This window comes from Nelumbo nucifera, chromosome 5 (assembly GCF_055504915.1).
Source record: "Nelumbo nucifera cultivar China Antique chromosome 5, China Antique-T2T, whole genome shotgun sequence".
In the NCBI taxonomy this organism is placed as follows: domain Eukaryota; kingdom Viridiplantae; phylum Streptophyta; class Magnoliopsida; order Proteales; family Nelumbonaceae; genus Nelumbo; species Nelumbo nucifera.
The window spans coordinates 27,885,585-28,029,763 of NC_142653.1; the positions used below are offsets into that span (position 1 = coordinate 27,885,585).

General features: G+C 38.6%; 6 protein-coding genes across 16 annotated transcripts in view; 4 read left to right on the top strand and 2 right to left on the bottom strand.

The window, feature by feature from the left end:
- Positions 1 to 6,877: 6,877 nt before the first annotated feature.
- Positions 6,878 to 8,944, bottom strand: LOC104607574 (protein DETOXIFICATION 48-like). Its single transcript, XM_010273241.3, has 2 exons — positions 8,702 to 8,944; positions 6,878 to 8,523 (listed from the first exon to the last, which is right to left on the bottom strand). Exons 1-2 carry the CDS (start codon positions 8,831 to 8,833, stop codon positions 7,027 to 7,029), a joined length of 1,629 nt encoding a protein of 542 aa, XP_010271543.1. The 5' UTR covers positions 8,834 to 8,944; the 3' UTR covers positions 6,878 to 7,026.
- A 3,178-nt stretch (positions 8,945 to 12,122) lies between these two features.
- SUT4 (sucrose transporter 4) lies at positions 12,123 to 59,825 on the bottom strand. Of its 6 annotated transcripts, none has more exons than XR_016076162.1 (6): positions 59,176 to 59,802; positions 32,694 to 33,439; positions 32,138 to 32,201; positions 32,005 to 32,048; positions 13,113 to 13,531; positions 12,123 to 12,890 (listed from the first exon to the last, which is right to left on the bottom strand). XR_016076162.1 is itself a non-coding variant. In XM_010273242.3 (5 exons), exons 1-5 carry the CDS (start codon positions 59,672 to 59,674, stop codon positions 13,373 to 13,375), a joined length of 1,512 nt encoding a protein of 503 aa, XP_010271544.1. In that variant the 5' UTR covers positions 59,675 to 59,802; the 3' UTR covers positions 12,957 to 13,372. The 6 variants fall into 6 exon arrangements, 4 of the variants coding, with proteins under 4 accessions (XP_010271544.1, XP_088743609.1, XP_088743607.1 ...); XR_016076161.1 differs by having other exon boundaries at positions 12,123 to 12,955; XM_010273242.3 differs by lacking the exon at positions 12,123 to 12,890 and having other exon boundaries at positions 12,957 to 13,531.
- Positions 59,826 to 83,372: 23,547 nt separating this feature from the next.
- LOC104607576 (pentatricopeptide repeat-containing protein At2g13600-like) lies at positions 83,373 to 92,454 on the top strand. 4 transcript variants are annotated; one of them, XM_010273245.2, is made up of 4 exons: positions 83,817 to 83,955; positions 89,980 to 90,049; positions 90,252 to 90,345; positions 90,554 to 92,454. In XM_010273245.2, the coding sequence occupies exons 3-4, from the start codon at positions 90,329 to 90,331 to the stop codon at positions 92,319 to 92,321; spliced, it is 1,785 nt and encodes a 594-aa protein (XP_010271547.1). In that variant the 5' UTR covers positions 83,817 to 83,955; positions 89,980 to 90,049; positions 90,252 to 90,328; the 3' UTR covers positions 92,322 to 92,454. The 4 variants fall into 4 exon arrangements, with proteins under 4 accessions (XP_088744792.1, XP_010271547.1, XP_088744791.1 ...); XM_010273244.2 differs by lacking the exon at positions 83,817 to 83,955 and adding an exon at positions 89,091 to 89,229; XM_088888666.1 differs by lacking the exon at positions 90,252 to 90,345 and having other exon boundaries at positions 83,373 to 83,955.
- Positions 92,455 to 99,616: 7,162 nt separating this feature from the next.
- LOC104607577 (transcription factor bHLH18-like) lies at positions 99,617 to 102,418 on the top strand. Of its 3 annotated transcripts, XM_010273246.3 has the most exons (5): positions 99,617 to 99,731; positions 100,103 to 100,180; positions 100,291 to 100,887; positions 100,998 to 101,381; positions 101,534 to 102,418. In XM_010273246.3, the coding sequence occupies exons 2-5, from the start codon at positions 100,145 to 100,147 to the stop codon at positions 101,606 to 101,608; spliced, it is 1,092 nt and encodes a 363-aa protein (XP_010271548.1). In that variant the 5' UTR covers positions 99,617 to 99,731; positions 100,103 to 100,144; the 3' UTR covers positions 101,609 to 102,418. The 3 variants fall into 3 exon arrangements, with proteins under 3 accessions (XP_010271548.1, XP_088743416.1, XP_088743417.1); XM_088887290.1 differs by having other exon boundaries at positions 100,998 to 101,653; XM_088887291.1 differs by having other exon boundaries at positions 99,665 to 99,726; positions 100,998 to 101,653.
- Positions 102,419 to 122,051: 19,633 nt separating this feature from the next.
- Positions 122,052 to 125,969, top strand: HKL3 (hexokinase-like 3). The gene is made up of 9 exons (XM_088888467.1): positions 122,052 to 122,452; positions 123,100 to 123,250; positions 123,344 to 123,511; positions 123,869 to 123,943; positions 124,049 to 124,204; positions 124,295 to 124,393; positions 124,536 to 124,666; positions 124,887 to 124,968; positions 125,082 to 125,969. The coding sequence occupies exons 1-9, from the start codon at positions 122,172 to 122,174 to the stop codon at positions 125,412 to 125,414; spliced, it is 1,476 nt and encodes a 491-aa protein (XP_088744593.1). The 5' UTR covers positions 122,052 to 122,171; the 3' UTR covers positions 125,415 to 125,969.
- Positions 125,970 to 142,469: 16,500 nt separating this feature from the next.
- The window catches only part of LOC104607581 (uncharacterized), a 3,790-nt gene continuing 2,080 nt past the window's right edge, over positions 142,470 to 144,179 (top strand). Inside the window, exon 1 of the mRNA XM_010273248.3 lies at positions 142,470 to 144,179. This exon is cut by the window's right edge and continues 1,071 nt beyond it. Within this exon, the coding sequence (XP_010271550.1) occupies positions 142,649 to 144,179 (1,531 nt within the window). The 5' untranslated portion in view covers positions 142,470 to 142,648.

The window sequence follows — 144,179 nt, forward strand, 5'->3', positions numbered from 1 at the left end:
ACGAGCTGGGAATCACTGCAGATAACCATGTGCTTTGCTCTGACCTTGCGCGCTAGGTTTAGCCTGACTATCAGTGCCTCGTACTCCGCCTCGTTGTTGGATGCCGCGAACTCAAAGCGTAGTGCGTATTCCAGTTTTGTTCCGCCTGGGCCGCGTAGCACTATTCCAGCCCCGCTGCCTTGTTGGTTCGAGGAGCCATCTACGAGAAGGATCCAGGGCTCCTCATCCCAGTTCGCGCTTGGTCTAACCAGGAGGGAAGCCACGCTGGCTGCTACTTCATGGGGTTCGGACTCGTTTGGCTTGGGAGCTCCGAGTTCGCCCGAACTGGGGACCTCGGGCTCGACCAGCTCAGGGGCTTCGGGGTTGAACGTGCACTCTGCGATAAAATCTGCCAAGGCATGGGCCTTGATGGCAGTTCTTGGCTTGTACTGGAGATCGTACTCGTTGAGTTCGATGGACCACTTCGTCAGCCGGCTGGAAACCTCGGGTTTGAGTAAAACTTGCCTCAGAGGTTTGTCGGTCAGGACGATGACGGTGTGGGCCTAGAAGTACGGGCGGAGTTTTCGTGTTGCTACCACCAGGGCATACGCTAGCTTTTCTATCTGCGGGTACCTTGTCTCTGCTCCCTGCAAGATTTTACTAACATAATATATGGGTCGTTGGACCCGGTCTGCCTCCTTTACTAGTACCGAACTGACCACCTCGTCGCTAGCCGAAAGGTACAGCTCTAAGACTTCGCCTTCCTCGGGCCGAGCTAAGGTTGGCACATTGGCGAGGTAGCCTTTTAGCTCGTCAAACGCGAGCTGACAGTCTTGGGTCCATTCGAACCCTTTGCCTTTGATTGCTTTGAAGAAGGGTAGGCAGCGATCTGCCGACTTGGACATGAAGCGGTTTAGGGTGGCTATGCGGCCGTTTAGCCTTTGGACTTCTTTTATTTTCCGAGGTGGTCTCATATCTAGGATGGCTTGTATTTTGTCTGGGTTGACCTCGATGCCACGTCGATTGACAACGTAGCCCAGGAACTTGCTCGAGGTGACGCTAAAGACACATTTGTTGGGGTTTAATTTCATGTTATACTGACGCAGGATTTGGAAGACAGAATCTAAGTCTTGTATTAATTCTTGCGAAAACTGTGTTTTGATGACCATGTCGTCTACATAGCACTCTATCTTTGTGCCGATCAGGGGCCGAAACAGCCTATTTACAAGTCTTTGGAAGGTCGCCCCGGCGTTTTTTAACCGGAAGGGCATGACCTTGTAACAGTATAGACCGAACTCGGTTATGAAGCTGGTTTTTTCCTCGTCGGACTGGTCCATCCGGATTTGGTTGTAGCCTGAGTAAGCATCCAGGAAGCTTAGCAATTCATGTCCCGAGGTCGCATCCACTAGGCGGTCGATCCTAGGAAGGGGGAAGCAGTCTTTCGGCTCCTCGGTCTTCGGCCTCTTCGGGGGGTTCCGCTCCTCGAGGACCGCTTCGCGAACTGAGGTCCGAGCTGCCGCTGATGTGCACCCCGCCACCACTGAACCTCCCACAATTACATGGATGGTTCCCCGAACTGGCCTTTCTGCCGGAGGATGTCGCTGCATCGGTTCGGCAGGCATGCTGCTAGTCTCCGGGGCGTCTTTTAAGTGTTCGCCCGGCTGATCCGCTTGATTGCTATTGTTGTTGTGCTGTACAAAGTTTCTTAAGTATCCGCGATGGATGAGCCCCTCTATCTCGTCTCGGAGGTTATTACATTGCTCGGTACTGTGACCGTGGTCCCTATGGAAACTACAATACAAATTCTTGTTTCTTTCGTTCGGATTTCCCTTTAGGCGAGGTGGCCATTTCACGAAGGGGGCGTCCTTGATCGTCATTAGGATCTCGGTCCGCCTCGTGTTCAGTGGCGTGTAATCCGTCCGAGCTGGCAGGGGAGCTCGGAATGACTGGTTCGGTTTCGGGTCCCGAGCCGGGTTTTTTCAGTCGGCCGAGCTAGAGGGCTCGCCGTCCCTCTTTCTTTTCTCGTTTCCGCCCTCGGTTCTTTGGTTGATTTCCTCCTCCGTCCTCATGAACTTGTCCGCGAGCTTGAGGAACTCGGCCACGGTCGCGGGCTGTTTAGCTACCATGTGCCACTTGAATTCCTTGTGCGTCGCCCCTCTTTTTGCTGCGGCGAGCTGTACCACGGGGTCTAACCGAGGTATCTGTAAGCATGCCTCGTTGAATCGTTTGATGTAGCCCCGTATGGGTTCTCCTTCCCTTTGGACTACTCCGAAGATGCTTTCCTCTGCTCTGGGGCATCGTTTGCTGGTGACAAAGTGTGCAGTGAAGACCTGCACGAACTGAGCCCAACACTTTATTGATCCGGGGGCCAGGTTCCTGTACCAAGTGCGGGCTACCCCCTTGAGGGTGGTGGTGAAGGCCACGCTCGTGCATGATTCGCTGGCCCTGGCGAGGTGCATTTGGGATTGGAAAGCGTCCACGTGGTCGTTGGGGTCGAAGGATCCGTCGTACTTGTCTAGGGGCGGGAGCTTGAAATCTCTAGGCAAGGGGACTGCCAGGAGTTCTGAGGCGAGGGGGGAAGTAACTGAGAGAATCGGGGCGACTCCTACCTCGTCCGAGCTCGTCTCGCCTTTGCCTCTGAGCTCGGATAAGACGCGGGTGGCGGTTCGTCGACTTCGACAGCGTCTTCGCTGCTGAGTGGGCCTTGTGCTGGCACTGCTGGCCTCCGTGTTGCCGAGCTCGATGGGCTCGGAGTGCTGGTAGTCCGCTGCTGCCAGTGCGCCGAATCGGTTTCCCACCAGTGGGGACTCCGGTTTGGAGACCCGAGGTGCTGACCTTGCGGGCGAGGTTCCTGATCCGCCTGCGAGCCGCGAGGCGGGGATGACTTTTCTTTCTCTCCGGCCTGGGGACGAGGCCTGGCTGTTTGGGGGATTCTGGGGCCTGGAGGCCTTTCCTTGGTGGAGGCGCCCATCCTGCGGAGAGGCCTTTACTGGCTTCGGGGCAGGGTGGCGAGGTGGAAGTAGTGGTTGGTTCGGTGTCAGTTGGGGAAACTGCTGCTGATGGTGGTATTGGGAGAGGTTGTGCAACACTTGGTGCTGGTGAAGCTGGTGTTGTTGGAACTGCTGCATCTGGGCTTGCATTGCCCGCTTGCATTGCATTAAGTCGTCCAACCGATTTTGGCTAGCTGCCAGGGGGACGATGGTTGGTTCAGTGAAGGTAGTCTCGATGGGAAGAGGGAAGGGGATGTTTGCGGATGGTAGGCTTACAGGTGCCACTGCTTGTGGCGTAGTCAGATTGGGGATTCCATCCACCGTGAGGGGGATGGTGAACTGCCCAACACACACCACGGGAACTTGGAGCTGTTCCCCGGTGGTGTTTGTCTCTGTGCCGCGTCCGGCGTTGCTGGATGAGGCCATAAGTAATGAGTTTTTCAGAGAAGAAGGAAAGGGTATGAAAGTTTTGGAGGGAGGCTTTTTGAAGCGTTTCCCACAGACGGCGCCAATTGATGATGCACAATCTGGCCGGTCTTAGCTGCCGATGATCTTGCCTCTGAACTGAGTAACAGGGACCTGAAACGGGAGGAGAAGAGAAGCTCCGGGGAGGACCCGGCATAAGGGCTCCGAAGCTCAAGTTAGAATCCTTCAAAGGCAAGAATAACCAGATAGCGCAAAAGTTAGCATACCTCGTCCCTGGGGGGGTAGAAGCCTTTTATAACCACCTCGCGCACTCACTTCCAGGCCTCCGTCAGGTCGGGCATGATTACTTCTGAACTCCTGCCAGGTCGGGTGTCATTTCCTCTGGTCGGACAGAACCGCCACTGTTCCTTTTGTCGGAGCCGTCTCTGCGGCTAGTGACGACGGTTGCAGGTGGCGGTGGCAGGAAGCCGTTTGAAATGCGGCTGTCAGGCGTCAGATCCCAAATCAGTCAGGTACGTCGCCCTTGGATAAAGACGTCCTTGGTGTCGGGTACGTTTGGCTGGCCTGGTGCTTTGGAAGTGAAGTGTTAGAGTGGCGAGCGAGGTGCCTTGAGTTCGGTTGGGAGTGTTCCGAGCTGCCACGGGTCAGCTCGGGTCAGCTTTGTGAGGCTTGGGGCCCAGTATAGTTCATGCTCCTTGCAGGGAGCTCGGGTTCTCAGTAGGGAGCTCGCTCTTAATAGCGAGCTCGGACTCCCAGTAGGGAGTTTGTTCTTAATAGGGAGCTCGGTTTTTAGGGAGCTCGGGTTCTTACTTGGGGAGCTCGGACCCTTAACTGGGAGCTCGCTCTTAACAGGGAGCTCGGGCTCCTAGTAGGGAGCTCGGATTTAGGGAGCTCGGGTTCTTAGGGAGCTCGGGCTCCTAGTACCGAGCTAGGACTTGGGGAGCTCAGGTTTTAGGGAGCTCGGACCTTTGACAAGGAGCTCGCTCTTAATCAGGGAGCTCGGGCTCCTAGTAGGGAGCTCGGGTTCTTAGGGAGCTCGGGCTCCTAGTACCGAGCTCGGACTTAGGGAGCTCGGGTTTTAGGGAGCTCGGACCTTTGACAGGGAGCTCACTCTTAACAAGGAGCTCAGACTAAGTACAGCGGTCTGGAGTTCGGGCTCGGTAGTGAGTTTGGGCTTGCTTCCGATGTTCGCTTTGGGTGCTCTACTGTCCCGAACTGCTTACCTTTGCCACGTGTCGGGCGATCACGAGGTCGGGCCAAATTTCCCTTCATCAGATTCCATCAAAGATCAGGCATTTGGATGTAGTTCCTGACCTCATGCAACACATGACGGAACAGCGGATCGTGTCACCTTTCCTTTTTCTTTTTTTTTAATTTCTTCTTTCTACAGTCTAAAATTCTCTTTCTTTACTCTCCACTTGCTGGGTTTTCCATTTTGAAGAGATTTTTATCACCCCACAAATGATATTTCATGTGGGAGGAAGAATAATTTGGCAATGTGGGTTTTGGGGAGGTGGGTCTGAGCACTAAAACGCAAAGTATCAGTTCTCAAGGCCCCCCCACAGAAAAAATAAAAAGACGATTGTCATTCACATTCACCCGATCGAATGGTTTTTGCCTGGGACTAGGACTGATACTTTCACTGCATTGCCCTTGGGAAGCTCTTATAAACACGAGTATTTGAGTGAGTAAATAGGGGGTGAGAGCATGTCTACTTTTGTCTTTTTGGGATTAAAAAAGGGCTCTCGTAGAATGCCAGAAGGCCCCTCAACCTCTCTGCATTCTTTGTAAGTAAAGTCTGCACGACTTGTTACATCAGAATTGTTAACATCTGAAAGTTTTACACCATTCAAAGGAATAAAGTAATAAAAAAAAAATTGAATGAATGGTCGTGATCATTCCATTGCATTGATTTTTGGCGTAGTGGATCACTTTGATGGGATTCATAAACTTGGGTGTCCTGATCCCTGGTGTTGACGCATTTGTACATATTTGTGCATGATAAGAACATTCCTACTTCCTAGCACTTTGGCAATTCAAATGTTATTGTCGAATTTTCTTCATCAAACAGAACCTTATGAAAAATACACTTACTGTCAGACCAGAGATGAAATTTCTTGCCACTTTTCGTCCAACCACACGAGGAAAAAGAAAAAAGCGAAAAATGGTTGAGTGGTACCACGGAGAGAGAGAGAGAGAGAGAGAGAGCTGGAAAGAGACATGAGTGGGCGGGTGAGGGAGAGTAAAATCATTTAAAACATTGACTAGTAAATAAAGAAGGAATAACAGTATAAAAATCTGACTTCCTTAGGTGTAGTACCACTGAAAAAGCAAAAACTAGCCTTACCATATCCTTGTTTTCTTTCTTCTATTCTTTTAACCAATCTTCTCTTCTGAACATTCATTTATGGGCTGTTGGATTTTGTAAGAAAGAATTTTTTTTTGGGAAAGAAAAAATAAAAAGAATAGAGATGGAAAGAAAAGTGTGGGGTGGAAGGGTGAAAGAGAGGTGAGAAGTACTTAGTAAGAAGAGTCACTGCTCCTATTTTTGTCATCTAAGAAGTAGACAGAGGCAATAATAGCTGGATTTTGTTTCTTCGGTTAGAAGCAGGGCCCCCTCCCATTCCATCCAATGACCTCCTTCACTGATGCTTCTGTACTACCCATTATTATTATTCTTTAATGCTTAGTACACGTACTAATCTCATCTCCCACTCCCAAACTTCCAATAAGTTAGAATTTGTTCTGTTTGAATTTTAGTAGTAGTAGTTTTTCTGTTTTTGTCATCAATCTATCTGGTATTACTATTGCATGACATATATATATATATATATATAAGCTAGTATATATACACGATTGAAGGGTAAAGAGGAAGATGTAATAAGCACCCTCTCCCTCCTCCAAAAGAAGATGAAGATATAGCAAATATAATATAGAATCTGGTGATCAAGATAAGGAGATTCATGAGAAAGTTATAGTGGGAGAATGCTTTTGCATGATGATCAATAGATTATACAACTTGTACAGGGAAGGTGAGAGAGAGAGAGAGAGAGAGAGAGCTGCATGTAAATGTATAGTAACGTATATAAAGATGATCAAAAGAGGAATAATTAAGAGATAAAAGTTGTGAAAAATGCATGTGTGAAAGGTTAAGTGTAAGCTGCTCTTGACAGAGTCGATGATGAAGGTGGTATTCTAATTTTCCTTGCTATATAGGTACTTACTGTTGTGACTCAAATAGAAGGGAACAACAGGAAAAGGTAGGTGGATCCTCTTTCCAGGCCATAAAAACAACCGACAGCTTAGACTTTTTCTTTTCCTTTCTCATTTTTTATTTTTTTTCCCATCTTTATTCAATGCAAAGGTAGGGAAGTTGTAGGCGAATTTCTTTTTCTATCTCCTTATTTAAATGTATATGTATATATACGGTAACATCGAGGAAAAGCAAAAACTAATTAAACAAAAGTGAAAAACAAAAAAGAAGAAGAAGAAGAAGAAGTACGTCTTAATTATCTATAACACATCTCGAATTACAATCAATAATTTTCATACCAGCTCTTTAAATTAATAAGAGGAAAAAAAAAGAAGAAACGGGAAATTAATAATTAAGAGGAGAGTTCAGAGTTGTGATTTAATTTGAAGTAAGTGCAGTAGATTCTGTGGTTATGAGAGGGTCTGTTTCTTGTGAGGCTGATGATGACTTGACAAACCCATCATTAATGCACGAAATCTCCTCCAAATTATACACGTTTGTAGTTGTAGGTTGTTCCTTGGTAAAAGATGAAGAAGTTAATGTTAGTTGCCTAGCTCTCTCCACTTGGAGCATCCAATCGGTGGTGGCTAGGACGTACAACATAAGCGTTGCACATGTTGCCTGTGCAGCAAGCAGGCCTATCCACAAACCTGGAAAGCCCAATTTGGCCACAAAGCCCATAAAGATGGCAACAGGCATACCAACCAAGTAGAAAGAACCCAAATTGATGTTGGCGCCGGTGGTTGGCCTTGCGCTCCCTCGTAACACCCCGCAACCAGTCGTCTGCGGGCAATTGCCAAGCTCACACAGCCCTACAATGGGTAATGCAACTGAGGTGATGTTCAGAATCTCGGCGTCGCCGGTGAAGAACTGACCCCACCGATGTCTCATCAACGTAGTGAACAGCATGGCTGCAAGACCTAGAGCTGCTGCACAAGCCAGTGACACGATCATAGCGCTGCGGGCCTTAGCCGGTCGGTTCGCGCCTAGCTCATTCCCCACCCTTGTGGAGACCCCAAGGCTTAGAGATGATGGAAACACATAAACTAATGAAGTTGTTTGGATAAGGATCCCCATGGAAGCAATGGTCGCTTTCGGATTAACAAGTAGGCCACATAGCATTATCATGAGCTCATACCACCACCACTCAAGGCACACTGAGATGCAGGTTGGCACGGCCAGCCCCAGCAGAGAAGACCACCCTCGCAGGCAGTCCATGCTCGGCGCTATCCATGAGTCTTTGTACACACCGGAGAACAACACAAAGGCCGATAAGAGCAGGACAAGATTGAGGTTAGTCCACACCATGGCTATGGCCACCCCGGCAATACCCATCTTCAGATGCACCACTAGCAGGAAATTTAACGGGACGTGGATAATCACAGAGATTGCAGAACAGCACGTCAATGGCAACGTAATGCTTTGGGTTCTCAGGTAGATTCGGAGTGGGTGGAGGAGGGAGAGGAAGAAGAGGTCTGGAATGGAGAACAATATGAAGACATGGGCCACAGTTGAGACTTCTTGGTCTTGACCGCACCACAGCAGGATCCTCTTCATGTTGAGCCACATAAGAGAAATGGGGATGGAGGCGGCCAGGAGTAGTAAGACCGTTCTTTGTAGAGTCAAGCCCAGGAGTTTCCATTGCTTGGCGCCGTATGCTTGGCCACAAATGGGATCCATTCCCATGGCCAAGCCGGAGATGACAGAGTAACCGGTGATGTTAGCAAACCCAATTGAAAGAGACCCTCCTGCGAGCTCGAGCTGTCCGAGGTGTCCAAGAAAAAGCATGGAGATCATAGCCCTTGAATACATGAGCAGACCTGTAAGAGCTGTCGGTCCTGATATTTTCCCTATAGCTTTGATTTCCTCCACAGCCTGAACATTATGCAAGCAAGCAAACAAAGCAAGCAGAGACAAAGCAAATTTGAGTGCTTGTTCAAAGATTATAACATTGTTCCGTAAGTACTGTATATATACACTATTTACTATTCACACAAATCACTACTGGTATACCCTTATGGAAATGCTTCTTCTAAGTAACTAGTATTATTACCTCTGAGGGAGTTGGCCATCTATGGAGTTCTTCATCATTGTTAAGATCATTCATGGTTTTGTTGGGATTTGCGAAATGGGTTTTCATTGGAGAGAGGAATGAGGAGGGAGAGGAGGGATTTGGGTTACACATGGCTACCCTCTCAGTGGAGATGACTTTTTAAGATTTTAATGAGTCTGGATCAACTCCTGTTAAGTTTTTTGTCTTTGAACCATTGAGGCCTTGCTTCCATGGCTAGGTTATATATACATATGGAGAGGTCGAATCGTTGATAGAGTAAACTTGTTTTAAAAATCAGAAATTCCCAAAAAAAAAAAAAAAAAAAAAGAGCGGATATTGGAGTACTGGGTGTTTGGGACTAGGACTAGGACTCCTCCGAGAGTGCTTCTTACACCAGTTACCAGTTTGTTGCGTGGTGTGTGTTGTGGTGGGGGTTGAGGTGCCTAGGCGGGCCAATCCCCCTTCATTCAGGGAGGAAGGTGCTGTAATCTTTATCTTAAGAAGAGATATCTCATGTGTTAACTACTTTTTGATCAAGGCACGTGCCCATGATAAGGCGTTTGGGGTCCAGATATATGCGAAAGAGAGGCCCCACGTCAGGAGTCAGGACTCATTTGGGACTTTGGATGGATGGATGGATGAGGTTTCAGTTCACAAATGGAGTAATGTAATTGCATGTTACTAATGGGCTAAATAGTTCTGATGATGCAGTTATCTTACTCACTGTTTGAGATTTTTTCTGCCTCTCGATCCATATCCTACTCAACCTGCACAGCATTAATGTCCGACTTACTCTTCTTTGAATCCAAAGGCTGTTCTCGTGTCCAATAAACCCCAAGGTTCTTTTGCTTTAACAATTTCCTGACCCTCTTTTTTCAACTCAACTCTTGCCACGTGGACTTGGATAAATGGGTTGAGACTTGAGAGCAATTCTATATATTTTTTACCCGGCCTCTTGTGAAAGGAAAGGAAACGACACTCCAATATTTGTCGTTGTGTGCTGACACGGACACAAACACGTGCGCAGGGAAGATGCTATTATGTATCTGGAAGCAACCATGCATGTGCCTCTTACAACTTACAAGTTGAATCAAACCCCCCATTTCTATGCATTGTCCATCTCCGTCAGGGTCAGGTATCTCCGGATCTGGACATCCGTAAACGATCTCATAATACACACAGTGGCCTGCAGCCTCTGCAGTGCACCCTCATACATATCATCGACTTTGCCTCCTGCTTATTAACATTGTTAATTAATTCCCTAGCTGAGCTGCCTCTGCCTCCACCCTCGCTTAATTTTATCCAAACCGTGCGAATAGGTTGCATCTCTATATATGTCCTCTTGAGTAGGACTGTAGGAGTGGATGGACTAAAAAATCTATGCGCCATCAAAAAGGCTTTTTCTTTCTCAGTAAAACATGAGAGAGGAAATAAGGAAATAAAATTTGATTGTCCAGATCTATTCTAGTCTGATAATACCCAAAATGGCTTGCACCCTTTTGGAAGCCATTAATTTTATTTTGGGGTCTCCAGTCTGCAGAGTAATTGCATTTGTTGGCTTTACATTGAGGGAGTTCTTCTCTGTCACTCTGCTGCTGTGTGTGGATGCTTTTAGAGAGTTGTAAATCAAAATCTAGCAATCCAACCCATTGTTTTGTGTTGGGATGAAGGTATTCAAGGACATATTTTTTCACAAATAATTCATTTCCCCCCATCAGAATTTTAATTCTCAGGATATTTCATTGGAGATCCAACGCAGTCTTCCTTCGGCTATAAAATCCAATCTACAACTTATTAGTGGTTTGTTTTCTTTGTTTTTACATTACATCCTATCTATCCCGACTTCTCAAACGCTTCTTCCCACCAATAATGGGGTTATGCTGCTGGTCTTTAGGAATCTAAGACCTTATCATTCTGATATGAAACCAGGAACCCCACCCTTTGTTTTCCTTTCGGTGGTTAAGTTAGGGCTGAACCCATGAACGAATGATCTGGAATATTGGCAGGGTCTCAAGTGACTTATAAGTGTCAAATCTGGCAGTTGTTGTAAGCTATAATAATTCATATTATTATAGCCATGATTTCTATTATTGTCATTACAGTCAATATTTTGAGCTTTATCTTTGTGGGGTGTTTGGAGGGGGGTTGTTGCGTCACGGATGGGCCACCATATTGAGTGGGTTGTGTTGATAACAGCCGGCAGATGGAAGAAGGGAGACATTGAAAGACAATACGTGCTCCAGTTAAAGCCATTTTATTGTATCCCTTTCCTCACAACAGGGTTGAGAGTGCCTCTGCAGTAGGAATTTGGCTGTGACTGGAGCAACAGAAGCCCCACCACCCTAACAAGTTTCTTTCTTAAAGACCGGGAAAATCCAAGGGATGGGTTTCTATTTGTTACCTTGAACCAGAAATTATTTCCCTTAAATTCATGCTCCAATGTCAGACTCCATGTGTGTCCAGCTCAATAGGATGCTGTAGATGAAAGCTCTGCGTTATCCAACTATGGAAATAGGAAAAAGAAAAAAAGATAAATTAATGTGTCTTCATGAATCCTTTTTTGGGGTATAGCAAGCAAATGGAAGATTCCATCTTAACGATATCTGTCTTTTTTTTTGGCAACAAAAGCACTATTGGCAATATCATCACCAATATACAGTCAAAATTACTGAACCCTCTTTTAACTTGTCTCACAAGGAAATGAAAAGGTTAGAAATCGGGGCTGGGTCGCTGGGACTCACCATTTGCTGTCTAGCTCAGAACCAGATTGTTCTGGTAACAATAGACAAATTCCAGGATCGGGGGTCGTGCACTTGTACCTTCAGCTTGATGCTGAACTCTGAATTGGATAATTTATCCTTGGTAGTAAAATAACGTGAACGAGAAAAAGATTGAAGATCATGTTTTTTTTTTTTTTACTAGTGCCCCCTAAATCGAAATCAATCTTGAATAACAGGCAGAAAGAAAGCACCACGAAAGTCTAAAGAGAGACATTTTCGAGGATTTTCTCTCGTCCTTTTTTCCTCCAGCTTGTTTGTGGGCGGACGAGAAAAAGATCTTCCTTTATTTCTTTTTGGCCATATAAAAGCCACAGATTTACCAACTAGCCAGTAAGAAAAAAGTTGAATGAGGAAAGTGATTACGAGATGATTGATGATGATGCATGATGCATGGGTTGAAAACTAATGGATATGACAAATACATTATTTCCTGTTGTTTAGTTATCTCATTATATAAATTCGAAGGTAATGTTCATGTGGTTGCTGAGTAACCGAGTTTTTATTTATTTTTTAACTGTTTTGTATTTCCTTTTTTTTAAACATTAATAAATATTTAATAGTTCAAACTGCGCCTTAATTACACCGGTAGTAACCAATGCGTGGGAGTCCTGAAGACAAGTTAGGCACCGATACATACAAGATGAGTGCAATGAACGGAGGAATTTATTCTAAAGTTTGTGATGCAAGAAACAAAAGACAGAACAATAATAAAGAGCCGTCCCATTGAAATCACTAAAGCTTTCATGAACTAGAGCATACAGAGATGTCCCCATCAAGGTTTCAATCAGCATAATTTCACATACCATCTGTTGGCCACCAATCACAATTGACATAACTCTCAGTACATGCACGTTAGGCTGTGGGATTCCGCATATTATGACTGAACGATGAAGGGAAGAAATCTTCTCAAGGAATAAACCCAATCACCAGCAAGTTATCTTGTTGGAATGGAAGTCGTCAATAAGAGTGATCCCCTAATCCTCAACAAGATGTGCACTGTCTACGTTTCCCGGTGATTAGCCATAAAGTAGTGTTTACAGGTGATGAGAATCTTTCACATTCAAGAGATTCCCTAATGTGTGGGAGGTAACTTGCTTCAGAAAGCATTCAATGATAGCCATTGCATTATAAACTTTGGTTCCTTTGATGTGTATAAATGGAATTGTTCACTGTGTACCCTGTTCTTAATCCCTTACTCTGGCATTAAATATGCGCTCATCATTTGTCAGTACAAGGTGCAGGCAATGAGCATATATAAACCACTTCTTGTAAGTACTTTGAATAATCCCTTGGAAGAGTCCTTACTGGAAAGAGCGTAACCCTCTCTCTCTCTCTAGGGTAAACTGGCACAAAACCTTGGTTCTCAATTTGCAAATTAGAGAATCTTCCAAATGAGCAACAGCTCCGTCCTGGCTCAATTAACCACATGGTGAAAACTTTAGCCGGGTCCTTGGTGGTTTGAATGGAGAAGAAACTGCTAGAAAAGAGTGACTGGTTTTGTTGATGACAATAATTATATACAAAATTTCTTTAATAAATTACAAATTCCCAGTTTCCATGTAACATACTCCTGTGATAATGAATAGATCTATTGAAACAAATAAAAATAAAAAAAAAGAACATTTTAATACCTCACAGGACCTAGGCTTCGGTGTGTGAGGTCAAAAGGAGCCCAATATGGCTACAGCTCTGCTGGAAAAAGCTGCAACTGCTACCCACAGACAAGGAGGGTGAGTTCCCACCACCAAAGAGACGATCCCTCAACCCACTTCCCAAGGATACCACCACCTGATCTCAAATGCCAAGCGCCATCACCTTAGCATCTTAATACTAGAGTAAGAACCGGTGTTGTCAATCGAATAACAAACCCAAGAAAAGACATTTTAATACATTATACAAGGGGCCTAGGCTTCGGTGTATAAGTTCGAGAGAGAGCCAATATGGCTACAAGTCCACTGGTAAAGGCTGCAACTGCTCCCACAGCAAAGGATGGTGAGTTCCCACCACCAAATAGTTGATCCCATGGTCCACTTCCCAAGGATACAAGTACCTGGTATCAAATTCCAAAATCATCATCTTAGCACCTTGAAATTAAAGGCAAAACCAACTTTCTTAATTGAACAAAACAGTAATAAAAGATAAACTTTGTTACCCAATAGGAAGAAAATAATAAAAAAATTCCATTATGAATGTCTCAGAACACGTTAGACAGGATTTGGTCATAGTTCTAGGGTAGCAAAGCCCTAGACTAGCCAAACATAGATCCAAATCAAAACTTTGGACTGACTATAAGAGTTCAATTCTTCTGTCGTAACTTGCTAAATACAGATTTTTAAGGCATTGATGACTAGTAATTGGTTGGGATCAAACTAATGATCGTTACAAACAAAAAAGATACATGTTTCGTGTGTTTTTGTACAAGCAACGGATATTGCAATAATATCATTAATAGCAAGACAAGACATACAAAAGAACAGGAAGCAAAGGAGGAATTCCAATACACCTTCAAATATATCAACAGCACACAATTACAAGGATCCTCAGAACCCAAAACACCCCTGTAAAACATGGATCAGACCTGTTACAGAGAGAAGAAAGGTAGAGATGACGAGGGAGAAAAGAGCTTTGAATGACAGGGAAATCTAATTGTGTGGGCTGGTGGCACCCACTTCTTTTAGTAAAAAATAGGGTGACATAAAACAAGAAAAAAAAGACACAAATACCCCCTCAGCCTACATGTAATAATATTTTAACACTCTCCCTCAAGTTGGATTATAGATGTTAATCAATCCCAATTTGTTACACAACTCATTATGGTGTAGGGCATTCACATTGGTAAGAAGGCTAATTGATCTTTAGAATTTACAGGAGTATATACTTCCCCCTTTTCAACCTTCTCCCTTATAAAATGCTTGTCCACTTAAATGTGCTTTGTCCTATCATGTAGGACAGGGTTTGCAGCTATATTTATAGCTGCCTTGTTGTCACAATAAAGAGACATTGGACCATCAACACTAAATCCCAATTCTCCTAACAAACTCTTAATCCATAACACCTCAGTAACACAATAATCCGTATCACGATACTCAACTTCAGCGTTAGATCTGGTCACCACAGATGGTTTCTTGCTCTTCCATGTCACCAAGTTACCCACAACGAAGGTATAATATCCCAAGGTATACCTACAGTCATTTGTGGAGCCAGCCTCGTCAACATCAGTATATACTTCAACTCTCATGTGACTGCTTAGAGAAAAAGTACTTCCTAGATGTTTCTTTAAGTACCTAAGAACCCTTTCTTAAGCCATGAGATAAGTCCTTTTTAGGGTGTATATGTTAACTTAGAACACGTAAAGCATAGACAATATTGGGCCTGGTCATGGACAAGTACAACAACCTTCCATCCAACCTTTGGTCATCCATCATCCATACCTTATCCCAAGTATATGGAGTTGGTTACATGAATCCTGTTTCACCAATTTGTTCTATTTAAAGCCATATCCACTATTCAATTATTAGTGCTTAAATCATTTCTTACTACTACTCATGTCCTTTTTCGTCTACCTGAGCTCTTCTATCCCCTTTAATGTGTAACAAATTAACTGACCTTTGGTACTGCTTAATATCTGAACCCTCCCCCCTCACTGTCTCCCAATTTATGGTTTTTCAATGGGAGTGTTAGCTGACCTAACTTCCAACTTGCCAGTCTTGTACCAGATCATTCACATCAAACTGAGAAGAGAATATTTTATTATATTTTCTTATAGATGAGATTAATACATCTAGATGACAGGACAGTCATTCCCAAAAACCGAATTACATTTACATAGAAGCCCAAAACAATTGCTGTCTCATAACTTTTCAATCCTTACCCACTTGAATTCAACACTTATTTCCTTTGTGATACTTTCCACTACCCTAAAAGCATGTCTAAGCATCCATGAGGTATGTCTATTACAATTTGCCCAAGAGATAATTAGTTTTGAATCCCCTTCCACCTTGACTTGTTTATAGCCCAATTGTTTTGCTAATCAAAGACCTTGCAACGAAGCCATCAATTCAGCTTTCAAGGAGTTTTCCGTTCCAATTGGCCCTGAAAATAAAGCCATTATCCTACCTTGAGAGTTTCTAATGACACCTCCTATTGTTGCCCTACCCAGATTTCCAAAGGAGCTTTCATCAAAGTTCAGTTTTAGTTTGTTGCCTTTTGGAGGCTTCCAATCAAACCTTATTTTGTTTTGTTCTCTAAAGGATTGTGCTATCATGGTCTAGGCGCTTAAAATGTCATTGACAAAGAACATCTGAAAGCTGTCCAATATTTTCTCAATATGCAAGCTTTATTTTTATGCTTTCTACTATCTCCTCAAGAGTTTTTTTTTTTTATCAATAACACAATTCATTAATTATCACAATAGATTACAAAGAAGAAGCCAAATTTCTTATCTTCCAACTACATCATGAGCCCCAAGAGAGAGAGAAAACAGAAAAAGAAGAAAATTAAATTACATCTGTGCCCAGAACATGACATCCCTATCCACCCCTTGTTTAGCTAACCCATCAGCAAAAGAATTAGCTGATCTTTTTACCCAACTGATTTTAACTTCCATTTCTCGAATCAGCCATCTGAATTTCCTCTTCAAATTACTATAACTCCATAAACCACTATCTTCTTTGTTCAGCCACCCAACCACCACCTCCGAGTCCCCTTCAATTATGAGTTTTCTGATATTCATCTCCCTAGCTTTCTGGACACCTTCCATAACTGCATGGATCTCAGCTCTGAGAGAGTCACACACTCCAATTCTCATCCCTGAAGACACCCCCAATCCCTAATTGTTCAGGGTTCCCTTTGCTACTTCCATCAAAGTTTAGTTTTATGAAACCTGCAGGTGGGGGAGTCCAAGACACATGGGTACAGTTAGCAATCTCACCCCACTTCCTCAGCATGTCATCCACTATATATTTTGTGAATAGCTCTAGGGACTTCATCCACTGAATAACCCTTATGTGGATCAGGGCTCTCAGCTCTTCAGCACCTCGCTCTACATCAGAGAAGATTCTGGAGTTTCTTTCTTCCCATAAAGACAGCATACTGCTGCCCTCAGTCCTCTCCACATAGTCCTTCCCCTTTCCATACACCACCTGAAAAAAGGAGCAAATAGGCCTTGCAAATTTGATGGAGGAATCCAAGTACACCCAAAAAGAGAGAAAGCCCACTCTCAAATAGACTTTGCAAATTGGCAAGACACCAGAAGATGAAAACCGGTCTTCCCATTAGCTTTACAAAGAACACGCCAATGAGGGGACAAACAAGTATTGGGTTTCTTCTTTTGGAGCAGATCACTAGTGTTGATTCTTTCCAGAAAGGCTTCCCAACAGATGTAAATCAGTCCTCAATTATTAGGTGTAAATTTGAAGATTAGAAGAAAAAGAAGAGAAGTAAGAGCAGCAGCACAAGAGAAGAAGATGGCGAAAAGAGAAGGAAGAAGAAGAAGATTCGAATATCTTCCATTTCTCCTCTAATCCTTTTTTTTTTATTAAGCATTAATGTTGGAGTAATGACAAGTATGCCCTTAGATGTGAATCAGTCCTTTAATATCAAGATTAAACTTAGTGATTAGCAGAATAAAACAGGTCTGAATAACTGTACAAGAGAAGAAGATGGCGAAAAGAAGAGGTAAGAGAAGGAGTCGAATAATCCTCCATTCTCCTCTAACCCTATTTTATTAAGATCTAAAAATTTGATGATGACAAGAATGCCCTTAAGTGGGCGGCCAGCTTGGCAGTTACATAAAGAAAATAAAACAAGAATAAATAACAGGCCCATTAAGTGTGGCCGTCAACATAAAATAAAAGATATTACAAGAGAGGCTGCTAGGGCCCATTCGGCCCAGTCTCTTTACACTCCCCCTCAAGCTGAGCATAGATGTCAATCATGCCCAACTTGCTTATATAGTGTGTCAATTTCCCACTTGGAACTCCCTTGGTCAAGATATCAGCCAGTTGCTCTTCTGATGTGATGAATGGTAAACAAACTTCTCCTGAAGAGACTCTTTCCCTTATGAAATGCCTATCAACCTCAATGTGCTTAGTTTTGTCATGTTGAACAGGATTATGTGCAATGTTGATAGCAGCTTGGTTGTCACAATAGAGCATCATTGGTTTCTCGTATTCTACCCCCAATTCCTCTAGAAGGGATCGTAGCCATAGTAATTCTGCACACCATGAGCCATTGCCCTGTATTCTGCTTCAACTGAGGATCTAGCAATTACTGATTGTTTCTTACTCCTCCAAGACACAATATTCCCAGCAACCAGAGCACAATAACCAGAGGTGGACCTTCTGTCATCAATACATCCTGCCCAATCTGCATCAGTAAAGGCTTCCAACTTCATGTGACCATGCTTAGCAAATAGAACACCTTTCCCTAGAGTACCTTTCAAGTAGCACAGAACCCTTTCTACAGCAGCAAGATGAGTATCTCTGGGAGAATGTATAAACTGACTAATAACACTTATTGCATAAGAAATATCTGGCCGAGTCATGCAAAGGTATAACAACTTCCCAAGCAGTCTCTGAAACACTCCCTTATCAGACAAAGGTTCATCATCTGTGGCAGAAAGCTTATGATTAGGATCAATGGGAGTGGAGATAGGTTTAGCTCCAAGTTTACCAGTTTCAGCAAGAAGATCAATGACATATTTGCGCTGAGATATGAAGATACCATCCTTAGACCGAGCAACTTCAATGCCCAAGAAATACCGAAAATTTCCCAAGTCTTTGATTTCAAATTCAAAGTTGAGAAATCCTTTTAGTTTACTGGCCTCTTCAATGTCATTACCCGTGACCACAATGTCATCAACATAAACAATCAAGAAGGTCACTAGAGAGTCATTTCTCTTCAAGAACAATGTATGATCAGATTGTGTTTGAATGTAGCCAAAGGAGATGAGAGCAGCCCAAAATCTCTCAAACCAAGCCCGAGGAGATTGTTTGAGACCATAAATAGATTTGTGTAGTTTACACACCTTGCCTTTCATTTCTTTCCCATACACTCCCGGAGGTAGAGACATATAGACCTCTTCATGCAGGTCTCCATTCAAGAAGGCATTTTTAACGTCAAACTGGTGTAGGGGCCAGTCAAAAGAAATTGCTAGAGAAAGTAAGACCCTGATTGAAGTCATCTTAGCCACATGAGCAAATGTCTCAAGATAGTCAATGCCATACATTTGGGTGTAACCCTTAGCAACCAACCGAGCCTTGAACCTCTCAACAGAGCCATCAGAGTGATACTTAATGGTAAACACCCATTTATAACCCACTGGTTCCTTCCCTTCCGGCAAGTCCACAATATCCCAGGTATGGTTCTTATGCAATGCATCAAGTTCAGTCATCATAGCATCCCTCCATTCAGCTTGAGATAATGCTTCTGGTACAGACCTGGGTATCACATGGGAAGAAACAAATGCAAGAAAGGAGTAGTAGGAAGGGGAGAGAAGGCTGTAAGATAAGTGTTTGGAGATACAATGGGTTGTACACTTCCGCTTGCCCTTGCGAAGAGCAATAGGAAGGTCAAGGTCTGGGACAGTCAGAGATGGGTCAGTAGAGGGCTGACCTGTTTCCTCAGGAATGATGGGAGTGGCAAGATGCTCTTCTGAAGGAGTGAAAACAACTTGCACATGTTTGAATCTCTGCCTTTGGTAACACCTTTGGAGAGCAGGAGCAGAAGGAGGAGGAACAAGGATATCAGAGGTAGGTCCAGTGGAAGAGGTGGACACCCCATAATCGAACTCACAAGGGATGGGAAGAGGAACAGGTAGAGACATAGCAAAGGGCTCACCAGATTTCTCCCCCTCAGGAGGAATACTAAAGAAGGGAGTCAATTCGGCAAAGGTGACATCCCGAGATACAAAGTGGGTGCCACGAACTGGATCAAAACAGCAATAACCCTTCTGTGTGGAAGCATATCCCAGAAACACACACTTATGAGCCTTAGGTTCAAACTTGTGCCTATGGTGACTATGAATATGCACATAGCAAGTACATCCAAACACATGGAGAGGAAGAGAAAAGAGATCCTCATCCGGGAAGAGAAGACTAAAAGGAGTTTTAAAGCCAAGGACCCGGGAGGGCATACGGTTGATTAGAAAGGTAGCAGTAAGAACAGCATCTCCCCAAAACTTTACAGGAACATGGGATGCAAACAAGAGGAATTTGGCAACCTCAACCACATGCCTATTCTTTCTTTCCGCCACCCCGTTTTGTCGTGGAGTGTAGGAACAAGAACTTTGATGAATAACCCCAAAAGTTTCAAGGTAGGTGGAGAGGGTTCTCTCAAAATACTCCTTAGCATTGTCAGAGCGGAATATTTTGATACGAGTATTAAACTGGGTGAGGATGAGTTCATGAAAATTTTTCACAATAGCTGATACTTCATCCCTAGATTTCATGAGATAAATCCCAGTGTAACGCGAATAATCATCAATAAAAAGGATAAAGTACCTGTAACCCCCCATGGTTGGCATGTGATATGGCCCCCACACATCAGAGTGAACAATATGGAAATGAGAAAGTGATCTTTTATTGCTAATTGAATAAGAATGTCTACAATGCTTTGCCAGCTCACATGATTCACAGTGAAGACTCGATAAAGACACTCCTTTAAACATATCTGGGAACGGATGACTCAAAGCAAAAAAAGACAAGTGACCAAACCGAAAATGACATAATAAAATTTTGTTAACAGACTCTGACACGACTGACTCTAAGGCAACTCCATGAGGTGGTCCCAAAGCTTGATCCGGTGTGTCCAGCAAGTATATTCCGTTCGCCTCATGGCCACTCCCAATCATCCTCTGAGACTGCAGGTCCTGAAAAACACAATGAGTGGGAAAGAAGGTTATGCCGCAATTCATGGACTTTGTTAAGCTACTAACAGATAAGAGGTTTGTGTTAAGCTTAAGGACATGAAGAACATAAGATAAAAACAGGGTGCCAGAGGTCTTTATATCACCTTTACCAGAGATGGGGGCAAGAGACCCATCGGCAAGGGATATTTTCTCTTTCCCAAAGAGAAGGTGATATGAGCAAAAAAGGTTAGATAGACTGGTCATATGGTTTGATGCACCGGAATCGATACTCCAAGGGATTTTATGATTACCTGAAATTGAAGCATGATTTGCAGAAGCACGAGTACCTGAGTGAGCAAAAGCTGATGAAGATGATGTACTGTTGGAAGGGTGAGCTGAAGAAACTGTAGCTTCCAGGTGATTTAGGAGCCTCCCATACTTCTCAAAATCCAGCTTCATTGCAGCCAACTGCTCAATAGTTGATTTCTCTTCACTCTCCTTACCTCCCCCTTCAGGTACTGTAGCAGCATTAGCAGCCTTGGGTTTTCCCACTTGACTGCCCTTCTTAGGGTTATTATTGTTCTTAAATCTATCAGGGAGAAGTCCAGGATGAAGCTTCCAGCATGTGTCCTTTGTATGTCGTGGTTTCTTGCAATATTCACACACCTACTCTCTTTTCTCAGTAGGGCCCTTTTGTTTCCGCATGTGCAAAATGTTCTGTAGGTGGACTCTGCAACTGAACCTGCCGCCTACTCTCCTCACTACTTATCATAGCATATGCCTGTGAAAGAGAAACCTCATCCCTGGCCAAAATATTCTGTCTGATAATATCAAACTCAGGGTTGAGTCCAGTGAGAAACTCAAACACCCTATTTCTCTCCACCAGCTTTCTATACATTTCAACATCCTTTTTACTCTCCCATACCACTGTCTCCATAACATCAATTTCCTGCCATAGGGATTTTAGTATAGAGTAGTAGATTGCTACACTCTTCTCCCCCTGTCTCAGGTTTTTCACATCACTTTTCAATTTGTACGCTCTGGCTACATTCAATTTCTGTGAATAGGTCTCAGTTACACTGTCCCATATCTCCTTAGCTGAAGACATCCAGAGATAATGTTGGCTTATATGGGGTTGCATAGAGTTGACTAACCATCCTATAACAGTATAGTTCTCTTGCATCCATTTTTCAAATCCAGGGTCTGTCTCTTTGGGTTTCACCTTACTGCCTGTGAGATACCCAAGTTTTCCTCTACTACAAACATAGATTTTTATAGACTCTGCCCAAGCAAGATAGTTCATCCCATCTAGCTTAATTGTGGCAACACCAGTCAAAACAGAATCTACTGAGGCAGGTCCAGAAACCGGCACCTGCTTGAACTCACTTCCGTATGTCTCCATTAATCAAACGGAAATCAAAGAACAGAAATTTTGACTATGTAAACTTACTTGAAGTCAAACCAGAACTCGGGTGCTTGAAAAACTAGGGTTTTGCTCCGTCCAGCAGATGGGAGGAAGAGAGAAGATGTTGCCGCACCTACCAGACTAACCCAAACTCTTCCAAACCTGAACCGCCCTCCTTTAGCAGTCACAAGACACCTTCCAAACACAGAGCGCCACACCCAAGCTTCACCTTTCCTGGTAACCTCGAAAATCTCTAGTCGGCTAGGGTTTCGGGCAGCAGCAGAACAACATCACTTCTTGGCAAAATCTAGCAAGAACTAAACTCTCCAAACCCTTCAACCAACTGGGCAAGTGATTCTCTATACTATAGAGAACCTATCTCTCCATACACTCCCTTGATTTTAGAGTGTACAGGAATGAAGAAAAGAAGGAAGAGGAACTAAACCCGCTCTAATACCAAGATGTGAATCAGTCCTTTAATATCAAGATTAAACTTAGTGATTAGCAGAATAAAACAGGTCTGAATAACTGTACAAGAGAAGAAGATGGCGAAGAGAAGAGGTAAGAGAAGGAGTTGAATAATCCTCCATTCTCCTCTAACCCTATTTTATTAAGATCTAAAAATTTGATGATGACAAGAATGCCCTTAAGTGGGCGGCCAGCTTGGCAATTACATAAAAAAAATAAAACAAGAATAAATAACAGGCCCATTAAGTGTGGCCCATCAATATAAAATAAAAGATATTACAAGAGAGGCTGATAGGGCCCATTCAGCCCAGTCTCTTTACACCCTTAAGTGGGCGGCCAGCTAGACAGTAACACAAAGAGATTAAACAAAAGGAAATAACAGGCCCATTAGCCAACAAGAAAAGAAAAGATATTACAAGAGGAGATACTAGGACCCATTCGGCCCAGTCTCTTTACACTCCCCCTCAAATTGAGCATAGAGGTCAATCATGCCTAGCTTGCTTATATAGTGTGTCATTTTCCCTCTTGGAACTCCCTTGGTCAAGATATCAGCCAATTGTTCGTCTGATGTGATGAATGGCAAACAAACTTCTCCTGAGGAAACTCTTTCCCTTATAAAATGTCTATCAACCCCAATGTGCTTAGTTCTGTCATGCTGAACAGAATTATGTGCAATGTTGATAGCTGCTTGGTTGTCACAGTAGAGCGCCATTGGCTTCTCGTAGTCAACCCCCAATTCTTCTAAAAGGGATCGTAGCCACAGTAATTCTGACACACCATGTGCCATTGCCCTGTATTCTGCTTCAACTGAGGATCTAGCAACTACAGACTGTTTCTTACTCCTCCATGACACAATGTTCCTAGCGACCAGAGCACAATAACCTGAGGTGGATCTCCTATCATCAATACATCCTGCCCAATCAGCATCAGTGAAAGCTTCCAGCTTCATGTGTCCATGTTTGGCAAATAGAATACCTTTCCCTGGAGTACCTTTCAAGTAACACAGAACCCTTTCTGCAGCAGCTAAATGAGTATCTCTGGGAGAATGCATAAATTGACTAATAACACTTACTGCATAGGAAATATCTGGCCGAGTCATGCAAAGATATAACAACTTCCCAAGCAGTCTCTGAAACACCCCCTTATCAGATAAAAGCTCACCATCTGTAGTAGAAAGCTAATGATTAGGATCAATAGGAGTGGAGATTAGTTTAGCTCCAAGTTTACTAGTCTCAGCAAGGAGGTCAAGGACATATTTACGCTGAGAAATGAAGAGACCATCCTTAGATCTAGCAACTTCAATGCCCAAAAAATACCAAAGATCTCCCAAATCCTTGATCTCAAATTCAGAGTTGAGAAATCTTTTTAGTTTACTAACCTCTTGAGTGTCATTACCCGTGACCACAATATCATCAACATAAACTATCAAGAAGGTCACCAGAGAGCCATTTCTCTTCAAGAACAGGGTATGATCAGATTGAGTTTGTGTGTAGCCAAAGGAGACAAGAGAAGCCCTAAACCTCTCAAACCAAGCACGAGGAAACTATTTGAGACCATAAATAGATTTCTGCAGTTTACACACCTTGCCTTGCATTTCCTTCCCATACACCCCTGGAGGTAAAGACATATAGACCTCTTCATGTAGGTCTCCATTCAAGAAGGCATTTTAACATCAAACTGGTGTAGGGGCCAGTCAAAAGTAGCGGCTAGAGATAACAAAACCCTGACTGAGGTCATCTTAGCTACATGTCTCAAGATGGTTAATACCATACATTTGAGTGTAGCCCTTAGCAACCAGCCTAGCCTTAAACCTCTCAATAGAGCCATGTGATATTTAATGGTAAACACCCATTTACAACCCACTGGTTCCTTCCCTTCAGACAAGTCAACAATATCCCAGGTATGATTCTTATGCAAAGCATCCAGTTCAGCCATCATAGCATCCCTCCATTCAGGTTGAGATAAGGCTTCCGGTACGGACCTAGGTATCACATGGGAAGAAACAGAAGCAAGAAAAGAGTAGTAGGAAGGAGAGAGAAGGCTGTAAGGCAGGTGTTTGGAGATACAATGGGTTGTACACTTCCGCTTGCCCTTGCGGAGAGCAATAGGAAGGTCAAGGTCTGGGAAAGCTGTAGATGGGTCAGAAGAAGGCTGACCTGTTACCTCAGTAATGATGGAAGGAGCAAGAGGCTCTTCTGTAGGAGTGGAAACAACCTGCCCATGTCTGAATCTCTGCCTGTGGTACCACCTTTGGAGAACAGAAGGAGGAGGAATTATAGGAGAATGAGGGGGAGTAGGAGGAGGAATAGGAATATCGGAGGTAGGTCTAGTGGGAGAAGTAGACACCTCATGATAGGACTCAAGAGGAATTGGAAGAGGAACAGTTGGAGACATAGCAAAGGGCTCTTCAGATTTCTCCCCCTCAGGAGAAATGCTAAAGAAAGGAGTCAACTCAGCAAAGGTGACATCCCGAGATACAAAGCGGGTGCCACTAACTGGATCAAAACAGCAATATCCCTTCTGTGTGGAAGCATACCCCAGAAAAACACATTTACGAGCCTTAGGTTCAAACTTGTGCCTTTGATGACTGTGAATATGCACATAGCAAGTACACCCAAAAACACGGAGAGGAAGAGAAAAAATATCTTCATCCGGGAAGAGAAGGCTAAAGGGGGTTTTGAAGTTAAGGACCCGGGAGGGCATACGGTTGATCAAAAAAGTAGTAGTAAGAACAACATCTCCCGAAAATTTTATAGGAACATGGGATGCAAACAAGAGGGATCTGGCAACCTCAACCACATGCCTGTTCTTTCTTTTCGCCACCCCGTTTTGTTGTGGAGTGTAGGAACAAGAACTTTGATGAATAACCCCAAAAGTTTCAAGGTAGGTGGAGAGGGTTCTCTCAAAATACTCCTTAGCATTGTCAGAGCGGAATATTTTGATACGAGTATTAAACTGGGTGATGATGAGTTCATGAAAATTTTTCACAATAACTGGTACTTCATCCCTGGATTTCATGAGATAAATCCAAGTGTAACGAGAGTAGTCATCAATAAAAAGGATAAAGTACCTATAACCCCCCATAGTTGGCAAATGATATGGCCCTCACATGTCAGAGTGAACAATATGAAAAGGAGAGAGATCTTTTATTGCTTACTGAATAAGAATGTCTACAATGCTTTACCAGTTCACACAACTCACAATGAAGACTCGATAAAGACACTCCCTTAAACATATCTGGAAACAAATGACTCAAAGCAGAAAATGACAAACGACTAAACCGAAAGTGACATAACAAGACTTTGTTAACAGACTCTAACAAAACTGACTCTAAGGCAACTCCATGAGGTGGTCCCAAAGCTCGATCCGGTGTGTCCAGCAAGTATATTCCGTTCGCCTCATGGCCACTCCCAATCATCCTCTGAGATTGCAGGTCCTGAAAAACACAATGAGTGGAAAAAAAAGGTTATGCTGCAATTCATGGATTTAGTTAAGCTACTAACAGATAACAGGTTTGTATTTAGGAACATGAAGAACAGAGGATAAATAAGGGTGTCATAGGTTTTTATATCTCCTTTACCAAATATGGGAGCAAGAGACCCATCAGCAAGGTATATTTTCTCTTTGCCAGAGAGAAGGTGGTATGAGCAGAAGAGATTAGATAGGCTGGTCATATGGTCTGATGCACCGGAATCAATAATCCAAGGGATTTTATGATTACCTGAAACTGAAGCATGATTTGTAGAAGCACGAATACCTGAGTGAGCAAATGCAGATGAAGATGATGTGTTGTTGTTGGAAGAGTGAAATGAAGAACAATAGCTTCCAAGTGATTTAGTAGCCTCCCATACTTTTCAAAATCTGCCTTCATTGCTGCCAACTGCTCAATGGTTGATTTTTCTTCACTCTCCCTATTTCCTCCTTCAGGTACTGTAGCAACATTAGCTGTCTTAGGCTTTCCTACTTAACTGCCCTTCTTAGAGTTGTTGTTATTCTTAAACCTATCAGGAAGAAGCTCAGGATAAAGCTTCTAGCAAGTGTTCTTTGTATGCCTCGGTTTCTTGCAATATTCACATATCTTCTCCTTTTTCTCAGTAGGACCCTTTGGCTTTATTCCAGCATGTGCAAAGTGTTTTGTAGGTAGACCCCTGCAACTGAACCTGCCGCCTACTCTCCTCACTGCTTATCATAGCATATGCCTGGGAAAGAGTAACCTCATCTCTGGCCAGGATATTTTTATGTAGGGCTAGTGGCAAGACCCTCTCCTATTCCTTTGTGCATTGCATATGGAGTATTTTTGTTCTCTTTTTGGTTGTGGGTGGGATCCCCCTTAAGATGTGGTTGATATTTAGTCCTAGCTTCTTGAGCCAACCAAAGAAAAGAGGGAGGATACTTTGGAGGTCTACAAAGGCAGCACTTGTTTGGGAAGAGAGAAATGGAACAATCTTCGAAGGAAAGGGAAGGACTCTGGAGGAGATAGTACATGTAAGGAGAAAGGCAAGAACTAGGCCTTCTTCTCTATAGCATATCACAAGTATTAATCTTTCCAAGGAAAACTTCCCAACAAATAGCTTGAATTTTAGGCAGAAGGAGCTCACTCTTAATCTCTTTCATTGGGAAGTCCACCCCCAGGGATTAGGCAAAGAAGCCAAGAATTTATTTAACTTCATTATTTCTAACTCCTTGTTGCCAATGATGACTATGTTATCCACATACACAATTAACATTGCGATCTTGTCCTCTCGCTTCACAAACAATGTGTGATTTGATTGGCACTATCTAAACCAACCTATTGGACAACAATGTTGGACTTGCTAAACCAAGCTTCGAGAGACTACTTCAACCTATAGAAGGACCTCTTTAGTCTACAAACCTTCTATTCACTCCCCTCCACATGAAAACTTGGACGTTGAACCATGTACACCTCCTCCCTTAAATCTTCATTCAAGAACACATTTTTAACATCAAGTTGGTGTAATTCCCAATCAAGGTTGGCAGATAGGGATAAAAAAAATTATTCAATTCATTTTTGCAACTAGGGAAAAAGTTTTAGTATAGTCCACTCCATAAACCTTAAAACCCTTTGCTACTAGCCTTGCCTTAGGGAAAAGTTTCAGTACAATCCACTCCATAAACCTTACCCTTTGCTACCAGCCTTGCCTTGTATCTCTCCACATAACCATTTTCCCTGTGCTTAATAGTTAACACCCACTTACACCCAACTATCGCTTTTCTTTTAGGAAGATCAACTAACCAAGTTATAAATTTCCAATATGATACGCCTCATAACGGGCATATCGTATCTTCTCTTTTGAATGCGGATACACCTATTTTAAGGGGTTTAAGAAAAAAACTTTATTTTATAATAAATAACATAAAAATGGGGTCCTCTTTGAAAATTAAAAAAAATAAAATTCACATTGCTCAGAATTTTGATACACCCCTTCTAGCATATCGAGGTGTATTGATATTTTAAACTCCCATGTGTATTTTTATGTAAGGCTTGAATTTCCTCCCTCATAGAATCTATCCATTCAGGTGAAAGCAAGGCATCTACAACATTTTTAGAAATAGTGACATTAGAAATGGCCGTAAGGAAAGCATGAAAAGAAGAAGACAAGTGACTACAAGAAGTGAAATGAGCTATTGAGATTTTGTGGTAAATGAACAAACACATTTATAAATAGCAATAGGAATGTCAAGGTCATCATTGCAATAGGGTTATCACTAAAAACATCAATAAGAACAATATCAATAGGAGAGTCAACAAGAACAATGGTACCTTGTGGATTTACCTCCTAAGAGCATGTTGATGTTGGTTGCATAGTCCCTAGTCTTTCCGCATCTTACACGCTTTGATGATCCCAGTGGTGAAGAAAGTGATCATGGACAAACACTTGGATAGTTGTGGGTCAAGTAGGAAGAACAAGGGAAAGGGAGAGACATCTAAGTTTGAACATGCTTCTCCTCAAGTGTAGTATTCTCCCCGGAGGAGAGGTAAGAAAGAACGATTGATTCTCAAAAAAGATACATCCATGGAAACAAGATATTGTTAAGATTTAGAGTTAAAACACTTATATATCCCTTTTGTAAAGATAGATACCTAACAAACATATAGGACCAAGCCCCAAGCTTACTGAGGAAAGAGTGATTGTGAACAAAGCAATGACAACCAAAAACACAAAGGGGAATAGAGAACAGAGGGGACTAAGGGAACAACACTTGATGTGGGGCTTGGTACTATAGGAGATAAGGCATTCCATTGATCAAGTAGACACTGGGGAGTGTATCATCCATCCAAAATTTCTTGGGAACATTCATGTGGATAAGTAAACCATGAGCAACTTCGAGAAGATGACAATTCTTTCTTCCTACAACATTGTTTTGTTGTGGTGTATTCGGGCATGAGCTTCGATGAAGAGAACTACAAGATGCAAAGAACTCTTGGAGATCACCTTTTAGATAGTCCTTGGCATTACCGGATTAGAATATTTTGATCTCAACATGAAACTGTGTAAAAACCATATGGTGAAAATCTTGTATAATTTTTGGAATTTCCTCTTTGGACTAGAAAGGATAAATCCATGTGTATTGAGAAAAGGTCATCAACAAAGCTAATAAAATATTTGTAGCTCCCTTCAGTAACAAATGAAACAAGGCTCTAAACATTAGAGTGAACAATATGGAAAGAAGATGCTCTTTTATTATTCTATGAAAAATTGATTTTACAGTGCTTATTCAATTGACATGTTTGACACTGAAAAGATGATATACTAACCGATTTAAACAAATCTAGAAACAAAACTTTTTATGGCTCAAAAGATAAATGGCCAAGATGATGATGCCAAATATAAACATCATCTTTATTATAAAGACGCACAAGGATAGAAGGTTACTGAACAGTTCAAGGAATTTGTAATACTACTAATGGATGGGAGATAAATAGGTAGATTAGGCACATGAAGACAGGTGATAAATCAATACCCATAGGAAGAAAGATTGATCCTTGACCACAATGCTGGAAAATGAACCATCAGTTAGTCTTACCTTATCTCTCTTCCAAACAAGTTATTGGAGGAAAATAGGTTGGGCTCACCCATCATATGATTTGAGGCTTTTGAGTCAACGATCCAAGGAGTGTTGGTAGTAACAAATGACACATGGAAAGTAGCCTAGTTACCACATGTAGATGCAAATGAGGTGGATGCAATAATGGTAGTATCCTCCAATCAATGCAAAACCCAATGATACTACTCAAGATGATCTTTAATGACAGAGAATTCCTTCATGGAAGACAGAAGCACTTCTTGGGATATAGAACTAGCCAAATGTTCATGAGAAGCAACCGAAGTAATAGTGTTAGACTCAAACTCCAGAAAATCTATATCTGTTGAATTATAGTTCTTGTTCTCTAGTTTCTTCTAGAATGGGAAATTCTTAGGTTTCACATATGTTCCAACATGTCTCCTTGGTATGTTGTGGTCTTTGGCAATGTGTACACCACAACTTGTCTTTATCAACTTCAACAGCCTTCTTATAACCATCTGTCTTCTTACCTCTCCCATTATTTCCCTTAACTACTATGGCAATCTACTCCTCCTGTACAGGGTCATAGCTAACTTCCTACTTTCTTCTGACGAAATGAGAGAATACACCTTTATAGAGGGTAGATCCTTACAGCCCAAGATCTAAACCCAAATAGGTTCATATGAAACACTCTTTTGTTATCTACCAATGCCTTATAGGCTTATGCATCCTTGTCACTTTCCCAGTCAATCTACAAATAATGGTCTAGTTCCTTCCAAACTGCAGTAAGGTCAGAAAAACTCCTATCACCTTGTTTACACATAGTAGATTCAGTCAACAATTGATACCGACCATGGTTACTTTGTTCAGAATAGGTTGCATTGGCATGATCCTAGATCTCCTTAGCTGTGTCTACCCACATAAAATTTTTCCTCAGAGAAGCTTGAATTGTGGACAAAATCCAAGACATAACATAAACAAATAATTTTCTTGGGCCCACTTAGCATGAGCAGAACCCTTCTCCTTAGGTTCCACAATGTCTCCACCCATGTAGCCTACTTCCCTCTCCCCCCAACATGCAACTTTACCCCCTTGGACCACTCTAGATAGTTAGTGTCATTGAAAAGAGTAATAGAGATAGGGAAGTGAGTGCTGTCCACAACGGTACTAAACACTGGAGATAAAGATGTGGTGCTTGAACTGCTGAATCTTCTGTAGCCATGATAACACTCAATTAGCTTGCCAAAACCAACCCTTTTCTTTGCCGGAAAAACACCAAAGAAGCCTATACACTTCTGCTGAACAACCCAATCACCTTGCTGGCCTGAAACTTCAGTCAAGAATGGAGCACTTACTTGCTGTATAACAGGTTAACAAAGGAACCAACCCAGGAAAAGACAGTTACCACAACCAATCAGCTGTCTCCCTTGACGTAAAAGGCAGGTTTACACCTTACAGACCTGAGAAACACTCCCAGATTTAATCTCACAACCTTGAGGCTACAGAAAACATGTTTAGCAACTTAAAAATCATTCACAATTCACTTCTATTCACAGACACTGCAAACAGATGACCAAACATCACGTGGGATACACCCAAGAATAAACTTAGACCATATTATCCAAAAAAGAGCATTCAGGACTTACCAGATCCTTATTCCTTCATCACTGATGCTTAGTCACCAAAAACTAAGCCTCACTTAGTGCTACAACCAAGGTGAAGAGAAGAGGAAAGGAAGAAAATTGTTTCAGACCAATTTGATCCTCCTTTTTTCTGTGACAGGTCCAAAAAGGAATTTTCAGGAAGTAAAGCTAGATGAAGTGTTGTCAATCACTTTTCCTGCTCTTATACCATGTAAAACATGGATCATACCTGTTACAGAGAGACTAAAAAGCAGAGAAGAGGAGGGAGAAAAGAGGTTCGAATGATAGAGAAATCCAATCATGCTGGCCTGGTGCCAGGTACCCACTTCTTTTATTATAATATAGGGTGACATAAAACAAGAGAAAAAGACACAAATACCCCTGTGCCTACATGTACTAATATTTTAACCCTAAGCTATGAAATTTCCTTGGGTAAAACCTTTTCAAGCCAAAGCATCAGACATACTATTTGCAGCTCTTGGGATCCAGCTGTACAAGCAGTTCATGTGAGATGCGAAAGGTTTAGCTTCTATTACCAAAAATAAAAAATACCAAGGCACCTCCTCCCTTGACAATAATCCAGTAAATAACCACCAGTCACCCTCAAATATAAGATTTCCCCATCAAGAAAAAAAGGCCAGCTTTCAATGCAATGCCCACACGTGGTGGTCCTCAGTACCTAAGCAATATATTCCAATTTTCCTTTTGTGCTACTATATATCATGAGAAGAAGTTGCCTAATGGAGTCAAGTAGGAAGCTTCCCTCTAATTTTTCACCTTTTTTTTCTTTTAATTTAGAAGTTGCCCATAAAAGAGAACTTATCTACAACAAGTGGCAAGGCCTTAGGGCCTAAAATATTTTTCATGAATCAAGGACAAGGAGAGTAATTCGGGGATTCCTTTTAATCCACAAACTAACTTTCTGTGTAGGAATTTCCTGCGCTGCATAGACTATTTAACTATATATAAACACTATAAACACGATGGGATATTTCCACCAAAAAAAAATCTGAAGCATTGCTCTTCTATTTAACAATGTATGGCCTTACAAAAAAAGCACAGGTAAAACATAGAAACAAAGAATAGTCTTGTGAATAAGGAATGGATGAAGGATGGATAAGACCAAAACACACCTGTGGGATCACAATAGCCAAATTGAGTACACCCATTGACAATCCTGCAAAATCCAAATAACTAAGAAACAACCTCATGGTCGAATCTCCAAGTGTATATTAAAAATTCTAAATAAATCAAATAAATGTCTACCTTGTCCTAGTCCTAAGGACTCGATACGTGTGGAGACCATAGCATAAGGAATGCTATAAGTAACCTGAAAGAAAACATAGAAGACAAAAAAAGTAGTTAGAGTTCTTAGGATGGACATTGAAAAGAACTTGAGAAAAAAAAAGGCTAGGCCAGAAGAAGCAAAGTCAGGTTTCACCATTTGGTTAGTTTTTTCTCACCTAAGATCCTAGACTAAAAAATGATGATTACACGATTAGATCAATCTAACCATCCAATCTGTGGAACTTTTTTCTGGACATTATTATATTTTCTTGAACATCCAGAAGAATGTTGAGGGATGAGATGTCCAGAAGATTCGAATTTTGGGGCCTAAAAAAATAAAGAAAAAAATCCTGGCCTAAATAATGGTAAGAAATTTCCTAGCATGTATGCCAAACATGTAAGGTACACATGGACCAAAGAGAATGTTAGGCATGTAGACTCATGGAAAAATGAAAAGCTTTTGCTATGTTTTCTTTTCATTAATAAAGAAAAAAAAAACCTTGTTCTCCTCTGGAAGAAGAGTGAGACAACTTACTGACAATGGAACACCGAGAACTGCAAAAACAGCTAGTGCAGCAATTACAACACCATAAGGAGGAAGATCACCATTGTGGAAGTGCATATTCTTCACTACAAGAGAGATTATGAGCATAGTTATTAGGCCCAAGGACATGAGAACATTTGATGTTCCCCAAACAAGACCAGACCCCCATTTCCTGCAAAGTTTCTCCAGTACAACTGAAGTCAACCCAAGAACAATAGAATTTAACATTAGACCAAGTGCACCCATTCTTACACCAATATGATAATTCTGCCCTTCATTTGGCTTGCCTTTGTAAATTTCTCGGCCCATCCAATCAGTATCAAAGAGAAGAAATGGAAACCACCCAATCCATGTCAGAGCAGTAACAATTAATATTATCCAAACTGGCCAAGAGAGGTATCTAAAAGTTCCAAACAACTCCCAAAGGAAGGCTTCTTCAGCATTATGGGACGGCTCTGGTCTTTCATCTTCAGAGATGACAGATCTACTGCTGGAACTTAGAGGCAGTTCTTGAGCTGCTGAGATGCTTATATATGTTGTGAGGGCAATAAAAGCAATGTCAATAAAAAATGCAGATTTGAGATTGGCACAATTCACACCGCATGAGGATGTCACGGTGAAGGGGAGAATGGAGTACCAGCCACTGTATGATCCCGTAGCAAACCCGAGAACATTACCAACAGCCATGAACAATGAGAAATATGCATTAGCAATGCGAGTCTTCCTTTGGTCACTCCCTAAATTGATACATGTTTGGAGAAAAACAGTTGTAAGTTTCATGCTAGTTTAATAAACTTCAACATTTCATATAGAGGGAACAGAAGCTGCACGTGCCAATGAAGGGACATGGAATAAATGATCTTTTTTTCCAAGAGAAGTATATCCAGATTTTCATTCTCATTCTCATTTTTCTCTTAAAAGGACAAAACATGGCCAGGTACTTGATATAATGTTTTACACCAATGTCATGTGGCTTCTACTTCTTTTCCTTTCTTTCCTTACCTTATCTGGTAGAGGAAAATAACTATATAAATGCTGCTATCTATTAGCTTTCAAAGACCCTTGTAGGTAAATCCATAACAATTACTATCTGTAAACAAAATAGTTGAAGTGTACAGCATATGTCTGTTGGATTACAGCTTAAGTGGATGAACTGAATGATTTATTTCTTTGTTTCAGTTGTTGAGTAATTAATTAATAAAAACATTTGAGAGTATAGTAATCAACTCATCTTCAGCTTCAGGCGTTAAGGAGCTCACAGCCTCATTAACTTATTCACTAAAGCTCAGCTTGGAAAGAATACAAATACAAATATGTTAAGTGTAAATATCAAAAATAATATGTACAGTGCAAATACATACAAAATAATACAAATTACAAGGTTTTGCACTCCACATATTTGTGATTGTACTCCTTCCAAACTAAGCCTAAAAGACAAAGCCTAGTATGCAACACTTGAGGGCAATAGCTTGCAATGGTGTTCTTGCATACTGGGGCTGCAAATGAATTAGTTTTAATCTGATTCAAACTCAAATCTGATTGGATCATTGCCAGATCTGATATCCACTTATGTATAAACAAATTGAATTGGATAAAAAATTAAATTGGTTCAGCAATAGGATCGAATCCGGATATAGGCTGATTTTATCCATTAAGATCCAATCCAGTGTATATATAAAAGACACTTATGCCCCTTTACCTGTTTAGAATTTTATTTAATGATATGCCATTTTAGTTTTAAGAGGGCCTAGATATGTCAATTCAATCATGACTGATACCTATAATCAAAGCCTATCTGATCTTTTCGCCTTCTTTTCGTTTAAGAGACTTAAATGGCTGGGGTCTTCTATTTCTCTTCATCTTCTATTTTATATTTATGAGACTTGATGAAGAATATCGACAACAGATTTGCATCTCATCTCATGACAGACATAACTACAATAATATTCTCAACTTTTGATTTTTTTAGTTTTTTTATTACAAGCTTTTTTAGTTTTCTTTTTCTTCCAATATTCTTTTTTCAGGTATTTGATCATATGATGATTACCAAAGGTTTCGGTTTACCCCTAATTCCCTACTCTTTGGTTTTTTTATTTGATCTCATGCTGACCATTGACGGTTTAGGCCCCTCTTCATCAACCAACTTGCATTACAGGTTTGGGGTTTCTCTTCTTCTTGTTTGATTTTGTTTTTCATAATTGATTCCTGGTCGATCCATGCATTCCCCCCTGTTAATGTGTTCAAAATTTATTTATTAATCTGATTTTCAGAAAGTTTCATTCTTGAGCATTGCAACTGATTTGGAATCATATTAGGTATTCAATAAAATAATCAAATCAAATTCAAATCTTAATTTTATACATCTGTAGGATCCCTTTTTGAATTCAAATCTCTCCTACTGCGTACATAGCTCAAATACAATAAGGAACAAGGTTTGAAATTTTGCAACGTACCGGTCTGCATTGACTGATATGCTGCATTTCGTCAAGGTTCCGATATATGGAACATACAGAATCTATATGCTCATTTATTTTCGTTGGTATCAGTCCGATATGGGCCTGTATCAGACTGTTCTGGGCCTATATCGGACGATACAAATCCAATACAGTCTGATACGTTGTATGTATCAGCCGATACAATATGAATTTAATATACTCCCCTTTCTTGTTTAATTTTGGCAACTTTTAAATATTAAATTTAATTTCCCTCTTTCTCCCTCAATTTTAGTAACTTTTAATTCAAACTTGATTTATATAACTCTAAATTAAGTATCACGTTTAATGGCATGCAACTAAAGGTAAATAAATTAAATACTACATTTAAGGCAATGTTCAAATTCGAATTTGAATATGACATAACACTAAATTTGCCTATTAAAAAATCACAAATAGGGGACAAAAGGATTTGAACCATAGTCATTAGTTTAATTCTTAATTAAATTCTCTTTTTACTGGATGGCAGTCAAGAAAAGCTAAAATTCATTATTAAAATATATACTAATAAATATTAATAAAATTTATATTGATTTTTACAAACTAAGGTGTGTATACACACATTTTAATTCTTCCATCATTTTTCAACCATTTCCAATTATGTCCTGATATTGCACACTTAGTATAAATCATTGAAGTATGGTTTTTATACGTTTAAATAACTTATTTATAGTCATATTAAACTCATATTTATTGTTATTGTTAAAGTGAGCCGAATAGGGGTAGTTTAGTCATCTCATGTTTGTTAAGTACCTTGCTTATGTGGCAGTTTTATTAGAGATACTCTGCCCACACTTAAGTAAGGGTAGTTTAGTCTTTGTAAAGGTGATTAGAACCTAATAAACATTAGGGGGTCGAATGAACAGTGAATCAATCAGTTTTGACTAAACCCTTCTGTTCTCTCTTTCTCTTTTCTTCTTCTTCATCTTCTTCTTCCTTCTCTCCTGGTTCGGGTTACTGTAGCTGCATTCGAAACATAGTATCAGAGCGAGGTTCCTGACCTACTTCAGTTTGTAAAGCATCTCAGCTGTGTTTGTGACACCTTCTTCTTCGTTTCTGGTTAGTTAATGGAGAGAACTGGTTCGCCCTAGGTCTGAGACATCACAGCTCGTTTCTCTCTGTTGCGCACAGTCTTCTTCATCAAGGAAAGTGATTTCAGCAGTGAATGGTTGGTTGATACTCTCAAAGGAAGGTTGGTTATCTAATCTTTTTGTGTTGCTGGTATTTCTGGGTAGAAACCCTTCAAGAATCAGTTAGTACTGATTAGAACCTAGAGAACTAGGTTCATAGTTACCCTAGAACGGGCTGTGTACAGTAGCCGAATGGTGTAGGGGCTGCTGTAAGTGGTTGAATGGGTTAGGGCTGCTGCAAGTGGCCGAGTGGTGTAAGGTGTAATGTAGTGACCTAGCTGAATTACTTTGTGGTTGTGTAATGCCCTCTTAAATGTGTTAAACAAGTCTAAACTGGGTGTAGCAGATTTGACTGTGTTATGGTGCTTGTGGTGCACAACTTTTATTGAGTGGTTGTAAGAGGGCCTACATGTGACTAGTGAGTGCTAAATTGATGCTTATGTGGTTCGTGGGTTTGTGAAGTCAGCAGTAGTGTGAATAAGGCGTGGGCTCTCACTGTTGTGTTTAGGGGCTGCAATAGGTGCTGAAATATCAAACTGTGAATAACATCAGTCAGCTTGTAGCTGAGAAGTCAGGTTAGAGGCAACTGTGAAAGAGTACAATGGCAGCAATAGGATATGGGTACAATGATCAGAAACCTAGTGTGGTGGTTTCCCCCGACTACCTAGGGGTACAGACAACCTCAATTAAACTGAATGGGGAAAACTACGTTCCATGGGCTAAATCTGTGGAAGTTTTTCTCAAGGCAAAGAGGAAAGTGAAGCCTGTAAAAGATGAGAAGCCACCGGCTGACTCTCTAGGGTTTGATGATTGGGAACAAGAAGATGCTCAAATCATGACTTGGTTGTGGAATAGTATGGAGCCCAAAATTAGTGCCAACTTCATATTCCTTGATACGGCTAAGGATATATGGGAGCATGCTAAGAAGCTATATTCTGGACAAGATAACATAACAAGAATATATCAGCTTTATCAGGAGTACTTTGACTTACAACAAGGAACCAAAACACTAGAAGAGTACTATGCCTACATGAAGAATATAAGGAATGAACTCAATGTCTATCATCCCCTCACTCCAGATATTAAGGTTCAGCAACAGCAAAGGGAACAACTAGATGTTACAAGATTTTTAGTGGGGTTGAAGTCGGAGTATGAACCAGTTAGAGCCCAAATATTAGGGGGCTCTTCTCTTCCTACACTTGAGGAAGTTTTCTCAAGGCTTCGTAGAATTTCTTTGGGACAGACTGAGAACTCCACACAGTTTGATAGATCAGCACTTGTGACAACTAGAGGAGGTGGACATAGTAAAAGAGGGGGAGGTCATGCTCCCCGAGGAGGCCGTGGCAGTTCCATGATTGGTCGGGGTGGTCATGACTCGGGGGGAGGCCGTGGTAGAGGGAAGAATAACTCTACAAGGAAGTGTACTCATTGTGGTAGGGAAGGACACACAGTGGATTTCGGTTATGACCTACATGGCCCTCCCTCTAAATGGGCTAATCATGCTGTAGCCGGTGAGGTTGATATCAGTGACAGTAAACAGGCAGACCGAACTCCTCCCACATCTACATCTACTTCTGGGAGGGAGATAGTGAGTGTACCACGTGATGAGTATGAACGGTTCCTTCAAACTACTTCACAACATTCCACTGCCACACTTGCCCAATCAGGTATTGCTTGCATGTCATCTAAAACCCCTCCCTGGATTATTGACTCTGGAACCTCAGATCATATGACCGGGACTCCAGGTGTGTTCTCTTCTCTTTCTGAAACCTCCACATCACAAACTGTTACACTTGCCAATGGGTCCTCATCTCCCATCTGTGGTGTTGGTAATGTTGACATGGCTTCTATGCCCTTATCGTCTGTTTTATATGTACCTAAGTTTCCATTCAATCTTATGTCTGTTAGTAAAATAACCAAAGCTCTTAACTGTTCTGTTACCTTCTTTCCTTCCACTTGTGTTTTTCAAGATCTCAAGACGGGGAAGAAGATTGGTGGGGGGCATGAAACTGGTGGATTGTATTATCTTGACGGTGGTGGATCTTCAATTGCTCTTCAGACTTCACTTACTCCTCTACAATGGCATTGCCGACTGGGACATCCATCTCTCAAAGCTCTCAAGATTTTGGTCCCGTCATTGAGTCATTTGTCAGTTTTGCAATGTGAGTCATGTCAATTTGGGAAACATCGTCGTGTGTCCTTCAGTTCAAGAGTTGAGAATCGTATGTTGAGTCATTTTCTTTGGTTCATTCAGATGTTTGGGGTCCAATCAAAATAGAGTCTTATAATGGGTACAAGTATTTTGTCTCCTTTATTGATGATTGTTCAAGAATGACATGGATTTACTTAATGAAAGAAAGAAGTGAATTGTTTTCCATTTTTCAAAAAATCCATGCTGAAATACGCACACAATTTGGTGTTCCAATCAAAATTCTCCGTTCAGATAATGGTCGTGAATACTTTCTTACTTCATTTCAACAGTATTTAGAACAGCATGGCATTATTCATCAGACCTCATGTGCATTCACCCCTCAACAAAATGGGGTAGCTGAACGGAAGAACCGTCAGCTTCTTGAAACTGCTCGGTCTATTCTTCATCACATGAATGTTCCTAAACGGTTTTGGAGTGATGCTGTACTCACTGCATGTTTTCTCATTAATCGGATGCCCTCATTCATCCTTCATGGTCGGTCCCCCTTCTCTATCTTGTTTCCCACTTTATCTCCATTCCCACTAACTCCTCGTGTCTTTGGTTGTGTGTGCTTTGTCCACAATTTGAGTCCTAGAATAGACAAGCTAGATGCACGCTCAATTAAATGTGTCTTCCTTGGCTACTCACGGACTCAAAAAAGGGTACAAGTGTTATAATCCCATTACCCGGAAGTGCTATGTCTGCCCTGATGTCACCTTTTTTGAGTCTGTCCCCTTCTTCTCAAGTCTTGAAGCACCTTCGTCTCCACCCGTACTTCCTCTTCCTCTTCCTGTCAGTGATCCAGTTCCAGATGTTGTTGTTGGAGTAGACTCATCACCTCATCCAGTGCAGATCACCACCGAACGACCACCAATCCGGCAAGTGTATACACGTCGAACGACACCGGCCCCTCCTCCAGCTTCTACCTCATCTGCGGATCCTCTCATGGCTCCTATTGTTGAACCTTCAGACCTTGACCTACCCATTGCCTTACGGAAAGGTAAACGCAGTTCTACCCTCCATCCCATTTCCAATTTTGTTTCATTATCTCGTCTTTCTACCTCACATCACCAGTTTGTTTCACTTTTGTCCTCTATTTCCATACCTAACAATGTTCAAGAAGCTCTTAGTTCACCTGGGTGGCGGCGGGCAATGAAGGAGGAACTTTCTGCTCTTCAACACACTCAAACGTGGGAACTTACTACTCTCCCACCTGGTAAGCATGTTGTGGACTATGAATGGGTGTATACTGTGAAATACTTGCCAGATGGTAGTGTGGAGCGTCTGAAGGCCAGACTTGTTGCTAAAGGTTACTCACAGTTGTATGGAGTAGACTACATGGAGACATTCTCTCCAGTGGCTAAGATTGGTTCTGTTCGTGTACTAATTTCCCTGGCAGTTATGTATGATTGGCCTCTGTTTCAGCTTGATATAAAGAATGCCTTCCTCCATGGTGATCTTGTGGAGGACGTATATATGGAACAACCACCTAGGTTTGTTGCTCAGGGGGAGGATGGTAAGGTATGCAGATTGAAGAAGGCAATTTATGGGTTGAAACAATCGCCGCGTGCTTGGTTCGGGAAGTTCAGTGAAGTGGTGAAGAGTTTTGGAATGAAGCAATGCCAGGTTGATCACTCAGTGTTCAGCTATGACTCAGAAGTTGGGAAGATCCTATTAGTGGTCTATGTGGATGATATTGTCATTATTGGCAGTGATAAATTGGGGATTGGCAAACTAAAGGTATTTCTGCAAAATCATTTCCAAACAAAAGATCTTGGAACATTAAAGTATTTCTTGGGAATAGAAGTTGCCAGGTCAAAACAAGGTGTAAATCTGTGCCAAAGAAAATATGTTCTTGATCTATTGGAAGAAATATGACTGTTAGGTGCAAAACCGGCTGAGACCCCTATGGAACCAAATGTTAAGTTGAGCAGTGATACAGGAGAAGTATTTGAAGATCCTGGAAGGTATAGACGACTAGTGGGGAAGCTGAACTATCTGACTATCACAAGACCCGACATATCCTTTGCAGTCAGTGTGGTGAGCCAATTCATGCAGGACCCTCGTATACCTCACTGGGATGCAATTCTTAGAATTGCGAGGTATCTGAAAGGAGCTCCAGGCCGTGGACTATTGTATAAACCAGGAGGAAAACTTGAAGTAGTGGGGTATACAGATGCAGACTGGGCAGGCTCAGTGAATGATAGAAGATCTACTACAGGCTATTGCACATTCCTTGGAGGAAATCTTGTGACGTGGAAGAGTAAAAAGCAGACAGTTGTGACTAGAAGTAGTGCTGAAGCTGAGTATAGGGCCATGGCACATAATACCTATGAGTTAGTGTGGTTGAGGAATCTTCTACAAGAAATTGGGTTTCACATGGATAAACCTATGAGACTGTATTGTGACAACCAAGCTGCACTCCATATTTCATCCAATCATGTATTTCATGAGAGAACAAAGCACATAGAGGTTGATTGCCACTTTGTGAGGGAGAAGGTCCTTGCTGGAGAGATAAACACAGAACATGTGGGCTCGAATGATCAATGGGCAGATTTGTTTACAAAAGCTCTAAGCTCAGGGAAAGTGAACTATCTATGTAACAAGCTGGGATTATATGACATATATTCTCCAGCTTGAGGGGGAGTGTTAAAGTGAACCGAATAGGAGTAGTTTAGTCATCTCATGTTTGTTAAGTACCTTGCTTATGTGGCAATTTTATTAGAGATACTCTACCCACACTTAAGTAAGGGTAGTTTAGTCTTTGTAAAGGTGATTAGAACCTAATAAATATTAGGGGGTCAAATAAACAGTGAATCAATCAGTTTTGACTAAACCCTCCTGTTCTCTCTTTCTCTTTTCTTCTTATTCCTTCTCTCCTGGTTCGGGTTACTGTAGCTGCATTCGAAACAGTTATTAATATAGATTTTAGTATTTATATGATTTTCTCTGTGTATCCATGCAGGAATGGCAACAGGGCGGGGATGAGGAGCCACTCCACATCGCCGTCCCCACGAAAATCCCCATCCCCATCCCCACCAGAAGGGACAAGGTTATTCCCATGGGGATCCCCACTCCCCATGATTTTTTATAAAGTCAACCATTTTGTTTTTTTTTTGTTTTTTTATTTAAAAAATTAAAAATAAAATAGTTAAAATTTGCAATCCAATTAAAAAAGCATTCAACCATATTCTAAAAATATTAATATACGTATATATGCATAAATATAAACATATATATTAGCGGGGATCCCCACAGGGCAAGGATCAAGGTCCCCGTAGGGCAGGAGTGCTCTCCCCCTCCCCATCCCATCCCCGCGAACGGGGATGCAAATTTCCTCATCCCCATCCCCGCCCCGAATAGGATCGGGGAAATGGGGAAAATTGCCATCCCTATATCCATGCATATCTTGATTTTGTCTGTATCCATGCATATCCAAAGTGTATCTCGACAGGTCTCTTAAAATTGCCTCTCCAATACACATTGCATTTCTAATGGTTTAAACCTTGATAAGGAAAAGCTAAATGCTTAATGGTACGCTTAGCCTCAAGCTTAGATGAGAATTTGGGCTACACTTAGCCTCAAGATAAATACTTCAGATTTGTTTCCCAAATTGTGGATCAAATCCTGCCTTCATACAGGAGCATGCATTGTTGGGGCATTTTAGGCCTGAACTACTACTGCAAAGGAAGCTCCTTGCCACATGACCAGCTTCCCTCCCCTCTCCTCCCAGGTTCACCCAACGACAAAAAAGATAAAATAGTGTTCTTTTCCCCTGGTGTTTTTAAAGTTTTGAAACTGCAAAAGATGGTTTCCTTTGGGACAAATCCACTATTGTATTTTAGGTTCTAAATATAGGTCCAAACTGGTCAACTATAAGTCTCCATTTATTTCACAGTTAATATTAGAAATAGGATTTTACATTTTTCCTCGAATTTGGTTCTGACAGGATTCCTGAGTTCTTGGAAAGCATTTTATCAAGAGTTGAGAACATCCTAGAAACAACTTCCTAGATTTTTAATGGAAAGTTGTTTCCAAAAGATGGAAATGAATAGGATGACTTCTGGTTCCTATTAACCTGTTAGAACTTGGAACATTTGCCTTGACAACCTTCACTCCACACCCCTCCCACCCTCTCATTTTCTCGTTCTCTCCCTCTCTTAGGCCATAGTCTGCAGGTCAAGTTGTTTTTAATTATGGTATCAGAACATCAATCCTAATCTGACTAGCATCTTTCTATTTCTCTTCTCTTACATAAGATCCGATGAGAATGGAATCTACAGGGTTCGACAGAAATCAGATCTCAGAGTGACCAAACCTTAATATTCCTGTTCTTTTTCTTCCTTTTATGGCTGTGATGTGATGTTCTCATGGAGTAGACCCTCTTCTTAAAGTATATTTAAAGAGGGACTGATCTGTTGGTGATAGGAAGACTAGTATGAGCAGAATTTTTCAGCTCCTGGTAATTGTGATGTGGTTCTTAAGTATGAATTAGTCAATTTCTGGTGATTGCAATGTACTTTTGATGATGATAATGTGGTGCTTATGTGCAAGCTAATTTAGAGTGCAGTTGGTGGAGGTATGATGCTATGAGTTATGAAATTGTTGTGCATTAATTGTCTGTGATTTTACGTACAGTAGCTATACTGTTCTGTGCATTGATTATTTGTGAAGTTGATCCATGAAACATGGTTCTAGGATTGATGTCAAAGCCTCTACTATGCTGTCGTCTGATTCTTTCCTGTTCAAATGGTGTCTATTAAATTAAATAGAAGGAACTATGACCAATGGGGGAAATTAGTTGAAGTATTCTTAATAGTGACAGGGGAGTCAAAGTATTTAATTGAAGAGAAGCTGCAGTCCAATATTTCTAACTATTTATAGTGGATAGAGGAAGATGAGCAACTTAGAAGTTGGTTATGGAATAGTATGAAACCCAAGATATGTAGCAATTTGGTTTTCCTAGACATCGTGGAGGAGGTCTGGGATCATATGAAGGTTTATTCAGGAAAAGTAAATATTTATTACCCAAATATATGAGGTGTTTCAAAAGTTATTTTATGTCCAATAGAGAGGAAGAGTATCAAGGAGTATTATTATAAACTCATAGGGTTGCACAAGGAAATGAAATGAAAATCACCATCTTATTTAATCTGATTTAAGGATTATCACAAAACAGAGGGATGGAATTTATGTTACAACATTTTATCCCAGAGCACAAATCTTGGGAAATCCAATGTTGTCACCATTGCCAGATGTTTTAATAATTATGTACCTTTTTGATATTTTAAGTTGCATTTGTCTTATGAGTTGCAAGAAACATACATACATACATATACATTTATATATATATATATTACTTCGATGCATAATTTTATACTTATTCAGTCTTACGTTTTCTGGATATGTGCTTTAATTTGTATTATTAAGTATAATTTTTTCATACCTATTTGATGTTTTGAATTGCATTAATTCATGTATACTTCTTCAAAGAATGGAAACTCATGGCTTAGACCCCAAGTCCCAAAATAGTTGTCAAGGTGTCTAGACAATTCCAGACGACGGTGCAGTGCCTAGCACCTAGTCACCGAGGCAATAAAAATTTCATAGAATTACAAAAATAAAATTTTCCTAGTTCCCTGGTTTTATATACCATTCAGCATGCATATTAATTGAAAAGATAGCAATTCTCTTTATTACTAACATCACATTATAATACTAGCTCTCAAAAATAATACTAATATAACAAGCATTTAATAGAGCAATTTTATATCAACTTATAATCTAAATAAGGTTATAATTATATATTATAAAATTTAAGACAGAAAGTGAAAGAGAAAAAAGAACAATGATGGAACCACCATTAACCTATGAAAGATGTGTGTGTGTGTGTGTGTGTGTAGAGAGAGAAAGAGAGAGAGAGTAGAAAAAAGGACCCTTTTTATACTTTTATTCCTTCTTTCGTTTTCTATTCTCAAAACTCTTGGATCTTTTGAATTTTAAACTTGCCAAATCCACTTAGACACCCTTGATCCAAAACCTGTTTAACTTTTCCTCCCAATTTCCCAAACCTGTTAAACTCATCATGACCCTTCTCACCCAATTATCATTTTATATATCTTATTATTGGTATCATTTTTTGAATTTGAAATTCAAATTCAATTACCTTTATTAATGCCCATTAAACTCAACATAATGACACTATTTAACACTTCATTTACTATAATTGATTCCATAACTAACCTTATTTAACACATCACTTATAACATTAATTAGTTTCATAAATTATCTCTATCTCATGATTAACTCAATTGATTTCACTTAAGTATATTTAAAACCACTCCTATAAAACTAATATATTGTTAGAAGGATTTGATCCCAAGTTTCTTACTTGAAGCATAAGTATCCTAACCACTAAACTAGCATTGATAAGCAACCATATCATATGCAAGTGTATTGAAGTACAGAAAAATCATTTGCAAAATACCCACAGTCTTGAGCCATAATCAAACCAACTCTGAATGTTTTTGCCTTTATAATTTCAATAATACATTTAAGAGATCTTTTTGTGTGACTAGTTTCATAAGAAAATGTAATTTTTCTACTATTACATATCACCATTATTTATTAAACTTAGTTTATTTTAAACCTGTGTTTTAAAAGTGTGAGGCGCAAAAAAGGCGTAGGGGTCAATTTGCGCCTGAGGTGCAAAGCACAAGGTGAGGTGCATGCCTTTTTGAAGCAAGGCACAAAAATAAAAAAAGCTAAAAAATAAAAAATGTCAGAAAAAAAAAACAAAAAATGCAAAAAAAAAGTATTAAACATAATATTAATAAAAATATAAACTTGAAATTTTAAAATAAGTGTTTTAAAAACCTATTATCTAAAATTAAAATACATAAACATAACATGTAAAGAATATTCAAATGTGAATTTAAAAATAAAATCAAACATATAAAACATTTCAAGCATGTCAAACCCACAATCTCTTTGCATTACTTATAGTAGCTAATGTGATGTAAAACATATTACATTCCTGATTCTACGAGCCGCCTTTGTGCTACACCCCTCGAGGCGCCTACCCTAAAATGTGCCCCGTTTGTGTGCCTAGGCACACCTTTTAAATCACTATTTTAAACTTTGTAACCTTTTACATAATCATCAATGAGATTTATAATTAGGCCTGTCAATGATACCCGAAAATCAGCAGCTGAGTCTGACATCCAATCTAATTACCTCGGATTCGGAAGACATGTTTATGTAATTGGATTGGATTCGGATTTAATACCATCCAGCCCGATTAAAATCCAAATCTGATTAGATTATAATATTTGTTGATTTTAATGTATAAATGTTATATAATTATATTTAAAATTATAAAAAATATTATATATGAAACAAATTCAGTATGTTATAATTACATTATTATATATAGAAGTTGAAAATAATTAATTTTTAATTTCTTTTGTATTTTAAAAAATTAAAGCAAAGCAAGATCAAACCCACATCTGATCTGCTTCTGAGTTCGTTAGGATTCGAATTCAAATCCAATCAGGTTTCAGATTGGATTCGATTACAGTCCTATTTATAATATTGGTTTGTTAAGATATGTGTATATATGCCAACAGTTCCTTGGGATATTCTGATAATAAAATAAATGTTTCTTATGTATAGAATTATTAGATATGCAGGTGTAATTCATATATTTTTAATATGTATTTGAATCTCCATGTGTATCCATTTTTTGTCAGTGACTCCATGGTGTATCCATGTGTATCTTAATTTTTCCAATGTATCTATGCATATCCAAAGTGTATCCAGAATCCAGATACGTTTCTTTAAATTGCCTCTTCAATATTCTTTGCATTTTCCAATACTTTAAGCGTTGCACCCAATTTTACATCACATAAGCAAAATGCCATGCCCCTCTTAGGTAGAAATGGCGTGGTATGCCATTGCTGAAGATGCTTACGGGCAAGGGTTTGAATCCCCTCTCAACCCTTTTTACCATGCATACTATTTCTTGTAATACATAAATGGTTTTATAATCAGATATTGGGAGTGGGTACCCATGTTAAATGGAATTGGGTTCGGTAAGGTCAAAACCCAAACCTTATAGGCTTTTGATAAAAGGGTCCTATTAGGGTTAGGATGGGTTGAGTACATGAAAAATCTCATGAAATTTCCCTAAGCATAGATATTGCTAATATAACACAATATATTTTTTAAGTATTAATAATAAACTAACAACTTACAACTATTAATCTAATATAATCATTAAGAAAAACAAAAATAATTCGCTTATCAAGAAAAAAATGTGTAATGTTCAACAATTAATAAAGTAATTCAAACCAACTAAAAGATGATATTAATAATAGTTGAAAATATAATCATAAACTGATTAAAATACAATTGCATTGATGTGATCATTCTTCCCCCCCCCCGCCCCGCCCCGCCCCCCCAAGCAAAAATACCTGGCTTTAGAACAAGTTATTGGATAAAGGGTTTGAAAATAATTATCTTATAATTTGAATAAACTACACCAAGAAGATTGCACATTGTTTATGTGCTATTAGATTTTATGTTCTGATCTCAATGTTAAGGAAAATAGTTTTTTCTTTTTTTTTCTTTTGATTGTTTTCTTGACAGTAGCTTCAAACTAAATTTTAACTTGCTTTAGCAGAAACTACATGGGGCCATCATTATCTCAATTAGGAAATAATGTGTTATCTATTGTAATTCAAACAAACTAAAATATAATTATTATAATCATAATTGAAAACATAATCATAAGCTAATCAAGTTACCATTATGTTGCGCTGTTGATGGGACTGCTAGCTCTCTTAAGAAGAATGAAGATGCATAACACTAGCTGAAGGGGTGGAGGTCTTCCCTTTCCTTTGCTTTTCCTTTTTTATTCTCTTCTTTCTTTCTTTTTCTTTCCTTCCCTTCCCTTTCCTTTTTCTTTTCTTTTCTTTTCTTTTCTTTCTTTCTTTCTTTTCATATGAGGTGTGCATGAGCCGTACGTCTCTAGCATGCCTCATGCAAAAAAAGGCGCTTGAGGTGCATGCCTCAGGTTACCTCATCTAAGGTATCAATGCCTCTGCATTGCACCTTAGGGCATTTTTGGTGTGCCTTGACTGGAGGCTCACCTCCAAGCATATGCTTCCCTGACCTTTTAAAACATTGGTCCTAAAACTCACAATCTTGAGGATATCTACACAAGACAGGGGTCCACATCAAATTCCTACCAATGATTTCATAGTAATCTTTAATTGCAACATCCTTATTGAGAGCTATATTGAAGATATGTGGATAAGACTGGACGATAGGTCTTGAGCCACACCAAGTGTCATTCCGAAAGGGTATATGCTCTCCATTTCCAAATTTGAATGCAATGAACTGAGAAAACTCATCTTTTAGTTTCTTGACACCTTTCCAAATACTCATCCCATAAGAAGCTTGACACATTGCAGTTGACTAATCACATACATTGCTGCCATACTTGCATTTAATCACATGTCTCCAAAGCTCATCCTTCTGATTTGCATTCCTCTATAGCCACTTCCCCAATAAAGCTGTATGCATAAGCCAAGAGGTTGATGCCTACCACACCTCTCTATGGGAGACACTTGAGGCCACACAATAAGATGAAACTTTCTCCTCATTGGACCCTTCCCATAAGAAGTCTCATCTGGCCTTATCCAAAGAGGATAATAATGAAGCTGGTGCCATGAACAAAGATGAGAAATATGTAGGGAAGTTTGATAAAGCACTCTAAACTAGAGTAACTTCCCCCCCCCCCCCCCCCCCCCCCTAGAGAGATAACTCTTCTCTAACCAGCTAATTTGCGATTAAACCTCTCAATTATCGGTGCCCACAGCTGTTTGGACTCTAATTTTGCATGGAGGGTAAACCTAATAATTTAGATGGTAGTGAGCCACACTCACACATCTACATCCTAAGACAGCAGACAATTCAAAGGCATTTAGAACCTTTCCAAATTGAAGTCGGCTCATTTTTCTTCTTTATTTTCAACTGGGATGCAGCTCCAAAGCAGATTATAAGCATCTCCAAAACAAAAGTCACTCTCTCTTGCTCTGGAGTCATTGGCAAATTATAGTGAAATAGAGGGGGTGTCACTTCTCACCCAAAAGCCTTCAAGGTACCCACCCTATTCAACCTTTTTCACCATTCTACTAAGGGGCCCCCACCACAATAATGAAAAGGAAGGAAGAAAGAGAGAGCCACCTTGTTTGAGAACCCTCTTTCCTTGCAAGTAGGCTTTAGGGAACCATTTTATCACCAAAAATCTAGCTGAAGATACTATTTTTAACCCATGCCCTTCACTTCTCACCAAATGTTCTTTCCCTGCAAGTAGGCTTTTAGGGAAGCTAGCTGAAGAGAGATACTCTTTTTAACCCATGCCCTTCACTTCTCACCAAATCCCATTATTTTTAAATGATAGTCCAAAAGGCCCCATTGAACATGGCCATAAGCTTTTTCCATGTCCAACTTACATATTAACCCTGGAGTGCCTCATTGATCCTTGAATCAATGCATTCATTTGCAAAAAGGGCCCATCCAAAATTTGGCCGCAATCCACAGAGTCACCTTGGAATGGAGATAAAATTTGCCCAGTATTCCTCATAGTCTATTTTCCAAAACCTTTGAAATTATCTTACAATTACTACTAATCAAGTTAATGGGGCAATAGTCTTTAAAATCTTCAACACTTTGGATTTAAGGATAAGTGAGATGAAGGTGGCATTAGCTACTTTTGGAAGGGAGGGACAGAGGATCTTGCATGAAACTATTACGAAACTCTCATAATATCCTAATTCAAGATTCAAGAACTACCAACATTTCTTGTAATAGATAATTCATCTGCACCCAATGTTTTGTCACCTTGTGGACTTTCATTCCAGAAAGTCCCTCTCTATCTAAAATTCTGCAATAAAAAAAACAAAGAACAAAAAACAAATTCTATCATCCAGTGTTGGCCTCATCATCTCATGAGCAGAAAACAGACAATTCATTTTTTTTGATACGTTATAGAAAGTATTGTGAAAATTTGAGAGAAAAAATGAATTGATTGTATTGTCTTGGAAGGAGCAAATACACAGCTTTATATAGAATTACAGAGCTAACTTACAGGGTGATAAAATAGGAAACTAACTTTTCCTAAAAAACTAATTTCTATATCAGTGGGATTCTCCAATTAATATCCCATGATTCTAGGATATCCCATGATTCTAGGAAATTAAGTTTCCTAAACTGATGGACCTAAAATTATGGAGGATCAATCAGAGAGTCAATCTTCTACTTTCCAACACTCCCCCTCAAGCTGGTGAATATGCATCTTTCATTCCCAGCTTGGAGATGAGTCCTTGGAATGCCACACTGCAAAGCCCTTTTGTCAGCACATCTGCCAGTTGACCATTCGTTGAGACGTATGGAGTGCAAATTAATCCGCTATCCAACTTTTCCTTTATGAAATGCCTATCTATCTCAATGTGCTTTGTCCTGTCATGTTGGACGGGATTGTGAGCAATGTTAATAGTTGACTTGTTGTCACAGAATAATCTCATTGGACCTTCCCATCTGATCTTTAGGTCTTCCAAAATTATCTTGAGCCATAGTAATTCACATACTCCCTGAGCCATTGCCCTAAATTCTGCCTCCACACTTGATCTAGCTACCACATTCTGCTTCTTACTCCTCCATGTCACAAGATTTCCTCCAAGGAACATACAGTAACCTGTAGTGGACCGCCTATCCATGGGAGAGCCTGCATAATCTGCACCAGTGTATGCCTCTAGGGTTAATCCAGTATTTCTTTTAAACAAGATTCCTTTGTCAGGATTAGCCTTTAGGTAATGTAGTATCCTATAGACCGCCTGTAGGTGAACCTCTTTCGGGTTGTGCATAAACTGGCTAGCCACACTCACGGCATATGCTATGTCAAGCCTTGTGTGGGCAAGATATATAAGTTTTCCTACTAATCTTTGGTACATTTCCCTATTCACGGTTGGATCTTCATTTGCTTCTCCCAATTTGAGATTTGGCTCAATCGGTGTGGAGGATGGTTTGCATGCTAATTTTCCTGTCTCTCTTAAAAGATCTGTTACATATTTCTGTTGGGAGATAAAGATGCCTTCTCTGGAATGAGCTACTTCAATCCCTAGAAAATACTTCAATCTCCCAAGTTCTTTTATTTCGAATTCTCTGACTAGGCATCTTCTCAAGGCTTCCTTCTCCTTTTCATCATTTCCTATCACAATTATGTCATCGACATATACCAGAAGAGTCGTGACTCCCCCTGCATCCGAATGCTTTATAAAGAGTGTATGATCTCCCTGACTTTGTTTGTATCCGATGGCAAGCATAACTTTAGTAAATCTTCCAAACCACGCCCTAGGTGATTGCTTGAGACCATATAGTGCTTTCTTCAACCTACAAACTTTATTTCCTTTTAGATTTCCTTTTAGATTTCCTTTGAAGCCCGGAGGAATATCCATGTATATCTCCTCTAAATTACCGTGAAGAAAAGCATTCTTTACATCAAATTGCTCCAAGTACCAGTCAAAGTTAGCTGCTAGTGACAACAAAATTCTTACCGTATTCATCTTAGCCACTAGAGCGAATGTCTCCTGATAGTCAACACCATAGGTTTGTGTATATCCCTTTGCCACGAGTCTTGCCTTGTATCTTTCTAGAGAGTCGTCTGACTTGTACTTTACTGTGAAAACCCACTTGCAGCCCACGAGTTTCTTTCCTGGTGGTAGGTCAACAATTTCCCATGTTTGATTCTTATCTAGAGCATGCATCTCTTCTCTCATAGCATCTTTCCATTTCTCATCAGATAATGCCTCAGATAAAGTATTAGGAATATGAATGGTGTTTAAACTAACTAGGAAACTCCTATGTGATGGTGAGAATTTTTTAAAGGACACAAAACTTGCTAAGGGATATAAGGGATGTTTAGTGCATTCTCTTGTGCCTTTCCTAAGGGCAATAGGAAGATCTTGGTCAAATGCTAATTCAGAAGAAATTTCTGGAACTGTATTTACCTCATTCTCAGGATTAGGAGTTGAATCTTGAACCTGCACAAGATTAGGATCCTGGTTTCTTCTTCTTGAATATACCTGCAATCTCATAGAGTCACAAAGTTCACCATTCTCTATCATGGGTATGGTTTGAATGGGTGAAGAAGTTGGTTTGGTTTGAGGTGGTTCGATGGGTGCAGATACGGATTGAACTGGTATAGATGCTGAGTTTGGGTGTTGAGAAACTGTAGGTAGACCAAGCGGGAACAAATCTTTGTCCTTATCTTCAATGAATGACAAGGACTCCCCCTGAAGATAAGGTTGAGCGAAATATGGTGTTTTTTCTTCAAAAGTGACATTAATAGAGACAAAGAATTTTTTAGTAGGTGGGTGGTAACACTTATAACCCTTTTGGGTGGATGAATAACCCACAAAAATACACTTGACGGCTCTTGGATCTAATTTCCCTCTATTATGGGTATGAACATGGACAAAAGCAATGCATCCAAAGATTCTTGGGGTGAGATTATTTGTTGTACGTAGATTGGGATAAAATTGAGAAAGTGTTTCCATTGGTGTTTTAAATCCCAACACCCTCGAAGGTAATCGATTTATAATGTATATGGCTGTAAGCACAGCTTCCCCCCAATAGGTTTTTGGAACATGCTGGTGGAAAAGTAAGGCTCGGGTTGCAGCTAGTAGATGACCATTCTTCCTTTCTGCTACTCCGTTTTGTTGTGGAGTATTAATGCAGGAGGATTCATGGATAATCCCTTCTTTTTGAAAATATGGGGATAAAGTTTGGTTGAAATAGTCCCGTGCATTATCCGATCTAAATCTTTTGATTCTGACCCCAAACTGATTTTGGATCATGTTATGGAAATTTGGGAGTACACTACTTACATCTGATTTAGATTTAAGAAGAAATATCCAAGAGACCCTAGTGCAATCATCAATAAAAGAGATGAACCATCATGAGCCAAACACGTTTGGAACTGTGGAGGGTCCTCATATATCACTATGGATCAAAAAGAATGGGACTGAACTTCTCTTGTTACTGATTGGAAAGGGCACATGCTTGTGTTTTGCAAATTCACACACATCACAATGAAAATATTCAACACTCAATCCTTTAAACAAGGAGGGAAACATAGTTTTCAGAATTCCAAAAGATGGATGTCCTAGTCTAAAGTGATGAAGCCAAATGGTGTCTTTGTTGGATGATGAAAGGAATGACAGAGATAACTTATCCTGGACAATATTTGATTTGCATGATTCTTCAAGATAGTAGAGTCCATTCTTCTCCTTAGCAAGTCCAATCCTCTTCCCCGAATCCTGGTCCTGAAATATATAGTAAGAATGATAGAAAAGCACATTACAGTTCATGTCAGTTTTTGGATGGATATCAAGTTAGTGGACAATTTTGGAACATGAAGAACACTTTTTAGTGTAAGTGATGGATTAATATGGATATCCCCAAGACCAGCTACGGTAGTAAGGGAACCGTCTACAATAGCTATTTTTCAATTGCTTGGGCAAGGGGTATAAGAGCTAAAATGTAGTGATGAGTGAGTCATGTGATCTATGGCTCCTGAGTCAATAACCCATAAATCCCTAATAGGTTCATCTGAGACATTTAGTCCGTGAGGAATAGAAAACTTACCTGAGATTGCAAGAGAGCCTGTACCACTAGGTTTCTCCAACGATCCCAGAAGCCCCCTTAACTTTTCGATCTCCTCCTTATTGAACTCGGTCTTGTCTGGAGGCTTTTCTTGGCTCGGCTGATTCGTGGTGAAGTTAGATTGACTTCGACTCTTCCGTTGTCCTCCTCGGTAGCCCCATTCCCTATTCGATGGTTTACCATTCAGCTTCCAACACTTCTCTTTGGTGTGCCTTGGTTTCTTGCAATAGGTAAATCAAAGAGACTCCTTGTTGTCCCGTGCAGAGGACAAATCTGTCTTCATTCCTTCCAGTATTTTCGGTTGTTCCATCCTTTTAGTCATCGCTGAACCTTCTAGTACTTGGGGTTCAAGCATAACCCCCCTACGGTTTTCTTTAGCACGAATCAGAGAAATAGTTTCATTTAGAGATGGTACCTCTTCTTTGCCGAGAATCTGGACCCTAACTTGATCAAATTCTGCGTTGAGTCCTGCAAGAAAGTCATAAACGCGATCTTTTTCGATAAAACTCTTTAGGATTGCTGCATCCACTGCACATTTAGTCTCAATGCACCGATAATGATCGAGTTCTTGCCACAGGTTCTGCAGTAAATTTGCATACTCGGTAACTGTCTTGCTGCCTTGTTTAGTTGCTCCAGTCTTGACTTTGATTTCGTACACTTGTGCTGCATCACGTGCTTTTGAATATGTTTGTCGGACGGCATCCCAGATCTCTTTAGCCGTGGATAAAAACATACACGTGTCGCTGATTTCAGGGTTCATTGAATTCCATAGCCATGACATGATCATGGAGTCAGATTCGTCCCATGCATCAAATCTTGGATCTCCTTCCTTCGGTCCCGTCCCTAAGAGATGGCTAAGCTTTCCTTTTCCCTTTAAATATGTTCGAACAAACTGAGACCACTTCAAATAATTTTTCCCGTTCAACCTATATGCTGCCGGAATGTTTTGCAGGTCGCTAGATGCTTGATGTGAGGAAACTTCTTCCGATTGTGCAGTAGTATTTGATATGGTGGCTTCTGACATATTGGGCGGGCTTCAAGAAAGAGAGAAAAACAGACAATGAAGGTCTGAAAAACTTAGGGTTGGCGATGAAGGCCTAAAGAATCTTTCAGCCAATGTAAAAAAAAGGTACCTGTAATGCTCCACCAAACTGAAGAGTGGATCGAAACCACTCAAAATCAAAACTGATCCAAACCAAACCAAAGGGATTCAGTAAATCTGCTCTGGGCAACACCAGATCTAAGATTTCAGACTGATCTGATGTCTCTACAAAGAGATCCAAGAAAAAGGATGAATCCGATGGCGTAGCAGTCCAGAAGAAGCAAAAATGTAGAGTTCAGACCTGTACCCGATCTCGAAGAAGAATCAAGGACACTCAAGAACCTCCCAAATACTGTTAGAGTGTTCTTGAACCAGCAGCAGAGATGACCAAAGAGATACTATGTGTAGATTAAGTCGTGACCAGCTGTGATACCATGTGAAAATTTGAGAGAAAAAATGAATTGATTGTATTGTCTTGGAAGGAGCATATACACAGCTTTATATAGAATTATAGAGCTAACTTACAGGGTGATAAAATAGGAAACTAACTTTTCCTAAAAAACTAATTTCTATATCAGTGGGATTCTCTAATTAATATCCCATGATTCTAGGATATCCCATGATTCTAGGAAATTAAGTTTCCTAAACTGATGGACCTAAAATTATGGAGGATCAATCAGAGAGTCAATCTTCTACTTTCCAACAAGTATTTCATTATATAAACAAGAATATACAGAGAGTGTTACAACCAGGGAACCCCTTAAAGCATATGTAACATCTAAGCCCAATACAATCACTCCCTACTCATCCCTTACCCACAGGAACAGGTTAACACCTGCTCCTTAAAACATCTGAGCCCAAAATAATTGTTCCCTTTCAACCCCTTGCCTTGCTAGAGAATCTGCTATCCCATTAGCTGCCCTTGAAACCCATTGAAAAGATACTGTTACGCCTCTCAGATGCCACTTTATTTTCTTTACCAAATCTTGGTAGGACAAAGCTGCCTTCTTGCCATTCTTTAACCAGCTTACTACTAGGGAATCTCCTTCTATTAAGAGCCTTCTGAAATTTATTTTTTCTGCTAATTGGACCCAATACAGTACAGCAGACAGTTCAGCCTTGGTTGAATCTCCTTGGGCAATAAAGCTAAGATAGTTCCCTGAAAATCCCTCCTATGCCTGAAGGGTCTGGGTTGCCAAAACATTCATAGAAATTAATTGTTGCTTCTGATACCTCCTCCTTGCCTTATATCAATCATTCCCAATTTTTATGCTAGAAATGGTGTTGCATTTCCACCTGTCATTTGCCACTTTGTGAAAGAAGTCAGTGTTTCTATCACCTTCCTTGAGCCACTGGACTATAGAGTCTGGACGTCTACTTCAATGGGATCTCCTCCATTAGAGCAAGACAAGAAACTAATCTCTTGATTTTCTTGCTTCTCAGCCTCAAATAAGGAACAGTTTCCTCCTTTGCATCCAAACCTTGAATTAACTCATTGGCTTTCTCCCTTCTTCTTCTGATGCAGCCCACATTCTCTTTGCTCCACACCTCGATTTTCTCTTTAAGATGCTCCAACTTCCTCCAAAAGACAATGCATGCAAAGCATGTTACTTGAGCTTCCTACCACCACTCTTCCATTTTGATTTCAAATTCTGGAACCTGGAATAGCATTAATTCAAGCCTAAAAGGACCTGGTTTCTTGTCTATAGGGAGCCAATCTTCAGTAGAATGGGTCAATGATTAGAAGTGGGGCACATGAGGGCTTCTTGCACCACATCTGAAAATAGATTTTCACATCTCCTAAAAGAATATCTGTCTAACTTTGATAAGGTTAGTTTCTCTCTGAAACTGCTCCACATGTATGCTGCTTCACGCAATGGTGACCTATTAGCTGCAATCTGTTACAAATTCAACAATGCTCGTCAACAGCTTTGCACCACCACTTATTTCTTGTGAGAATCTGATAATGTCAGAGTCTCTTCCCATACATACTAAAAGGTTCCACCTGGAAGCAAAAAGATTCAATTTCTACCCAGCAACATCCCCTTTGGTAACTCATATTAGGGCCATTGACTGCAATGCAAGTCCATTCTACACCATCATGGATATTCTTGCAGCAAATGACAATTGAAAAAACACCAATTGCTGAATCACCATTGAGTATACACCCAAACTTGCATCCACTAACAATTTATAAACAAACTTGCATCTTCCTCTTCCCCATATTTATTCTATGAATTGTTTGTTGCATACCTCTTTTTTAGTTTCTTACAACATTGCAATATGTGGCTTCCTTTAGGGTGTGTTTGGTTTTAGAACCTTGTATAGGTTTTCCTACATTTCCCTACCTTTTCTTTCAAACCAAACACACCCTAAAGGAAGCCACATATTGCAATGTTGTAAGAAACCAAAAAAGAGGCATGCAACAAACAACTCATAGAATAAATACAGAGAATTGAAGCAATTCTTCTCCCGTTGCACCTTGGATCCTTTCTTCAGTAAAGCATTTAGACAGCCTTCCCCTTAAACCATTATTTTTTCAATTTGACTCGAATAGATCCACAACCTCATATTCATGTCCCTCAAACAATACACCAAGATATTGATTGATGTCTTTTATATTCTCCTTTACTCAGTCTATTATTTGCCTTCCCTTTTTGATCGATAGCCTATTTTATGCTTCAACTTCATCAACCCATGATAGGCAATAGAAGTGCATGGGTGGTAAGCTGCTTTCCTCTGTTGCTACATGTTGGATGAATTGCCCCCCTTCAAAAATGCCTTTGATCACTGTCATTGGTTCCACATCCAAAATATCCCCCTCCCTCACCTGATCCAGGCTTGTGGTTGATACCTCTCTAGAGTGTTTTGAATACAATTTAGAGCTTGTTATCCATCGATAGGTCATCATCTGCAGCTTCAAGCTGCCCTTCTGTTATGGTAGAAGATAATCTTGATTTTTACCCTTTTATATCCATTTCATGTTACTGAAAGAGATTTCTAGTCATGGATTTCTAACTGAAGATCTAGACCATTGAACTCATGCCTCAAGATCAATCACTTGATCTTGAAAACCCAAGTGATGTACAATGGTTTCAAGTATTCTAGGATATGGAAGCGATATAGTAAATGGTGTACCAAATTACCAAGTAAAGCACCAAATTTTCTAAAAAATTAAGCCAATCAAATGCTCTACCAAGTAACTCCCAAAATATGGGCCATTAAAGTAGGTGATGTATCAAAATTTCATCTAATCTTTCCCATCCAAATAACGCATTCAATCAACCCAAAGATCTAGGCTATCAGAGTGGTCTCTTAAGATCAATGAAATCTCAGCCATCCAAGTAGTGTACCAAAATTTTAATAAATATGGGCTATCCAAATGCTGATAAAAAAATGGGCAATCCAAACAATATATTGAATCAACCCAAAAAAATAAAAAATAAAAATAAAAACTAGACCATCAAAATGATCTCTCTCTTTTTTTTAATGGTCTCTTAAGAGAAAAGAACTAATCTTGCCCATCCAAGCAACGTACCAAGATTTCAACTAATCTTAGCCATTTAAGTATCAAGTTTTCTAAAAGAATTATGTCAAATAAAGTGATATACGAAGTAAGCCAAAGATCTGAACCGCCAAAAATGGCCTCCTAATGTCAGCCAATTAATCTCATCCATCCAAATTATGTACCAAGATTTCAACTAATTCAACCCATCCAAATGAGGTACCAAATCAGCATCTAAATCATTGAAGTAGTCTCCTAGGACCAATGGATAAATCTCAACCATGCAAGTGACACCAAAATTTCAACCAATCTAGCTATCTAAGTCATCCAAATAAAGCATCAAATCAATCCAAAAATCAAGTCCAAATTGGTCCCCCGGAGCAACCGAATAAATAATCTCATCTCACCCATCCAATCCAAGTGATGTACGAAGTTAAAAAAATCTTAGGGAGAGGAAGATGATATCAGATCAGTTTTTTTTTAAATGCATATCAGAACAGATTGAAATTACATAAACCTCCCTGGTGTATATAACCTTTTGACTGTCCAAATGTGCGGATTAGATACGGTAAAGTAGGAAATAATTGATCGATCAACCGACAACCGGCCCCACCCATCACCGGCCACATATTAACCTCTATTTATCTGCAATTTCTATAATACCAATCAATATGTACACGTCAGCGGTTATGGGCAGAAATAAGGAGCACAACTACAGGGTCCCGTATTTTTCACAACTGGCTCACACTAATAGAAAGAGAAAAGGTTACAACGAACGATAGACATAGTGGGCCTTAATGGGCCATTCTCTCAATGAGGGCCCTCTATCAAATAAACACCGCAACGGAAAACGTCGTCCTCCTCCTCTCCTAGGTCCAGCATCTCCTTACTTTTTATCCTAGGATATTTTACACCACATTACTCCTTCCAAATCCAACGGTTCAGGAATCAGGACCAACAAAAGGCAAAAACGACCTAAAATAAGGAAAACCAATAATTCCTCCCATTGCCTACGGCCTACCAAAAAAATGATAGTATTGCTCCCGTCCCGTCGTCTGGTGTGAAGTTTATTTTCGTAAATTTGGATTAAGAAAAGGTTATTTCCATAAATCCATGCGGAAATATTGAGAAGCATGAGAATTTCGAAAAGAGCATACACAAGCTGCAAGCAGGAAGTTCTCGTGAAAGTAGAAACAAGCAAGGTTTTTAGGGTTCTAATTTCGAAGATGATGAGTAAGTAACTTGCAGTCGACGATTCTAAATTCATAATGCTTTGATTGAATAAAGTAAAAGTAATTGAGAAACAGAGAAGAAGAATTTTCCTTTTTCTTTTTGTTAATTAATAAAAATAAAAAGATGAGAAGAAAAAGGTGGAAGACCTACCGGTAAGATCGGCAAGGAGAGCCCTGCAAGGTCCTTGAGTCATGTTATTAGCGACGTCAAGCAACCAAAACCCTATAACAAAAGCAACAACGGCGCGCGGCCTAGACCCCCCTCGGTCCCCGAGTATCCCACCGATATCCGCAGAGTGTCCAATAATCAGAACGGCGACAACGATAGACACGGATCCGGCAGCGATGAAAGGCCTGCGACGACCGAAGCGGCTCTTGCACCGGTCGCTCATATGCCCTACAAGGGGCTGGACCAGTAAACCAGAGAGGGGACCACAAAGCCACACGAGGCTGGCCCATGCGTGAGGAATTCCGAGTTCCTGAACATAAGGCGTTAGAAGAGACAACTGCAATGCCCAACCGAACTGAATTCCACAAGCCACAGAAGCCACCCGGAACAACCGCTTTAACGGCACGCTGCTTCGAACTGGTGGAGCTCGTGCTGGAGGCCGAACCCTGGCCTGCCGGCGGTGGCCTTCAGGGATTGTCATCTTTGTCTCTCTTCAGTCTTCAAGCAGCAGCAAGAGGTGGCGGTTTCGGTTGGCCGAGTTGGCTATATATCGGTTCGGTTGCAGACGGCTTATATAGTTATATATAATAATATATAGAGTATAAGAGAAGGTAAAGGGGACAAGGATACAGACACCCCTGCATGTCGAAGAATTTACGGATGATGGTACTGGATTTTTATTTTAAATAACCAAAAAAAGTAGCATTGGGAACTGAGATTTGATTGAAGCGACAATCTTTCTACCAAAGAAAAATGACAATCCATTGAAGGGAGAGGGCAAAATCGAGATTTGACTGAAATGGCAATCAACGATGCAAATATCCGATTGAACCACAATAGATGACGCCTTTGTAAAATTCGACAGTTGTGGAGTTGCAGCAGAATGTGGAGCCTCAGCCTGCCTTTGTGGATACGTATTCTGTGATCGGCTGAATTTACATCTGCGCCCCTCAGCACATCCCACCCCACCTTGTATGTCTCATCATCTCCCGTTCTATTATCGGTAGATATTCCCAATACAATGTGGAGATGTGCTGTGCGGTATTGTGGGGCGCCCGTGGCGCATATGTGAACTCTGATGGACTCCGTGGGGGTGGTGGGTTCCACCACCAAAGTGACAACTGGCAAGCAGTACACAACTGTTATATACAAAGTACAAACCTTCCGCCTTTCTGGTGGTTCCACACTATCATGTAACGTAAGAACGAGCCAATTAACTTGCCATTTGCCAACTTCCTAATCCAACAACACTCCAACTCTAACAACATCACTTAGAGTGTAGTTTTACTAACAACCTTGATAAATCTTCTGATCTCCAATAACCACCACCCAGCCCAACCTGGATATCAGCCTCAGCCTACCAAGATTCCAAGTCGATCTCATTCTAAGGGACCAAGGGAGCTTCTAAAAATGGCTGGATCGGTTGAAATGATTTTTTGAATTATCTATTTATTTGTCTCTTATAAAACAATTATGAAGAGGGTTGGGATGGCTACTTTTCATGTTTCGCTCAAGCACATCATTATATAAATATTTCAGCACCACCTTTGATGGAGGTTATCATGATTTTAGCCCAAGGAATATACTTTACCCATAAGTTATGTTTTCTTTATTCTTATCTCCATATTTATATCTCTACTAGGGGTGGGTTATCATGGTTGGGCTGGGCTTGGCCCGCATTGGACCATGGCCAGCCCGGGCCCTGGCCCATGAATATGTTATGTACATGAATAAAGATAAAAGGGTAAAAAGATGAAAAGATATTTAGATTTTTACTTTTTTTGTTACTTTTTAATAATGAGATTCAAAAGCTAAAATGTTTAAAAAAAATGAAAATTCATTTAAATTTTGAAAAATTACCGCTATACTTCTTTAAGAAATATCTTAACTAAATGATTAGATTCAAATATTAAAATATTTAATCAACCATCATTACAACAAGATAGAAAAGGACTCTTATCTCAATGATTGGATTTGGTAAACAAAGCATTTGGACAGCCACTATTTGCAAGCATTGGCGTTGGATGATACTATTAAAATATATTATATATGTAATTTATGAATGTATTGTGAGGCTGAGCCCGGCCTGGATCATAAAATTACAGGTCTGATGCTGCACACAAAATTACAGGCTGAGCCCAGAAATTTCTGGACTGGGCCAGTTGTGCACCCCTAAATGGTCTTGATTAATTGGTACCGTTTTTTTGCATTAATTATGATATCGCCCCTAAATTAAGCTATGCAATTAACAAAATGATTACAGGTCACCCCATTATTAGCACAACTTTCTTATATACATGTTTAAAAACTTAATTTATATCAACATGCAAATATTTTATTTTGTATAAATGATAATTTATTATAAATTTAATTGACAAAATATTCCAAGTAAACTTACTTTTACATGAACAACTATTTTGTCATCTTAGATTTTACAAAAAAAATGAAATTATAATTATAAAAAAAGAGTTGACATTTTTTTGTGCTAATTTTGTTTCATTCAAATAAATAATTTTGCATGTATTAATATCATGGGAGAAAATTTTGACTATATTATTTGGAAAATTTTACCATTTTTTTGTATTGGGATTTGTTATCAATATTTAAACAAGAATTATTAACATTCATTACAACAACAGATTTATGAGAAGTCGTTAATTAATTGACAACCATTTAAGTATATATACCAACAAAATAATTTTCAGCTATATTAGTTGGAAAATTTCACCAATTTTTTGTATTGGGATTTGTCATTACATTTAGGCCATGTTTGGGAGTGCTTAAAAATAAATGTTTATTTGGGCCATTAAGCACTTACTGGTATTTGGGAAATAAGCTCAAAATAAGTGTTTATTTTAAAAATAAGGGCTTATTTTTTAAGCCCAAATTCCCACTTAATACAATAAGCACTTATTCAATTTTTTTCTTCTAAAATTATCCCTAATTGAATTTTAAAAATACCACTTATAAAATTATCCCTAGTTGAACTTTATAAAAATACTTTTATTGAAAGCACTTTTACAAAAGTACTTTTATAAAATGCATTTTATAAAAATACTTTTACAAAAGCATTTTTAAGAAAGTACTTTAATGAAAGCACTTTTACGAAAGTACTTTTGTGAAAGTGTTTTTACGAAAGCACTTTTATGAAAGTACTTTTACGAAAGCACTTTTGTGAAAGTACTTTTATGACCATAAAATTGCTTTCGTATACTTTTTTAAAAGTGATTTTGTAAAAGTACTTTTATAAAAAATGCTTTTGTAAAAGTGCTTTCATAAAAGTACTTTTATAAAAATACTTCTGTAGAAGTGCTTTCATAAAAGTATTTTTTTAAAAGTGCGTTCAAAGAGTATATTTTGAAATTAAAAAAAAAAGGATAAAATAGTCACCAATGCTTATTTAAGTGCTTATTAGAAAAAAAAAAAAGACTATTTGAAAAAATAAGCAATTGAAAAAATTGGGTACCAAATGCAAAAGTGATTACTACATATTGACTATTAGATATATAATTGAGATTTATTTTAGGTTCAATTATATTGGTTTGATGCAATATAGATGAAAACAAACTTTCACCATCAGATAGTAGAGATATAACTAAAAGTTTCTACCTCTTGAAATAGATTGAACCTAAAAAGCTTTGAAGCCACTTTTTCTTTACGAAGTAGAATAGTTCTCCAAGTATAGGACCTACAGTTGTGGTTTGGACCTGGGGCTTCAAATCGTATCTGTTTAATTGAATTTGAATTCAAATCAGGTTCAATTAATGACACCAGTCCATTTGTAATCGATTGTGTATAATCCAGCCTAACCCAACAATATTTAGATATAAATTCATATTTTGAAAGAAAACTAATATTTATTTATTATTGAAGTTGGTCAGATACTTATTAGATTGTTATATCTTTTCTAAAGTCATATAAGGGTGGCAATTGGGTGAAGTGGGATGGGCTGGCAGAAGTTTGAGGACCCACCAATTATATACACCCACTAATGAACCGTTTGTATAACATGTATATGGATATATTGCAACCCTTAAAGAAAGGATTTTTAGACTGCACTCTCCCTTAGGATTCTGATTTTAACTGTAAACCTACAATAATTCCAAATTATAAACGTCTCCTAAAAAAACTCCCATCCATAATCCTACCCCCTTCAAATTTCTTTTTTTTTTTCAAAATATATAAAATCAGAAAATCACTTACATGGAAGCATGTTGATTCTAAACAACTATTTTGTTGGCCTAAGAAAGTGGGTGAGACATGCAACAGCAACTCCTTTATTGTAGACCACACTTTCTTTTTTAATATAATTTTTTCTTTTATCTAAAGATATTAGATAAAAGAAAATAGAACCAAAATTGCCTAATAGGCTGATGGAATCCACTAACTGCTACTTAATAATGGATACTTGTTTTTTCTCCTTGCCGGTCAACACTTTAGGCTACATTATTTAGTGTGAGACAATGAAAGAAAAAATTCAGTGCACTTCAATCTCAAATCTAAAAACCTCTCATATCAAGAAATTACTACTATTGTGCTTTCCTTGATCTCTCTTATGATGTTACTGACTGCCTGCATTTCCATCGCACTTGCATTTCTGTTTGTTCAGCAATCAGCAGCAATACACCTCCCTTAGTTTTCCTGTGGGTCTTTGTTAACATATGCTGATTCGATAATATTCGATGTTGTGGTCATGCTGTCGGCAATTACAATAATGGTTTCTTTTATTGTGGGTCTGCGGGTGACGGGATCCGTGAAAGCAAAATCTCTGCATATACTCTGAAAGTATTGGCATTCAGCTGCAAATTGGGAAGAAAGAATCTTTCTCCAAATTTAATGTACATGTACATTAGATATTCCCAATATGAAGTTGAATTTTATATGCGTAAAATTATTGATTTCAGGAGATCCAAGCTTTTAATCAAGCTAGTGAGTTTTAGGCTTTTAGCTTTTCAGTTTTCTTCTAGATATAAGCAAATACGAGAAAACTTTGTCTACCTGGGATTGACAGACCTATACAGTCTGTGCTGTTGCATGGAGTTCATATGGACTAATACCCCCATAGAGATAGGGGTGTCAATTGGACTGGATCTGGTCCAATCCTATCCACTCCAATGTGAGTCCATTATAAATGAACCAGGTCCAATTCGATCCATTCTAATGTTTTGGATTAATTTGGACCTCTAGACCATTCAATTTGTTCAAATTCATTTTGATTTAGATTAGTTTTAACCCAAATCCGGTCCATTGACACATATCTTATCTTATATCAATGGATCAGATATTGGCTTAATCCAACCCAATCCAAGATAAATTTGTTACAAACGGAGCAGGTTCAATCCAATATAATAAATATTTTAGACCGGATTGGTCCAATCCAATATGTCTTCTTGGTCCATCCAATCCGTCCAAATTGATTTTGGACTGGACGAGATCCAATCCAAAACCGGTCCATTGACACCCTTACATAGAGAGAATCCTATGGACAGCACAAGCTGTAAAATATAGATAGCCAAAATTCTTTTGGCGGTTCACACTCTTTGGTTCCTCTGTGAGGATCATTGTGCTCATGGATTGGTTACAGGGGAACATCTGATACATGGGGCTTCTCCTCCAAATACATGTCTAGTTCCCAACGCAGAAAGGGGTAAATAAATTTGAGGCCAAAGTAAAATATAGGTAGAGTGCTATGGCTTCTATTGGTTCAGATAGAGTGGGATGTTCAATTCAAGGTTCAAAGTATCGACATGTATCAGCACGTATCAATCGATACGTATCATTCCGGGACCTCTCCAATACGCCCCTATAGTGGGTGTATCGGGGGTCTTACCGGTTTAGGGGGTGGAAGAGCCCTAAACCGGCCCCCTTGAACTGGTTGCGAAAAAAATAAAAGAAAAGGCATGAAAATCAGTATCGATTCGCCCGATACACCCATACCGGCATATCGATATTTTGAACCTTGGTTTAATTACAAATCAAACTAACTTAGTGTCCTAAATCAAATGAAAAAGCTAACTTCAAGACTTTTCTCAGTTATTGGATCTCAAACAAAATCAAACTTACAGTTTCCTCATGTTGTGTGCAGTGCCATTAATTAGTTGATAAATGTATAGGAAAAATGCCCTTGTGTTGGAGATTGTTATATTCATGTCAACTCCACTCAAAACCAGTGTTTTCGAATCTTTGTTGATTCAGACAGCTGGACCATTCGGCCCAGGAATCATCTAGGCAACCAGTTCCATTTCACCCCTAACCCAATCTTTGGCCAAAAACCATTGATTTGGTCAATGACTCACTGACTCAATGGTTGAATCGTTGATCCGTTCAATCTATTCAATAATTTTTGGTCGTTTTTTATTTTTATTTTTTATTTTTTAAATTAAAATGAACCAGATGATTGAACCATTAGCCTAAAAACCAATTGCTAGAACAACTCCAATTCCTAATCGATTTTTAAAACCTTGCTCAAAACCAAGCAAATATGGCAACGTTACTTTCATGGAGGTTTGGTTTGTCTTTGTCATACTTAAAACATGTTTTAGGAAATTGTAGGTGTGAGTGAAGTGGTGAGGCTATGTATAGGGTCTCCTTGAAGGACAAAGGAAGACCGCTACAACTTGTAGCGGTGACGGTTCTCTCTCTCTTTCTCTCCCTTGTCTTCCTGCCACCGACTTGTAGTGGTGGCGATTCGGTGAGCAGTAGTAGTAGTAGTAGTAGTAATAATAATAATAATAATATTACTATTATTATTACTATTATTATATTATTATTATTATTATTTATTTTTACTAACTATTAATTATTAATTATTTTAATATTTTTATAGTCATTAATTATTTTTTTAATTTTAATCATTTCATTTATTAATTTAATTTGTATTGTTTCAATATTATTTTGAGGTTGAAAATTATTTTTTATGAGATAATGCGAATTGAACTCAACATTTCCAAATAGTATGTTCTAGTGGTAAAATAGTAAAATTAGTGAATTTCAGATGGTAAAGGATTGATCTAACACAAACAAACTTATGGATCCAGAACCTCTAAAAAGTAGACAAGCGCATATGCTTCTTTTTAGATTTCAGACAAAAAAAATATCTTTTTAACTTTTCAGGTCTAAAATCTCAGATTTATCAAATGCCACATAAGTCATGGAATCAAGAATAACTATATATTTTATTATTTTTGGTTGGACAACTTTACCGTATGTTGAACTTAATTTTTCATTATTGCTATATGTTGCATACAATATGAAGGAAAATGAAGGACTTCTCTTTAAAAAATGAAATCTAATTTGAGAAATGGATTAAGGTCATGTTTGGGATTGCTTAAAAATAAGTGCTTATTTGAAATAAGTACTTATGTGGGTTAGGACCACACCATTAAGCACTTATTAGTATTTCAAAAATAAGCCCAAAATAAGTGTTCATTTTAAAAATACGGGATTTTTTAACCCCGAAATTTCAGCTTTTTTAAAGTGCTTATACAATAAGCACTTAAAAGTACTTTTATGAAAGCACTTGTACAAAAGTACTTTTATAAAAGCACTTTTATGAAAGTACTTTTATAAAAGTAATTTTACAAAAATACTTTTATAAAAGTACTACTTTTTACGAAAATGCTTTTACAAAAGCACATTTATGAAAACACTTCTATTTAAAGTACTTTTATTCATTCACTTTGGATTGGAAGTGCTTATTGAAGAAAAATTAAGGACAAAAAAGTTACAAGTGCTTATTGGAGGAAAAGACCACCAAACACCCAATGTGAAATAAGTGCTTACTTCTTAAAATAAGCACTTGAAAAGTTGGGTGCCAAATGCAAATAAGCACTTATTTTTAACATAAGCACTCCCAAACATGACCTAAAATTCTTATTTTCTTGGTGTTTTGTTTTGCTTGCAAAACAAATCTGAATAGTTGAAAAACATGAGTGTTGTAAGAAATAAATTGGATCATCCTATGAATTAGAAGGAAGTCACTTTCTAACAAATTTTACTTACTTTTTCGGTTTGATTAAGATGTCAAAAAGACATGATACCAGTGTGTACTGGTAATATCATTGTTATCATTGTGGGTAGGGATGTGGGAAGAGTTTGCGGGTTGATGTGGTATGTTAGCATGCCATTGGCACTTGTTGCACTTTCAAACTATTTTCATTGTGGGACAATAGTAGCCTTGTCGTAACTCTTTTTGGGTGAGCGGCTTGCCCCGTAGGTGTCCTCTGCAGAGACCTTAGAGGATCTTGCGTAGCACCTGATTTGCTTCAGTTGGACACAAGCAATGCAAGTAGGGGAGCGTGAATGACCTACGATATAGTTGCTCGCCAATGGCAAGCTGGTTGCCGCTTTACCCTTCGAGCTACATTGCACTCTACATGTAGTGTCCTATGGCACAGGCAGTCAACGAGTGGATCCATCCAGCTTGGCTCTGTAGTCAAAACAGGAGCAACCTCTTCTGCCACCCTTTCTATGCTAGGTCATGGAAGGTCTTCAATGTAGATCATTCTCTTCGTAGTATCCGTCACACCTACCAAGAGTGGAAGTTAGGTAGGAGTTTTCTAACCTTAGCCAGGTAGGTCGGCATTGTGGGCTCTTGGGCCTTATACTACCCATTCACTTGGTTCACCACTATCCGCGAGTCGTTGCACACTGTTGACAGTTGTTTGTGTATTCAGGTTTAGTACCATAAGGGTACTGTTGTAATTTCTCTTCTGTTTATATTGTTCGACTGGACTACTATAAATAATAAATTCATTCATTCGCCCCCTAAGTTCTGGAGGGCTTTCAGTCACTCGACTCACCTCTCTTCTTTCTTCTCCTCTCCTCTCTTCACTTGCACTTGCTCAACATGGTATCAGAGCAAGTCATCCAGGCCTGAAGGGTGATGTCAAGCTAACTACTGTTGCATCCAGTGCTGTCTCCAATCGAACTCCTAATCTGGTGAAATCAGTTCGACCCAGAAGTTACAGAGTCTTTTCGTCTTCCAGCCCAAAAGTTGCTCCTCTTGTCTGCTCGACTGTAGAGAGACTATTGTTTGAGGTTTGTAGAGGGTGTTCTGTCTTCAGAAAGGCTATCATCTGAAACTAAAAGAAGTATTGGTCATCTTCTGTTCGGCTGCCTATTGTTTGAGGATTCGTAGAAGGAGTTCTGGTTTACAGGGAAACTATCATCTAAAACTAAAAGAGGTACTATCATCCTTGTCTGTTCGGCTGCCTATTGTGTGATGAACTGTTCGGCTACCCTACTGTTGTCTGTTCGACTGCCTATTGTTTGATGAACTGTTCGGCTGCCCTACTGTTAAGTGACTGTATTCTTTAACACAGTAACTGTATTCAATTTTTTTTGTTGGTATTGTGGACTGTTGATTGTCTGTTCAGCCAATTGATTGTCTGTTCAATATTAATCTTATTGATTGACTGTTCGGCTACCCTGTTGATCTCCTTGACTGGTTAGTAGGTCATTCAAAGCTGTTCTTGTACAGCAACAGCAGTGTATAGACTTGTTTCAGTGAAACCGTAGGTCAGAAGGACCTGTTTCAGTACTGCAACAGCAGTGTTCAATTTGTTGTTTGTTCTCAGTGAAACTGTAGGTCAGAAGGACCTGTTTCAGTACTGCAATAGCAGTGTTCAGTTTGTTGTTTTGTTCTCAGTGAAACTATAGGTCAAAAGGACCTGTTCTTGTACTGCAACGCAGTGTTCTTTTTTTTTGCCCTCAGTGAAACCGGTGGTCAGAAGGACCTATCTCTGAAATAGCCTTGTACGACTGTACTCTTTTGGTTGCTGTTTCAATATTTTATTCTGATATCAAGGGCAGTGAAGATTCAACCACATCTAGAGTTTCCTCAATGCTGAATGGAATGGGTGGGGGTGACCTATCATTTCCTATGGTTGTTGTCCCTCTTGATGGTTTAAATTACCTGGAGTGGTCAAGAGGGATCAAAGTATACACCACTGCAAGGGGGAAGATATGCTATATTAATGGGAGGATAAAAGAACCATCCTCTGGGAGTGCTGAATATGATAGATGGAATCAGGAGAACAGTATTGTTATGTCCCGGCTCTTGGTTTCTATGCAACCTCAAATCAGGAAGAATTTCATGTGGGCTGAAATTGCAAATGAAATTTGGGAACAAGCAAAGTCTACATATTCAGAATTGCGATACTATGCCAAAATTTATCAACTTCAGGCAACATCTTCTACTTATAGACAGGGGGAGAGGTGTTTATCAGTTTATTACTCTGACTTAACATCTATCTGGAAGGAGTTGGATCACTACCAAAGTGTGGATTGAAAGTGTGATGAGGATGCTAAGAAGTACAAACAGCTTGTCTCCCAACAAAGGGTGTTTGCATTCTTACATGGTCTGAATCCTATGTATGAATCTATCAGGGTTCAGATTCTCAGCTCTAAGGATCTCCCATCTGTTCAGGAAGTCTATGCTCTTGTACAGTCTGAAGAAAGCAGGAGAAATTTGATGAACAGCCCTGGTGGAGATGCTGTTGTGTTGGTTGCAAAAGGGGGTGTCTCTACTGGTGTGGGATCTTCTTCCCGGAAGGGAGATCTCCAAAAAAAAACAGAAGATAAGGAAAAATTGTGGTGCACTCATTGCCAGAAACCCCGACACACCAAAGATACCTTTTGGGATCTTCATGGGAAACCAAAATGGGCCCAAGATCTGACTAAGAAGCAAGGTTCAGATGTGAATAAGAAGTACAGACAACAAAATACAAAGAAACACCACATGGCCAACATGGCTACTCGGGAGAATCAGCCCCCCATTTCTACTGTGACTCAGACACATCTCATTGGACCTGACCCGAGGGAGGACATTATGAATTCCTTCCGTGACCATTTAGAGCTCTATGGTAGAGCAATTCGTCAGATGGATGCTCCTCCCTCAACCTTATTTGCATCCACGTTAGGTAACTCTGCCAATGCTTTCCATGTTGCTTCTCACACCCCTGACTCTCCATGGATCATTGATTCTAGAGCATCAAAACATATGACTGGTACGTCTTCTTACTTTCAAACCTATCACCCTCTTTCTGGAAGAGACAAGGTGAGACTAGCCGATGGATCATACTCTTCCATAGCTGATCAAGGAACTCTCTCTCTTCCTCTTGGTCTTACCCTTTCTGATGTCCTTCATGTTCCAAATTTTCCCATTAATTTGTTCTCTGTTAGTAGTGTTATTAATTCCTTGAATTGCTCAATGACTTTTTTTCCCTTTTCATTGTGTGATTCAAGATCTGGCCTCGGGGAGGACGATTGGTAGGGGTCGTATGGCTGATGGACTTTACATGCTGGAGAATAAGGCTGGTCTTCATGTTCCAGAGTTTATGAGTCAGTCCTGTAAGACAAAAGTCTATTTATGGCATTGTCATCTTGGTCATTCGTCTTTTGAGTCTTTGAAAGTTGTATTCCCATAACTGTTTAAGTCAATGTCTGTTTCTGATTTTTCTTGTCAAATGTGTCAGTTGAGTAAGCATTGTAGAACTCATTTTCTTCAAAGAAATAGTAAATCTGAATCTCCGTTTCACATTGTTCATTTTGATGTGTGGGGCCCTGTTACTTTACCATCTGAGAGTGGCAACAAGTATTTCATTACCCTCATTGATGATTATTCTAGATATACTTGGGTATATCCGATGCAAACCAGGGAAGAAGTATCAAAAATCATTCAAGATTTCCAGCGGATGGTCTTCACTCAATTTCAAACTGAAATCCAAAATTTTCAATCAGACAATGCAAAAGAATTTTTTCATAGTAACCTCACGGAATTTTTTTCTTCGCAAAGTTCCCTTCATCGTAGCTCTTGTGCCCGCACTGAAGGGATGAGAGATCCATCCTATGGACGCCCAAAGATTGCGGAATAAGGGGCGAATTTCAAAAATTTTTCTCTCCCTTCAACTGGGAATCGTATTCCCTATTTAGAAAATCATATTTTCAAGGATCAATCTTAAACCATAAACTGAACCAGATCTGAACCAAAAGGAGTGGGAGAGGATTATACCTGATACGGAGAAATACTATCTCCCAATGGAGGTGTTCACGCCCAAGGAAGGATCCAAAGATTGCTCCCACTGAAGATGGCGCAGTGCAGGATGGAGCAGAATCAGCAATGTTCTTCAAAAGAACTTGACCCTTCACAAGAATCAACTGGACGGCTTGTGAGTACAGCTCCAACCAATTTTTTCCCAAAAGATTGAAATCAAGATCCAATCTTGATTGCTCCCAAGAACTGGAGATCGAACTGAAGGAAATGGCAATGGCAGGAAGGTGGCGACAGAAGAGAATTCGCAATATGCAGGAAATCTCTCAATCTCTCTTTCTTTAAAGAGAAGAATGTTGTTGATGTTGTTGTTATCTTCAAGGCTGCCGCCCCCTTCCCCTTTTATAATCTTAAAGGGATCAGCTCCTAATCAGATTAGGAGTTGCTAATCCAAATCATATTTGGGTTAGAAGTCCCTTAGTGATAAGGGATAATCCTTATCTTATCTGCAGATCAGATCAGCTGTCTCCTAATCTAATTACGAGGTTTCCAGATCTAAATCTTATTTAGATCTTGGACTCTCTGAGTGGATAGGGTCTAAGCCCAATCCTTTTAGCTGACCCACTTCAGAATTCGCCCCCTTTAGATGACTGATCAAATCAGCCCAGTTCGAAATGGGCTTAAGGCCCATTTAAGGTTATGTACTTTAAAAACCTTCCAAATTGCTGCCCAGTTGGGCTTCCTTGTATGGCGTGGGACCCAAGCATTGATCTACACATCAGCCACATGGGTTCAGCCCAGCCTTTGTTACAAGGCTTGGCCGAATGCACTGCTAAAGACAGTGTACCCCTGAAACCCATCAAATGAGATCTATGGGCCCAACACTTACACTAAGTGGTCCCTGGGCCAAGCCACCTTGTAACACCCAGGGACTATGGGCAGATGCAAGATTAGCCCATCAGGCATTATCCTCAATGGTCTTACACTTAACCTCTCAGCCCATAATGATCATACACTGCTCGACAAGAGAGGACCTCTCCCTCGGCTGCAAGGAACAGTGTTGCACTCTCCACTCATATGGATCCCGGGAATTAAAACCTTCTTGCAAACATTTTAGAAACCATATATATACTTTTATATCTTATATAAAATATATTTTGCAAAACAAATCTCAACGGTTGAAATCGGCTGTCGGCAGTCTTGGTTTCCATCAGTGAGAGTGCATCCCCGATCATTACCTTTGTCCGACAAAGGGGTTGATCCTGTCACTATGATCACCCACTCAGATGAATTCTCGGACTGTCCCAACATACCCAGGTTTTGACCCCCGTTAAGGATCTCACTGATTGGTATATCAAAGACAGCCCAATCCGACACCTAGTGCAGTATCATAATCGAGTCTAGGGGTCAGGTGTAACTTTCCAGTTTTGCCCATCAATCTCCAAGGTCCAGGGCAATACTGGAAATCTGGTCCAGTTCATAGATTCAATTAATCCTACACTGTATGTGCCTAGGGTCTCACCCTAGCAGCTGAGACAGGCCACCCCAACCGACTTGGTGGCACCACAGTGTCAGCCTTGTCAGGATAGGTCTCCCCAGACCGACCCACTGGCTGTGAACATTCTAAACTAACACGAGTCTCATTAAGTGTCCAGTTTAAGGGTATTACACAGAAACATACCAAGGGAACATGAATCAAATATGTATCTTTATTTATTTACAATAAACTCATAAAATACATCATTCTGATTGAAGCTAAGGGCATACAAAACTGTCTAACACGCACACCACAACAAAATGGTGTGGCCGAACGGAAAAACCGACATCTCCTTGAAGTGGCTCAGGGTTTACTACTTCATATGAATGTTCCCAAACGGTTTTGGCTTGAAGTTGTTCTTTGTTCCACTTACCTTATAAACCGTATGCCCTCTCGTCGGTTAGAGTACAAAGCCCCACATCAACTTCTCTTTCCTAAGGCTCATCTTCTTTCTATTCCTCCTCGTGTCTTTGGTTGTCGGTGTTTTGTCCAAAATCTGTCTCCCACCCCGTGGGAAATTGGATTCTCGTGCTATCCCTTGCATATTTCTTGGTTACTCCTTCACTCAAAAGGGATACTGTTGTTTTGATCCTGTTTCCCGTAAATTCTATGTCTCCATGGATGTTTCTTTCTTTGAAGATGAGCCTTTCTATCCTGTTTCTCCTCAGGGGGAGTGTAGGCATGAGGAGAAACTGGTTCAACTTCCCTCTCTCCCTGACCCTTCGCCTTTTTGTGTTTTTTCTCGTCGTCGCAAAGGCCAACCAAATTCAAGAGCTGTAGAGAATCCGGAAGCTGTACCTCCAGTGCCACCAGACTCCTCGGGGAAGGATCATACTCACTCAGGTATTTTGACTCAAAATGATGTTCTTGAATCTATTAAAAATGATTCCTCTACTGCTAATGGTCTTGACTATCCTATTGCTCACAGGAAGGGTGTTAGATTGTGCACCACTAAACATCCAATTTCCAACTTTGTCTCCTATGAGAACATTTCACCCTCATTCCGTGTTTTCCTTACCTCTATTGACAGTGTCCCTATCCCTAAGAATGTGGTAGAAGCCCTTTCAGTTCCTGAATGGACAAATGCCATGAGGGAAGAAATTAATGCCCTTCACAAAAATGGCACATGGGAACTTGTTGATCTTCCTAAGGGAAAGGTTCCAGTTGGATGTAAATGGGTGTTCACAGTCAAGCATAAGGCTGATGGAACAATGGAAATGTATAAAGCTCTCTTAGTGGCAAAGGGATTTACTCAAGTGTATGGAGTTGATTATGCAGAAACTTTTGCCCCCGTTGCCAAGATGAATTCCATTAGAGTCATTTTCTCTCTTGTGGCTAATCTGGATTGGGTTTTACACCAGCTTGACATCAAGAATGCATTCTTGAATGGTGACCTTGAAGAGGAAGTGTACATGATTCAACCTCCTGGTTTTCTAGTTCAAGGCAATGAACAAAAAGTGTGCAAGTTGAAGAAGTCCTTATACGGGCTGAAACAATCACCATGAGCTTGGTTCAGCAGATTCCATGTAGCAGTTCAACAGAAAGGATACAAGCAATGTCAATTAGATCACACACTGTTTGTGAAAAAAGGAGAAGGTAAAATTGCTGCTCTAATTGTATATGTGGATAACATAATTGTTACTGGTGACTGGGAGGATGAAATTCAGAAATTGAAACTTTTTCTTGCCACTCAGTTTAAAGTGAAGGATCTAGGACCTGCCAGATACTTCCTTAGAATTGAAGTCGCCCGATCAAAGAAGGGTATCTTCATGTCTCAAAAGAAATGTGACCTAGATTTACTTCAGGACACTGGGAAGATGGGGGTGAAGCCAGTTGACTCTCCCATTGACCTCAACCATAAATTAGGTGACAGCTGTGCTGAATCTCTCAAGGATGTGAAACAGTTTCAGAGGCTTGTAGGGAGATTGTTATACCTTTCTATGACTCGCCCAGACATTGCATATGCTGTTGGTGTCCTCAGTCAGTTCATGCATGCTCCTAGGTCTTCTCATCTTGAAGCAGCATAGAGAATCCTCCGATATCTAAAGAAGTATCCGGGTACTGGTTTGTTATTTCAAAAGCACAGGCATTTGAAAGTTGAAGTTTATACAGATGCAGATTGGGCTGGATCCCAAAGTGATAGAAAGTCTACCAGTGGCTACTGCACCTTTATAGGAGAGAACTTTGTTACATGGAGGAGTAAAAAGCAAAATGTGGTGGCTAGATCCAGTGCTGAAGCTAAATATCGTGCTATGGCCCACGGGGTTGCTGAAGGCATGTGGATAAAGAATTTGTTGGGGGAGTTGGGTTTCCTAGTGGCCAAACCTATAACTCTTTTTTTTATAATAAAGCAACTATAAGCATTGCTGCCAATCCGGTGCTACATGATAGAACAAAGCACATCGAAGTTGACAAGCATTTTATCAGAGAGAAAGTTATCACAGGCGAAGTGTGTACCCCCTATGTCATTTCTAAGAACCAGCTTGCAGACATCTTTACAAAGGGCTTAAACCTTTCCAGACATCATGATCTTTGTGACAAGTTGGGCATGATTGATATCTATGCTCCAACTTGAGGGGGAGTGTTGACAGTTGTTTGTATATTCAGGTTTAGTACCATAAGGGTACTGTTGTAATTTCTCTTCTATTTATATTGTTCGACTGGACTAGTATAAATAATAAATTCATTCATTCGCCCCCTAAGTTCTGGAGGGCTTTCAGTCACTCGACTCACCTCTCTTCTCTCTTCTCCTCTCCTCTCTTCACTTGCTCTTGCTCAACACATACCACGAGATGTTTTGTGCCAATTGATGGTGCACAATCTGGTGTTCCCTATTGGAAGACAACTTGGACGCCATACTATGTAGGTCACTTGGTCGAGTTGCAAGAAAGTGATTATTAGAGTGTTCAGGTTGCTTTACCCAAGGTGGGCACTCTGATGCTTAAGTTAGCGAAGAGCTTTGAGAGAGCTAAAAGCGAGAGAACTAGAGAGTTAAATCGCATGTACATTTTCTGAGGAAGGGAACACCTTTATATAGGAAAGCTACCGTGAGGTTCACGAAGCGCATCCGTAATCTCTGGCCTGTCTGGTTCGGAGGTGGTTTCATGCCTAGAGGTGGATTCTGTGTAAGTGAGTAGTGCTTATCCAGTCAAGCCCAAAGTGGGCAGGGTGATAATCGGCTCTTCCGACGTAGCATCGTGATCTCAGGGAAGTCAAAGATTATAGCCCACTTAAGGAAGAGGTTGCCCAACACATTAGGCAAGTCGCTAATTGGGTCCTAATTAGGTTGGCAGGGCCTCGGGGGAGGTTGCCCCTAATGCCGAGGTTCCTAGCTTGGTCGTAATGAGGTCGCCACCTGAGTTTTCGTTAGGTCGGCGGAGGTAGGTTGCCAACTAAACTCGGGTTAGGTTGGCGGAAGTAGGTCATCTCTTATGCCGACCTGACGTTTTGCCAGGCCAATCACAATTCGGTCTGTTGAGGTCACCAAGGCGGCTACGAGTAGACCTGTTCATGGGCCAGGCTTTTACTATTCATTAACAGAAATATGTTAGGCCCGAGCCCGAGCCCGAGCCCGGCCCGACCAACGGGCCTACAACTTGGGCCCGAGCCCGGCCCTAATAAAAAGCCCGAAGCCCGAGCTCGAGCCTGAAGCTTGACCTAATAAAAAAAATTAAAAATTTCCCTATTCAATAATCAATATAAATCAGAATTTATTTACATTAAAAAAAATATATAAATTCAAAATTTATTTATATTAAAAAATATATATAAAGAAGGGAAAGAGGATGTGGAGAAGAAGAATTTGGTTGGAAAAAGAAGGGAAAGAGGTGAAAAAAAGAGGGGTATTCAACTAGGTTTTCTAGGTTTATTATAGGTCGGGCCGGGCTATTTTGGCAAATCCCGTGCCCGGCTCGAATTTATTGCGGGCCGGGCTTTTTGGCCCGAGGTTAAGCCCGCGGGCCTATATACCTGTTCAAGCCCGTCTGGGGACCGGGCCGGGCCGGGCCGGCCCGTCGGGCCACCCGGCCCATGAACAGGTCTAGCTACGAGGTGTTCAAGGTGCTCCTAAGGTTTACTTACATAGTGTTGAGATGTCAATTGATTGTTCTGAGGTGCCACGTGTTATCATGTCAATAGAGGGCCAAATCGCTCCTCATCACTTCTCATTCTACTCTGTTTTAGAGTGTATCTACATCCATTGTAATCTGTAATTTTTTGTATACCTCATATGGGAGGCAAGAAATAAGAAGATTTTTGAAGGCCACTAGTGTTCCCCTTTAGAAGTTTTATGCAAGAAAGAAAGCTATTTACCTAGCAATGCTTTGCAGCCACTATATAATAAGTCATCACAAACATCTCCTGCCCATGCTTGGCGATTTGTTAATTCTTTTGATGAGCACAGGTTGCTTAGAAATAAGTATCTAATCAATAATAGATGATTCCCTAATAAAATTAGGCAAAATGATTCTATATTTTGGAAATATTTTGATAAGAATTTGATGGAGTTAAAATTTAACATGGGCTTTTTTTATTACTAGACTCTATTTTTAATATATGGAATGTGCCCTGGATTAGGAATGGGAACTGTTTTCTCTCTCTGTCAAGGAACCTCCTCTTACATCTCAAATGCCTTTGATAGTGAACAGTTTATTTTTGAAAGTGAATGGGTGTTGGAATAGAACGAAACAACATTTTTATCAAAATCTGATTTACAATATCGATAATTGACGAACTATTACATGAACTTGGACAAGCTACAATGTTTCAAAGTTGGGCCTAAGAGTTGGATATCATGGAATTTATGTTCATGAGAACAATATCCACAAGACTGCCCTTGTACACATGATGAGATTTATGAGTTTTTGGTCATGCCATTTGGGCTAACCAATGCCTCAACAACCTTCCAAGCCCATTTGAATGATGTTTTTTGGCCCTATTTGCACAAGTTTATTTATTTTTAATGATATCCTAATATATAGTGCTATATGGATCAAACATCTACTATATCTACAAATTACTCTTCAGACATTGAAGGCCCACTAGCTCTTTGCAAGAGTCTAGTGTGCATTTGGTTAGACCCAAGTTTACTACCTTAGGCATGAAGTTGAAAATGGATCTATAGCAACATAGCCTTAAAAGGTTTCTAGTATGATAAATTATCCTTGACTACAAAATGTCAAGGATCTACAACCCTAATTGGGTCTAGCAGGTTATTACTGTTACTTTATTAAGGGGCATGGGTTGATTGCCACACCATTGACATATCTGCTTAAGAATAATGCCTTTTGCTAGACTTCTAAGGCCCAAGAGGCCTTTGTGACATTGAAAGCTGTCGTTTCCTCTCTATTAAGGCAGCATTTGATAACGCTAAATCCACCTCTTATCTTTGAAAAACTTGCTTTTCATAAGTACTAGACGTTTGGGGTCATGTCTAAAACTGGATTTGAATGCCACTTTCATATTTGAAACTGTAAGAGGTCGTCCAACTACTTAATGCAGTTAGAGGCAATTCAGAGCTAATAAAATTTCCTAAATGCCCTCCTATCATTTCTCAAATGACAAAAGTTGCTTCTTTTAACCCAAATCTAAGCCCCAATTCACTTCCCGAGTTAAAGCTTCAAGTCTCCTTCGATGTCGGCAACTCTACCAAGGATAGTTTCTAGGTAAAAACAATGCATTTTTTAGTTTTGTTGGTCTTCCATCTCCATGCCGACAAATCTACCAATGATGGTTTCCACTTTCACTTCGTAAAGCTCTCCATTAATGGCGAAACTCAAGGAACACCTTCTCCTGCCAAGATCTTGGCCAATAGTAAACATTAGAGAGCAATTGTTTAGACCCTCTGCCTCCAACCAGTTGCTTTTCCAAGGTACGTATTTTCTAGGGCTGAAGAAGCATGGGCAAAGTATGCATCTCAATGTCAACACCTTTGGGAACTCTCACCTCATTTTTATAGAACCGACGACATCTACTGATGACATTGATAGTGATTCATTGTGGAAGGTGCATCCACCAACCATTTGCTATTTTGACTTGTTCAACCTCAATACGTTAAATGACTGGATGAACTCTTCCCTTTAGATTCAAATGGCAAAATCCACTATTTTCAGATGTTGAAGGATTGATCTATCTCAAACAACTTTACTTGTTTAGATCCTTTGAAAAATAGAAAAGCATGTATACCTCATTTCAGACTTCAGAGCTAAATAATAGCTTTTATAATTTTCAGATTCTAGACTTCAGCGTTATCAAATGACACCTTACTCTTGCACTACTTGATTTCACCAAGGACTTTATCATAGTGCGTGATGCATTCAGCCAAAGAGTTGGAGCTGTTCTCATGCAAGAAGGACTACCACTATCTTTCTTTAATAAGGCACTGACATCACAAAAACAGGCCAAGTCAGTGTATGGATGGGAATTGATTGTGGTTGTTCTTGCGGTTCAACGTTTGAGGTCCTATTTGCTATGGCATAGGTTCACCATATGAGCTGATTATCAGAGTTCTAAAATTTCTATTGGAGCAGCCCATTGTCTCTCCAAAGCAACAACGTTGGGTAGCCAAACTACTTGGCTATGATTATGTAATTAAATACAAAGGGCACACTAATAGAGCTACAGGTGTACTCTCCCGCCAACCTTAGATATATCCATTATTGCTCACTCTCTAGTTTGTCCCCCTCATGGACCAGCTACGTGGTGAAGCCCAATCACACCCAAAATTGAACACCTTGCATTCACAGGTCCAGAATGACCCAACCAGCCACCTAAGCTATATAGTGGAGGATGGCCTACTGTTTTATAAACATCAACTTGGTGCTCTTACAAGAGGCTTGCCAGTTGCCACCCAATTTTATTGGCAGGGAATGTGAGATTCTGTTCAACCATTCATAGCTGGGTGTGCTGTTTTCTAGAGGTAAGTCAAATACTAGAAGCCCAACTGGTCTACTATAGCCACTTCCCATTCCTACACAAATATGGGCCGATATATCAATGGGCTTTGTGATTGGCTTACCCCTTTCTTATGGCAAATCCATCATTCTCATGGTTAAGGACGGATTCATGAAGTATTGCCACTTTCTTCCTCTCTCCCACCCCTTTCACAACATCCATGGTGGCTAAGCTATTTCTTAAGGCGGTGGTACAAATACATGACCTTCTTAATTCTATTGTATCGGACTGTGACCCAGTTTTCATGAACCACTTATGGGGGCTGGACTCTTCAGACTCCAAGGGGTTAAACTCTAATCCACCAACTACCACCTCCAAACAGATGGCCAAACAAAGGTGGTAAATCGGAGTTTGGAAACTTACTTACGGTGCTTTGCAGGAGACAGGCCACGTTAATGGCTCAAATGGTTCTATTGGGCCAAGTGGTGGTACAGTACTACCTACCACAATGCGACTGGGATGACTCAGTCTCGGGCCCTCTATAGAAGGGGCCCACCTACTCTCCTTCCATATGTGAAAGGGATCTACATCAGTGGAAGCATTGCAAGACTGACTTCTCCAACAAGATATAGTATTACAATAGTTGAATGACCATCTACTCTGGGGCCAACAGTGGATGAATGGCTTCTGTGGCAAGAAACACCGAGCAATTTGGTACTAGATTAGAGACCAGGTATTCCTTAAACTACAACCATTCACCAAATCTTAGTAGCTGGCCACCGTTGGAACAAGTTGAGACCAAGATATTTTGGCCCATTCCAGATTATTGATTGCGTTGGTCTAGTAGCTTAAAAGCTTGACCTTCCACCCACATCAAAATTGCACCCTGTATTCCATGTATCTCTACTGAAAAAATGGCAAAGGGTTAGAGTAGTTGCAACTCCCACCCTTCTATTATTCTCTAAGGATGGATAGATTCAAACTAAACCTGCTCACATCCTAGGTGGGTGCACAGAGAGGTCACTATGTCATACCAGAGGAATTGGTAGTTTGGTTGAGTCTTCCACTTGAAGATGCAACATGGGAGCCTTACTTGGACTTACAAACTCGTTTCCCCACATCGTCTCCTTAAGGGGGGAGGGACTGATAAAGCACCGGGAGTCAGAACAGTGAGTCGAGTATACAAGAAAAGGCCATGACAAATCACTAGTGGGTCTGTAACTAACACCACTTGAGGACAACCACAATAGCAGAATGCAACAGGATTGTGCAAGTGGATGAATAGTGTGACCAACACATTGTATTACAACTAATAAAAGAGGAGTCAAGGAGCCTTGAGCATTCATTTTCCCAACATCTCTCTCTCTCTCTCTTTTCTCATTCATATCATGAGGTTGGCTCCCTCGAAGAGCCCTGAGTTAGGTAGGATTCTAACACCCTCTAAGAATAAGATTGCATCTAGCGCACTTGGGAATGGCAAGTGATGTAGCGTGATCTGGCTTCTCCCTTGTGTTAGATGACTTGAACGCTGATTTGAAAGATTCCCTGTCAGGGCTGAGCTATGCCCGGGCCCAGTTGGAGGTGGCCGAGCTGATGTGTTCTGCAAGAGAGAATGTTAGAATGCCCAGTTTGTCTTTACTCGAGGTGGGCATCCGATGCTTAAGTCAGAGAGTGTTTTGAGAGTTCTTGAGATAATGAGAGAGCTTGAGAGTATGTAATCACGCGTACCTTTAGGTAGGAATGAGTGTCTTATATAGGTATTGGTGGTCAGAACCCTCTTACAATGGGTCTCCTCTTCTTGTGGAACGGTTTCCTCTTAGTTGGGCATATTACTATGTTGGTTACGAGATCTGCACGGAGGTTACCGTCAACTCGAATAACTCTGAGGCATGTGGTGTAGTAGGCCAGTCTAACGGTCGAGGCATTAATGTTCCGGAGACCTCGGGCTGGTAACACATTGTCAAGACAAGTCAGCGGGCTCCCCTCGTAGGTTGCTATTGATTCCTACAGCTCAGCCAGTCTCTAGGACGAGTTGCCACGAGTTATGGAACCTATCAATTCAGCCCGACCAAAGTGGAGGTCGGTTTGGGTTAGGTGCCTCGGGCTAACTTGCTGAGCTGATTCGCTTATCTAGTGTCGAGGTATTACTTGAAGGCCACGTGTCGTGAAGCTATTTGGAGGACCAAATTACCCCTCATCGACAAGACATTGGAGATTTGGACTCAAGAAACAGGCTGATTTGTTTTCATGGTAATGTTGTTGCTCTTGTGAATCTAAATTATCAGTCAATGAAAAACTTATATTTCAAATGCAGAATTAGGCATTTTATATTATTTTAATGAGAACTTCTAGGCCAAATCATTTGTGTTCAAATAGAAATAATAATTATCTTGTAGCCTTACAAATGTGGGTTCTATGAGCATCCATTTTGCCTATCTATCAAGTCACTATGGTGGCTTGGATCACATCGAAAATTGAGGTTGATGTGTCGACTCTCTAGGAAACAAGAAATGATTTGGTTCCAGTCGACCCTCTGGCCTATGAGAAGATTTTCCCTGGAGAGAGTGGGGGGTTGGAAGAGGGGACAGAGGAAGTTGGGGAGATCTTTGCGGTTTTTGAGTTCGGGGAAACAATAGGATGAAGAGGGCCGAGGGAAGATGGAGACAACATTGGTGTTTAGGATGAGAATCATGTTGGAGACACCTTTCGTTTTAAGGAGGTGAAGATCAAAAGATTGGGTGTTGACTTGGGTCGAAGAAGCAAGAGTGAAGAGAAAAATGAGAGGTTCAACGAAGTGAGTGGTAAGAAATTGCACAGCCTAAAAAACACTAATGTAGTGCATATGATGAAAATCTTCTCTAGGTTGAAGCCCGGTTTGGCAAGGGCAGGACCCACAAAATGATGGTAGAGTGGCCATAGGTCCTCGGTTGATCCTCAACATGTTGGAATATCTAATGGCCATGTGACAAGCCATAAATTGATGAAAGATGATTATTTCATGGTTATCTCTATGCAATACCTTCACACACAATCATTCATTTTTCTGGATCGTAGTTCCAACTTTTACTGGTAGGGGTGTCCACGGTTCGGTTAACCGAACCATGGCCCTTTTTTGTAAATTGAACTGGTGGTACTGGTTTTTCCATTTTGCCAAACCAAAACCATACTAGTACCACCGGTTAACTAGTCTACCGGTTTCGGTTTTTGACCAGTTCGATTCTTTGGTTTTTTGTTTTTTTTTATATTTATAATCTATATTATATAAATATATGTATAGTATTGTATTATAAATAATAAATGATATATAATATATTATAAATATTTTAACTATATATAATATATAATATATTTATAAATAGATCATTATAAATATAATATAAGTATATATTTATATATAATGAATATATTTATATATAATACATAGAAAATATGTGACATATATTAAAATATATATAGAATCGATATTTAGGTTTTTTCAAAAATTACAAACCAAAACCCAATTGATCGATTCGATTAACTGCATTTTGCGGTTCAATTTTCTCATTTCGGTTTGATTTTTTAGTTTTTCATGAACACTCCTAGTTACTAGGTTAGTGGATATTCATTTGACCTAATCTAGACCCGATTACTTCTTGCATGTGTAAAAAGCACATCACCGAGAAAGGAAAAGATCCTCTCTACTCCAGCTCCATTAAGTGCCGGGTTGCGATTTGCTGCTGCGGGCTATTGTCTCGGATTCATATTGTGTGTCAGCTGCTCTTTTTTCCTTTTGTGCAGATTTGGAATGCCCAAATAGCAGCCGTGTTCCATTCTTCTCCACCGAAGCAGTTGATAGAATTTTTTCCTCCCATCTCCGAACAAACAGTGGACTCCAGCGACTGAATACTGTGAATCCCCTGTTAAACTGAGTTTGAAGCTCCTTTTCCGGCCGGTTCGAGGGTTATAAGCATCTTCGACCGCTTGAGAAAACCACTGCTAATAGTTTGATCGACACCAAAGAAACCAAGTTGCAGATTCTTTTTTTTTTTTTTTTTTTGCGCATCAGCTGTAGAGAGATTGACTCTTCGGTGCCATTAGAGATTCGACAAAGAAAATACATTGTTTTTTGGCCTTCTTCATCGACTGAAGCTGTTCGTTCAAAGGCTACATATCACATCTGATATCTGAGCCGAATGAACCCTAAATAAATTTAGGGCTTTTGCTGTTTGCTATCTCTACAAGATTCATTTAGTCGGATAAGGTTGATTCGAGCAGTAAATCATACCCAAGCGTTTCAAATCAGTTTCCATATTGCTTTGATTCAAGGATTGCTATCTACGAATCGCCACAAGGCTCAAATCGGGTATTACAAACCCATTTTTTTTTTTTAATTTTTGATTCCTTTTTTGAACGATCTTCCGCGGTCGTCATTAATTATTTTTCATTTTTTGGGGCCCTATATCATTTCGGCCAAGGTTGTGAGCTATTGATTCGTTATATATATATATATTATCAAAGATTACTCTGCTAAATCAATGGAATTGATCGCACACAGCTAAGTTTCCCCCCTCGCATATTTCTATTACGTTTACTCACAAAAATTGCCAGCTACATATGCATGAGCAGCTCAGAATTATTAGCTTCAATTAAATTTTGGTATGATTGAAATTAACCAGTTTTTTAGGCCTAATCAGTGGACTGCCTTGTGTTTTTGCATTTGTTGTTAACAGGAAGCTAGTTCTTTAAATGCTTAAGGCTTTAAAGTTGTTTAGATCCAATATACTAGGATTTGTTTCCCTGTATCTTCAAGCCTTAATTTGAGGAACCAAAAGATGATTTATTTGCTCCATAGCATTTGAAGATAGCAACCTACCTTTCCTTTTATTTAATAGTCCTAAATTTATGTGTTTTAGTTGGGACTGTGTTTAGGCATTATGCAATTTAATAAGTCATCTTGTAGCAAAACTTACACAAATTCTTAAGTTTTTTGTAACCACTTTCAAGTGGACTTAGTAGTATTTAATTAAAAATAAATCACTTTATATCGGTGGGTGCATCATACTATTGCTAATGCTTTAAACTTGAAAATTGTTGGACGCATATTTGTTGAAACACAAAATTTTGGATTTGCATCACTTTTATTGAATAATTGGACTAGTAGATTGAATGTTTGTTCTATCCAGAGTATTTAAATGTTCTTTTGATCACCACAAGTTCCTCATTATATTCTTATTTTTTAGTGATCAAAATAGTTTAAAATAAACTATTTTTTGAAAAGTTTCTTTTAGTGTTACACCTATTTGAAAGATTTGATTCTTGGAAGGGTAATGACTAGTCCACTCGTACTATTTATTTTTCCCATTTAGTCTCATTAAAAAAGGGGGGGGGGGGGGGAGGGAAGGAGCATTAAACCTTGGACTTTTTTTTTTGTAAAATTTTTGTGGAGTGCCATATAAAAGAGGCCCAACGTGTTTTCATCTCTTCCATTGCTGTTTGAAATGAATAATTTCTTATTTGATTGCTTATCTATGATAATGTGTATAGTCCACTTCCTCAGATTTATTTTTGAGAGCTGTGATGTGATGATGTGGTAATCCTTAAATTATTAAATTGCTGAATAGTCATGTGTCTTTGTGAACACTTCTTTTATTACTACATGACATTATGAACATTTGTTTAGTGATATTCAATTATGCTAAACTGCAACACAGTCCCCTGAATTGTTCAAACATATCCACTGTTTAGTCTTTTTTTTTCTTTTTTTCTGAAATCACTCTTCGGTTCCTAGATCATATGGACACCTTTTTTCTTACTCCCTAGAATTGCAAAATCAGGAGAAAAAGTAAAGCTCCTAAAGCTTAAAACACAAAGCAAAACTAAAAGGGAATTTACTACCCATGTTAGTTTAGGATGGACAAGGATAGTGGGAGTAAACATTTTTTGTCTATTAATAAAGTAGATGCTCATTGTATTTGTGGTATAGATGAGAATGCCTATTTGAGATTCTTGCATATAAAGATAAAATAGAAAGGAGTTCCAATAATCGAATGCCCAAAATGGGAATGCATTAATCTTGTGAACCATCTCTTAGTAAAAATTAATTAAACTCCTTTTTAAGAAAAGAAAGATATCAAAAGAATCATTAGCTATTATCCTTTCAGGTGAGTGTGGCCATTTGAATGAGAAAACTCATGGGGAAAGGGTACATACTATGGTGTTTATCAATGGTTATTCTAGAATTGGATATGTGTACTTGGTTAAAGAAAAATCTGATTAGAGAAAATACAAAATAAAATGCCAAGGAGAAAAACAAAATCTCTTGAAGAGAAATAGTGGAGAATATATCTCCAGCCTGTTTAATTTTTTTTCTCCAACAAAGAAGCAAGTTAGATAACAATAGAATTGAGTGTACCTTTATATACTAATCATATAGTGAAATCAACAAAGGTTACACATTTTGATCAGACTATTGTATTAATGGAGGGTAAAGGATGTTGTATCTCTAGAAAATAAAATTCAGGGAGGATGGACTTTTTTTTGGATGTCCTAGTCATGGTCATTCTTGTACAAACTCTCAAGAAGGAATGATTTGAAGGAAAATATTCCCCTCATAAGGATTATTGGACTATTACATTTAAATAAATAATCCCTTATATGTTGATTTTCTTGATTTTTAATGATTCCATTGTCTTGAAGATGCTATGGAAGCACATGATATGGTGTGAAGCCATAAATAAAAATCAAGTTTGAGAATTAATTGTTTTACTGAAAACAAAAATCTACAGGGAGTAAACAAATATTGAGGGATCCATAGGAAATTATAAAGTAAGTTTTGAATTGTAGATATACTCAAATAGAAGCATTAATTTGCGAGGAGATTTACCTCAACTGTTACTAAGCTTACTTTGTTATGTTATTGGTTGTATCTTTTCATTCTCAGTTTTTTCTTTTCCTATATGAGAACTGTATTTCTTCATGAAGAGACATATGTGACTCATCTTAATGATTATGCAACATATGGCTTTATTCTTAATTCCTTTTATCCTTGTGTTTGTTCTTTTGAATAGTGGGAGTATGTTTATTATTCTTCCCTCATGTGTAGAGCACTTCCTAATTGCTAGTAGTGATGACTTCATAATCAATGAAATGAATAATTCGATGAAAACCAATTTGAAAATGATAGATGCTTAAAAATGGATAAGAATGCCAGAATTTTAGCTCTTTCACAAGAGCATTACTCCTGAAATATTCTGAGATAGTTTATGTCAAAGAATGCTATGGGGTTATTAGATTAAGATATGGCTCCCGTTAATGAAGAAATACTAAAGATGAAAAGCAGATCTTGTGCTTAAATCTATAGTTGGCTTGATGCGTGCAATGTATTATATAGGACCTAATATGTAATGTGTTGTTGGTCTTGTAAGTAAATACCTAAGGAACCCTTTAGAGAACCATTAAAAGAATGCTTGGATATTTAAAGTTGGTAAAACACTCCAAACACATATGACTTGGAGATGTTGGATTAGTGTGATGCTAATTTTTGCAGGTGATCCAAATGATAGCAAATTCACTATTGGGTGCTGATTCCTCTTAAGAGGATCAATTGTCTCATTGATGAGCAAGAAAGCAAAGCTATGCACCTAAATTTGTCATGCATATTGAGTTCATTACTTGCAGATTTGTGGGTTCAAAAGCAGTGAAAGTTCTTGATGTACTGATGAAAACTATGAAGATACTCAGTTATGCTACCATGGCATGCCTTGAAGTGAAACATGTTGATATCCAGTACCGTTACTTATATGATGTCTACCAACGGAATAGATCTTGGTAGAATACGTGCCTACAAAAGAAATGATTGCCGACCCATTGACTAAACCCATTGCAATTGCAGATTGTGTAAGGCATGCCAAAGCAATGGGATTGGTTGGCACTTATTCATCTCGGGCCTAACTGGCCAAGTGAGAGATGATGGTAGAGTGGCCATAGGCCCTCGTTTGATCCTCAACATGTTGGAATATCCAATGGCCATGTGACAAGCCACATGTTGATGGAAGATGATTATTTCATGGTTATCTCTATGCAACACCTTCACATACAATCATTCACCTTTTTAATATTATTATCTATTTATTTATTTTCTATACAAGAAAATTTATTTGATTGTTTATTGGAAAATGTTTTATGCATAGAGATACAATATTATTGGATTTTTCTGGGTCCTAGTTCCAGCTCTTACTGGGTCAGTGGATATCCATTTGGCCCAGTCTAGACTGGATGACCAAGTTGTTAGATCCTTGGTTAATATGAGACACTTGCCTCAAATCTGATGGGGCATGAGTTATACTGTTGAGATGACTTATCTCAATTGGTCACTTAGTTGTTGTTTGTTCCTAATAATAGGGAACTTAACGTTGGAGATAGAAAGCTATATAAGGGGTCACTCCCAATTGCTTATTGCATGTGTGAAAAGCACATTACAGAGAAAGGAAAAGATCCTCTCTGATCCTGCTTCATTCAGATTAAGAAGTGCTGGGTTGTGATTTGCTGCTACGGGCCAGTGTCTCTCGGATTCATATTGTGTGGTAGCTAGACCTGTTCATGGGCCGGGTGGCCCGCCGGGCCAGGCCGGGCCGGGCCGGCCCCCGGACGGGCTTGAACAGGCTTTTTGTACCGCGGGCTTAACCTCGGGCCAAAAAGCCCGACCTGCATAAAATTCGAGCCGGGCTCGGGCTTTGCCAAAATAGCTCGGTTCGAGCCCGATCCGGCCCGACCTATAGTTAAACCTAAGTAAAAACCCTATGTGATGTCCATTTGAATAAATTTTTTGATTTAAGAAGGTTGTTGATTCACTTGTAGGCCCATTGCTTATTTAAATAGGGGAAAAAACATCTGAATTAAAATAGATAATGTCCATTTGAATAGGGAAAAATTCGAATTTCTTTTATTAGGTCGGGCTTCAGGCTCGGGCTCGGGCTTCGGGCTTTTTATCAGGGCCGGGCCCGGGCCCAAGTTGTAGGCCCGTTGGTTGGGCCGGGCTCGGGCTCGGGCCTAACATTTTTCTGTTAATAAAGAGTAAAAGCCCGGCCCGAGCCCGACCCGGCTCGGCCCATGAACTGGTCTAGTGGCAGCTGCTCTTTTCTCCTTTTGTGCAGGTTTGGAGCGCCCAAGTAGCAGCTGCTCATCTTTGCATCTTTATGGTTCGTCACAAAAAAACTTACAAATGGGTATACAAGAGAAGAAGGAAGAGAGGCAATTTGTCTCCTGGAGCTGAGTCTAAAGGAACAACAATGGAGGAGCAACCACTAGATGCTCTTTCGGGGAAGGATGTTCAAGCCATCAAGGAAGGGCGGTGAGGGCTCTGTTTTTGGTACAAGCACCAAGGTGCAAAGTGATGAGTTTAAGGATGGTGACTCTTCAAAAGTTGGTAGTTGGAGAGGCCACCATTGGAAAAAGTTTGGGCCTCTATTTTTGGGGTGGTGAAGAGTTCGCTATGAGGGCCTTTGAGGAATTTGAAAGGAAAAAAAAGGGGAAGAGAAGTTAAAGAGAAAATCTCTGTTGAAAGGAGGCAAAGCTTGGGACGAGGAAGTTTCAGATTAGGAGGATGAGATCGTGGATGAAGATTGAGCATCTCTACAAGGTGCTTCATGGTTTTTAGCTTGAGTCCAGTTTAGTATGAGTTGTTGGCATGTAAATTGTGCGTTTGTTCTTTAGTCTCAGTTTGGAAAGAGTACAAATACAAATATGTACACTACAAATATATACAAAATAGTACAAAATATAAGGTTTTGCACTCTACATAATTGTATTTGTACTCCTTCCAAACTGAGCTTTAGGTGTTGTTTAAGGGGTCTTGTAGTTTGTTTGTTGGGTCATTTAGTTGTTCTCTCCTTTCGGATGAAATCATATCATCTTCCTGCTGTAATTCTTTTTCCTTTTAATAAAATTTTCCTTTTATTCTTCAGAAAAAAAGTTGTTTTCTGCTTGCTTTATGTGTTATGTCGAATAAAGTAGTTACCATGCTAGTCTATTTTTGTTTACCATGGCAAGTCTAGTGTTAGTCTATGTAATCTTTGGTTCTGTTTTCACCATCAGTACCATAAGAACTCAATGGGATTGTGATGATTGGTAATGAATACTGAAAAAATGTTATTGGTAAATCTGTATTACATTTTTTTGATGAATAGTAATCCTGTATTACATTAAAATAAGGAGATAATTTATAGAAGGAACTTTGGTATTGTGTTATTTTTTAGTGTTTTTTTGGGTGAGAGAATTTAAAGACCCAAGGAATAATCCCAGGTCTTCTAAATTTTGTATTCATAGTGTTGATACTCTGAATGGATACGATATGATTCTGATATGCAAGCGTTATTTTCCTTTTGCACAGGATCTGCATTTGCAAGGGTAGGCTGAATTTTCCAGGAAAATTAGTTCTCTATATTGGCATCCTTACAAAGGTGAGAACATCTAATAATGAAATGCTTGGAAGGGATTCTTATTGAAATTAACCATGGTGCCTTAACTTTTAAGTCAACAGAATGATGCATTTATATGGATGTGCATCAGAAAATAGGTTTACTCTTACATTTGGCATCTTTCATGTGGGCTACCCATTTGTTCTAATGTGATTGACTAATAGTAAAACAACAAAATTTGCAGGATACATGAAAGACCATTGTAACAAAGAAGTCTTTTAAGACTCAGACCGGACATAAAATTGGAATGCTTACCAGGTCATGGGTCAAACGGCAAGGTGTTGCTTTTTGATATAAATGATCAGGGGTCAAGTCTTATTATTTTCATTTTATCCAGAAGATACACAAATAAGCACAACACACATGATAGGTTAATGCTGCGTGCTAACACTTTTTACCAAAATATCTCGGGTTCAAATGCTAACATTGTAGTACCAGTGTGACCATTGTATTTGATAATACTTGAATGCATACTTCTTTTCACAGACTACTACTACAGCATCGGGCCGCTGTTAGTCTCTCCTCTGTTGCAGGACTAATTTCAGAAGGAATTGCACATCAGTTGTTTGGTTCATCATCCAAGAGAAATCCTGGGCACTTAACCAACTTTATAGTTAGCAACAACTATGGTAAGCTTGGCCATCACCTGGAAGCACACAATTCTATCATTGCTGAACTTGCTAATAGTGGTCAATACCGAGAAGCTTTGAGATCATTTGGTTGCATGAATGGACTTGGGCAAAAACCTACAAAGTTCACTTTATGCATTGTTCTCAATTCTTGTGCCAAGTTATTGGATTGGCATCTAGGTTTGCAAGTTCATGCTCAACTGATTCGACTGGGGCATGAAGAAAATCATTATCTAAATAGTGCACTTGTTGATTTATATGCCAAGTGTGAGGCAATGCTTGATGCAAAGAAGGTTTTCGACAGTGTCAAAGAGAAGGATGAAGTACTGTGGACCTCGGTAATATCGGGATATTCACAAAATGGTAATGGAAAAGAAGCTTGTATGTTATTTAATGAGATGTTGGTAACCAATATTAGACCGAACTGCTTCACTTTTGCCAGTGTAATAAGTGCATGTACAGGGCTACCAACAGCATCTGAGCTAGTTAAAATTCTTCATGCATATGTTATCAAACTCGGGATTGGGCATAACAGTTTTGTGGCCAGTTCACTTATTGATTGCTACTCAAAGTGTGGGAAGATTGGCCAAGCTGTATCCCTATTTAATTCAACTAAGGAGAGAGACAGCATTCTATTTAGCTCCATGATTGCTGGATATTCTCAGAACTTATTAGGTGAAGAAGCCTTGAAACTTTTTGTGAAAATGCGTGGTAGTGGATTGGACGTTACCTACCACACCTTTTCTAGCATTTTGAATGCTTGCGGGAGTCTCACAATAATTCAACAAGGAAGACAGATCCATGCTCTGATAACTAAGATGGGTTCAGAAGGAAATGTGTTTATTGCTAGCTCGTTGATAGATATGTATTCCAAGTGTGGGAGCATTGATGAAGCTCGTTGTATCTTTGATCAAACCGTTAAGAGGAATAACATCTTGTGGACTTCAATGATCACAGGGTATGCTCAAAGTGGAAGAGGGGCAGAAGGATTAGAACTATTTGAGCTCTTGGTGAATGGAGAAGGTGCAAGACCTGACCTTATTTGCTTTACTGCTGTACTGACTGCTTGCAATCATGCAGGGCTTCTTGATAGAGCAATATACTACTTCAACAAAATGAAAGATTATGGTCTGTCTCCTGAACTAGACCAATATGCCTGCTTGATTGACCTTTATGGGAGAAATGGACATCTAAGAAAGGTGAAAAAGCTGATGGAAGACATGCCTTTTGAACCAAATGCTGTAATGTGGAGTTCCTTCTTGGGTTCCTGTAGAGTTTTTGGTGAAGTAGAACTTGGGAAGGAGGCTGCAAATCAGCTGTTCATGATGGACCCATATACTGCAGCACCGTATGTAACACTTTCAAATATTTATGCAGAAGCTGGAATGTCGGGTGAAGTGGCTGAGATTAGAAAAATGATGAAAGAAAGGGGAGTAAGAAAGAATCCTGGATGGAGTTGGGTTGAGGTAGATGGAAGAGTACATGTGTTCTCAGTGGGTGATACATCTCACCCTCGTTCACAAGAAATCTATGTGGAATTAGATAAGCTGACTTTGGAAATGAGGGAAGCTGGGTATATGCCCATACTCAGATATCTGCGGATGCTAGATGGACAAAGCATTTGATGTTTGTCTGACTCTGGGTATAAAACATACTTGAGAGTTTTTCTTTCTTCTAAGTTTCTAAAATCAGTTTGTTCAAAACCTGGACCCAGATTACTCAATTTTCAATAACACATGTCAAAGTTTAAAGGGTAAATTACAGATAGCCACCCTATACCTAGGGGGGGGGGGGGGTGACAACACTTAGTTTTAGAAACTTTGTTTTTGCAACAATGACCCCCTGAACTTTTTAGGTTCCAGCACTTTGTCCTTTGATTTGCCTACGGACTTGACAATGAAGAAATTTTGCTAAATTGCCCATTCAAGATTCTTTGGGCCAACTGCAACAAAAATCAAAATGATGAAAATAACCATTGTAAAAGCACAAATAGTTATCAAGGTGTTGATGAAACCGATCATTCTCAAGGCACTTTCAAGATGAATGTTTGCTGACAGAAAGTTGAGAGAGACATGTCAAATGGTCTCATAAAATAACATAAAGGGCAATTTGAGGTTTTAGAAATATCTAAAGGAAATATTCTATTAAGTTAGCTAAGAGAACTGAGGACAGGGCAAAGTGTTGGAATCTGGAAGTTCAGGGGCGATTTTTTGTTGCAAAACAAAGTTATGGGTGTTATTTGAGTTCAAATCAGCCCCCACAATGTCTTACAGTACATCTCCGCCGTGTATTGGGAACATCTCCCAATGATAATATAAAAAATGATGATGTCATCATCGGGAGATGATCTCAATATATGGCGGGGATGTGCAGTGGGACAATCTTGTAGGAGGCTGATTTGATCTCGTGTTATTTACCCAAATTTAAGCAATGGGTGAAGAAATTTTCTAGGTTGGTAGGTCGTGATATCATTTTAATTTCCAAACAATTCCGATTTGTCCATGTTCTTTGATATTATTGGCATGTGAGTACTGTATCTATCGTATCACCAAGGCAGAGATTCACCTCCTTCAAATTGCTTTTTACATACTCAAAATATATACTTGTTTAAAAGGGGGCTATCTTTCTCCACCATGCAAGGCCATTGCAAAGGACAGATTCCAAGATATTGGGTTGTTTAGTCGGTGCTCTGCCCACTAGAAGAAGTATTAACTAATATTTTGCTCGCATGCTCTCTTCATATCTTAATTGAAGGTGACAGGTTGGGAAGAAGCATCCTTCCTACCATGTTCCTGGAGATCGCTCTCTTGCTCTAAATAATTTTTGGCTTGTGATAGATCTTAGGTGTGAATCATAGAATGAGAAATTTATTCTCTCTCTCTCACAAACACACACAACTTTCGTGCGCAATCTAATAGATTTTGTGCCCTGTCCATGAGTTGGTCACTTGAACCTGGGAATTTTGCCTTTTCTTCCTCTACCAGTTACCGGATGTAACGGATTGATGGCACTAACAAAGAATCTTAATGGGCCCACAGACCGACAACATGGGATCTAGTGCCTTACTCTGAAGAGTCCTGATAAAAAATTAAATGGGCCAAAAAATGCAAAAAAAAAAAAAGAAATCTTGAATATGTAGATAATAGATATGTTGTTTAACCGATTTTTTTTAACCTCAGACTTTACTGCAGGTGGTGGGACGGTCTCGTTGAAATTTGATTAACATTAGCAAAAGAGAGAAAAATGAGTACAGGGGGAGAACATGTAGTCTTCAACCTTCATGCATGAATCTCTTCATACACAAAGATTAGAATCAGCATCCAAGAAGTCAACTTTTTATTTTTTTTTTAGTTAATACCCCTATTAGCCAATCAATCAGCACGACGATTATCCTTCATCAGAGTATTGATGAAAATAGTGTTCATATTTGTAAGGATCCTTTTCATTTCCCTCAAAGGGGGTGTTCTTTTTTTTTGCATTTTGAGAAGAGGGAAAGTTGGTCAATGGGATTTTGATTCCCATTGACAAAAAATCCCATGTTCTTTTTTCAGATTAATAAGGGATTAGGGAAAGTTTATTTTCCTGAGTATCACTTACTCAAATAAGCAATACCTATCTCTTAGGTGGGCAAATAACTTTCCCACCTGCAGGGGCAGAGCCAGGGGAGCCATGGCCCCTTTATGGTTTATAAAATCTTTACAATAATACAGTTTTTTATGTAAAATTTTCCTTCCCCTCACTCTCCACCTCAATGGTTGGCCACCCCTATGGGTCCATACATACTTCATTTAGGTTTTGACCCCCTTATAAAAATTTTCTGGCTCCGCCCCTGCCCACCTGGGAGGAAAGTTTCCAAAACTTGAATGGGACAAAAATGCCCTCCTTTAATAATGGATAGTCATTTCCTCTTTTTTACTTGAAAAATAAAAAAACATGGATGAATATACTTAATTGGATAAATGTTTCCAAAAAAAAAAACTTACCCAAATAATTGTATTTACCCGAATAAAAAACTTACCGAAAAATAAACGGTGCCAAAATGTAATAGACCGACCAAAGGCGACAACTCTTGTCATTCAAAATATTTACTAGATTTTCGTTATTACTTTATACTTAAGCACAAATTCAGACTGGGTAGATGTAGCAAGGAGCCCAGGTTACCCGGCTAACACCATCTACATTTAATTTAGACTGGGACTGAATTGAAAATTTCCAATAAATCCATCTATCTCGCCTCCTCATAACAGTTCTGATTGGAAGTTGAGAGTATAAAGAATATGACAGCTTATATTAGCATTCTTGAAAATCTGTTTACACTGCTTCTAATCCGATTGCATAAAAAGGGGAGCCATTTCCATCAAAGATCCAATTGTATCTTTCTATCTACATGGTCCAAAGGCTAATTGATGGAGTAGTGCAAATTAAATGCTCCATCTATGAATCAATGTTGCAAAGACTTCAACCTTTTCAGTTTTCACACGGTCAAAGATATGGAGGGTGTAAAGCGATGCAAAACCTCTGAAAGAAGTCGTGATACTCTGGTCTAGGGCTGTCAACAGAGCCCAAGGCCTAAAGCATGACATCTGGTCCACTTAGTTTTAATCTGTACGATCATTTTTTTTTAATTTTTAAAAGCTGGTTGGATTTGGATTTTAAAAATTGCATTTGTTTAATAATTAGATTAGATATGGATCTAACCCATATTCAATCTGGCAAAGATGTGATTCCAATTAATTATATACGTGCTTAATTACATATATTTGTATAAATTTACTCCCAGTAGCACGTAAGAGATAATATTAAGGATTACATAATCCCTAATATTTCAATCCTCAGAAGTAGAAAAAGTCAGGCATCAACTAAGTGCTTGGTTCCATTAATTATAAAACAGTAATAGCTATTAGTAACTGTATTACATTTGGCAAGAAATTATTTATATAGAACTAACTAAATAATAACTAACACATGGAAAATGTGAGATTATAGATAGCGAGAGAGAAGCTATTTCCATTTGAATAGTCTGAATAGGGGAGTATTAGGGACCCTTCATGTCATGGTTTTCAAAACAGGACCGGATCCGATGGTTGGATCGGAAAAATTGGGAATTGATTTCGTTTTTTTTTTCAAGACTAGATTTTTATAAAAAACGTTGATTTGGTCAACAAACCATTAATCCGGGTGGTTGAACTGTTAGAACCGTTCAGTTGTTGACTTTTTTTTTAATTAATTTATTTATTTTATCAGAACAGGCCGACCATTCGATTATCGTTGGACTGTTTGATCCAAGAACTGGTCCCTTGACCGATTCATTCTCCGGATCAGTTTTAAAAACCATACTTCATGTGACCCAAGACTGTTTTGCTGAACACCCCCATAGTTTTTCGTATTCACTTGACAAGAGATCCTTCATGTCAAGACTTTGTTTTAACAACAACAACAACAATAGGGTTTCCTGCCTCTAAATTAAAATGACCTTGTTTTCTTTTTTATGGTTGTTGGTGTTGTTTCTAACCTCTCCATGAAAAAAAAGATTTATGTGTTCCGAATGAAGCTTATGGTGCTATCACACGAGGGGAATTTGGTCTCTATTAAACTTGTGTCAACACTCACTCCAGGCACCTTACTTATTTGCTCTACACTTGGACTTCTCATGGTCATAGATAAATTCACAAGACCAATTCTAGGTTCATCTCTTAGCCACCAGGTAACATATCTCAAATAACGTATTCCACAAACATCCAGGAGGTTCGCTTATATGTATTTGTATCAAATCCCTTACATCGACCAAATCTCAATTAATACTTCATTTTATAACAAACCTTTTGGCTACTTTTATTTTTCTTTCTAGATATTCTGCTAGGGCAATCTGAAAAGCATGAACTTCCGGCAAAACATGCTCATATTTTCACTTGGCTAAACCTAAACTCCGCTCTCCATCCACCCCAGAAAGAAACCAACAAATAAAATGGGAAGAAATAACCATTAAGCATTACATATATGAATTCAGATATACGCCCCATGAGCGCTCCACAGTATATCCTTACCGTGTATTGGGAACATTTATCGCAATTTTGGGAGATGTGCCTGATGCACACCGAGATGTGTATGTGGGGCATGTATGCTCTGTGGGGTGCAAATGTGAAGTTTATATATCGTATATGAAAATATTAGGTTTTTATCTGAGGTGAGAGAAGTATAAATATGGTATTTTTATTTGGGAGAATGACTGTTCAACCTACCTCAAAATTCCTAACCCTACCATATAAATGAGATGAATCCTGATCATGAATTGATGTCAAATCTACGAACAGAATGCGATTTATAAGAAGGGGGGGAGGGGGCTGGGGGCTTTTTTTTTTTAATCCCAGCGAGTAAACATCATGCATGCAAGGTGGTGATGTGATTAATTGGAAAGGAAAGTCAACCTGCTGACTCTTTGCTAAGCTATATGCATGAGAGGACAACCAATCAAGTAGCACTTTTAATCCTTCTTACCAATTGCCTATGGAGTTTAGAGGTCTGTGCATGAGTGCAAATTGATTTTGGCTATGTTTTCTGTCCCTGCGACCATAATAACTGTAGAAAGATCGAAGTTGTTTATTCATAGTTTGAAAGCTCAAGGCTGTATTTGTATTGATAGAAAATAGAAGAAACAGAAAGTCGAGGGAAAGTTCTCTTATAATATTTTGTTAATAATTTTCCCTGAACTTTTTATTTATTTTTATTTTTTTATCAAAGGAAACATAGCCTAAGAAAGAATAAAATATTTGTCTTTAGAATTCTATCCTAAGAAGAAGAAGTTTCTATTTTCCATTAGGCTATGCTTGGTTTGAGGGAAAAAAGTAGGGAAACCTTTTCCTTCCTTTCTTTACTTTTTCCCTCAAACCAAACACAACCAAAGTTTATTAAACTTGTTAATTTGGGTGAAAACTTGCTTTGAGGTTCCCCTGAGTTCAAACTAGCTTCTAGTCATCAGTTTGAGATTGAGAGTTGGATGGTTTATATAAATAATATCACATCATTGGTTTATGTGATTAAAAAATCTCATACAACGAATACGCATCTTTTACAAAGTAAATGCCCAATATTGGATCACATATCATGCCTTTATAATTTGTATTTACAGGATATATGTTTTTTTAAACTATTTAATTATAAACTTTACTCCTGACCAAGGGGATGGCAATCATATTATTTTATTATTCTTGAAAAAGGAAACTTATATATATATATATATTATATTATTATTAGGGATAGGAAGATGTAATTAATAGTCTCACCTCCCTAAGAAGCTATATACATGGATATACATGGACATCATCACTTCATATATTATATATTACGAAAACAAACCCATACGATGATGATCTTGACCCATTAAACAATAACATGTATTACTGTTCTACCAAACGCACAAATATACCGCATTCCAATGAGGTAACCACGTAAACTGATATCAGCTTCATCATCTTATCCCCCAAATTCCTATAATCTAATCACGGATCAGTAGTAAGAGATCAAATCAGCCCCCCATAAGATTATTCCTCATAACATTTTACAGTACATTTCCGTCATGTATTAGAAACATTTCCCGATAATAACATCATTAATTTTGATATTATTATTAAGAAACATTCTCAGTACACATCAGAAATGTGTTGTGGGGAGCCGATTTAAACTCTAGTAGTAAACCCCAATGTTGGATATATTTATTAGCCATAGGTAAGATATGGCAATAGTTGATTCAATGCTCTGATTAACTATTGGTGATCCATCTTCCCCAATATGTATTGATATGCAAATTATGTGAATCAAGACCCAAACTCTTGGTTTTAATGCAAATTGAAGGGTAGCTCAGTTGGTATGGTAGATGACTTGTCCCAATATGTATTGAAAGAAAACAGTAATGCAAGTACCAAAGTGATTAATGATGTGATGTTGTACTGTTCAAGCGTCCATTATATTTAAAAAAGAAAAAAAAACTCTTGATTTTATTTACTTGTTAGGGTTCATGATTTGAGGGCTTTTGTCTGATCAGCCCATATATATGTATGTTGCTATATATATATATATATATATATATATATATACATGAAACATTAAGAGAATAATTGAGAAATAGATCAAATTAATACAAAGCCAAATATATGAAACAAAAGTAGGATTCTATCCAAATATAATATTAGCTTCTCAATATCATTATGTATAAATATATGTTGCATTAATTGTGAGATGAACTATAGCAAAGTTGACAAGTTTAAGCTATGGACAACAATGAATAATAACAATATATACATGAATGGTTGTGTAACCATCCACGTTATTCATGTGATATATAGCATATAAAATAATCGTTGTATTTGTCAGAAAAACACGCATGGGATTATTGATTTGTTGAGTTTTCCTTCTTTACCACTTTCTCTGCTATTTGGTTAATATGTTAACTGCTTTTCTTTCTTGCCAAGTGCCAACCAAACTTAAGCATGGATATTAATTTCTGTTTTAATCCAAAGGGGGAAAAAGAAACACCTGTGGTGTGTGGATCGATGCTTCCTTCCAGTTGGACCACATCAATGATCCCACATGAATGGAGCTTTTTCTTTTAAGTCGTTAAACACGAGATATGGCTTCATTAATTTCACTTTTAGGGTTGTCTGTTAAAAAAAAAAAAGACTTGCTTAATAGTTGACAGATTACGACTTTACGAGGGGATACAAATACAAACCAGGATTTTGCTTTTGTGGGAACGCTACCTCCACCAATAGAAATCTGAGATTTTGGTTGAGACGAGAGAGAGAGAGACTTCAGTTCAGCCTTCATTGGAACAGTGACGAAGACGGTCAGACTGGAATGAGAAATGATACTAATTCACACGTGCGAAAGATGTAAAAAATATGAAGGTCGACTCGACGGTGGATAACAGTGCCACATTGGACGTTGGAGTAGCACCACTACAAAAGGAGGTCTTTGGTTTGGTTCGTGATTTAGAAGAAATTAGGGACGCTCCGGTCTTCATCCAAGCCTCCAAAGGTGAGGTGAGTGAGCTTAATTTCTTCTCTGTTTATCCCCTGCGACGTATACGTCTTTAGTTGTTCGGCTTCTTCTTTTTCTTTTATGGCTTCTCTCTTGGACATTCTGAATCTGTTTTTTTTTTTTTCTTTCCACGTCCAATTCTTGATCTGTCTACTTTCTTAGTTCTATCTTTTTTCTTTATATTTTAAATTAACCTTTTGTCCAATAGCATCATTACCCTCTTCCTTCTCTTCTTCTTGGTTTTATAAAGGGAATACTTGGATTTGTCACACTCAAATAATGTTTAAATCTGGAGACATTTTCTGCTTCTTCATAAAATTCCATCCAATCCATCAACCGGAATTACTCAACTTTTAATATTGTCTCGGCACAGGATCCTTGACCAGTCCTTTTAATCAACAAAGAAGCTACATTAATGGAGATCCCATCGGTCCGGTGGCTATCCGAACTGGTAAGGCTATCTTGTTAGCATCGCATTTAGTATTATTGTTCAGTTGTGTGCTTTTCGTTTTCTTAATTAATTAACAAAATTTCTTCTCTGGTGCCTGGCGGAATCTACAGGGAATGGAGGACCCTGCCTTCATTCATGAATGTCAGATGGACTCTTTTGATGGATTCAGCACACAACAAATAGCAGCTACGCTTGGGCAAGATTTCCAGCACTCTTTCTCTTCTGAGAGTTTTTCCTCTTACCCGACTTTCAAAACACGAAGCAACACCGCCACACCGACCACCGCCTTCAGCGGTTCTTCCATGGATGCATCTCACACCGGCGTCGAAAGACCTGCAAAGCAGATCAAGACAAACAGTTGGAATTCTTGCACCACCGAAAACATATCATCCACGCCCGAAGCTTCGTCTTCTCCCAACATTCTTTCTTTCGGCAACCCCAACTTGCCCATCAATCAAGCTCAGCAGTTGTATGGTAATCTAATGGGTAATATGGACGAGGCGGTCTCATCTGCAAACATGATCTTCCCATCCTACGTGACCCAAAATTATGTGTTTAAACCCGGTCATGGGACTAAGAGGATGAATTCGGCAACGACGAAACCTCCCTCACACACTCAAGATCACATAATAGCAGAAAGGAAGAGGAGAGAAAAGCTCAGTCAGCGCTTCATAGCTCTCTCGGCCATTGTTCCAGGCTTAAAGAAGGTACTCGCATAATCGCATTCGTTCATTCATTGCCGTCTGGAATTCCTCTTCTTAAGTCTAAAAAATTGGCTATTTCTGCTTTAAGATGATATAATTCGTGGTTGTTACAGATGGACAAGGCTTCTGTTCTTGGAGACGCTATCAAGTATTTGAAGCAACTGCAAGAGCGAGTGAAGATATTAGAGGAACAGACGGTCAAGAAAAGAGTGGAATCTGTGGTGTTAGTCAAGAGATCTCAGATCTCGGCCGATGATGACAATTCTTCCTCCGATGAGAATAACTTGGGTGGGGGTCGCTCCGATGATGAGGCGGCACTCCCGGAAATAGAAGCGAGAGTGTCGGACAAGGACGTGCTCATAAGAGTTCACAGTGAGAAACAGAAAGGAGTTGTTGCGAAGGCACTGGCCGAGATAGAGAAACTCCACCTGACTGTTGTCAACAGCAGTGTCATCCCCTTTGGGAAATCAGCTCTCAATATCACCATAGTTGCTGTGGTAAGTCCATCCATCACCGTCGCCGAATCAATTAATTTATTAGTGTTGCTTTTAATCTTTTATCTTGAAAATTCTGCTTTTCGAAGCCGTAATTTGAATTCTCATTCTTTGTTCAATCTTTAAAAGAAGATAACCGTTTCTGATTGTTGTAGATGGAACCCGAGTTCTCCATGAAAGTGAAGGATCTTGTGAGGCATCTCAATTCAGCTTTTAGACAATTTATGTAAGAAGAATAATACGAATAAGAAAGAAGAAAGAAGAAGAAATATGTTATGGAGCCTCAGTTCCAATTGGTTTTAATCAAAGTGTATAGAAGAAGAATATCTTTTTTTGGCTTCTTTGTGGATAGAAGCTTGGAAAGATGAGGAATTAAATGATGGTGGGTGGCTTACTGTCAGTCAGCTTAAGGTCCTCCATTTTTTCTTCAGAAAGAAGTAATCCAGTAAAAGAAATCTGAAGAAATAAAACAAGGCCTAAAATTCTGCTGATGAGTCCCCTTGTTGGCCCTGAGGTTCGTTTTGCAGGAGGGTTTTTTTTGTTCGTCCATTTGCTCTGGTCTCCCTTTTTTTTTTTTTTTGCGCAGTCGACTTGTTGACCGCGTTTATGTTGGGCAGTGAGCACCCCCACCTCACCTGTTATTGTGGTAAACAAAACCTCGGGGCTTATACTGGACAATTCACAGTTCCATTTTTTTAGTCTTTGTTTGACTTTTCAATACACCATCACTGGATCCCCTGGTGGGCCGGGTCTCCACCCGTGTGAAAATGGTCTATCCATAATTTTTTTTTTTTTTTTCCTTGGTTTGGTTAGCACTAGCAGGTAGGAGTGCAGACCTTGATTAAGAAGTTTGGTTTGATTGGGAATTTGGGAGGCTGCTGACTGAAATTTTTTACCCTTCAGGTCATTCAATTGTAATGTTCCTTTTTCTTCTTCTTCTTCTTTTTCTTTCAACATGTATTGACATTATTGTTTGTTTGATTACCAAAAAAAAAAAAAGAAAAAAAACATTGTTGTTTGTTGTGAGTTGTGACGTAAAACTGGTTTTATGTAGTAGACAAATGATATGAAATAATGTAAATGGATCTTTTATTTTTTTTATTTAATAATTTGTTGGACAATTGATAGTTAAAGCTGATGTTGTCCTTATTTTTTATTTGAATGATACTTCTCCTTTCATGGGGTAGGGATCTGCTATCTATCAATCAACCCTGTCCCAACAGACCACCAATGTATTACCAATCTAGGTCCACCCACAAGTTCTTTCCACATTATATCCATACAACACCACCTATTCCCCATAAATGATAAGAGAGATATTTTTAATATACAACTGTCATGTGTTATGAGTAGAGATGTGAGAATAGCATGATATAGTAAATTTAAGCCTGTATTCCTCGATTATATTATTGATACCATGTATTAGTAGCTGATCCAATATAATATATGTATACGTGGACAAATGATATCCTGAAAATCCAAAAGAACTACTACTCTCTTAGAGTCAATAACTTAGGGGGAGGACGGTGCGTCCTTTTCTATTCAATTTTTAAATGTATGTAGTCAATTAATACATTGTATAGATCCATTCTCCATTCAACCATGAACCGTGTAGAGGAGAATATAACCAGTCACAAACAAAATGGGGGGGATTCACTTCCTTACTATAATTATTGGCCACCGAGGAGCATCGTTCATCTTCCTATAAACAAGGAAAATTAGATGCTGCTGGAGTGCTGGGCTGGGCCCCGAGACTCCGAGAGCGGTTGATTTGAGGTGGCGGTGAGCTAGGGCCTTGGGAGCTGTGCCCACTCAAGTACACGTTCGCCATATAGGTGGACACGTGTGAACTTTTTCCAACCCAGGTTCGGATAAAAAAGCTTGAACAGTGTATAGCAGTGTAGGTGGTCCTGGCATACGAAGAGATAATGAAAATAGGAAAGGGCAAGGGCAACATCGGTGGGGTGGTTGTTGTCTAATTCTAGGTCAACAAACGTAGGGCCTACTTGTTACTGTCACCACCTCTATCTCCGGATACTGTGGAGTTTGGACATGGTAAGCTTCAGCCACGTAGACATAGTACATTACATTATGAATTAATATACTTGTTTACTTTATTTGAGAAATTAAATTATTGGTGAAAGTAAGTCCAAAGACAATAGCAGCAGTTTGTGCTGCCACCTTTTCTGGCTTTTGAAACGGAAAAATACATATACGGGTTTAAATACGATGGATCTTGAAACGATGAAGCCGAGGTGGTGGCCCAATCAGAATCAGGGTCCGCTTCTGGTTGCCTATATCAAAATGTCCAAATGAAACTGGAAAACTATACTAAGACTGGCTGAGCCTGACAAAATGCATGGATATAATAGAAGCAGCAAGGGTGGTCCAGAAGTTTCCGGTCAAAGGCAGGCCGGATTGAATTTATCATCTGGTGCTATATCTCAACACATCACAAAATGAAATTTTCCTGTGAATGATAGCAATGCATAATGGCTTTTGTTTTGGCCTTACAGGGGGATTTTGATTGATTGATGATATTAAAATGATTAGGGTGTTTTGGGAGCTAATTTCGACCCTACACATAGCTTCCTAATAAGTGGGTGTTGACCCTTGATATCGAGTATATCACAATCTCAGATAAGAAATTGAATTATCAAAACACCTGGCCACTCTCATTTGATCAGGCCCTATTTTATTTTGTATATGTTGCATCTCAGCTGACAGTTAGATGAAAGGTCAGCTGCCAACTCCAGGAAACACATTTATGTTGGTGGAAGGATCGTCACAACTCTCAATAGTTGGAAGCCTACTAAATAATTTTCAATAATTAAGCTTATATATGTATTATGTGATTACTTTAAGAGGAATTATTAATTACTAATTAAGCTCAGAGACAGGCTTAATTAATCCCCTAGTCCCCACTTAAAAGATTATAATCTTGCAGGGCCTTCTCTTTCCCATTCCAACTACTATTAAAAACTCTGGTTTAGAATGATTAGTGACTTTAAAATTCTTTGATTTCTATATTTTAAATCAACCACCAAACGTAACATTTGTTCTTGCATCACTTTCCCATACAAACGATAAGGTTTAGCCCCTGTTTGGTATTACTTATTTTAAACACTTATTCAAATGAATACTTAAAAGAATTCTTTCTTTAACGCAGATGGTGGAATATCTTTTTTCTCTTGTTTGCATTCAGACTTGATGCCCAATCTTGTAGGTAGGATTTGTACAGCGAAAAATTCTAAGATGGCTTCAATTGATTAATCCTCTTCACGTGATTTCTTAGCTTGCCAAGCTTTAATCGTTGGTCCTGATTTACCAAGTTTCATTACACCAAATCTTTTTTTCAGTACAGGAATAAAAATGTTTCAGGAGGTAATACTTACATGACAAGAATATTTTGCAATTACATGGACAGCCCTATTACCTGTACCAGGGATAAAGGACATTAAAACAGATTAAATTCCTGTCGAGACGTTCTTGGCAACTTGTGAATTATATATGTGTGTGTATATATGGAGAGATTGATGTGATCTTGATGATGATCCTCACCCAGTCAACTCAGCTGGAACCAAGCATTATTTGTGCAAATAAAGCTTTATTTTATTTGTTAGTTCCAAATTATAAGGAATGGTCATCTCGGTTTTCTATCTAGAAGATGAGGTATATCTATAATTCCATTAGAATAATTATAATATATGATAAGGTGGTGTTTGGTAATATTCCAACTTCCGGTTACATTTCTGATGTTCGGGAACAGAAGAACCAACTATCTTTGGTTTCCCAGAATTCAAAATTACCATACATGTATATCGTAGAATCTGAAATTACAGCTTCTCAAAGCAATATTTTAAAGAATTTTGCCTTTTAATGAGGCTTCTCCTTTTTCAATCCCTTCTCCCTTTCCTTCTTCCTCCTTAACTCTCTCTCTCTCTCTTTCTCTCTCTCTCTCTTTCTCTCTCTCTCCCCCAATCACCTAAACCATCTCCCCTCCTAAAATTTCTTTTACCTCCCTCACCTAAAACACCTCCTACTCTACCTCACATGTCTAACAAACCATTTAATTCTAATGTCTCTTTCCCTCCCCCTATCTCTCTATCTATTCCTACCCCCATCTCTCTCCACCTTCCATATACATATATTTAAGTTTTCATCAATGTATTAAAATATTAATGTTTAAGTTAAAAACATCTAAAACAAGAAAAAAAATAAATGATGCAATAATACAAATAATAAAAGTAAAGTAATAAAATTAAATAATTAAGTAAAATTAAAATTACCTATCTCCATGGGATGTTTTGGGATGCACATATTACTATTTATTTTGACATTCAAATGGTATTGTGTTCATCAAGTAGAGACTACAACAAGAACATGGGTCAAGAAGATGACTCAAAGGCTGAGTTTGGAAAGAGTACAAATATAAATATGTATAGTGCAAATACATATAAAATACAAGGTTTTGCACTCTACATATTTGTATTTGTACTCCTTACAAACTGAGCCTAATGGATTGGATCATTACATAACCAAAAAAGTGATTGCCCCAATTTATTTAGTTATTGATTAGAACAAATCTTGATTAATCTGGTTTGTTCTACTAAATTTTCTATATAAATTTTTAGAAAATATATCTTGAAAATAAATATTATAAACACTAGTAATTAACATTTTTTGTTAAAATATTAACTTAACTATTAATTAATCTTTTTATAAAACATTTTTGCTATATTTTTAGAAAATTTCTCTTAAAATCCACTATTTTTTATAAATTATCTTAAAATATCACTACTATTTTTTTAAAAATATTTTCTGTTAACATGAATTGTCTCTTTTGTCTCATAGCTCGATTGCTATGAACTTAATTTTGTGAAGCATTTAGTGTTAGATCGAATGGATTAGGTTGTTTTCCTAGCTTTATTAGTTTCCCAAGAGAAGAAGAAGTAGAAGATGAAACGAACCATGGGCCAAAAAATCTCAATGCATCAAGAAGATGAAGTTCATGGGTTGGGTTATTTGAATATTCAAAAATCATCCAATCAGATTGATGTACATATACATTTATTGTAAATGAATGAAAGTACATTATTGTTTCATGCAAGGTTCAAAATATCGATATGCCTAATACGCCGATAGGGGCGTATCGGGCATTTCGATACTTGTTTTTTTACTTATATATATATATATATATATATATATATATATATATTCAAAACTGGTTTAGGGGAGTTAGTCTAGGACCCCTCCATCCCCTGAACCGGTCAGACCCCCGATACACCCACTGTAGAGGTGTATCGGAAGGGTTTTGGAATGATACGTATCGGTATGGGTTGATACGTAATCATACTTTAAACCTTGGTTTCATGTAGACATTGGTATATTTTTGTGTAATTACCCCATTAAACTAGACATTTATAAAACTTGTGTTAGTTTAGAATGTTCTCAGCCGTTGGATAGACCTAAGGAGTTTATCCTGTCAAGGCTGACATTGATGTGCTGCCAAAAAAGTTGGGGTAGCTTGTTTCAATTGTTAGGGTTGGACTTGAATCATATGCAGTGTGTGTTTGAATTAAACACTGAATTGAGACCATTTTCTAGTTATGCCATGCACCTTGGAGATTGATGGGCAAAACTGAAAAATTACATATAACCCCAAGACTTGATTATGGTACTACACTAGGTGTTGGATTGGGCTTTCTTTGATATGCCAATCAGTGAGAATAATCAAGGGTCAAAACCTAGGTACACCTTGTAGCCAGGGGAGAGGTCATTCCCTATCGGGCAGTGTTTGATCATTATGGGCCAAGATGTTAAGTGTAAGAGACCATTAAGGGCTGATTATCTAATGGGCTTCATCTTACTTAAGTCCATTATCCTTGGGTATTCATAGGATAGTTGAATTCAATGATCATTTAAGTATAAATGTTGGGACCATATTGAGCTCATAGTGATGTGCTCAGGGGTTCATTTCGTTTATCAGTGGATTCAGCCAAACCTTTTCATAGAGGCTGGGCCAAACCCATGTGGACTTATGTGAGGTCATTGTAGGGTCCCATGCCATACAAATTAGGCCTAAGTTGTTCATGCAACACCCTTGGGTCGTGAGCTTTATAGCTGATGGGCATAAGGCCCTAATTAATATGATTAATTAAGTTGGCACATGACATAGTTGTCATATGACATGGGGGATAAGGTATATCTCTAATTAGAGTCCATATCTAATTTAGATCTAGATTATCTCCTAATTTGATTAGGAGATAGTTCCATAAGAGGTTATAAAAGAGAAGGGGGCGGAACAGCCCAAGACAACTTCATATTTTTTGTAGTTTTTTGTTCTCTTTGCACCTTTTATCTCCCAGTTCGGCATCAACTATCTGGAACTGATATAGATAAGTTTTTCCTCTGATTTTTGCAAGAAAAATTTAGGGGATATCAGGCTCATCATCCTCAATTCAATTCAAACAGTTGGATCTCAATTTTGTAGAAAACTGTGTTGCTAAAACTGATTTCAGGAATACACTGTGACATGTTCAATAGAAGTTGGTTTTAGGACTAATTTGGGTGTGAAATTCCACCTTGGGATCTACGTTTATGGTATCCGTATCAGGTATACATCTCTTTCATTTTTTGGTTTCAAATCTAGTCTAGCTCAGTGAAAGATCGATCCTAAAAAATTTAGTTTTACAAAACATAGGGAGTTCGATTCCTATAAGGATTAGGAAACTTTTAAAATTTTGCCCAACCATCTAGCATGATTTGGCCATCCATATGATGGATCATAACTCTTCCAATAATATCCAATTTGATTAGAATTATAATAAAAATGTATGATATAATATAAATAAATATATTATATTATTATATAATATAATAATATATTATAATATATACCTAGATTGGATCTAGGTATATCCGAATTTGATCTATTAACTAAATGGATTAACTTTTCCGTTACGATTTGTTAAGATGAAGGGAGGTATCCGAATCCGGTTCTTATCGGATTCGGATCGGATTTGATCCGACTTATTTACAGCCCTGGATGGATAGGTTTCAACTTTACCCAATTACAAATGTCTTAAGTTCCATGTCTAAATGTCATTTAAAAAGGTTTGTGCATTTCATTTAAGAATAATAAAACTAATGAAGTGCAATAAAAATAGTGAGAATTAATACAAATTTATCTAATAACATGTAATCCAAAAATAGTTTGGGTTTGACTTGGTACCACTTGGCCCAATTTGTATTGTTATAAGGCTCTTGCTACAAATTCTTTCAAGGGAAAATTCTCGATTTGTACCCTGTAAGTTGCGCCTTGTTCCACTTTGATCCCCAAACTTTAAAACACGATAATTCGGTACCTGAAATTTCAAAATGTGTCAATCCAGTACCTCGTTAACAAGCCATCAAGTGGCATTTGAAAAGACACAAATGCCCTTTGAGTGTCATCTAATTTTCTTTATCAACCATCCAAATATTGATAAAAAATGAACAATCCTAAATCCTTGCCTCTTCTATTCAAGAACTGAGATGTGACTCCAACTTTCTTGAATATAAGAGAAACGGATTTGGGACTATTCATTTTTTGTCAATGTTTGGATGATTAATAAAGAAAATTAGATGACACTCAAAGGGCATTTGTGTCTTTTCAAATGCCACTTAATGGTTGGTTAAAGATAGGTACTAGATTGGCACATTTTGAAAGTTCAAGTACTTAATTGTCGCGTTTTAAAGTTCGGGGACCAAAGTGGCACTAGGCCCAAAGTACATGGTACTAATCAAGATTTTTCCCTTATTTTAATAACACTAGTGCATCACATGTGCCCAATTAATACTAATTAATCTATCTGACTAAATTATTTTCCCTTATAAAAAAGGAGAAAAGGTACATGGCTATATGCCTAAATAATAATCCTCTATAAGACAAGTTAGATACATGAGAAAATGTTTGATATATAATAAATTTTGTTTTGCTTGAACCACAACATTTTAAAACCTAGCATAGAAGGTGAACCACCCTTCGTATTAGGGGTGAGCATGGGCCGGTTTGGTTTGGTTCCATGGTAGAACCTAGAACCTATAGTGGTCAGTTCAGGTTTTCGGAACTAGAACCTATCGTGTGAAAGTCGGTTCTAGCCTTGGTGGTTCTGGGATCAGTTCCGGTCTTGCCATGGAACCTGTACTTTCTTTACTCACTCCTTTCACAAAAGAAGCATGTTCATTAAAAATTTGATTTTTAATAAATATAATAGATAGTCTAAAACTTTTTATTTGTTAAATTGGATAACCCTATATGTAGATTATCATTATATGGTTAGAAACTTATAAATTAAATTTAAATTTTGTAAATATTACCTTTTACACTACTTATTTTACACATTCAAATATTAAAATGAAAATAAATGATCGAATCACTTAAGTAACTCAATGGTCAAGTGAGACCATGGCCTTTGTAACCATGCATCTTGGGTTCAAATCTTCACATCCCCAAAAGTATTCTGGGGTTTATTTCAAGGCAAGTTCAGTTCAAAGCAAGTTCCAGCATGGTCAATTCCACCAAGGCCAACCAAGGTCGGCTCAGGTAGGGTAAACACCTAGACCCTGGAACTGGCTTGGGTGGAGGTCGGTTCCAAGATTTGGAACTAGACCCTACCTTGTAATAGATTGGGTAGGGTCACCCATACTCCGTATAGGAGGCATGGGATCTAACCCATGGAATCAAAAGCTATCTATTGTTTGACCAAAGGGCTTCATGTGTACCCTGTTCTTCCTCAGTCCCCACCCTTCAATTCCCCTTTAGGTTGTATTTGGTTTGAAATAAAAAGGTAGGGAAACCTATATGTAGTGTTAGGGGTGCTCACAGTTAACCGAACCGTAGTCCTATTTTTGAAACCGAACCAATATTACTAGTTTTTGGAAAACTAATAATCGAAACTAAACTGAAGTCGGGGTTAACTTGTTGACCAATTTGGTTAACTGTTTGTTCGATTTGCTGATTTTTTGTTTTTTATATTTATAATATATATAAATATATAATAAAAAACTAGAAATATATAAAATAATATATTTTGAATAATAAATAGTATATAATATATCATAAAAATATATATTTATATATAATGCACATTTATTGATTTATAATATAAAGAAAATATAATATATATAATATACATAAAATATATAGAAACATATGTATACTGGTTGTCAGCACCCAACTTTTGCTCGGTCCACTCACCCTACCTCTTCATACCCTCCTTTGAGACCCTAAAACATGGAATCACAACCAGATCAAATTGAAACCTTACAAAGACCAAAATTCCTCTTTTGACACAATCCACGGGACAAATGAAAACCTTGAGATCAACATTGATGTTCATCATGCCAACTTCCTTTCTAATGGCCCTGATCCAATACATCCACCGTTCATCATGCCAACTTCCTTTCTATTGGCCCTAATACAACACATCTATCACCTCAAGATCACTAGGATACAATCTCATTGCAAGTGTACAATGACCAATCTCAAAAGTGTCAAGATTTCATTATAACGACCCTATACAACTAGAAGTAAAAAACCTAAATTAACCATTTCTTTCTCATATTAGAATCATCAACTTGACTCCTCACATTAATCCATGCCTACCCACCACGTTTTATCACAAAATTCCCCCGTTTGACTCGCCATCAGCCTAAATCCTATTTCAGCAAATTTCATTGATTGATTAGAGCTTATCACCCATCATCCCAGTTTCATTTAACCAATCAGACCTCACCACTATGTTCAAAAAACCTAGCACATCAAATTTCACGATCAAACTCCTCCATTTGAGAGTTAAAAAAGTGAGATTCCATTTTATCTCGTTTCGTTAACTAATAAACCATTGACCCAAACTAAGGTGGCATTTGATAACACTTTCCAGACCTCTAAAGTTTGAAAATGTTGCTTTTGAAACGCCACCTATGTTTGGTTTGAGTTTGAAAAAAGGATCTGAAATACATTTTTAGATCTAAATTTGTATGAGGCGGGCCAATGACTTAATGTGCTCAGATGTTTTTTAGACCTCATTAAAAGACAAAAATGCCTATTCTCATTATTCCCCTCTTTCTTTCTCTTCTTCTTCTTCTTCTTCTTCATTGATGGTGAAACAGTGGCATTTGATCTCCCTTTCCCTATCTCTTTCCCTTGTCTTCCCACAACTGCCATTGCAACTCTTAGCAGCGGTGTTCGATCTCCCTCTCCCTTTCCCTTTCCCTTTCCCTTGACCTCTCACTCTCACTCTCTCCATGTCTTCTCGCCACCACCGCTGCAACTCTCAGCAGTGGCATTCGATTTCCATCTCCCTCCCTCGAGCTTCTTCCCTCCCTCCCTCCCTCTCACTCTCCTACTCTCTTCCCCCCCCCCCCCTCTCTCTCCCCCTTGTCTTCTCGCTACCGTAGCTGCAACCCTCAGCAATGACGTTTAATTAACCTCTCCCTCTCGCTCTCCCTCTCTCTCTTTCTCCCCCCCCCTTGTCTTCCCACCACCACCATTTTATCTCTCAGTAGCGGTGTTCGAATTTTATTCTTAATCATTTATTATTATTTTAATTCTTAATAATTTATTTTTAATTTATAAATTTATACATATTTTCAATTTTATTTTTATTTTAAGAAATTATTTTTTTTTTATTTTTTATAATTTTTATAATTTTTATTTATATTAATTATTAAATATTTAATAGTTCTAATTAAATAATTTGATAATTATTAAATATTTCTTCATTGCATTATGGACTTTACTACTATTATTATTATTATTTTAATTTTAATAATTTAAAAATTTATATGTATTTTTAATTTTATTCTTATTTTAATAATTTTTTTATAATTTATCATAATTTATTCATGTTTTTCAATATAATTTTGAATTTAATAAATTATATTTTATGAAATAGTACAAATTGAACTCAAAATTACCAAATCATTTGTTCTAGGGGTAAAATAGTAAAATGAAAGAATTTCAGATGTTGAAGGTTTGATCCAACACATACAACCTTCTCTATTCAAAGCCTCTAGAAAGTCAAAAGCATCTATTTCTCTTTTAATAATCTAGACACTTTTAATATCTTTTTATTTTAAATTTTATATTTATTAAATGCCACCTAAATATGTCAGTTTACACCCCTGATCAAAGATTCATCACTTCCATTAGATTTAGAACATTCATAAATGCACACCCACCAAATTTCAGCCCAAAATTCCCTTGTTTAACCCTTCATTAAATAAAGATTTTATTTCAATAAATCTCATTGATCTGAACTTGTCGGTCATAAATCTCCATCATCCTGACCCCTTTGGCCAATCATACCTCACCACTATGTTTAGAGACCCAGAAAACCCTAGCACATCAAATTTCATGACTTAATTCACTTGTTCAATTGTTAAATTAGGAAGATGCCATTTTGACACTAGATCAAATCACCACCTCATTTGTCTCAACCTGAAACTTCAAAAGGTGATGGCTGATGTTAAACCCATTCTTGACCTCTTCAAACACCTGGATCAATGAAGTTGAGCCTAATAGATCCAAAAGCCTAAAGACCCAGTACCTAAAGTTAAGAATGGACAAAATCACATTTAAAAGTTCATCAGATTTACGTTTTTTGCCACTGTTAGTCTCAAATACGAGACTGCCATGGTAGGCACGCCCCAAGCTGCCATTGGATGCACAAAACCCATGAAAACCACTCCCAAATCGAAGAAAATGTTTTACCAAATAAGGGGCATATGTTTTTGTAAAGAATCTTTGTCTATCTACATGAAAAACTTTTATTGAATCCCAGACACTATAGTTGAAGGAATTTAGACATGTACCCCCTCCCTGTCTTTATAAATATTGATCTAATTTGAGCTCAAGGGGGGAGAGGGGATGAAGAAAAAAGAGAAAAAACAAAGGAGAGATCCAAGAAGTATTCCCAACTCCCATAGGTGCCCTGTTCGCGAGAAAACCCCCAAGCATTTCAACTCGAAGTTCCAAATTTGTTCTATTGTGTTTCAGACTTGAAATTTGCATGGAACCTCCAAGCATTCAATAGTTTCAAGCCTCTTTCAAGTTCATCCAACCACTTTTTTGTTTAGTTTAATTGCTAGAAAACTACTTTCAAGGTTGTACACGATAGGTAAGTCTCCCATTTTAACATCTGAACCTGAATTTGTAATCTCTATTCTCAATTTAGTTATGGGTTACTTAAAGTCTAGAAACCATGGGAAATTTGCATTCCCGGTTTCATCCAAATTGAGAAAAAGAGGTAAAGAGGCGAGGGTCTTAGGGAAATCAATACATAAGATCTGATAACATCACCTTAAATCAAATTTGGGCAAAGTTGGGAGTGTTTTTGCTTGATTTCTGAAGTTTTGAATAACACTTTTCATTGTTGTTTTTCATTAGAAATTAAGCCTAAACAATTCTCGTTTTGGGCTGTTACAACAACTTAGAGAGAGGGGTGTTAACACCTTTCCTCTCCTAATCCTTAGGATCCAAAATCTCTTAATTAGGTGCTTTTCTTGGTGAAGAATGGAGTCACTATCAAAGTAAGTAAATCGATTTTTAAATTTAAAAGTGAGAGTCCATTTCCTCTAAAAAATGGGTGGCGACTCCATTTCTTTGAGTCGGCCATGAGCTTTCCGGAGTTTAGACTGGTCAGTTTAATTAACTGCTGGTTTTCTATATTGGTTAACCAAAACCGAACTAGTGCCTTCAATTTTTTTTTTTAAATATTAAACTGAAATCAAACCTACTAGTTTAGTTAACCCGATTTTTTGTTCAATTTATTTTTTCAGTTTTTCTTGCTCACCCCTTAGTAAATGAATGGAAAGCTCAATTTATAATGTAAATTTAAAATATTACAAAAACTGATAACTCATTGAATGGGTTAGGTCAATGATCCATGGAGAGAAACTAAATTACAGGAGTCCTTTAATTAAGTCAATTAATAATTATTAATTAATTTTACATTAAACTTTTTAAATTAATTAACTTTAATAGAGTGTGTTAATTATGTCAAAATAATTAAAAATTTATATTACAATTATCTAATCAATCAATTAATTAATTTCACTTAATTACTAATTCAATATTATGCATGCATGTACAATACAAAGCAAGGGCCCCTTAGTAGTATACTGAGTTATAGATTGACCTGAACAAGAGTTTTGATTGGATCACCAGTTTGACCGTCTAAGATCAAAAATTAATGATTTAAAAACACTCTTAAACCATTATTCACCAAAAAAGGCCTGATCAGGTTGTATTTGCGTAGTTTCTGATGTGCGGTTGTAGGGTGTTGTGCATAGTGTTTTATGCAACGTTTTCGAATCACCGTTGATCTGGACGGTCGGATCATTCGGTCTGAAAACCGTTCAGGCAACTGGTTCCGTTTATCTTAAACCTGAAATCTAGAAAAAAATCATTGAAAAAGTCAATAAATCATTGACTCGGGCGGTCAAATAGAACGGACCATCTATTTGAACCGGATGGTTGGACTGTCAACTTAGAAACCGATGGCCAGAATGATTCCATTTTCAGATTATTTTTTAAAACGTTGGTTTTATGGATAATATGAAATGTATAATAAAAAATGCAAAAAAGGTAGAGATATCTAGATGCAGTATGCACACAGCAGGGAAAACTAGAATGTAGAAAAGCTGCAGTCCACAATTATTGGGTCCGAATGTTGACAGAAATTCTTTGGACCAGCATCCTATGTTCTAGACAAGCCTATTTATCAACCCAAGTGTAAATGCACGCAATAGATAATTTTATGGTTATGGCTACCCCCAGGTCCAACATTCACCGATTTCTTGGACTTATTTTGGACTAAGAAGGTCTAAATTGGAGTCGGTGGGGATCGGTTTTCTGGTCAGATGACGGATTTATAAACTTATTCCTGATCTTACGATGTAATAAAATTCAAACAAAAGATCTAAAGGTAGGTTTAATATCGGTTGGAACTTGGAAAAATAATGCTTGATTACGATGTTGTGTTTTGTTTCCCAATCAATGCCAATAGTGGGGACTGGGGAGTGGGAGTGGCTATCGGGCATCGCCTATTGGGTTTGGTCGGTTCCGGCCTTCCGGGGTCACATCATCAAGTCCGGATTTGTTGGATTTAGAGACCTCTCTTTAACTTCAGCTGATGTCAGTAAAGCCGAAGTGTGGTATTTTGTGTCTAAGGTTAAACTTTAAACCTTAACCCATCGATCTATATGGTATGATTCCGTGCGTATTGTGTCCTATATACGTACAATTTTTTTTTTTTTTTTACCATCCATGAATCTTGGTGAGTTCTCACCTATATAAGATGGCACCTTTATACTCTATTCTATTAACCATAAAAAATACTCTATTCTACTAGTTATTAAAATTAAAAACAACGATTAAAATCTTAAAGAGAAAGAAATTCTGAATTCAACAATCACCAAGAAGTCACATTCAGATTTTTAGTAGGTGTTTGGCATTGGTGTTAAGAACATTTATTTTCTCATAAAAATGGTGTTGGACATGTAGAATTGTAAGTACCATTTTTTCAGTAAATAGTGTTTATTTTTTGTTTGGAAACGATGCTATTACTTAGGAGTCTTCTAAGAAAACAGTACTGCAGGTTTTATTTGGTACCAGTGTTGGTAGTAATATTTTCAATATTGATCTATATTATCCAACATCCAAAATGATGCCACGTCATTGCACTGTTAGCAGCAATGCATCGTTTTCTCAGAAAATATCAAATTTGGCATTGCTCTAGACCACACTTTCTCGATTTCCAAGACTGGTCTGGAGCAACATTTTTTTTTCTAGAAAAAACGGTACCAAACAAGAGGGTATTGTTTGAAATACTGCCTTCTCTGATGTGACACAGTTTTCTTAGAAAATGGCATCCATGCCAAACACCCATTTATATGATTGGATTAACTAAACTTAATAGTTGTGGAGTATGATGTGAAATCAATAATCATGCACTCTTTCACTTAGACTATGTTTGGTTTGAAGGAAAATGCAGAGAAATGAAGGAAAAGATAAGGAAACTTTTACAAACCTAGTATAGATTCCCCTGTCTTTCCCTTCCTTTCCCTATATTTTCCTTTAAAATTTAAACCAAACATAGCCTTAGCATTTATAACTGACATAGAGTATTATCATTGGTTCCAGTTTTCCACAACCCATTACACCCATTGAGTTTAGTTAATGGAAAGATTATCTTCCTTCCAATTTCCCTCTCAAATCTCATGTCTACATGTAAATTATCGGATGTGCCACCACCTAATAATTTTTAGGCACCCAATATTAGTTCCTTAGGAGAAAGCTGTCAGTCCAAGTTCGACAGCCTCTGCTGTCTATAGAGCTTTCAAATATGATGCATTTCAATTGGATTTACCCTTTTTTTTTCAGTTTGCATGATATTTGCATTGCATTCCTTGTTTTAAAGATTTGTAACTCAAGTGTTTATAAGGGGCATTTTAACTGTAAAAAAAGAGAAAAAGTTCTTAAAATAAGTAATATATCAAATGCAGCTTTAAAAAACTGTAGTATCCCCTAACTCTGTTTTGATATCAATATGATACAGACAATGCCATGCATACAATATGTATCATACTTTAAACCTTGATTTCATATAAACTAATGCTCAGTTTAGAAGGAGTACAAATACAAATTTGTAAAGTATAAAACCTTATACTTTATATATATTTATACTGTACCTTTCAAACTAAGCTAATGTATTAGATAATCCAAACTGAACCTAATGTATTAGATAAGGAAAATCTTGTGGACAAAAGAGAAGAGGCAGTCGGAACATACACAATCAAATCAAGTATCGTTATAATGGTTGATTTTAGATTTGATTATTAGGATTAGGACTAATAAAAGCATACACATATACAAGAAAATCCATGAACGAAAAACGTTCTGAACCTTTTGTACCTCTCTTAGCATTCAATCAAAGTCTAAAAAGAAACTATTTAGCATTTGGTTCTTAATCATATTTTAACATTTTTTTTGCGATTTATTTGTGATTATTGAATAACAAGTTTGTTGTTGTGATCCAAAGAAAGTAGTGAGCAAGGCTTTAAAAACTGATTCAAAAATAGAATCGTTCTGACCACTGGTTTCCAGGTCAGAGGTTCAACCATCCGGATTGAACAGTTCAAACAGTCTGACTATAACGGTGGCGGCAACAGCAAGTTGATGTGATTCAACGTTTTTGCGTTTATACCCATAGAAAATTCCTTAAAACTCACTATTATCAAACCAATTTTCTTCTTGCATAACTCATAAGGGGATCTCTTAGAAAGCATAAACCCTTCTGCAAACATGGGCAAACTGTACATTACATTAGAAACATCTTTAATAAATTTAGGATACATGTGCTGAAGATATTCCCAACAAACAGCTCGATTTTGTGTTAGATTTTTTGAGATCCCGGGCTCTCATAATTCTCCTCTTCCGCTGCATTTGCTTGTAACTTATGCAATGCATTGGTGGTCAATGGGCCTTGTTAGGCTTTAGTTATGACCACCTATTACAAACCAACAAACATAATAAAGGATTGGTGTTAGTTATGTGGGCCGAGATGACATGAATGCGATGAGGCCCGAGAAAACTAGTGGTCTTAAATTCTTAAGGTTGTGTTTGGAATTGGTGTAAATTAAGAATTGATGTAAAAGTTTATGTCAATTCGATTTTGTCAGCGTTTGGAAGAATGTATAGTCATTGATCAACGTAAACTTTCACTCCGGTTCAATTTTATGTACATTTGGATGGAATGGAGTTTTATGTTTGTGTACAAGTGTAAAACCTCATCAAACGTAAATTTTTACATCGATTTTCGATGTAAATATTACATCAAGACTTTACACCAATCACATCACGCTTTTCAAAAGTGCAACAGTCACTGAGTCACTATTTAGTGTAAAATGTCATCAATATACTTTTACACCGATGACGTTTTACACTGATTCCAAACATAGCCTAATATAAAATGATTTATGTAGTTTGTTCTGTTTTAATCGGTGTGAAACATTTTTCCTTGTTATAATGGCTGTGTTTGGAAACGATGCAAATAAGTGTGAATGTAAATATATAATGTAAAATGGTTCAAATAAATTGCAAAATTGGATTAGTTTTGCATTGACAAATTTACCTTCTTACTAAACAGACTTTTAATCACCCATTACAGTGTAAAATTGTTTGATTGCAGTATAAATAATGTAAATTAAGACATGAAACTAAATAAAATAAAATCCAAAATAAAATTAAACAAAAATTTGCATTTTTTTCATTTGCACTCCCATACATTTATATTAATACAAATAAAATTGCACAACAACCAAATGCAGCGTTAGGAGTGAAAATTGGGCGGCTTAGGGGTGGGATCAATCGCTCAATCCCAAGACTGAGCCCAACCCAAAATAGTTGCAGGCTTGCAGCCCCTTAGACAGGAAGACTTCTCCTTTAAACATGTGGTCCGGTTACTTAAACAAGAATGGTACGGGCCTTATTTTACCTCTTACATAAAATTATGTCATATTCTTTACATATTATTGATCAAATCGGATTTTTGGTTTAGAGAAAAAAAAAATTTAGCAGTCTTTCAAAAATTTAGTTCATGTTGACCCCATTATTTAAAATAAATAGTTTTATTTAATTATAAATCGAACCTAATTTAATGTCTTAAACCAAATAAAAAACTTGGTTTACCAAAAAACACCAAATAAAAAACTCAGGCTAGCTTTTGTTTATGTTTGATTGCAGTGTAAATCTTGACCAAATTCATAATTTGTAGCAAATTCAGTTTAGCTTTTGTTTGATTATAATTATGACTTTCCTGATAGAAATTTATATTTTTTCATCTATATTGCACTCACTATAAGTGAAAATTTTGTATCCTAAAAACTGACACAAAATTAAAAAAAAAAAACGCAAATTTTGCATCACCTTCTTCCTATCTGAAATCTTTCTCATATAAATGAGAATCACATCATCTTACATCTCTTCCTACCTCTATTCACTTTCATTTAAAGTAAACGTCACATCATTTCATTGCTCACAAATAAAGCAAAAGTAAAAATAAGTCAGAATCCTATATTCACCCCTTTTGCACTGCTATGCATTTAAATCAGTGCAAATTTAATTTATATTCCAATCAAACGCAACATTAAGCTACAGTGCTTTACCTCGGATAGTGAATCCCAAACAAGAGGGTCAATTCTGGTTGCCTAGAGATGTAAATCAGGCCGCGCCACCCACAGCTAGGAACGATGAGGCCCGAATTTGGACCGGTCGTACATGGCACGACACAATGGCATGCGGGTCGTGCTAACCCCGACATGATGGTCCGGGCTGTGCTGGGCCTGGGGTTTCAAGTCCACGTGCCGGCACAACATGACATGATTGTGCCACCTAAGTCCCATGTGTCGATACGGCCCATCACAGGCTGGCACGGTACAGCCCACGGGCTCGTAGAGGGCCGCGCTTGGCCCGCTCGATGAACTAGCCGTCCCCAATGGCTAGTTCTAGCTTTTTGGGTTTTTTTTTTTTTTACAAAAATACCAACCCAACAATTATAAACAAATATATAGGGGGTATTTCTGTATTTTAGTTTTGGGGGGAGAAAGAATAACACAAATGCTCCCCAACTGTTGTACAATAGCTAGTTTAGGGGGTATTTTGGATAAAATGATAAATAAGTTTACAATGACCAAAATACCCCTCCCAACAATTAAAAAACAACTAGTTTTTAGAGTATTTGGGCAATTGAATTATTTTCAATTCTATAAATAGCCCAATGCTCCACTATTCTCATCACACTAATTCAACAATTCTCTTAATTTCTTCTCTAGTTCTCATACTCTCTCAAGTCTTAATCTATCAATCTCTCATACATTCTCTAATTCTCCAACTCTTAACTTTATTGAAGTTTCAACAAGAAAAATGCTTATTCAACAATTCAAGTATCTCAAGTTAGTAATTTGGGAGGCTTAGACTCTTGGATTTGAAAGACTTCAACCGTTGAAATCAAGTTAGTATTCCGAACCAACAATCCGGATAACTACAATTAAATTAATTTTTATTTTTTAGAATTTAAAAAAATGGTCGGTTTCTCCCGAAACCAATTCCCCAATATGCCAAATGTCAATGATATTCAGTCGTAGCATGATAGTATTAGCACCAATATGGATACTACTGATATTGACGGAACTTCCACCCCTAGTATTGATACTAAGGGAAAGAAAAAGAATGTCACTAAGTTGATTAGATCGATTTAGAAAATATTTAAAGTAATTGAGGTTCAGGGGAAGGGAAAAAGAGTTATTTGCCAAAAATATAGAAAAGACTTTAACTACTGTAGCAAGGGTTTTTCAAATAGTTCTTATTTTTTCAAATATTTCCCAAAGAAAAGTTAAATATTTTAGTTTTACTAAGTAAAGAAATAAAAAAAATAAAAAATGTAAAAAAAAAACCAATTTGGCCGGTTCGGCCCATGCCCAAGGCCCTGCCTATGACTTAGTCCAGCACAACCCAAACCCACGACACAGCCTACAGCCTAGCCGGCTCAAGCCCATAACTTGGCATGGAGTTGCATGGGCTTGGGTCATGGGTCATGCTAGGCCGATCTCCCAAATTATCCTTGAGGAGGGCGACATGACCCAGAATGACCCACGGGCCAGCACAACACAGCTCGTTTTACATTCTGCACCTTTACAGGTTGCCCTGTACCCACTACTCGTAGACTACAACAGAATCGCTAGTAGTAGTATGATTAAATAGGCAAGCTTTATAAATTAGTCATAATAAAGGGATTTTTGGACTGCAATCCCTTTCAAAAATCTGATTTACAGCCCTCTCCTATTCTACTAGTAGTCCCCCTATAAACCGCATCCTGCCCATAAATCTTATATCCATTCACGGGAAAAGATTCAATCCACCCTCTAGAAATTCTAGCTCCACCCTTAGGCTGGACTGAAACATAAAACCCCTATGATAAAATCCACCCTAATTGTATCTCCCTAGAACCTTGATTCATAAAATTTCTGAGTTCAGATTGGCGCTCTACAAAGAAGCGCCCGATATGCACATCTCAGAGTGCATTGGGAATTGGGGTACGTGTGGGGTGCACTCTATAGAGTCCATAAGAAATCAAAATTTCTGTAGTAAGACCAGTAAAAAAAAATTCTTAAAGATGCTTAGAAGAAAAAATGGTCGTTGTGTTCCAACTAATGCCTTTTATGTGTATATTCTCGTCTTGTTTTTCTAGTTCATTTCTCAGTTCCCATTTTCTCTTCAGACTTCAATTAACTCCTTTTTTCTCCTCAGAATGGCATATGGTTTAAGAGATCAATTAATAGAAGGTTAGGATTTGAACCCTCATTTGGCCTTGGTTCAACTTTAAATCGAGCCCACATTAGGGATTTAGGATGCTGACTCTTCTATCCTAGCACATGCACAACTGGTGGAGCTAGTTGGCTTTGGGCTATAATTTGTCCATGGTTAAGGACGCAATGGATTTGAGTTGGGCTTAACCTGGGTGGCCCATGTAAGTAACAGAACGAATGATAGCGTTACGCTGGAATTGGTAATGGCAGCAGAAAAACCCGTTCTTCCTTCAATCGCAGGATTATCGGCTGTTGTTTCTCATCATCCTCCCCACGATGCAAGAAAACGAAATGAAGACAGAAACCGAAAGTTTAATCTTTAATCTTCTTCATTTCTTAATCTTACGTTAGATGGGTTTTTGATTTTCACAGAGAGAGAGAATGATGAAGAAGGAAGTGGTGGTGGTGGTGACTATGGTGACAACGGTGGCGACGGCTACCGTACTGTTAGCGGTAGCGGGGCGTTGGAAGAGACGGCACGAAAGACGGTGGAAGCGCACACAACGAATGCTGACTAAATTTGCAAGGGAGAGTGCAACTCCGGTGACGAAGCTTTGGCAGGTGGCGGATGCCTTGGTCGTTGATATGAAAGCCGGCCTCGAATCTGATGACAGAAGTAAGCTCAACATGGTCATCGCCTACACTGGATCGCTTCCCACCGGGTCAGCCTCTTTCTCCCTCTTCTCTCCCCTCTTCAATTCCATAAAAACTCAGTTTGGAAAGAGTATAAATACAAATATGTATTGCGTAAATACAAGGTACTGCATATTTGCATTTGTACTCCTTCCAAACTCAGCCTATGAAATTTCAGTAATGTATTTGTCCACTGCCGTAGCAGCTATATATTAAGAAAATTATAGACCTTTATTTTATTTTATTAAAAAAAAAGTCTTGAGCCACTCACAGTACGGCATCTTGACATGGGAACGGGTTACTAATCGGGTCGTTTTGGGACACTCACACTCCGATGCCCGAAATCAACCCGAATTTCCCCGTAAGATTCAAGTTAACAACGAGATGCAATGCGATGCAAATCAACTCTTTGTTTTTCTTTCTTCTCCCAACAGTTCATCTAGAGTTTCCTGTGCTAAATTACAGGGAGATTTTTCTTCCTCCAAACAAAAAAAAAAAAAAAAATCCAACTCATTTTCTGAATCCGACCCGAGCACGAAAGTCCACCCGGTGGCACTGGCACCAGCCTCATTTCGATTCTGTCCCATTTTATGCCGTTTGTATGCGTCATTGTTTAAATAAATAAATACTTCATTATCTCATTTTACATAAAAAATATTAATATCTCTGGTTGCAGTGATGAGGAGGGATCATATTATGGTTTGAGTCTTCGTGGAACAAACTTCTTGATATTGCATGCCCAATTGGGGGGAAAGAATGGTGGTGTAATAAAAAAACACCGTGAAGAGGTGCCCATACCAGCCAATTTGATGGACGGAACCTCAGAGGTGTGTTTGGCCTTCTTCTCATCCACCATGCTAATCACTTCTCTTGCTCTTGGAAGCTTGTGTACTATTGAATTCCTCGTTTTGTTTTTTCAGGAATTATTCGATTACGTCGCTAAGGAGCTAGTTATATATTTTGCAGTAAATAGTGTTAGATCAGAAGGACAAAAGCAACTTGGTATTACATTTTCAGTTCCAGTAGACCAATCTGCAGTCTGGACTGGCACTGCGATAAAGTGGAAGCGATTCTCAGTTGATGATCCAGTTGGGTTTGTCTTCATGATGAATATTTTGGGGGTTTTTGGAGATGAATTAGAATATGCTATAGCTTTTGTATGAATTAGAATATATATGTATATATATATGCTCTGAAAAGCATGAAGAAGAAGCTAGTAGAATAATGCTTTTGAAACTCCATTAGCTTTTGGATTTTCTTTAATTTATGTATTCAAAATTCGTATTTTCTAATTATCTCTGTTGCATACTTGCATATGAAAGTATATAAATTTTCTATAGTGGACGTAAGTAATCACCTGGTACATCTTGTAAGCATCCATTATATTACTTGATGTGAGATGTTCATCTTAATATGTTGATTTTGACAAATTTAGATCAACTCAGGTGGGGAAAACCATGGTGAATGAGTTAAACCGTGCCCTGCAGAAACATGGCTTGGACATGCTGGTTTCTACACTGGTAAGATATCTACATTTCTTTTCAGGAGCACTTAATTCCTGCCATTCTTTCTTTTACTTTCCTGAAAATGTTCCCAAAAGTTGAGTCAGCTGCCTCCTTAACCAGGTTGATGATACTGTTGGAGAGTTAGCTGGAGGGAGATTCAACAGTAGAGATGTTGTTGCTGCAGTTACCCTGGGAATGGGGACAAACGCGGCTTATGTGGAGCGTGCAGAAGCGGTTCCTAAGTGGAGTGGCCGTCTACCCAATACGGAAGAGATGGTTAGTTGCTCATATTATCCAATACTAAAATCCCATCTATTCCATGGATGCGGCTTTAAAGGAACAGTCGATATGTGTGCTCTGTTGCAGGTTATTAACATGGATTGGGGGAATTTTAGTTGTTCTCATCTTGCAATAACAAGCTATGATGCCTGCTTAGATGCTGAAAGCTTGAATCCTGGTGAAAGGGTATTGCAAATCTATTATGTATTTCTGCATGGTCACCCATTAATAACATATGGAACTTATAATGGTGCTACATCCTTCATTTCTTTAATTCTCTCTGTTTTTCTTTCTTTTTTTTTTTGTTTTTGTTTTTTGTTTTCCTCAGATATTTGAAAAACTCATCTCAGGGATGTATCTGGGAGATATTGTGAGAAGGGTTCTATTGAAAATGGCGGAGGAAACAGCTTTATTTGGAGATACAGTCCCTCCTAAGCTTAGAATTCCATATGTGTTAAGGTATTCTGCAATTGTTTTCTTGGTCTAGCTGCACCCCTTAGTTATTAGTTACATCATTATGTATGGGGGGGCTCCTATGACAAATTTAAGGAGTCGTCTGATCTTACAAGTATAGCTATTATTAAAGATTGGCACTTTGGCAGTACCACCTGGCTCCTGCTGCTTGCGATGCGAGAAGACAAAATAATGGAATACTAATTAACAGAGCTGGCATTGACAGGTCTCCTGATATGGCGCTCATGCATCAAGACACGTCAGAGGATCGTGAAGTGATCGGAGAGAAGTTGAAGGACATCTTTGGGGTATTTTTCAATTGAAGTTTATTCAATACCACTTTAACTGTCTCAAAGTATTCTATCTGCATGTGAAAATTACCCACTCAACTCTTTCTCTTTGTATTGCTTCCACACCCCAGATCGCAGATTCTACAAGGATGGTAAGAGAAGTGGTTGCCGAGGTGTGCGACATTGTTACAGAGCGTGGGGCCCGACTGGCTGGAGCTGGCATAGTAGGTATTCTGAAGAAACTGGGAAGAACAGAGACAAAGAGAAGTGTTGTAATAGTAGAGGGTGGTCTATACGAGCACTATAGACTATTCAGAAACTATTTGCACAGCAGTATTTGGGAGATGCTTGGGAAGGAGTTTTCAGACAATGTCATAATTGAGGAGTCTCTTGGTGGATCTGGAATTGGAGCGGTGCTTCTCACCACTTCCCATTTACAACCTATCTCAGCTTCAGATTCCTAACGCTTCCACCATTTGGTTTTTCTGCATTTGGGAAAGTGAGCCTTTTTCTTCCTCCCCTGCTTCCCCAATGCAAAAGTCGGGTGACCAGGCCAGTAATCGTGTAGAGTAATCCATATAAATATAAATATTAAAATGAGTGAACCCCACCAAATTTAATGTCTCAGTTTATCAAGTATAAAGTCAATCAAGCATTCCTTACCTGAATGCTTCAGAAATAGAAATGAGTCTGAGGTTTTAGGTAAAAGTCATATTTGTGCTGAAATTCAAGATGGGAAACACAGATTCTGTATTAATATCAATTGGGATGAATGCCTTCAGCCGAATGTTAAGCAAGGAAGCTCTTTATTTTTTTTTTGTTTTGTTTTTCTTGCATATTAATTAGAAAAAAAAGGCCATTGTCCCAACCTTTAACAATGGGTGGGCAATTGGGCTGGATGTAGACCTAACCTTTGACATTTTCTACTGTTTATTTTTCTTGGTTATAATAAATATTAGAAGACTCGGTTGAGCCATGGCATTTAGAGGTGGCCGAAGGAGTCATTACAGATTTACAATCATTTAATTGCCTCTGACTTAACATATGCCGGGAGACATGTTACACATGTGAGAGAACGTGGTCTCTGTTTGTTGCTGATGTTGTACTTTTTGGAAACAGGAGATGGAAAAAAATTCATGTTCAAGAACACCCCCTAATTAATATTGTATGAAGGTTAAAAGGAGTTGGCAAATAATAAAATTCTTAATTTATGCAGGATGAATTTTAGCTCAGCCCATGTTTCAGCTAGCTGGGGTTGTTATTTGTTAAATCAACTTAACAGGGGCCAACCCGAGTCCAACCCATATTCCAAGGGCAAGCTGTAGCACAGGTTAGGCTTTTGAACTTTTGGGCTCCAGCCTAATATGAACTTGATTAGACTAAATTCACACCCATGCACAGGCACATGCAAATACACACAATATTATATATTTTATTTGTATCAAACCCGAGCAACCAACCTGAACCCAAGACCAGCCCAAATTTTGCTGGTTGAAGCTCAGGTTGGGCCTGGGTTAGAAGACTAGGCCATGATTTGGATTGGGTCAAGCTTGAGCCTTTTTTGTTGGGCCTAGGTTGATCCACCAAGCTAACCTGTCTAGGCACAGTCCAACCCCAACCCTCTGGGAATGTCTCCTATATAAATGTCAATTTTTGAACATATAACATTGTCTAAAATAAGGTAAAATACCTTCATGGATATGTGTTTTTTCAACATAAAGTGCCAAACATTTTCTTTTTATAATTTTTTTTTTGGTTACATCAAAGGGAACGAGGGAAAGGGAGGAATAACAATCACATCCTCAAGCAATAAGAAAAGCATTCCTCTTTCTGAAGTAAAAAGCTTTGCTTCCAAAATAAAATCAAATTTCATTCTCAAAAAAGCTGAAATTATTTATTATTGAGCGTGCCACACACACACTCAGTACTAAAATCTGTTGGTAATAAATCCTTTTATAAGTGCGGCTTTAAATCAGGTTTCAAAATATAAATAAAAGAAAGGCGAATCAATATCTATTTTTTTATCAGGACATCTATCTAAGTATTCTGTTTTATTAAATATAACATCACACTAATCAAGATAATATCTTAATTTGAAAATCAGTTTTGGCGAAAAGAAAATCATAATACAATAAAAAAAAAAGTGTCTTTTGTGTTTTTGTCATATGAACATAATATCTGTTCAAACCATTTGGGGGTCCAATTTTCTTGAAATAAGATCCAAAAGAAAAAAGAAAAAAAAAAAGCAATTCATGTTATACAGCAACCCCATGAATATACTTTTTTAAGAAAAAGCCTGTTTGTATTTTTAGTGTTACCCTGCTTCTATATGACCTTTATTTTCTGACGATTCAAAGGTCTAGAATCCTACTTGTATTTGGTGGCCAATAACCATAGGCCATGTAAGCTCCCTAAACATTTATTGGTCTGACGAGGCAGTATTATATATATATATATATATATATATATATCCTCCAGTTCGGCAGTTTCCGTGAGGCCGTGAGTGCTTTAATTGAAAGTTTGGAACTGAACCTGAAACCGCCCTCCTTCCCCAGTGATCCCCACACCCAACCTCAATTTTATCATGCCTGTTTAGTTTAGTTTTACATCAAACAAAGGAAAAAGGTGCCCAAAATACGACGCTAACATAACAAGAACGTAAATACCCCGGAATAAAGAAAACAAGAGATTAATTAGAAGGGAATAAATAAAGAAAAAAATAAATACAGTGATTCAATAAATTAATATAAATTAAATTGTTGGAGGGTTAATTAGAAAAAAGTTGCATCTATTCGTGGTTAAAAATGAAAAGCATTTGCACAGTAACAATTCATAGATAACGAGGGCGTGTACATCTAGTGAGTTGTGAGAAAGAAAGAAATATGCTGTTTAAACTGAAAGAAGAAAGTGGAAAAATCAATGAGAAAGAAAAGAAAAGATGAAAAGTCTGGTGGCGTTGAACCAGTGCAGCGCATGCAATGCATATTGGTGTTGGTGAATCTGAGAATCTGTTTGTTTCTTTTTTTAAAGTGTTTGAACTTTGAAGGGAGGGGGGACGTAACAGGTAACAGGTTTGTGTAGTACGTACTGCAATTTATATATGTATGTGTCATAAAAAAGCGGTTATATACTGCTGAAACATGGGGATAAGGGGCTGGACGTTATAGAAAAAGACGAAATGTATTAAAAGGTAAAGTAGAAGCAAATCTGTCTAAAACAAAATCCTCGTCTCGTCTGGTTGTTCTGCCTTCGTCTCTCTTGCAGCCCTACACAGAACAGAGACTATGGCCTTATTTGGGTGTCTTTTGGCTGCTTATAAATCGGGGAAACCATATCGTGGTCTTTTTTTTTTTTTATTTGGTTTGTATTTGATTTTGTCGTCAAAAGTTGGTACATTGAAAAGGCATGAAAATTTTATTTTGAGATGATTTCGGGAAGCTTCATCTTTTAACTATCAGAATTATCAGAAGATGATCTTCTCAAAAAAACTTGCCAAACAAACCTTATATATATAAACTGTTAGCCCACGTCTTCTCTTCTACATGTCATCCTTTGTCCCGGGTCCCCTTACATTGTAGAACCCCCTCTTGATTATATATCCAATTAAGAATTAAATTGAAGAATACGTATGAGTAGTGAAATTGTGAAAACACATGCACAGATGCTGATTGGTGATGCACGCGGAGTTGCAGAGAAAGATGAAAGAGCCGGCTTCTAAAGTTTCAATTAATGTAAACCAACCAACCAGGAACCATGTGTAGCCCAAGGAGACACCTCCACTGGTTAGCATAATTAATAAATTTGAAGTAATCAAGTCCCCACTCCATCACACGCCCCCATGAGACATGAGGATAATCCCTGCAGAGTCCCAGACCCATGAGGCCTTAACCTAATAATCAATCAGTCTTGAAAATAAATAGGTTTCAGTCCCCCAATATTATACGCCGGCCAGCGACCACCATCGTCTCCACCGGATTCCGTCCCTTTAATTAATCTTCTGATCAGCTGTAGGACCACAACACAGTGACTTTGCTTGCAAACATCATATCGCGTTTGACATGATGAGTACTGATGAAGGGTGATTTGGTTCGACCTCGTAACAGGGAGACACGTGGATGCGACTTGATCAAAAGATGACAACTCAGCTTGACCAGCCCGCAATAGAACAATCTTGGATACTCTTCTACCCCGAGCTAAAGCGACCTCGAGACAAGGTCACATCGAAATGAGATCGCCTCGGTATCAGATCGCAACAGGAACACCTCAATGCCAAGGCACTTCGACACTTAGACCAGTTCGGGACTTAAAGGCGTCAACTCGGGGATACCGACGTGCCACTGTGAGGATCTCGAAAATCCCTCCGACGGTTCTCGGACTTCACAGGATCACGCTGCATAACAGCTAGCGTTATCTCCCCCTACCAATTCGGGATCACGCCGCAAGGACTCCATTATATAAAGGCTCCACCCCCCGAGGTGTAAGGTATGCGTGATTTTTCTGCTCTCAAGCTCTCTACTTTCAAAAGCAATTTTAGCTCGCTACTAATCTATTGACTTAAGCATCGGAGCGATCTTGCCGAATTAGCATCCCCAGAGTCTCTGATATCCTTACAGGTTCAATCCATCATCCATCTGGAAACCAAATCACCACCAACAGAGAACAGCTAAATCGCACTACATCAAGTACATACATGATACACGCTCATGAGTCATCACACAAACAAGAAACAACCATTCGGGTGCATGAGTGTATCTATATGTATATATATGCACGCAAATGAATATCAATCATGGTTTTACATGTGCCCATGCATACCAGAGGGGGTGGGGGTGGTTTGGTTGTATTATGATGGTGTGATGCGTAAACATTGAACCAGTAGTTGAATGTGTTGTCACGTCTCAGCAGAATTTGTTACCCGATTGGCGATTGCCTGCCCACTTCATATCGTTGTCTACGTATCACTCTAGTGGTTGGATTAGAGTTGGCATGCATGCGTATATATATACTACCGCTTTTCACTTTTGGTTGTGGTACTCTCATAGTCATAGATTTGGCAACATGTGTTCAAATAACTTTTCTCTCTTTTGCAGTCACGGGCAGTGCAAATATCACATCGATCCATGTAAAAATTGCACCACCTTCCACCTACTTTAATTCTTTTCACATAAATTAGAGTTTCTTAAAACCTAAGAAATTCCAAAAACTGTCGCTGCTAATATAAAAATTGGGTTACTCCCCGAATAGTAAGAAAACCAATCACAAACACGTAAACTACCTAAGAGAGATAAAACAGGCAAGCCCATCCGGTTTATGTTCATTGGATTAATTGAATGTTGTATTTTTGGTCTTTTCCTTAGCTTGGTGTCTTAAACTCTAAAGCGGGGTAAGTAAATATTGAGTTAAGGGCAACTTTTGGCTCTTAATATCAATAAAAGTAATATATTTAAATAAATTTCAAAAACAGGTTAACTTTTTAAAAACAATATAAGTTAAGGGCAAAAATACTATTCATCTTCTTCCTCTTGCAATCCATTCATCGGTGTCGCCATCGCCTATCTCTGCCACCCCAACCTCCGCCTCTAGCAATGCTGTTGGGGGTGGGCGGCATGTGGTCATTCCTTTGCCCAACGCCACCACCTCCGCCTCTGTCTCCAGCAACGTTACCGGAGGTGGGTGCAGGCAGAGGCGGAGGCGACAGTGCTGGTAGTCATTCCTCTACCCTACGCCGCCACCTTTGCCTACCAGCACCACCGCCACCTTTGCCTGCACCCACCTTCGGCAATGTTGCGGGAGACGGAGGCAGAGGTGGGCGGAGGTGGCAGCGTTGGGCAGAGGAATGACCACCAGCGCTGCCGCCGCCACTGCCTCTGCCTCTACCCACCTCCAGCAATGTTGCCGGAGGAGGAGGTGGGGGTGGTGGAGATAGGCAGAGGCAGTGCCGGAGGCGGCGGCACCGGTGAATGGATTGCAATAGGAAGAAGATAAAAAATGTTTTTACCCTTAATTGATATTGTTTTTAAACCGTTAAGCTACCTTTGAAAAATTTTTTAATATATTACTTTTATTGATATTAAGGGCTAAAAATTACCCTTAACTGTTATAACCCCTTTATAGCCAGCTACTAGCATTTAATAAAATGCTGGTTACGTGTCCCTTGGGAGCTGTTTTGAAGGGCGCTTGCATCCAAAATTCAAGGAGCAAAATTTTACGGAATGGGTAGAAGTTGTTGTTTGAGTTCTTGGATAGCAATTAATTTAGCATGAAGATATGTGATATATGGCTGTTGAGAATAAGTGGCCTGTGCACCCATCCACACCCAGAATTCAAAACCAAGGTAGAAAGGCAAATTTAAGAGATATATCGAGATATGCTTTAAGTATGAATAAATATAGAAGAAAAATTAAGATACGCATGAAAATGCTATAAATACTTCAATAAATTATAAATAAAAATCAATATCACTAAATATAATATTTAAATGAGCTATTTATATATAAAAATCACATGTTTTAATGGGTTTTATGAAAAAAACATATTATAATCAATAAACTGGAACAAAAACATACTATTTAATAAAGTACTTAATTCAGTTCCAAGTTCCAACTTTAAATTCTAAATCTATTATAATTTACAAATTCAACATTTAAATCCCAATATGATTTTTACAACTTTACATGAATCACATAAAAAATCAATTATTATATAAATTATCAAATTTTAAGTATTAATGTGTTAATAAACTAATTTTCAATTGTTATTATGAATTTTTTAAAATATTTTTTTTTTCATTTATTATCTAATACAAGTATCCAATTAAACAAATAATAATTGTTTTCATATTTTTGTAGATCTTTGTGAATATTTGAAGAAATTCTATAATAGTAAAAAATGTGAAAGAAATGAAAATTTTAGGTTTTTCTTGTGATCTACCTCTAAAAATTGATTATGTTGTAGATCTATGGATGATATACCAAATCCATAGATCAATTGAAATTTCTTCTAAATAATTATTTTTTTTAATATTTTAATTTTCAGAGCATCCAAACTAAAAAAACACAAAAGCATTGGCTGAGATTGTAAAAAATGAAAAAAATACATATTTTCGCTCATTTTTTAACAATCTTGAAAAGCTTGTTGGGTCTTGCAAATTTGTGGATGTTTTGGTGGATTTTGGCTAGATTTCAATCTCTATGAATGGTATGAAGGTTTCTAGAGGGTTTGGGGAAAAAGGATGGCTTCTGAAATGGTTTTAGAAGCCCTCTTTCGAATGAAGTTTTTTCATTTTCTGCAACAGTAAAATCGCATTGTATTGCGTATTGGCCGATATAACATCGAAACAGGCCGATAATCATCAAAACATTATCAATACACGCACAGCACACGTCCAATATGGTAAAAAGGAACAATACTAAGGATTTGATACCGTTCTCTGTGCCGAAACCTCAAAGATACAATACATATAGACCAATATGGGTCGATGATACATAACAAAATTTTGAATCTTGAATAAAACTCTGAAACAAAATAGTGTTTGATTGCACTGTATTAGAATAAAAAAAACATATCAAACATGTGATTCGGGGGAGATCATTCTCGCCTCATGATATTTTCCTAGGTTTTCTTTCTAAAAATTTCTTAATCCTATTCCTATTGCTAAGTGATGCTCGTTATTATATATCTTCTCATGCACAACTTTTTTTTTTTTTCTTTTGCTTCATTCTTAATGCACAACTCTTAAGGGGAATGAGAAAAAAGGTAATTCCATATTAATCCTCCGCTATTATAGTATTAATTAACACAGCCAAACACATCCCGCTTCTCCACCTCTCTAGTTATCTAACTACTTTTGCCGCATTTGGTGTCAAATGCAGGGCCATCATCAGCTCCCGCAAATGATAACTGCTCGATAAGGGTGTGTGTATCTATTGAGGATAATGTGGAGAAGAGATCGATGCTAACAAACTACACGGAGATAGGTTTAGCTGAACGTTTGCTGTGGAACCAGTGATAATGCTCCACACCAGTATAGTATAGGACTTATACAAACATTTAACCCCTCACTATGGGGTCCGTATATTTTATCACTGGTGTGGAACATTATCATTGATTCCACAGCCCGCCACAGTTAAATCGTTTAGTTAAACCCAATTCAGTTAAAAGGGGTAAGTTGGGAATTGGGATATCTTATACTATTGTAAAATGTACTTGTCTAACTCCGAAATCGCATTGTTTCTCAACTTATTTAGATTTTTGTTAATTTTTCTTTTAATTTTAAAAATAAATTAAATATGCAATTTAAGCTCACCGGCCCACAAGGCCACGACTACTTCAGTTAAGAAATTGAATGAACATAGGCAATTTTTTAACAGCAGCCCATGCATCACCGATTAGGGTTGTTCACGGGGCGGGTTGGGTTGGTTTATTGAGATTTTTTCAACTGACCTGACCTGGTTGGGTTACCTGAAATTGAAACTGAAATTGACCCTGTGTTAAGCAAAACCGACCTGGTCGGTTTAAGTCAGGTTGGGTCGGTTTCAGCTTTAATTTCAACAATGGTAATAAATTGGTAGATTGGAGAAAGAAGACTGAAATTTGATGTAAAAAATGACACCTAATTCTATTAGAGAAAGAAGACTGAAATTGGTAAGGGGTGGATCAAGTTAGAATAGAAGTTATCAAGAAAATAGAAAGTCAAACTGTATTAGAGAAAGAAGACTGAAATTTGTATATTCCAAGAAACCTACTAATCTAAGTAAAAAGTGACACTTAATTCTAATTGTAATCGGTTGCCTATTTGGTGTAAAAGACCATAAAAACTAGGATCCTTTGATTGTTTTCTTTAAACTTTTCCAAAAAAAGTTATTGTTTAGTTGTCTTACAATATTTGTCATTAATGTCATTCCTAATCAGAAGACTAGAAATTAAGTTAGGTTGTAAATAGGATAGAGACAAATTAGTTAAGTAAGAACTAAATAGGTTGTAAATACTAAATAGGAACTAACTACTAATTACTAAGTCAGTTCGGATTGGGTCGGTTTCAATTTTCACATATGAAAACCAAAATCGACCCGAACCATCGGTTTATGATTTTTTACATCCCAAAACTGACCGATACTGAAGAAAACCCAGCCGATTCGGGTTGAATCAGTCCGGATTGATCAGTTTGATCGGATTGAGCTTTCTTATAAACAGCCCTATCACCGACCCTCTTCTAGTATAATACTTGTTTCTTCTAAAGTTTGCAACAAGGGGTGAACTTGGAAATCTGCTAAAGACCCCAGCTCGATGACTAAAATGTCACATTTGCTGAGAGATTGTTACGACCTCCATTGCTAGAGGGTTACTTGTAATTAGAGAGGAACGTTAGAGGCCCCAAGGGGACGACGACTCACCTATTTATAGGAGAGCCTCATCCAAGAATAGACACATTATTTGCACGTGATCAAAGTTCGATTCACTTATTATGACTTTGATTGGCACGTTATGTATACATAATGTCTAGCTAGCATGCCTCCACATGGATGTTCATGTATTGTTTCTTTAATAGATCAACACATGTCATAAGCTAGCATAAAGTCAGATCAGCCAGGTTATGTCATTTGGTTTTAGGTCAGTTTAGTCAGGTCAATTGGTCTCAGGTCAGTTTGGACAAGTTTGCTAGCATTAGGTTGGCTTAACCAGGTTAGTTGTCATTAGGTGAGCTCCATCAAATCCTCTCGGCATGGTTAGCTGGTCTCGAGTTGTCTTGGCTTTCAATTGAACCTTTTGAGGTGGTCTGATGTCAATTGACTTCTTTGCCACTCACCTTGCATATGTTTAGTTTCGGTGGAGTTTCTTAGATAGTGTTTGAAATTGTGGACATTTTTTGAGACTGATTTTTAAGAAAAAATGTCCATGTTCTCAAAATTTGTTTTTCACAAAAAAAAAAAAAACATTTTTGCCACGTAGATAATGAGTAACACTATGTTGTTTGGTAAGGTGATTTTCATCACCATTTTTTCATATATGTACTGACAGGTAAGTACCACATAGGATATACATCAGTCAAACGTTGGGGGAAACGGTTCAACGATGCATAAAATGCCATTTCATGCATCGGTGGGGTCCCGATTTTCGAAACATGCCCGATTTTTTAATAATCGACTGAACCAAACAATGAGATACATGGGTATTTGTTGAAACACATATATGGATCTGATGTGGCACCATTTTTTTAAAAAACGGCCAGGATTCCAAACATCCCCTTAATGGGCCATTTATTAGACAGCGATAAAAAACGTTTCCTACCTCGTGCTGTTTGGAAGGGCATTTCAAGAAGTGGGCCATATGGGTGATTCAGTGTGGCACCTCTCCTTGATTTTTTAGTGCCATATTTTGAAATCTAATGGTCCAAACTACCATTTGCACATATATTTTAAAATCCAACGGTTGATTTTGGATGAAAATCACATCCAACGGCCAAAATGACAAGTATAGGGGATCAGTATGGGCCGATGGTTGAAAATACCCTTTGCGCATCCAATGTATATATGGCATGTCCCAATAACAAATTTTGGAGTCATTTTACTTGTTACTACACATCTATTTAATGCATTTTACTTGTTACTACTCTTTGCGCATTCAATGCCATATGAATTCAACGAATACCAAGCTTCCAAAATTTGTCATTCACACGTTAGAATTGGATAGAGTTCCACAAATTGACATACAATTGACTCGCACAATATATGGAAATTTCTTCCATCAGGCTTTGCCTATATGTACTTGTTAATCATCTGGTTTGGTATAAATTCACCAAACTAGCTTCACATAGATCAGCTTAAATTGATCGATGCACCGTTCAAAGGAGTAGTTAGTTGTAGCCCATGTCCCCGTATCTCTCAGCTTTATCACTTGTTTATTATAAAGTAATTTTATAATAAGTATTTTTACAAAGGCATTTTACACAAAAATACTTTTACAAAGGCAATTTTATTAAGCACTTTTACAAAATTAGTTTTACAAGAAAGTACTTTTATAAAAGTATTTTTTTAAAGAAAGCACTTTTATGAAAGCATTTTTATAAAATATTTTTAGAAAGTACTTTTATAAAAGTATTTTTATGAAATTACTTTTACACGAAAGCATTTTATGAAAGTACTTTTACAAAAGCACTTTTACATGAAACCACTTTATGAAAGTACTTTTACGAAAACACTTATGAAAGCATAAAAATACTTTTATGAAAACACTTTTATAAAAGTACTTTTACACGAAAGCACTTTTATAAAGGTATTTTTATGAAAGCATTTTTACGGAAGTACTTTTATAGAAGTGCTTTTATGAAAGCACTTTTATGGAAGTATATAATGCTTTTATAAAAGTACTTTTACGAAAGCACTTTTATAAAAATTATGCATTTTTGTTTTTTTTTTTTTGTTTTCTGTATTTTTTTGGTATTTTCTGCGTTTTTTGCAATTTTCTGGCAATTTTCTACATTTTCTAAAATTTCTGGTATTTTATGCATTTTCTACAATTCTAGGTGCTTTTCTACATAAATTTTGCATTTTTTCTGGTATTTTTTTATATTTTTTCTGAAAAAGTTCTGCATTTTCTACAATTTTTTTGTATTTTCTGCATTTTTCATAATTTTCTGGTATTTTCTTGTTTTTCTGAAATTTTTGGTATATTTTGCATTTTCTGCTATTTTTTTGCATTTATCTACATTTTTAGCATTTTCGGGTATATGGGTTGCCCCCAACCCATTTTTGCCACGCGGTAGTCTTGGGAGATGTTCCTCTCAAAATTTTGATATTTTTGGGCATACGGGTCAATTTGACCCATTTCTGTTACATGACAACCTTGAGAGAGAGAGAGAAAGAGAGAGGTGTTCCTTTTAAAAATTATTATTTCGGATATATGGGTGGGTCAAGGTTAAGATGAGTTATGACCCTTTAACAAGGATTGATGAAATGGGTCATGATTGGTTGATGGGTATCTAGCCATTTGCCACCCATATCTTATTACATGCTGGTTTTAAAAGATATCAATATCTTATAGCTAGGAGAGTGACTATAAAATAAATTGAATTGGTCGTGGATGAATTTAAATAACTTAAAAAAAAAAAAAAAAAAAACTGCATGGTAAGGTTAATGAATCTCATGTGCACCCTGTTTTGTCTCTACTGTTGAATCCCTCCCCATGGAAAAAAGAGACATAATATAATAAATATATATATATATAATATTATTTAATTTAGATGAAATTAGTTAGGACACGAGGGAATTCACTTGCCGTATGTGAATTGAAACCAAAAGTTGATTAGTAAAAGAAAAAAAGAAATAAAAGAGAAGGATAGGAAATTTCTGCAAGGGTTTCTACATATTTGGTGTAGTTTGACTGAATACCCTTATTCAAGGTGAATGATTTCAGCTCTTATTCTTATTACCTTTCTTTCTAATTAAAGACCAACACCAATCATGAATTGTTTGTTATGGGCACTGTTACATTCTATAAGTCTATGACTTTCAACAGTCCCACTTAAAGTGAGTTCATTAGTTTTTTAACATACCAATTCAGCAACAACAAAATAACGAAAGAACATTCAAACCAAACACCAAACCCACACTTTTAGGCTGACATTACATTCCGATGACTTCTTTCCCCTTGCCTTCATTCTTCACTTCAATGATCTTGACCTCAACGGTCTTGGGCTTCTAAACACGCCGTCTTGAGAGACAACACAAATGGCATCAGTGTTGACATTTTCCGGCTGCTGATGAGGAGCACATTATCGTCCTCAGTCTAAATGTGATGCCACCGAACTTAAGTCCCGGCATGTCTATGATGAAGACAATACGAGTTGGGATATTCCTTCGCGTCCGGCAAAGTAGAAGCCATGGTCTTAGCGTCTCAAACATAAGTGCGTACAGGAGCGTTAAAGTGTTAAACGACTTATCAACTTCATCAGAGACACCGAGCATGTGCTAGAGCGTCGAAAACAAAGGATTGTCAAAACCCATGAACCTCATATCCATTTCCATCAATTCATGGGGGTTGCAGCGGCGTCTCAACGGTGAGACTCAATCTGTGTGTCGGTGTTGTGAAGAGACGGTGAGGCTCGGGAGGGAGGAGAGGAAAAGGGAGAGAGGGAATGAGAAAAGAAGCAGGTCAATCATTTTTGATAAATTTTTGAAGTCCAGACTGCCGTTAACAGCCTGGACTCCGTCAGTTTCGAAAGAAAGGGGGAGGGTGGCGTTTTCAAATCTCATTGGACGGGGAAGGAAGTCATTCCCAGGATAGGATACGTGTCTAACGCAAGAGCCCAAAAACAAAATAATTTTTAAATCTCCAAAAATTTCATAATTTGATCAATTTTTATATGACCAGATTTTAAATAAGCAACCACTCCTCTGTTTCTGGCCCTTTCCGTTAGCTAGTGCTTAAAACGAAACACCAAATTCCTCTTAATAGGAAAACAAATGCACACCGTAAATTCTGCCGTCCTCCTTCCTTGTTATTATTATTATTAGCCCCAGTGCCATAACATGCCCCCCACCCCCCAGCTGACGATGGAATAGCGCAGCGGGTCAGGGATAACTCAAGTTCCTATTGTTATGGTTACGGATCGACCTTATGTCTACAATTATTATATATCTCAATCTCAGTCGGTTATCCTGACGGTCATGAACGGACACAAAGCTACCTATTTTTAATTTAATAGGCCAACTGGAAATGGAAATCATCATCAGGCCATCAGGTGATTAGATTGATTTTTTGTATTTTGTAGAGGAAGTAGGCTTGCGTTGGCTCTGTTTGGATCAGATTTGACTTGTAATAGAAGAGTCAGGAGAGAAGAGAAGGGGCGCTAGCTTTGCCGTGGCTTGTGGCTTTGTTTTGTTGATCGTCTCGTCATTTTCTGTACAGAAGGCAACGCGGTTCCCTGGGAGTCTGGGACCAGCTACACACACGTATCTGCCCCTCTCTACCATCTATTTCTACAATTTCGTATAGTCTTGTTTCTATGCAATGTAATGTGGGGAGTAGGTGATATCATATCTCCTCCCCCGTAAGGGGCCGTTCTACAGTATATCTCTGCCGTGTATTGAAAACATCTCCTCCTGATACGGTGGTGTGGGACATTGTGAACTGGTGGAGTATGGAGTAGGGGACCTGAATTGATGGCGTCCTCTCGTCCTCCAACCTCCTCCTCCCCCATTCACCTTTTAACTGTTTGGTGTCTCATAACTAAGATTTCGAGGATGCATACGGCTTCGTTACTATTTTCACTTAATCCACGTGGATGTATTTATCAAAAATACTCCACGTGACGTGGAAATTACGTTCAGGGCCACTTTGGAATTTCACCACACACTGGGAGCCAGACAAAGGGAGCAGCCAAGCCAGGGAAAGGGAGCACCAGCAGAGTCGTGTTTATCGGAGTGCATGACAGTCAACCTTCTTTCTTTGACTGCACCCTCCTTCCGCTTACACTTTACTAAATCTCGTTTTCTAATATTTCTAATCCATTATCCCTTCTATCTTTTTCTTTTTCTTTCCCTATCCATCAAAATAAATAAATATACAAATCTTTCTCTATTTTTTATTTTTTTCCTTTTGTTCAATATTTATATCAGAGGACTGAGAATATTCTTGTCATATAGTAGTAGATAAAGCTTTAAGAGGGTTAAAGAAAAGAAAAATTATTACTGTTCCACAAAAATTGTGGTGCAGTGCAACCCCAGCGCAATGAGGACGATGCTCCGTCATCATTATTACCACCCTCGCCGAAAGCCCAACCCAACCCAATATCTTTGACCCTGTCAAAACTACTAAACTAGTGGTCCCCCACCTAAAGCCTAAATCCATTCTATTCCCATGAGGTGAGGGCCTGAGGGGCGAGTTGCGACTGGGCCAGAGAGAGAGAGAGAGAGAGGAGGGATCTTGGCCCACTCCTCTCTATTGTTTATGAGTTAATTCCCTGCTTCGCCTACTTCCTTTTCTAACGTGGGATGGACATCAGACGGATGTAACGACATTTCATCTCATGTTAGTACATCGGTTCAAGGTATGACCCAATAGATATTGTTAGGGCTATAAGTCGTGTCGGGTTAGGTCGGGTTGAGGTCAACCCTAATTCTAAGTTTTAAACCCTCAATCTTAATCCTAATCTAATCCGAATTGCAATCCGATTTATCTAATTCTAGCCTTAATCCTAACTAAATACCTTTAACTCTAACTCAATCCAACCCAACTTTTTTTCCATCCCTTAAAATCTTGTAGAACTTCTTAATCTAAGATCTTAACTCAACTTTCACTACATATATTAATCCTCTGTTTTATTAATATTTTTTTATTGATATTTTTATTGGTTCTCTAAGTAAAAAATTCAGAAAAAAAAAGTGTTTGAAATGATTATATTTTATTATGAGTTATGACTTATAAAAGATCTTTTATAGGTAGCAAGTTATGGGTGACAAGCAATAAAGAGGAAATAAAGAATAAAATATTCAAAAAACATAAAATATATTATTAAGGTTTTAGTATTTCCAATTAGGATTAAGTGAATTGATTATCTTTAAAGAAATAAATGGTAGTATGTGGTGGGGGCTATACAATTATCATGCATCTAAACAAATCAATGCATGATATATTATATATAACATATATTTATATGTGATATGTACTATAGAGTCGGGTTCAGGTTGGGTCGGGTTGCCCAAGGGATCAACACTAACCCAACCCGAAGTAAAATCGAGTTCATAAATTTCAACCCTAACCCTAACCTGAGCATCAACCCAACTCAACTTTTTTCGGGTTGGGTTCGGGCCAACCTGGCCCAAGTTGTAGCCTTAGATTTTGTGCTTGGATGCATGAATGGGCAAATGGTGGATATCTACAAAAGATGCATGATGTACCATCTTACAAAAGGTGCATACCTAGAGAATGAGAATTGAGAAACTTGCCCTGTTCAATCTCCTCGTATCATTTACCAACATCTGATACACACATACACACACACTCTCTCTCTCTCGTATCATTGAGAAACTTGACCCAACTAGAGTCGAGTTCATGCTTATGGCTTTTATAGAGGAACTCCGAATCTCCTTACTACGTCTACTCATAACACACTACCCCCATAAATTGGGAACATCTCCCCCTACATAATACTATGCAGAGGATGAGATATTCTCCATGTGTGATTGCAATAAATGTGGGCAGAATTTGTGTGGGAGGAGATCCAGACTCTTGTAGAGGATCCATGCATATGGGATTTATTTAAAAATAAATTGAAGATGGAGCTTTATGACATTTCCAATTTAAGTATAATAATTTTTTATTAAATTTAAAATTTTTATGAAATTTATATAAATTTTTGTTTTTAATGCAACTTAAGTTGAATTTAAATTATCAAAATTTAATTATAAAACTAATAATTGTTTGATAATTTTGTATTAGTTCTATATTAATTTTAAATTGATATTAGTTTTTTGTTTATCTTATTCCGTTTATTAATTAAACTCTTTTTATTATATTAACAAAATTTTTTTTATTAATAACAATAATTAATAGTTATTTTTATTTTATTTAAATAACTTACTAAATTATTTTTATTATGGTTGAGTAATTTTTATTATTTTCAAATGGAATATAAATGGATTATAGTTTGGAATGAAAATAAATTATTTAGCTAATAATATATCATTAAATATCTTAATTTCAATATAATTAAATTTTACTAATAATTACAATTTAATCACTATGGCTGCGTTTGGAAACGATGCAAATAAGTGTGAATGCAAATATATGAAGTGTAAAATGATTTATATAAATTACAAAATTGGGTTAATTTTGCACTGACAAATTCACCTTCTTACCAAATAGAATTTTAGCTGTAATTGTCCTAATGGTTGCAAATATGAATTCCAATAAAGCATATGCTTTTTTCTTTTTTCTTTTTTATCAAAAGCCCAATTAAATGCAAATTTACTTTTTTTTATTAATATACTTTCACATCTTATTATCCATATAAATATGCATTAATCTATCAAAAGCCCAATTGGATTTGCACTCCATTTGCATTATTTCCAAAGACAGTCTATAAGGTATTTTAATAAAATGCAACATATAGAGTAAGTTTAAAGAAATCTGTAATATTAGAGGGTGTTCTACTCATTACTTTTATATACAACACTTTTTTGCTTCGAATCCTAGTCGACTCGTGTACTGTCATGTAAATCTACTGAACTTTTTTGTTTATTCACGTACTTTGACGTTTCATAAAGCAACATGTCCAGCTGGACACGTGACGTGGCATATCCATAACAACGCTGCAAATGAGATCGCCTCATATCCGTTGTTGATAAAAAACGTCACGCCCCACTCACTCCACGTCTCCACCCACCTATTATCAGGACAGGAAGATGGATAAATCAAATACATAGAAGGTAGAAAGTCAGAAACCAACAAAACAAAACATGAACGACCGCCCAGAAAAGTTACAGTGGAAAATTTAAAAAGACGACGAGACGAAAACATCGAAGAGAAGTGAGTAAAAAGCCAAGGCTTCTCCCTCCGTCACTCGTCTCAAAACCCCTCTCTCTCTCTCTCTCTCTCTCTCTCGTCTGTTCTACTCACTCACTAGCTCTCACTCTACTCCCTCACTACCAACCCCCTTTCCCTTTCTTCCTTGCTTGAGTCGACAAAATAGGGGATCAAAATGCAGTTCCTTCTTCTTCTTCTTCTTCTTCCCGTTCTCTTCTATCCCCTTGACAACCAATACGTCGCCGGAAAACCGGTTCGTATTTCGGAAAACCGCGCTTTACTCTCCTTGAAAACAGCCATTTCGGATGATCCCCAGGGTTTCCTCCAGAACTGGAATTTCTCTACCAGCCACTGCACATGGACTGGCGTCTCCTGCGACTCTCTCAACCGAGTCGTTTCTCTCGACCTCTCCAATATGAACATCTCCGGCATTTTATCACCTGACGTCGGCCAGCTCCGCAACCTTGTCAACCTCACCGTTGCCGCTAACCTCATTTATGGTCCCATCCCACCTGGCATCTCTTATATCTCCGGTCTCCGACTATTGAACCTCTCCAATAATGTTTTCAACGGTACCTTCCCTTCCCAGCTGTCGCGTCTCAAGTACTTGGAAGTTCTTGATTTGTATAACAATAACATGACCGGAGATTTACCGGTTGAGGTGTCGGATATGCCCAATCTTCGTCATCTCCACTTTGGCGGCAACTTTTTCTCCGGTAGAATTCCGCCGGAGTACGGACGCTGGGAGTTTCTTGAGTATATGGCGCTTTCCGGTAATGAGCTTACTGGTCCTATACCGCCCACGATCGGCAACTTAACCAAGCTTCAGCAGCTCTACCTTGGATATTACAATACCTATGAAAGTGGTATCCCGGCGGAAATGGGAAACCTGACGGAACTAGTTCGATTGGATATGGCTAACTGCGGATTGTCCGGTGAGATTCCTCATGAACTCGGTAAGCTTCAGAAGTTGGACACATTGTTTCTTCAGGTCAATGGGCTTTCTGGAGAGCTTACTCCGGAGTTGGGGCAGCTGAAGAGCTTGAAATCAATGGATCTCTCGAACAACATGCTTTCCGGCGAGTTTCCAGAAACATTTTCCGAGCTCAAGAACCTGACGCTGTTGAATCTTTTCAGGAACAAGTTACACGGTGCTATTCCCGACTTCATCGGCGATTTGCCGGAACTAGAGGTTTTACAGCTTTGGGAGAATAATTTCACCGGAAGTATCCCTCAAGGGCTTGGAAAGAATGGGAGGCTTCAGTTCCTAGATCTGTCGTCCAACAAGCTCACTGGAAATCTCCCGCCTGATCTGTGTTTCGGAAATCGGCTGCAGACACTGATCGCTTTGGGTAACTTTTTGTTCGGTCCAATTCCGGAATCGCTGGGAAGATGCGAATCACTGAGCCGGATTCGGATGGGAGAGAACTTTCTTAATGGTACCATACCTAAGGGGCTTTTTGGCCTCCCCATGCTCGTTCAAGTAGAACTTCAAGATAACTATCTCGTTGGAGGTTTTCCGGAAACTGATTCAGTCGCCGAGAATCTCGGGCAGATCAGTCTCTCGAACAACCAGCTCATGGGATCTCTTCCACGGTCCATTGGAAACTTTTCTGGCGTGCAAAAGCTCCTCCTTGATGGGAATTTTTTCTCCGGTAGCATTCCGGCTGAGATAGGAAGGTTGCAGCAACTATCCAAGATGGATT

Excerpts from the sequence above, each read along its gene's own strand:
- LOC104607574 (XM_010273241.3), bottom strand. The coding sequence starts at position 8,833 with ATGTGTAACCCAAATCCCTCCTCTCCCTCCTCATTCCTCTCTCCAATG. Across the intron at positions 8,524-8,701 it reads GATGGCCAACTCCCTCAGAG|GCTGTGGAGGAAATCAAAGC; the intron begins GTAATAATACTA and ends CATAATGTTCAG.
- SUT4 (XM_088887481.1), bottom strand. The coding sequence starts at position 52,437 with ATGATCCAAAATCAGTTTGGGGTCAGAATCAAAAGATTTAGATCGGAT.
- LOC104607577 (XM_088887290.1), top strand. The coding sequence starts at position 100,145 with ATGGAGATCCCATCGGTCCGGTGGCTATCCGAACTG. Across the intron at positions 100,181-100,290 it reads TCCGGTGGCTATCCGAACTG|GGAATGGAGGACCCTGCCTT; the intron begins GTAAGGCTATCT and ends CGGAATCTACAG. Across the intron at positions 100,888-100,997 it reads TTGTTCCAGGCTTAAAGAAG|ATGGACAAGGCTTCTGTTCT; the intron begins GTACTCGCATAA and ends TGGTTGTTACAG.
- HKL3 (XM_088888467.1), top strand. The coding sequence starts at position 122,172 with ATGATGAAGAAGGAAGTGGTGGTGGTGGTGACTATGGTGACAACGGTG. Across the intron at positions 122,453-123,099 it reads ACTGGATCGCTTCCCACCGG|TGATGAGGAGGGATCATATT; the intron begins GTCAGCCTCTTT and ends CTCTGGTTGCAG. Across the intron at positions 123,251-123,343 it reads TGATGGACGGAACCTCAGAG|GAATTATTCGATTACGTCGC; the intron begins GTGTGTTTGGCC and ends TTGTTTTTTCAG.